Source organism: Somniosus microcephalus, unplaced genomic scaffold, assembly GCF_052327205.1.
Source record: "Somniosus microcephalus isolate GS21.2 unplaced genomic scaffold, FLI_Smic_1.0 unresolved_chr2, whole genome shotgun sequence".
In the NCBI taxonomy this organism is placed as follows: Eukaryota; Metazoa; Chordata; class Chondrichthyes; order Squaliformes; family Somniosidae; genus Somniosus; species Somniosus microcephalus.
This window is the reverse complement of record NW_028225180.1, coordinates 69253331-69397509: the sequence shown is the minus strand read 5'-3', so window position 1 is coordinate 69397509 and position 144179 is coordinate 69253331. Positions and strand designations below refer to the sequence as shown.

The window sequence follows — 144179 nt, the reverse complement described above, 5'->3', positions numbered from 1 at the left end:
GAATGTGGCCGGCCAAGTGGAAAAAGTGCTAGTAGGTGAGCACTTTGGTGACAGTGACCATAATATGGTGAGATTTAAGGTGGTCATGGAAAAGGACAGGGATGGGCCGGAAATAAAGGTTCTAAATTGGGGGAAGGCCGATTTTAATAGGATAAGGCAGGATCTGGCCAAATGGACTGGGATCAGCTACTTGTAGGAAAATCCGCATCGGAGCAATGGGAGGCTTTCAGAAGGGAGATTGAGATCATACAATGGCAACATGTTCCCGTAAAGGTCAAGGGTGGTTCCAAAAACCACAGGGAACCTTGGATGTCAGGGGATATACGAGAATGGATTAGGAAAAAAAGGAGGGCTTTTGGCAGATACAAAAGGCTAAAGACGGAGGAAGCCCTAGAGGAGTACAAAAAGTGCAGGGGGATAGTTAAAAAAGAAATTAGGAGATCAAGGAGGGGCCATGAAATAACACTGGTGAGCAAAATAAAGGAAAATCCTAAGATGTTTTATAAGTATATTAAGGGTAAGAGGATAACTAGGGAAAAATTAGGGCCCATTAGGGACAAAAGTGGCAATCTGTGTGTGGAGCCGGAAGATGTAGGAGGGGTTCTAAATGAATTTTTTGCATCTGTTTTCACTATGGAGGACGATGTAGACATAGAAATAGGGCGGGGGGACTGTGATATGCTCGAACATATTAACATCGAGAGGGAGGAGGTATTGGCGGTTTTAGCTGGCCTAAAAATGGATAAATCCCCAGGCCCGGATGAAATGTATCCCAGGCTGCTGTGTGAGGCAAAGGAAGAGATTGCGGGGGCTCTCACACATATATTCAGGACCTCTCTGGCCACAGGGGATGTGCCAGAGGACTGGAGAACCGCTAATGTAGTACCATTATTCAAGAAGGGAAGTAGGGAAAAACCGGGGAACTACAGGCCAGTGAGCCTAACATCAGTGGTAGGAAAATTATTGGAAAAAATTCTGAGGGACAAAATTTGTCTCCACTTGGAGAGGCAAGGATTAATCAGGGATAGTCAACATGGCTTTGTCAAGGGAAGATCATGTCTGACTAATTTGATTGAATTTTTTGAGGGGGTGACTAGGTGTGTGGATGAGGGTAGTGCAGTGGATGTGGTATACATGGATTTCAGTAAGGCTTTCGATAAGGTCCCACACAGGAGACTGGTCAAGAAGGTAAGAGCCCATGGAATCCAGGGTGCCTTGGCACATTGGATACAAAACTGGCTTAGTGGCAGAAGGCAGAGGGTAATGGTCGAAGGTTGTTTTTGTGACTGGAAGCCTGTGGCCAGTGGGGTACCACAGCGATCGGGGCTGGGTCCCTTGCTGTTTGTGGTCTACATTAATGACTTGGATATGAATGTAAAAGGTATGATCAGTAAGTTCGCGGATGATTCAAAAATTGGTAGGGTGGTAAATAGCGAGGAGGGTAGCCTCAGTCTGCAGGACGATATAGATGGGTTGGTCAGATGGGCGGAACAGTGGCAAATGGAATTTAACCTGGAAAAGTGCGAGGGGATGCACTTTGGGGGGACTAACAAGGCAAGGGAATACACAATGAATGGTAAGACCCTAGGCAAGACGGAGGGTCAGAGGGATCTGGGTGTGCAAGTACACAGATCCCTGAAGGCGGCGGAACAGGTGGATAAGGTGGTAAAAAAGGCATATGGGATACTTGCCTTCATTAGCCGAGGCATTGAATATAAGAGCAAGGAGGTTATGATGGAGCTGTATAAAACACTGGTTAGGCCACAGCTGGAATACTGTGTGCAGTTCTGGTCGCCACACTACAGGAAGGATGTGATCGCGTTGGAGAGGGTGCAGAGGAGGTTCACCAGGATGTTACCAGGGCTGGAGCGTTTCAGCTATGAAGAGAGACTGGGCAGATTGGGTTTGTTTTCCTTGGAGCAGAGGAGGCTGAGGGGGGACATGATTGAGGTGTACAAAATTATGAGGGGCATAGATAGCATGGATGCTGAGGAGCTTTTTTCCTTAGTAGAAGGGTCAATAACTAGGGGGCATAGAGTCAAGGTAAAGGGCGGGAGGTTTCGAGGGGATTTGAGAAAGAACTTTTTAACCCAGAGGGTGGTTGGAGTCTGGAACTCACTGCCTGAAAGGGTTGTGGAGGCAGGAACCCTCACAACATTTAAGAAGCATTTGGATGAGCAGTTGAAATGCCACAGCATACAAGGCTACGGACCAAATGCTGGAATATGGGATTAGATTAGACAGGGCTTGATGGCCGTCGCGGACACGATGGGCCGAAGGGCCTCTATCCGTGCTGTATAACTCTATGACTCTAAGTCGAATCATCACTGCACTAACTGGGACTGGGGAAAGGTCGCTAGGTTCATAGAGAAGATCTGTTGTGACCAAGACCCCCAGTGTCGAAGACTGGAAACGGGAAGCTTCAACAATGATTGGAAATTTGAGGAGGTTTACTGAGAATCTCTTCAGTCGACGATTTTGCCGAGCTCAGAGCCTAACAAGCTACTGGGATAAGTTTAGCTTCTGGCATAAAACTCGGCCTTTGATGCGGCAAATTGACTGTAGCCTTGAACTCTAGTTCATGACCCACTCGCCAGAGGGAATAGTTTTTCTCTGTCTACTCTATCAAACCTCACTTCATCCTGAAAACCTCTATTAGGCCTCCTCTTAATTTCTCTGTTCCAAGGAGAACAGTCCTAACGTTTCCAACCTCGTCTCATAACTGAAGTCCCTCATCCCTGGTAACATCCTGGTAAACCTCCTCTGTTCCCTTTCTAAGGCCTTTACATCTTTCCTGAAGTGTGCTGCTCAGAAATGTCAACAATACTCCAGCTGAGGCTTTAGCAGTGATTTATAAAGTTCTAGCCAGATATCTTCTCTTTTATATTCTACTCTTCTATTTGAAAACAAAGTAAACCATGTCATTTTTAACCAACTTATCAACTTGCCCTGCCACATTTAAGGATTTGTTAAATGGACATCTAGGTTCCTCTAATCATTTACACGTTTCAAAATTGTGCCATTTATAGCACACTGTCTTTCCATTGCAGTCCTCCCAAAGTGCATCACTTACACTTCTCCGCACTTCTCTGCCATGCTTCTTCCCATCGCACCATCCTTGCTATGTCATCCTGAAGCCTAAACCTATCCTCATCATTATCTAATACTTTTCCAAGTGCCGTGTCATCTGCAAACTTTGTAATGCTGCACCCTAGGTTGTTTATATAAACAATGAAAAGAGTAATGGACCCAAAAATGACCCTTGGGAAACAACACAGCAAACTACCTCCCAGCCTGAAAAACATCCATCCACTATCACCATTTGCTTCCTATCACTGAGCCAATTTCGTAGCCATCCGCCACTTTCCACTTTATTCCATGGGTTTCCATCTTCTTAACAAGCCGAATATCCAAACCAGATATCCAAGTTTGCCGATATAGGCGGCATTGTAAGCAATGTAGATGGAAACATAACATTTCAAAGAGATATTAATAGATTAAGTGACTGGACAAAACTACGGCACATAGGCAATTGTGAGATCATCGACTTTGGACCTATAAAGGATAGAACAGGTGTCTTTGTAAATGGTGAAAAACTAGAAACATGGAGTTCCAAAGAAACTTACGGGTCCATTTACATAGATCATTAAAATATCACGGACAGGTACAGAAAATAATTAAAAAGGCTAACGGAATGCTGGGATTTATATCTAGCCAACTAGATTAAAAGAGGTAGAAGATTTGCTACAGCTATACAAAGCCCTGGTTAAACCATACCTGTATTATTGTGTTTAGTCCTGGACACCACACCTTAGGAAGGATATGTTGGCCTTGGAGAGAGTGCAGCCTAGGTTTACCAAATTATATATAGACTCCAAGGGTTATATTACGAGGAGAGATTACACAAACTAGGGCTGGATGTCTGGAATTTGGAAGGTTATGAGGTGATTTCAACGAAGTTTCCAAGATATTAAAGTGAACGGGTAAGGTAGATAGAGAGAAACATTTCTGATGGTTGGGGAGTCCAGGTTTGGGGAACACTTCTATACGCAAAGGGTGGTAGACATTTGGAACTCTCTTCCACAAACGGCAGTTGATGCTAGGCCAACTGTTAATTTAAAGTATGAAGTTGATGAATTTTTATTAACTAAAAGAATTCTGGGGGCATAGGCTATTATATTGATCTCGGTCACAGTTCAGCCATGATCTCAAAGAATGGCAGAACAGACTCGAGGGGCTAAATGACACATTCCTGCTCCTATTTTCTGGCGCTGCACGAAGCTGGAGGTTAGAATTGTGATATAAATGAACACCTGACCAGGGACTTGAACCCTGGACCTTCAGATTATAAAGTCTGATGCTCTACTGACTGAGCAATCCACGCTCTGGTTCTCAGGCTCACAAAGCGACCTTCACTGGCTGACGTGTATCATTGCACCCTCTATATTTTCCATTTGCTTCTCCAGTGATCCACTCTGTACAGCACATTTCTCTCACACACCTACACTGACTGCCTCACACAGGCTTCTCTTGAGGAATATTCTCCCTCCCACAAATGACACACTCTTTAGCAGCGGCGTCAGATGTGAGAAGTGCTGTTCCCCAGACATCGGTATTGGATCCTCAACCTTTCACCATGTTTATCATTGACTTGGACGGAGCAACAGGGTGTTACAGATCCATGTTTGAAGATCGCAGTAAGTTAGGAATCACGGTAGTAGTGCAAATGGGAGCGGGAATTAACCAAAGGGACAGAGACAGATGAAGTGAGTGGGCAAAACAAGACAATTTGAATTCATTGTGCGCAAGTGTGAGCTCATCCAATTTGGAACCAAGTAAGATTGTTTTCTGAATGATTGAGGAGAAAAGAGGTGTGTGTGCCCCAGTTCACAAATCATTAAACACTAGTAGACATGTACAGACATCAGTCAGAAGTCTAGTGTAATCCTGCCCTTTATCTCAAGGGGGCTGGACATGGAGGAGGAGGTTATGCATCAGTTGTATGGACCCTTGTTCAGTGCCATCAGAATTATTGCATTCAGATGCTGTCTGACCTGCTGAGTATTTCCAGTTTTTTTCTGTTTTTATTACAGATTTCCAGCATCTGCAGTATTTCCCTTTTGTAATAGAAATCTGGAACCCTGTTCTCAAAGAAGCTGTAGGTTTTTGGACAATTGGAGGTTTTAAGAAAAGCATCCGGCTTCCATGCAAATTGTTGAATTGTATCAATCAGTTTTGCTGAATTTCACACAACGACCTTGACTGGTTGATGTGCATCAATACACCCTCTACATTTGCATTTTCTACTCCAGTAATATTGCCTGTAGAGTGCATTTCTCTCACACACCCACAGGCTTCACTTCAGAAATAGTCTCCATCCCACAAAGGACACGCACCTTAGCAGCGGCGTCAGATGTGAGAAGTGCGGTTCCCCAGATACCTGTATTGGACCTTCAACTTTTCACCATACTTATTAATGACTTGGATGGAGCAACAGAGTGCGGCAGCTCCAAGTTCACACTAAGGTCGGAGGCACTGTAATAGTGAGCAACAGAGACAGATGAAGTGAATGGGCAAAATTATGGTAAATTGAGTTAATTGTACAAAAGATCATCCACTTTGGAACCAAGTAAGATAGTTCAGAGTATTTTCTAAATAACAGGAAGCTATTAACTTGAGGAACAAAGAGGTTTGTGAGTCCCAGTTCAAAAATAATTAAAAACTAGTATAGATGGGCAAGAATTCGCTCGATAAAGTCCCGCATAAGGGAAAGTTAGCTAAACTGATGCTCGTGGAATTGAAGGCAAATTATTGTCCTGGTTAGGAAATTGGTTGAGTGACAGGATACAGAGTGTACAGATAATGGGCAGCTACTTCAGTTGACAGGATATGGCTAGTGGTGTCCCAAGGGTTCTGTGTTCGGTCCTCACCTATTCACCACATTTATTAGAAACTTAGATGATGAGTTTTAGAGCCACATATCGAAGTTGAATGATGACACAGATAGGGGGTGATGCGCTATCAATTACTCATAAAAGACTGAGAGTTAGAAGAGTAACCAAAGGCTTTTATTAACAACAGAATGGAGGTCTGCCTCGAGTGGTCGACCGGTCCAGGATACAAGGGCTGGGGAGCAGTCACCTTTATACTAGGACCTGTGGGAGGAGTCAGCCGAGGCATGTCCAGGCATGTACACAGTGGAATACAAACAGGACAAACAGGAATACAAACAGTGGTTTACCACATTCACCCCGGGGTGAAGTGTATTAAAAGTTAGTGTATTGGAGTCTCTCCGGAGGTCTTGTCTGCCGCTGTGATCTGCGTGGCGACGGCAGGGGTAGTGAAGTTTCCGGCGTCGAGTCCAGCGTAGGCTGTGGCACAGGCGTGTCGTCCTCGTAGATGTCGAGCGGGTCGCGGGGCCCAGGCCTGCCGTCTGCTGGGGCTGGATATCGGATCGTGGGGGGGGGTGGTAGTGGGTAGTGGGTTACTGCGGCCCCCGAGGGTGCAAGGTCTCTTATGGAGACTGTGTCCTCCCGCCCGTCCGGGTATGCGATGTAAGCATACTGGGGGTTGGCGTGGAGGAGGTCGACCCTCTCGACCAGGGGGTCCGTTTTATGGGTCCTCACGTGTCTTCTCAGTAGGACCGGCCCTGGGGACGTCAGCCATGGCGGTAGCGATGTCCCCGATGTGGACTTCCTTGGGAAGACAAACATTTTCTCATGAGGGGTGGCGTTAGTGGCAGTGCAGAGCAGTGACCGAATAGAGTGGAGCGCATCGGGGAGCACATCCTGCCAGCGGGAGGTTGGAAGGCCCCTAGACTTTAAGGCTAGCAGGACGGCCTTCCAAACTGTCGCATTTTCTCTTTCCACCTGTCCGTTCCCCCGGGGGTTGTAACTGGTGGTCCTGCTTGTGGCAATACCCCTAGTTAGCAGGTACTGACGGAGTTCGTCGCTCATAAACGATGAGCCCCGGTCGCTATGGATATAGCTGGGGAAGCCGAACAGGGTGAAGAGGTTGTTCAGACATTTAATGACCGTGGCACTGGTCATGTCCGGGCAGGGGAAGGTGAACGGGAAACGGGAGTACTCATCAATAATATTGAGGAAGTACACATTGCGGTCGGAGGAGGGGAGAGGCCCTTTAAAATCGACGCTCAGGCGCTCGAAGGGGCGAGTGGCTTTTATCAGGTGGGCCCTGTCTGGTCTGTAAAAGTGCGGTTTGCACTCAGCGCAGACTTGGCAGTTCCTGGTCATGGTCCTGACCTCCTCAATAGAGTAAGGCAGGTTGCGGGCCTTGATGAAGTGGAAGAACCTGGTGACCCCCGGGTGGCAGAGGTCATTGTGGAGGGCCCGCAGTCTATCGATCTGCGCGCTGGCGCAGGTGCCACGCGATAGCGCATCCGGGGGTTCATTTAGCTTCCCGGGCCGGTACAAGATCTCGTAGTTGTAGGTGGAAAGTTTGATTCTCCACCTCAAGATCTTGTCATTTTTGATTTTGCCCCTCTGCTTGTTGTTAAAGATAAAAGCAACTGAACGCTGGTCAGTGAGCAGGGTAAATCGTTTTCCGGCCAGGTAGTGCCTCCAATGACGCACAGCCTCCACAATCGCCTGGGACTCCTTCTCAACAGCGGAGTGTCTGGTCTCCGGGCCTTGGAGGGTTCGTGAAAAGAAGGCCACGGGTCTCCCCGCCTGATTGAGGGTAGCGGCCAGGGCAAAGTCAGACGCGTCGCTTTCCACCTGGAAGGGGATGGATTCGTCCACTGCGTGCATGGTGGCTTTGGCAATGTCCTCCTTGATACGGTGGAAGGCTAAGCGGGCCTCTGCCGTCAAGGGAAAAGAGGTGGACTTGATCAGCGGACGGGCCTTGTCCGCATAGTAGGGGACCCACTGGGCGTAATAGGAGAAAAACCCTAGGCACCTCTTCAGGGCCTTGAGGCAGTGGGGCAGTGGAAGTTCCATAAGGGGACACATCCGGTCGGGGTCGGGGCCGATGACTCCGTGTTCCACAACACAGCCAAGGATGGCGAGGCTGTTTGTGCGGAATATGCACTTCTCCTTGTTATATGTCAGGTTTAGGAGTTGGGCGGTGCGGAGGAATTTTTCGAGGTTTGCGTCATGGTCCTGCAAGTCACGGCCGCAGATGGTCACATTGTCCAGATATGGGAAAGTGGCCTGCAACGCATTTTGATCTACCATCCAGTCCATCTCCCTTTGGAAGACGGAGACCCCGTTGGTGACGCCAAAGGGAACCCTAAGGAAGTGATAGAGGCGGCCGTTTGCCTCAAAGGCAGTGTACTGGCGGTCCTCAGGGCGGATGGGGAGCTGGTGGTATGCTGATTTCAGGTCAATGGTCGAGAAGACGCGGTACTGCGCGATCTGGTTGACCATATCAGCTATACGGGGGAGTGGGTAGGCGTCCAGCAGGGTGTAGCGATTTATTGTCTGGCTGTAGTCGATGACCAGGCGCTGCTTCTCGCCGGTCTTAACGACCACAACCTGGGCTCGCCAGGGGCTGGTGCTGCCCTCAATAATCCCTTCTTTCAGGAGCCGCTCCACTTCGGTTTTAATGAAAACCCTGTCCCCGGCACTGTATCGCCTGCTCTTTGTGGCGATGGGCTTACAGTCGGGGGTGAGGTTAGCAAACAGTTGGGGGGGGGTGACTCTGAGTGTGGAGAGGTTGCACCTGGTGCGCGGCGGGCAGTTTGGAAGCTGCTGGCTGCGGACTGTGAGTGGGGGTAGGGGTCCACCGTACGCCATCGTAACACTTTTAAGGTGGCACTGAAAATCTAACCCCAGCAGGACGGCAGCGCAGAGGTCAGGCAGGACCAGAAGTTTAAAATGATCGTACACGATCCCGTCTACTACGAGTGTCACCACGCAGTAGCCGCCGATGTCCGCCGACTGGGACTCGGAGGCCATAGAAATCCGCTGTTGCGCAGGCAGGACTGGGAGAGAGCAACGCCGCACCGTGTCGGGGTGGATGAAGCTCTCCGTGCTCCCAGAGTCAAAAAGGCAGATTGTATCGTGACCATTTACCTTAATGTCCATTGTGGAACTGGCCAGTTGGTGCGGTCTCGCTTGGTCCAGTGTAACGGATGCCAGCGTAGGGGTCGGTGTGTCGCTGCGGGTATCAGATGAGGCGGTGTCGGGGGCCTGCTGCGTCCCGGCTGTCGTCCAAGATGGCGGCGTCCATGATCCCCATGTGGCTGGAGGCGTCCAAAATGGCTGCTGTACCGGTGATTCGCACATGGCCGGGGAGGTCCAAGATGGCGGCCCGCATGGCCCACACGCGGCGCTGCTGGGGTTTGGGGTGGCTTTGGCCCTGCAGACGCTAGCGTAGTGTCCCTTCTTCCCGCAGCCCGAGCAGATCGCGTTTTTCGCCGGGCAGCGCGCTCTGGGGTGTTTTGCCTGGCCACAGAAGTAGCATTTCTGGCCTTGGGGCACTGCTGTCTGGCCTTGGGACACTGCTGCGGTAGTTGGGCCGTTGTTGGGGTGTGGCTGGGGTGGCACGGCGCTATGAGGCGGTCCTACCGTGTCCCAGGCTGTCATTCCCCACGGCGTCCACGGTGCAGAGGAGTAGGCATCCATGCCCTGGTAGGCTGCATCCAACGATAGTGCGAGTTCAGAGGCCTTGTTGAGGTCGAGGTTACTCTGCTCCAACAGTCGCTGTCGGGTGTAATTGGATCTGTGGCCCGCTACAAAATGGTCCCGGATAAGTTCCTCTGTGTACACGGCGGCCTTTACATCCTTACAACCACAGGCCCGGCCAAGCACAGACAGTGCCTGAAGGTATTCCACGGTCGATTCCCCAGGTTGTTGTTTACGACTCCCCAGGAGGTGCCTGGCGTACACTTCGTTCACTGGGCGCGTGTACTGGTCCTTGAGGAGCTTGATAGCGTCCGCGTACGAGGTCGCGTCTTGGATGACCGAGTACACTCGGTGGTTCACTTTGGAGGTCAGGACATCCAGTTTGTCCTCGTCCGATTTGATTGCTTCGGAGGCGGTCAGGAATTTTTCGGAACACTTAAGCCAGTGAGTAAACTTGGTGGATGAGTCCGCCTCCCGATGATCTAAGTCCAGGCATGCTGGTGTGAGGATCTTCTCCATTATAAAAATGTTGTTAATAAAATTGATGCGCTATCAATTACTCATAAAAGACTGAGCGTTAGAAGAGTAACCAAAGGCTTTTATTAACAACAGAATGGAGGTCTGCCTCGAGTGGTCGACCGGTCCAGGATACAAGGGCTGGGGAGCAGTCACCTTTATACTAGGACCTGTGGGAGGAGTCAGCTGAGGCATGTCCAGGCATGTACACAGTGGAATACAAACAGGACAAACAGGAATACAAACAGTGGTTTACCACAGGGGGCATTGTAAGCAGTGTAGATGGAAGCATAACATTACATACAGATAATACTAGATTAAGTAAATGGGCAAAATTGTGGTAACAGGATTTAAGTATTGGCAAGTGTGAGGTCATCCACTTAGGACCCATAAAACATAGATCAGAATACGTTCTAAATAGTGAAACGCTAGAAAAAAGTGGAGGTGCGAAGAGACTTAAGGCTCCATGCTGGCGGCGTCCACATGTCCAATGAATAAACTAATCATTAAAATATCATGGGCAGGTACGGTAAACAATGACAAAGGCTAATGGGAAGCTGGAGTTTATAACTAGAGGACTACATTATAGGGGTGTGCTACTGATGCTCCAGTGATACATAGCCCTGGTTAGACCACAGCTGGAGGACTGGGTTCAGTTCTGGGCACCTGAGGAAGGTTGTATTAGCTTTGGAGATATTAAGGTGAAGAAACAGGGGAGATAGAAATAAAGAATTTCCAATGGTTGGGAAGTCTAGGACTAGGGGACAAAGCCTCAAAAATTAGAGACAGGAGTGAAGTTAGGAAACAATTCAACGTGCAAAGATTGGTAGAAATTTGGAAATTCCTTTGGCAAATGGCAGTTATTCAAAGGTGAGGTGAGAGTGACTGCCCTTGACATCAAGGCAGCATTTGACCGAGTGTGGCATCAAGGGGCACTAGTAAAATTGAAGTCGATGGTAATCAGGTGCAAAACAGAGAAAAGTGGAAGTAAGGACAACACGGCAACTGTTTAAGTAGAAAGAGAGAATAGGGGAAGTAAGAGGAACACAGTAACTGTTTAATTAGAAACAGAGGACAGGGGAAGTAAGGGGAACACGGTATCTGTTTAATTAGAAACAGAGAACAGGGGAAGTAAGGGGAACACGGTAACAGTTTAATTAGAAACAGAGAACAGGGGAAGTAAGGGGAACACGGTAACTGTTTAATTAGAAACAGAGAACAAGTGAAGGAAGGGAAACACGGTAACTGTTTAATTAGGAACAGAGAACAAGTGAAGGAAGGGGAACACAGTAACTGTTTAATTAGGAACAGAGAAAAAGTGAAGGAAGTGGAACATGGTAACTGTTTAATTAGGAACAGTGCACAGGGGAATTAAGGGGAACACGGTAACTGTTTAATTAGAAACAGAGAACAAGTGAAGGAAGGGGAACACAGTAACTGTTTAATTAGGAACAGAGAAAAAGTGAAGGAAGGGGAACATGGTAACTGTTTAATTAGGAACAGTGCACAGGGGAATTAAGGGGAACACGGTAACTGTTTAATTAGAAACAGAGAAAAAGTGAAGGAAGGGGAACATGGTAACTGTTTAATTAGGAACAGAGAACAAGTGAAGGAAGGGAAACACGGTAACTGTTTAATTAGGAACAGAGAACAGGGGATGTAAGGGGAACACGGTAACTGTTTAATTAGAAACAGAGAATAGGGGAAGTAAGGGGAACATGGTAACTGTTTAATTAGAAACAGAGAAAAAGTGAAGGAAGGGGAACATGGTAACTGTTTAATTAGGAACAGAGAACAGGGCGAGTAAGGGGAACATGGTAACTGTTTAATTAGGAACAGTGCACAGGGGAAGTAAGGGGAACACAGTAATTGTTTAATTAGGAGCAGAGAATAGGGTAACTGAGGGGAACACAGTAACTGTTTAATTAGGAACAGAGAACAGGGGAAGTAAGGGGAACACGGTAACTGTTTAATTAGAAACAGAGGACAGGGGAAGTAAGGGGAACACGGTGACTGTTTAATTAGAAACAGAGAACGGGGAAGTAAGGGGAACACAGTAACAGTTTAATTAGAAACAGAGAACGGGGAAGTAAGGGGAACACGGTAACTGTTTAATTAGAAACAGAGAACAGGGGAAGTAAGGGGAAGATGGTAACTGTTTAATTAGGAACAGAGAACAAGTGAAGGAAGGGGAACATGGTAACTGTTTAATTAGAAACAGAGAACAGGGGAAGTAAGGGGAACATGGTAACTGTTTAATTAGAAACAGAGAACAGGGGGAGTAAGGGGAACATGGTAACTGTTTAATTAGGAGCAGAGAATAGGGTAACTGAGGGGAACATGGTAACTGTTTAATTAGAAACAGAGAACAGGGGGAGTAAGGGGAACATGGTAACTGTTTAATTAGAAACAGAGAACAGGGGAAGTAAGGGGAACACAGTAACTGTTTAATTAGAAACAGAGAACAGGGGAAGTAAGGGGAACACAGTAACTGTTTAATTAGAAACAGAGAACAGGGGAAGTAAGGGGAACACGGTAACTGTTTAATTAGGAACAGAGAACAGGGGAAGTAAGGGGAACACGGTAACTGTTTAATTAGAAACAGAGAACAGGGGGAGTAAGGGGAACATGGTAACTGTTTAATTAGAAACAGAGAACAGGGGGAGTAAGGGGAACATGGTAACTGTTTAATTAGAAACAGTGAACAGGGGAAGTAAGGGGAACACGGTAACTGTTTAATTAGAAACAGAGAACAGGGGGAGTAAGGGGAACACGGTAACTGTTTAATTAGAAACAGTGAACAGGGGAAGTAAGGGGAACACGGTAACTGTTTAAGTAGAAACAGAGAACAGGGGGAGTAAGGGGAACACGGTAACTGTTTAATTAGAAACAGAGAACAGGGGAAGTAAGGGGAACACGGTAACTGTTTAATTAGGAACAGAGAACAGGGGAAGTAAGGGGAACACAGTAACTGTTTAATTAGGAACAGAGAACAGGGGGAGTAAGGGGAACACAGTAACTGTTTAATTAGGAACAGAGAACAGGGGGAGTAAGGGGAACACAGTAACTGTTTAATTAGAAACAGAGAACAGGGGGAGTAAGGGGAACACGGTAACTGTTTAATTAGGAACAGAGAACAGGGGAAGTAAGGGGAACACAGTAACTGTTTAATTAGGAACAGAGAACAGGGGGAGTAAGGGGAACACAGTAACTGTTTAATTAGAAACAGTGAACAGGGGAAGTAAGGGGAACACGGTAACTGTTTAATTAGAAACAGAGAACAGGGGGAGTAAGGGGAACACAGTAACTGTTTAATTAGAAACAGTGAACAGGGGAAGTAAGGGGAACACGGTAACTGTTTAATTAGAAACAGAGAACAGGGGAAGTAAGGGGAACATGGTAACTGATTAATTAGAAACAGAGAACAGGGGAAGTAAGGGGAACACGGTAACTGATTAATTAGAAACAGAGAACAGGGGAAGTAAGGGGAACACAGTAACTGTTTAATTAGGAACAGAGAACAGGGGGAGTAAGGGGAACACAGTAACTGTTTAATTAGGAACAGAGAACAGGGGGAGTAAGGGGAACACGGTAACTGTTTAATTAGGAACAGTGCACGGGGAAGTAAGGGGAACATGGTAACTGTTTAATTAGGAACAGAGAACAGGGGAAGTAAGGGGAACACGGTAACTGTTTAATTAGGAACAGAGAACAGGGGAAGTAAGGGGAGCACGGTAACTGTTTAATTAGGAACAGAGAACAGTGGGAGTAAGGGGAACACGGTAACTGTTTAATTAGGAACAGAGAACAGGGGAAGTAAGGGGAACATGGTAACTGTTTAATTAGAAACAGAGAACAGGGGGAGTAAGGGGAACACGGTAACTGTTTAATTAGGAACAGAGAACAGGGGAAGTAAGGGGAACACAGTAACTGTTTAATTAGGAACAGAGAACAGGGGGAGTAAGGGGAACATGGTAACTGTTTAATTAGGAACAGAGAACAGGGGAAGTAAGGGGAACACGGTAACTGTTTAATTAGAAACAGAGAACAGGGGGAGTAAGGGGAACACGGTAACTGTTTAATTAGGAACAGAGAACAGGGGGAGTAAGGGGAACATGGTAACTGTTTAATTAGGAACAGAGAACAGGGGAAGTAAGGGGAACACGGTAACTGTTTAATTAGAAACAGAGAACAGGGGGAGTAAGGGGAACACGGTAACTGTTTAATTAGGAACAGAGAACAGGGGGAGTAAGGGGAACATGGTAACTGTTTAATTAGGAACAGAGAACAGGGGGAGTAAGGGGAACACGGTAACTGTTTAATTAGGAACAGAGAACAGGGGAAGTAAAGGGAACACGGTAATTGTTTAATTAGAAACAGAGAACAGGGGGAGTAAGGGGAACACGGTAACTGTTTAATTAGAAACAGAGAACAGGGGAAGTAAGGGGAACACGGTAACTGTTTAATTAGAAACAGAGAACAGGGGAAGTAAGGGGAACACGGTAACTGTTTAATTAGAAACAGAGAACAGGGGAAGTAAGGGGAACACGGTAACTGTTTAATTAGAAACAGAGAACAGGGGAAGTAAGGGGAACACGGTAACTGATTAATTAGGAACAGAGAACAGGGGAAGTAAGGGGAACATGGTAACTGTTTAATTAGAAACAGAGAACAGGGGGAGTAAGGGGAACACGGTAACTGTTTAATTAGGAACAGAGAACAGGGGAAGTAAGCGGAACACAGTAATTGTTTAATTAAAAACAGAGGACAGGGGAAGTAAGGGGAAGTAACTGTTCAGTTACATGTAGCGGACAGGACGATTATGTGGAACACAATACATATTTAAATAGAAATAGAGGACTGGGAAATTGATCAGAACACAGTAACTGTTTATTTGGAAATAGAGAATAGGGTATGAAAGAGGAACATGGCAACTTTTCAATTAGAAATAGAGGACAGAAATAGTGGTCTTCAAATATCTTAATAAAGACTGGGATAGTAATCGTGTAAAGGGCAGAGATGGGAACGAATTTCTGAAGTGTGTTCAGTAGAAAATTCTTGATTAATATCTTTCTGGCCCAATGAGGTAGGGGACATTGCTATATCTGGTTCTGGGGGATGAGGTGGGTCGAGTGGACCAATGTCTGTAGGGGAACATTTAGGGAACAGTGATCAAAGAATCATAAGGTTTAGATTAGCTATAGAAAAGGACAGGGAGCAATCTGTCATGAAATACTATTTGGAGGAAGGCCAATTTCAGTGGGTTGAGAACAGATCTGGCCCGGGCAAATTTGAATCAAAGATTGGCAGGCAAAACTGTAATTGAACAAGGGGCTGCCTTTAAAGAGGAGATTATTCGGGTAGAGTCGAAGTACTTTCCCACAAGGGGAAAGGTAGGGTATCCAAAGCTGGAGCTCCCTGGCTGGTGAAAGAGATAGAGAATAAGATGTAGCAGAAAAAGGGGAGTATGGCAGATGTCTGTTTGAGGAAAAAAGTGAGAACCAGGCTGAATATAGAATGTTCAGAGAAGTGAAAAGGGAAATAACAGGGGCAAAGACATTATGAAAATAGACAGGCAGCTAACATAAAATGGAATCCAAAAGTCTTATATAGGCATATAAATAAACGTGGGGTCAATTAGAGACCAAAAGGGAGACCTATGCATGAAAGCAGAGGGCATGGCTGAGGTACTAAATGAGTACTTTGCATCTGCCTTTACCAAGGAAGAAATGCTGCCAATGTCATAGTGAAAGAGGAGGTAGATGAGATACTGGATGGGATAAAAATTGATAAAGAGGTAGTAGAATGGCTGGCAGTACTTAAAGTAGATACATCACCTGATGGGATGCATCCTAGGATACTGAGGGAGGTAATGGTGGAAGTTGTGGAGGTACTGGCCATAATCTTCCAATCCTCTTTAGAAACAGGGGTGATGCCAGAGGAAAGAATTGCAAATGTTACACCCTTGTTCAAAAAGAGGCTGTAGGAAAAACCCAGCAACTACAGACCAGCCAGTTTAACCCTGATAGTGGGGAAATTTTTAGAAATGACAATCCGGGACATAAGTAACAGTCAATTGGACAATTGTGGATTAACTAAGGAAAGCAGCACGGATTTGTCAAAGGCAAATCGTGTTTAACTAACTTGATTCGTTTTTTGATGAGGTAACAGAGAGAGTTGATGAGGGCAATGTGGTTGATGTGGTGTACATGGACTTCCAAAAGGCGTTGATAAAGTGCCAGATAATAGGATTGCCAGAAAAGTTGAAGCCCGTGGAATAAAATGGGCAGTGGGAGCATGGATACAAAATTGGCTCAGTGATAGCATACAGAGAGTAGTGGTGAATGGTTGTTTTTCAGACTGGAGAAAAGTATAGAGTGGTGTTCCCCAGGGGCCGGTACCAGGACCACTGCTTTACTTGATATATATTAATGACATGGATTTGGGTGTACAAGGCACAATTTCAAAATTTGCAGATGAAACAATACTTGGAAGTATAGTGAACAGTGAGGAGGTTAGTGATAGACTTCAAGAGGACATAGACAGGCGGAGGGAATCGGTGGACACCTGGCAGATGAAATTTAATGCAGAAAAGTGCGAATGATACATTTCGGCCGGAAGAATGAAAAGAGGCAATAAAAACTAAAGGGTACAATTCTAAAGGGGTGCATGAACAGAGCGACCTGGGGGTATATGTGCACCAATCGTTGAAGGTGGCAGGGTAGGTTGAGAAAGCAGGATCCTGGGCTTCATAAATAGAGGCATAGAGTAGAAAAGCACAGAAGTTATGATGAACCTTTACAAAACACTATTTTGGTCTCAACTGCAGCATTGTGTCCAATTCATGGCACTGCACTTTAGGAAGGATGTGAGGATGTAGAAAAGATTTACAAGAATTGTTCCAGGTATGAGGGACTTCATTTACATGGATAGATGGAGAAGCTGGGTTTGTACTCCTTAGAGCGGTGAAGTTTGAGAGATTTGATAGAGGTGTTCGCAATCATGAGGTGTACAGTCAGAGTAGATAGAGGGAAACTGTTCCCATTGGTGGAAGGGTCTAGAACCAGAGGACACAGCTTTAAGGTGATTGGCAGAAGAACCAACGCCGACATGTGGAAAAAAAATGCAACGAGTGCTTATGATCTGGAATGCCCAGCTGAAAGGGTGGCGGCAGATTCAATCGTGGCTTTCAAAAGGGAATTGGATAAGTACGTGAAGTAAAAAATATCATGGTTACGGGGACAGGGAAGGGGAGTGGGTCTCGTTGAAGTTCTCTTGCAGAGAGCTGGCATGGGCTCGATGGGCCGAATGGCCGCCTTCTATGCGGTACATTTTATGATTTTATAATTGTCCTTTGCAATGGAATTGCATTTTACAATGGAATATAACTTTGCAATATAATAGTACTTTGCAATGGAATAGCACGTTACAATATAATAGTCCGTTGCAGTGGAGTAGCATGTTGCAATACAATAGTCCGTTGTAATGGAATAACACCTTGCAATGCAATTGTCCTTTGCAATGGAATAGCACTATGCAGTATAATTGCGCTTTGCGGTGAACTGTGATTTTTAGTGGGCGCCACTTGTGTTGCAGGATGGGGTCCCGCTCCGCTGCTTTGTGCCATTGTCTGGAGCCACTCACAGGCTGTTCTGCTGCTAACACATACCCAGGCAGGCGACACATGGTGCAGGAAGGAAGAAATGGCGGCAGCAGCTCCCCAGCTCGGCTCCGGTGTGTGTGAGTGAGTGTGGAAACATAGAAGATAGGAGCAGGAGTAGGCCATTCGGCCCCTCGAGCCTGCTCCGCCAGTCAATGAGATCATGGCTGATCATCCAAATCCAGTACCCTGTTCCTGCCTTCTTTCCATATCCCTTGATCCCTTTAGCCTTAGGGAATATATCCAACTCCTTCTTGATTATATCTACTGCCTTCTTTGGTAGAAAATTCCATGGGTTCACCACTCTCTGGGTGAAGAAATTCCTCCTCATCTCTGTCCTAAATGGCTTACCCCTTATCCTTAGACTGTGACCCCTGGTTCTGGACTCCCCGACCATCGGGAACATCCTTCCAGCATTTAGTCTGTCTAGTCCTGTTAGTATTTTATAAGTTTCGATGAGATCCCCTCTCATTCTTCTAAACTCCAGCGAGTACAAGCCCAATCGACCCAATCTCTCCTCATATGTCATTCCTGCCATCCGAGGTATCAGCCTGGTGAATCCTCGCTGCACTCCTTCCATGGCAAGAACATCCTTCCTCAGATAAGGCGACCAAAACTGCACACAATACTCAAGATGTGGTCTCACCAAGGCCCTGTACAACTGCAGCAAGACATCCTTGTTCCTGTACTCAAACCCTCTCGCTATGAAGGCCAACATACCAGTTGTTTTCTTAACCGCCTGCTGCACCTGCATGCTTACTTTCAGCGACTGGTGCACAAGGACGCCCAGGTCTCGCTGCACTTCCCCTTCTTCCAATCTATTGCCATTCAGATAATAATCTGCCTTCCTGTTTTTGACACCAAAGTGGATAACCTCGCATTTATCCACGTTATCTTGCAACTGCTATGCTTCTGCCCAATCACACAACCTGTCCAAATAATCGTCCAGAAATTCGGCTCTCCATGGGTGAGTACGCACGGGGTACTCACCCGTAGGCCCAATGGAAGTGCCGGTTTCCTGCATGCACTGCGTATGCGCGGGAAACCGACACTTCCGTTCCCCTGAACGAAGGGGTTCAGAGGTCGAACGCGTGCGTGGGAGAGGCTGCTTGTACACATCGAAATTCGTTTTTTCTTTACAGGTTTTCCCGGGAGGGTACGTCTCCAGGCGTAAGGCCTGCTTTTTACAAGGTAAGTGGTGAATTAATTAAAATTAAAACATTTTTTCCACAGGTTTATTATTTTTACATACTTTAAAGCAAGGTAAGTTTATTTTTAGCCCCGTTAGAAAATAAAATTATTTTTTTCAAAAATTTAAATTATTGTTTAAAATAGTTATTTCATGTAATTTATAGTTTATTTAAAAAATGTGATGTTATTTTAAAATTTATTTAAAGGTTTAGTGATGTTTGGGGCCGTAGTATTTATAAGTTTTGACAGCACTTCCTGTCAATCTTATGAATGGAGCATTCCCTGCTCCAATTGGCTCCACATGGCCCACGTGATCCCAGGGGACGCATCAAACTAACTGCGCCCCTGGGATACTCAAGCACTGCATGCCGGGATCGGGACCAGGCCCCGGATCATAATTCCATGGGGGCCCACAGTTCAACGGGCTGTAAGGTAAGTGCAGATCAGGGGCTTGCACCCGCGGGAAGCCCCCGACCCGAAATTCTGGGCCCATACTGGAGTTTCTCGGCCTCCTCCTCACAGCACACACGCCCACCCAGCTTTGTGTCATCTGCAAACTTGGAGATATTACATCTAGTTCCTTCGTCCAGATCATTAATATAGATTGTGAATAGCTGGCGTCGAGGACCTCAAGGGGCTTGGGGAGTGGAGGGTATGAAAATGCTTGTAGGGGATGATTGATGCCCCAGGAGATGGGCACAGAGAGGTGAAAAGATGCATATACTATCAAGAATAAATAATAATAACATATGTACTTTACTTCTGTAAACTAAATGTCTGTCTGTCAAGATTTGAGTGGAGTGGAATAAAATGAATGGAAAGATCCCACAGCAGCTTTTGCTCTGAAAACACTCCAAATATTCCCCAATAAAGCCCAGTTCAGAAAAGCATCAAATGGCTCATTCTGAAAATATTAATAAAATAAATATAATGCTTTGTTTTTACAAAAGTCTTGTCTTGTCATGGTTTGGTTGGGAATTAAAGGGAGAGTAAGGTCCCACAGTAGGATATGATCTGAAACCCCCCTCAAACATTCCACAATAAAGTCAAATCCAGCATAAAATCAAATGGCTTGATGTACATATGTAGCTTTGATTTTTACAAGTCTTGAAAGAAAGGCAAAATAAAATCCCACAGCAGTGTGGTCTGGAACGAAATTCAGAATGATGTAATGGTGTATACTTTCTACTTTTTCAGACATGAGATGCAGTACCAATGCAAATGGCAGATAACTTGAACACAGACAAGCTCTGCATACAAACCAGCTTTTGCTGTCTCTTTCTCTCTCTCGCACACACACAGCCAGCCTGCAAAATTGCCGCACAACACTGTCAGCACTGAAAGAAAGTTGATTTCTCTCATTGCTCTGCTGTGTTTGGCAGTTTGAAACCAAAAAAACACTTTTCCGTGTTTTATCATTTCATGTTGCGGGCTACAGAATCAGGCTTTCTATTCTGCATCATTAGCAAAACACTACGGATGCTGGACATCTGCAATTAAAACAAAAAATGCTGGAAATACTCAGCAGGTCAGGCAGCATCTGTGGAGAGGGAGAAGCAGAGTTAATGTTACAGCTCAATGACCTTCTGAGAGTCTGGTAATGTTCTGATGACAGGTCATCGACCTGCAACGTTAACTATGTTTCTCTCTCTCTCCACAGAAGCTGCCTGGCCTGCTGAGTTTTTCCAGCATTTTCTGTTTTGATTTCTATTCTGCCTGTTGCCTTAATTTCATGTGTCTCTCTCTCATTGCCTGCCTCCCTTGTCTTGATTTGAGTGGAGTGGAATGAAAAGAATGCAAAGATCCCAGAGCTTCTTTTACTGTCGAACAGTCCACAAAGAGATTTTTCAGTATCTCACTGAGTGACTGTCTGTCTTGAAGTGAAGTGAAATAAAGTGCAACAAAGTGATACACAGCAGCATTACATGTGGACCAGGCCAGAATGAAATCAATAGGGTTTAATACATCAACTGCAGATAATAAGATAGCAGACCACTGTAGTGATCAATAACATGTCATTCTGTGGTGGACACTAGGTGGAGCAGTAGAGCTGTATGTTTAAGAGTACACTACCCAGCTGTATATATATTAAGACTACATTACCCATGAGGCTAGGCTACCCAGAAGGCGGCAGTCAAGATGGAAGCTTCTACAAGATGCTGTACAAGTCCACATGTGCTCAATAAAATAACTAGCAAAAGCTAGCTGTGTTCATAATAAGAATGTCTATTTATTAATGAACATAACATGGTACCAGGGTAGTGAAGATCTGCTGAAAATTGTGAAAAGCGACATGAAGAATTTGAAGCCACCAGAGCGTTTGAATCTCACAGAAAAAAATCGACTACAATTGGCAGACTTTTAAACAGCAATTCGAACTCTACATTGCAGCCATCAGATTCGGTATGAAGCCAGACGCAAGGAAGATAGCATTGCTGCTTACGGTTGCAGGCCCACAGGCGATAGAGGTATTTAATACATTTGTATTTAATCCAGCGGAGAAGAGAGAAAAATTAGAAGATGTGCTAAAAAAAATTGATGCACATTGCTCTCCCAAAAAGAATGAGACGTATGAAAGATACATCTTCCATTCTCGGACACAGCAACAAAATGAGACTTTTGATAGCTTTATAACTGATCTGAAACTGAAAGCACAGACATGTAATTTCTCTGAGCTCAAAGCATCCATGATTCGTGACCAGATTGTGTTTGGTATTCATGATAAAAAAGACAGGGAACGTCTGTTGAGAGAAACCGAACTAACATTGGAAAATGCTGTGACAATATGCAAAGCCAGCGAGCTAGCTCAAAAGCATGTGAAGACTTTCAGTGAAATCAATAATGATGCGATTGTAGTAAGTGCTGCTGTCGGTGCTGTGTCCTACAAGGGGAAGAAACGTGGGCAGAACAGAAATGAAAAGCAATCGGAGGATGACATTTTTAATTGTAAACGCTGTGGTTACAAACACCAGTTAAGACAATGCCCAGCGTTTGGAAAAATGTGCACAAAGTGTAATGGAAAGAATCACTTTGCCAAACAATGCTTTTCAAAAGTAAAAACGACGAAAGGGCAACGAGTTAATGTGATTGAGGACACTGATGTAAGTGAGACATTTTTTGTAGGAATGGTGTCGTGACGATATCAAAAAAGATACAGAAAATGTGCAGCCCTCAGAAATAGACAATGCTGAACATAAAGTTAATGCAGTAAAAGAGGACAAATGGATGATCCCACTGCAGATAAATGGAGCATTAGTTACATTGAAACTGGACACTGGGGCAAAAGCAAACTTAATCAGTATGAGTGACATTAACAATATGAAAGAAAAGCCCAAAATACAGAAAAAGTCAGTACTACTGAAGGACTATAATAGACAGAAAATAGATAGCTTAGGTGTATGCAGACTTAAAGTGACAGTCAAAGACAAAGTGCATCATCTCATGTTTTCTGTTGGGGCTGAATGACTTGATTCACTATTAGGTGACAAAGCTTGTGAAGACTTAGAACTGGTCAAGAAAGTCTACCGTATAAACTGTGCCATAAGCAGACCAGATGACTCAGGTGATGAAGCAGAGAGCCCATCAAGGATGAAAAGGCCAAAGGGTATCCATGTCTTCAAAAAGCCTAGTTTCTCCAAGAAGAAAGAAAAAGACTTTAAGGTCAAAGAGAAGCCAAAGGAAGAAAAGCACAAAGAGGAAAACACAAGGAGAAAAAGTCCAAAGATATAACCGTAGCAGATGTTGTTAAGCAGTGGAAAGAGAAAAAGAAAAAGAAGCCTGCACCAGAGGAGGAAGCAGTTCCGGTGGATACTCCTTCTTCCCTCAGGCCAATCTTTGGTGTTCCATTAGCCGAGGCTGCTGAGAGGACTATGGTGTATGATGGGATCCAGCTGCCAGCAGTTTTTCGAGAGTGCATTGACTACATTGAGAGTTATGGCATGAAGAGTGAAGGAAACACTGAAACCCTCTCCAAGCAAAGATCGCAAGGAGACCTCGATCTATACAAGAGCAGATTGATGACAATGCCGCAACTGCATCTTGTCATTCAGCGCCAGAACAATCTCATGAAGACACATCAGACTTCCCCGTGTTGAGAAGATCCACACGTGAAGTAAGAGCCTGATAGACTTAATCTTTGTGTACAATGTAAAGCTTTGAAAATGTGTTGACTGTTTTGAAAATGTTTATGTTTATAGAGCACTAACAAAAGTGTTACTGATATTATCTTTATTGTTTTCTTGAAAGTTGATTGATATTGATTTTGTTAAACCTCAAAGAAAGGAGGATGTAGTGATCAATAACATGTCATTCTGTGGTGGACACTAGGTGGAGCAGTAGAGCTGTGTAGAGCTGTATGTATAAGACTACACTACCCAGCTGTATATATATTAAGACTACATTACCCATGAGGCTAGGCTACCCAGAAGGCAGCAGTCAAGATGGAAGCCTCTACAAGATGCTGTACAAGTCCACATGTGCTCAATAAAATAACTAGCAAAAGCTAGCTGTGTTCATAATAAGAATGTCTATTTATTAATGAACATAACAACCACATCTCACACAAACACCAGCTTTTGCTCTCTCCCTCTCTCTCTCACACACACACACACCCTTGTCAGCCTGCAGAAGAATGACTGCCATATTGTAAAATTTTACCAAAAAGACACTTTTCAGTATCTTTTCGCTTTGTGGCCTACAGAAACAGGCTTTCTATTCTGCATCTTGTTTTTTGATTGCATGTCTCGCTCTTTCACTGACTGTCTGTCTCTCACTCAAACACTCTGCCTCCCATCCACAGTGAACTAAAATTTAGTGACATGTCACACAGACTCACATCCTGCAATTTCCAGAAACACAGACACCCACGCACATAGACACACTCACAGACTCTGCAATTTTCAGACAGACACACACGCACAGACAGTCACAGACTCTGCAATTTGCAGACAGATACATACACACTCACACAGACTCCACAATTTGCAATAACAGACACCCACGCACATACAGAAACACTCACACAGACACCCACTCACATACAGACCCACTCACACAGACACTGCAACTGTCAAGAAATGGCTGAAGACACCGGATACTGCAAAGGCTATGGGCCCTGACAACATTCCGGCAATAGACTTGTGCTCCAGAACTAGCTGCGCCCCCAGCCAAGCTGTTCCAGTACAGCTACAACACTGGCATCTACCCGGCAATGTGGAAAATTGCCCAAGTATGTCCTGTCTACAAAAAGCAGGACCTGCGTGGGAACACTGAGCATTGGCGGCAGTTGGAAATCGGTGGCAGTGAGTGAGGAGCAGCCCGACCAGAGCGGAGCTGCGTGGGAACACTGAGCATCGGCAGCAGTGAGTGAGGAGCGGCGAGGCCCGACTAATTCAGCAGCAGGGGAGAGGTAAAAAGTAATCAAAGTGTGACATCACCAGGAAGCAGGTAAGTGATTGGTTGGTGAGTATTTCTCCCTTTTTTTTAAACTTTAACTCTGGTTTATAGTTTCTAAGGTCTCTCTAGTGTAGCAGGGACTGTTGGTAAATCAGTTAACTGTAGTGTAATTAGTGGGATTGATTGATTGAATTTAAATTCAATTAATTAAAAGGTAAGTCATGGCTGGACAGCCGGGCCCCGTGATCTGCTCCTCCTGCGATATGTGGGAACTCAGGGACACTTCCTGTGTCCCTGACAACTACATGTGCAGGAAGTGCATCCAGCTGCAGCTACTGACAGACCGCATTGCGGCGCTGGAGCTGCGATTTGATACATACTGGAGCATTCACGATGCTCAGGACATCGTGAATAGCACATTTATGGAGTTGGACACACTGCAGGTAGAGGTTGGACAGGAAGAAAGGGAACGGGTGACCAACAGGCAGTGTACTAGGTGCAGGCAGGTAGTGCAGGGGTCCCCTGTGGCCATCCCCCTCTCCAACAGATACACCACTTTGAGTACTGTTGGGGGGGATGGCTTATCAGAGGAAGGCAGCAGCTGCCAACTTCCTGGCAACAGGGGTGGTTCTGCTGCACAGAATGGGAAGAAAAAGAGGGGTAGAGCTGTAGTAATGGGGGATTCAATTGAAAGGGGAATAGATAGGCATTTCTGCGGCCGCAAACGAGACTCCAGGATGGTGTGTTGCCTCCCTGGTGCAAGGGTCAAGGATGTCTCCGAGCGGCTGCAGAACATCTTGGAAGGGGAGGGTGAACAGCCAGATGTCGTGGTGCATATAGGCACCAACGATATAGGTAAAAAATGGGATGAGGTCCTAAAAGCGGAATATAGGGAGTTAGGAGATAAATTAAAAAACAGGACCTCAAAGGTAGTAATCTCAGGATTGCTACCACTGCCACGTGCTAGTCAGAGTAGAAATAGAAGGATACTTCAGATGAATATGTGGCTAGAGGAATGGTGCCAGGGGGAGGGATTCAAGTTCCTGGGACATTGGAACCGGTTCTGGGGGAGGTGGGACCAGTTCAAACCGGACGGTTTGCACCTGGGCAGGGCTGGAACCGATGTCCTAGGTGGAGTGTTTGTAGTGCTGTGGGGGAGGGTTTAAACTAAAATGGCAGGGGTTTGGGAACCTGAGCAGGGAGACAGAGGAAAGGGATACGAGGATAAAAGCAAAAGGTAGGAAGGAGAAAAACAAAAGTGGCAGTCAGAGAAATCAACGGTTTAAATCAAACATGGCCACAGCAAATAATAATTCTAATAGGTCTAAGAGCGTTAAAAAAACAAGCCTGAAGGCTTTGTGTCTTAATGCGAGGAGCATTTGTAACAAGGTGGATGAATTGGCTGCGCAAATAGAAGTAAACAAATACGATTTGGTTGGGATTACGGAAACGTGGCTCAAGGAACGCCAGGACTGGGAACTCAACATCCAGGGGTATTCGATATTCAGGAAAGATAGGCAAAAAGGAAAGGAAGGTGGGGTAGCATTACTGGTTAAAGAAGGGATTAACACAATTGTAATGAAGGATATTAGCTCTGATGAGGTGGAATCTGTATGGGTAGAATTGAGAAATACTAAGGGGGAAAAACATTAGTGGGAGTGGTTTATAGACCTCCAAATAGTAAGGCGGAGGTTGGGGATGGCATTAAAAGGGAAATTAAAGAAGCATGCAATAAGGGCACAGCAGGCATCATGGGTGACTTTAATCTACATATAGATTGGGCCAACCAAATTAGTAACAATACTGTGGAGGAGGAATTCCTGGAGTGTTTACGGGATGGTTTCCTGGACCAATATGTCGAGGAACCAACCAGAGATCAGGCCATCTTAGACTGGGTATTATGTAACGAGAAAGGATTAATTAGCAATCTTGTTGTACGAGGCCCCTTGGGTCAGAGTGATCATAATATGATCGAATTCTTCATTAAGATGGAGAATGAAGTAGTTGACTCGGAGACTAGGGTCCTCAATTTAAATAAAGGAATCTACAATGGTCTGAGGAGCGAGTTGGGTAGGATTGATTGGGGAATGGCACTCAAAGGGTTGACGGTGGATAGGCAATGGCAAACATTCAAAGACCGAATGGATGAACTACAGAATTTGTTCATCCCAGTTTGGCATAAAAATAAAACAAAAAAGGTGACCCAACCCTGGCTAACAAGGGAAATTAGGGATAGCATAAGGTCCAAGGAGAGGACATATAAATTGGCCAGAAAAAGCAATAATCCTGAGGATTAGGAGCAGTTTAGGATTCAACAAAGGAGGACAAAGGGATTAATTAAGAAAGGGAAAATAGAATATGAGAGTAAGCTGCAGGGAACATAAAAACTGACTGTAAAAGCTTTTATAGATATGTGAAGAGAAAAAGATTGGTGAAGTCAAGCCTAGGTCCCATGCAGTCAGAATCGGGGGAATTTATAATGGGGAACAAAGAAATGGCAGACCAACTAAATACATATTTTGGTTCTGTCTTCACAAAGGAGGACACAAATAACCTCCCAGAGATGCTGGGGAACATAGGGTCTGATGAAAGGGTGGAACTGAAAGAAATCAGTATTTGTAGGGAAATGGTGTTAGGAAAATTGATGGGAGTGAAGGCCGATAAATCCCCAGGGCCTGATAATCTACAACCCAGGGTACTTAAGGAAGTGGCCCTAGAAATAGTAGATGCATTGCTGGTCATCTTCCAGAACTCGATAGACTCTGGAACGGTACCCATGGATTCAAAAAAGGTGGTAGAGAAAAAGCTGGGAATTATAGACTGGTAAGCTTGACATCGGCAGTGGGGAAAATGCTAGAGTCCATTATAAAAGACGTAATAGCAGAGCACTTGGAAAGCAGTGACTGGATCGGACAAAGTCAACATGGATTTACAAAAGGTAAATCATGCTTGACTAATCTACTGGAATTTTTTGAGGATGTAACTGGTAAAATAGATAAAGGAGAACCAGTGGATATGGTGTATTTGGACTTTCAGAAGGCTTTCGATAAGGTCCCGCATAAGAGATTAGCGTGCAAAATTAAGGCACATGGGATTGGGGGCAAGGTATTGACTTGGATAGAGAACTGGTTGGCGGACAGAAAGCAAAGAGTTGGAATAAACGGGTCATTTTCCGAGTGGCAGGCAGTGACTAGTGGGGTACCGCAAGGATCGGTCCTAGGACCGCAGCTGTTCACAATATATATTAATGATCTGGACGAGGGAATTGGATGTAATATCTCCAAATTTGCAGACGACACAAAACTGGGTGGGAGGTTATGCTGTGAGGAGGATGTCGTGAAACTCCAGTACGATTTGGACAGGTTGGGTGATTGGGCAGAAACATGGCAAATGCACTATAATGTGGATAAATGTGAGGTTATCCACTTTGGTGGCAAAAACAGGAAGGCAGATTATTATTTGAATGGCAATAGATTGGGAGAAGGGGAAGTGCAAAGAGACCTGGGTGTTCTTGTGCACCAGTCGCTGAAGATAAGCATGCAGGTACAGCAGGCAGTTAAGAAGGCAAATGGTATGTTGGCCTTCATAGCAAGAGGGTTCGAGTACAAGAACAAGGATGTTTTGCTGCAGTTGTACAGGGCCTTGGTGAGACCACACCTTGAGTATTGTGTGCTGTTTTGGTCGCCGTGCCTGAGGAAGGACGTTCTTGCCATGGAAGGAGTGTAGCGAAGATTCACCAGGCTGATAACTGGGATGGCAGGAATGACGTATGAGGAGAGATTGTGTCGATTGTGCTTATACTCACTGTGTTGTGTATGTACCTTTAAGGGCAGTGACCACCCCTGTATAAAAGGCCCTAGCAGGCTTCTGTAGTTTCAGTTACAGGTTGTCTCCATTCAGTAAAGACCTGTTATAACCAACTCCTGCAGTCCGTGTCTCAATTATACACGGACATAATACACTGGAGTTTAGAAGATTGAGAGGGGATCTCATCGAAACCTATAAAATTCTGTCAGGCCTGGACAGACTCGATGCAGGAAGGATGTTTCTGATGACCGGGGAGTCCAGAACCAGGGGTCATAGTCTAAGGATAAGGGGTAAGCCATTTAGGACTGAAATGAGGAGGAATTTCTTCACCCAGAGAGTGGTGAACCTGTGGAATTCTCTGCCACAGAGGGCAGTGGAGGCCAGTTCATTAAATATATTCAAGAAAGAGTTGGATATATTTCTTAAGGCTAAAGGGATCAAGGGATATGGGGAGAAGGCAGGGACAGGGTACTGAATTTGGATGTCAGCCATGATCTCATTGAATGGCGGAGCAGGCTCAAAGGGCCGAATGGCCTACTCCTGCTCCTATCTTCTATGTTTCTAAATCCGACCCGGCCAATTACCGTCCCATCAGTCTACTCTCAATCATCAGCAAAGTGATGGAAGGTGTCATCGACAGTGCTATTAAGCGGCACTTACTCAGCAATCACCTGCTAACTGACGCCCAGTTTGGGTTCCGCCAGGGCCACTCAGCCCCTGAGCTCATTACAGCCTTGGTACAAACATGGACAAAAGAGCTGAACTCAAGACGTGAGGTGAGAGTGACTGCCCTTGACATCAAGGCAGCATTTGATCGAGTGTGGCATCAAGGAGCCCTAGCAAAACTGAAGTCAATGGGAATCAAGGGGAAAACTCTCCATTGGTTGGAAGCATACCTAGCACAAAGGAAGTTGGCTGTGGTTGTTGGAGGTCATTCATCTCAATCACATGACATCACTGCAGGAGTTCCTCAGGGCAGTGTCCTAGGCCCAACCATCTTCAGCTGTTTCATCAATGACCTTCCCTCCAGCATAAGGTCAGAAGTGGGGATGTTCACTGATGATTGCACACTGTTCAGCACCATTCGAGACTCGTCAGATACTGACGCATTCCGTGTCCATATGCAGCAAGACCTGGACAACATTCAGACTTGGGCTGACAAGTGGCAAGTAACATTCGCACCACACAAGTGCCAGGCAATGACCATCTCCAACAAGCGAGACTCTAACCATCTCCCCTTGACAGTCAATGGCATTACCATCGCTGAATCCCCCACTATCAACATCCTGGGGGTCACCATTGATCAGAAACTGAACTGGACCAGCCATATAAATACTGTGGCTACAAGAGCAGGCCAGAGGCTGGGAATTCTGCAGCAAGTGTCTCACCTCCTGACTCCCCAAAGCCTTTCCACCATCTACAAGGCACAAGTCAGGAGTGTGATGGAATACTCTCCACTTGCCTGGATGAGTGCAGCTCCAACAACACTCAAGAAGCTCGACACCATTCAGGATAAAGCAGCCCGCTTGATTGGCACGCCATCCACCACCTTCAACATTTACTCCCTCCACCACCGGCGCACTGTGGCTGCAATGTTTACCATCTACAAGATGCACTGCAGCAACTCGCCAAAGCTCCTTCAACAGCACCTTCCAAACCCACGACCCCTACCACTTAGAAGGACAAGGGCAGCAGACACATGGGAACATCACCACCTACAAGTTCCCCTCCAAGCCACACACCATCCTGACTTGGACCTGTATCGCCGTTCCTTCACTGTCGCTGGGCCAAAATCCTGGAACTCCCTTCCTAACAGCATTGTGGGTGTACCTACACCATATGGACTGCAGCAGTTCAAGAAGGCGGCTCACCACCATCTTCTCAAGGGCAATTAGGGATGGGCACTAAATGCAGGCCTAGCCAGCGACGCCCACATCCCATCAATGAATTAAAAAAAAAAATTTTGCAGCAACTCACTCACACACACACACAGCCATTTTGAAAGGGGTGCAGCCTGGGAGTGTCTATTTTTGATGATTTCCCTTCCTGGCTCTTTGTCCATGTTTGATGAGGACAATCCAACAGGAAGAAGTGAAGCCAAGGCCGCAGAAATCCGGATCCCCACGAGGAAATGAAAGACAGAGAGAGTGAAATGAAGGAAATACAATCAGGGATAAATAATAATATATCTACTTTACTTTTGTTAACTAAATGTCTGCCTGTCTGTGATTTGCGTGGAATGGAATAAGATGAATGGAATGATCCAACAGCAACTTTTGCTCTGAAAACACCCCAAGCATATTCCCCAATAAAGCCCAGTTCTGAAAAACATCAAATGGATTATTCTGAAAATATTTTTTAAATATTATAACATATAGACGTTGTTTTTACAAAAGTCTTGTCTTGGTTTGGTTGGTTTCGGCTTAATGGTAGAGTAAGTTCCCACCGCAGGATATTCACTGAAACACCCCAGAAACATTCCTCGATAAAATTCAGTCTAGAAAAAAACAATTGGCTTGTTGTATATATGTAGCTTTGCTTTTAAAAAGATCTTGAAAGAAAGACAAAGTAAGATCCCACAGCATTGCTGTCTGGAATTAAATCAGTATGATCTAATGGTGTATACTTTGTTTTTTTTCCAGACATGAGATGCAATACCAATGCACACAGCAGGTAACTTGAAATCAGTTAAGCCACACACACACACACACACACACCGCTTCATTTCTCTCATTGCTCTGCTGTGTTTTTCAGCATCTTATCTTTTCATTTTGCGGTCTACAGATACAGGCTTTCTATTCTGCATCAAAAGCAAAATACTGCTCATGCTGGAAATGGGAATAAAGACAGAAAATGCTGGAAATACTCAGCAGGTCAGGCAGCATCTGCGGAGAGAGAGAGAGAGAAAAACAGAGTTAACGTTTCATCTCGATTACCTTTTGTCAGATTCTGTCAAGGTTCTGACAAAAGGTCATCGACCTGAAACATTAACTGTTTCTCTCTCCACAGATGCTGCCTGACCTGCTGAGTATTTCTAGCATTTTCTGCTTTGATTTCTATTCGGCATGCTGTCTTGATATCATGTGTCTCTCTCACTGCCTACCAGCCTGTCTTGTCTTGATTTGAGTGGAGGGGAATTAGAAGATGCAAAGATCCCACAGCACCTTTCACTGTCAGACCTCCTCCAGAGGGGATCGACTGAGGCCTCCCCCAGAGGGGGCGAATATGGGCTGTAATTTAGAGAAAAGTTTCTTTAATATATTAAAAAAATGAAGCCAGTTATTGAAAATGTCGAGGAGACCAGGCGTGAGCTGAAGTAAGCGGTGGAGTTTTAATGACACAACACAGGGACACCAACAATAACTTGCATTTTTATAGCAGCTTTAATGTAATTAAAGGACACAAGGTAATTCTCAGACAAAATTTGACACTGAGCCACATAGAGATTTTAGGAGAGATGGCCCAAAGTTCGGTGAAACTGGAAGGTTTTAAAAAGCGTATAAAGGAGGAGGAGAGAGAGGTAGAGCTGCGAAGAGGTTCAGGGAGGGAATTCCAGAGTTTATGGCCTTGGCAGCTGAAGTCATGGCTCCAATGTGGAGCAACGACAATCGAGGATGTGCAACAGGTCAGAGGAGTGGAGAGATCTCGGAGGGTTGTAGGGACACTTGTTACAGAGTCCGACTCCTCACTGGGAGAGACACACTGTACACAGGGACACCTGTTACAGAGTCTGACTCCTCACTGGGAGAGACACACACTGTACACAGGGACACTTGTTACAGAGTCTGACTCCTCACTGGGAGAGACACACACTGTACACAGGGACACTTGTTACAGAGTCTGACTCCTCACTGGGAGAGACACACACTGTACACAGGGACACTTGTTACAGAGTCTGACTACTCACTGGGAGAGACACACACTGTACACAGGGACACTTGTTACAGAGTGCGACTCCTCACTGGGAGAGAGACACACTGTACACAGGGACAATTGTTACAGAGTCCGACTCACTGGGAGACAAACACTGTACACAGGGACACTTGTTACAGACTCTGACTCCACACCGAGAGAGACACCCAGGAATATTGAGTGCAATTGTCAGTGTCGCACTGCAGCCCAGACTGAGCCCCACCCTGGCCCCTTCCTGTCTGTGCATTTCCCCAGTGCCCCATTGGGGAACATTCAGCCCCAGATATCCTGCAGAAGCAGTGCTGTGGGGCCTGGCGGTTGAGTCTCGGCACCCTGTGGCTGGGCCTCTGACCTCACAACGGGAGATGACGCTCGCTCAGCTTAAATTAATTAAATCTGTTAATTTAAAAACAACTCTCAGTCCAGGTCTTGTTCCCTGAAGGGACTTCAGCTGTTTCTCACCGGTTAAACTGAACTGATTCCTCTTCAGCCTGAAACAGATTAAAGATTAAACAGGAAATAAACAGATTGAACAACATTGTAACTAACAGGGAGACTGGGGCTAATATTTCAATAATAATTACAGGTTAAAATTTCCCAATAAAGTGACTGAATCCCATTGATATTTTATTTATTACATTAAACATTAACACAAACACTCACCAGATCTGCTCCAGACTCTTGCAGGTCAGTATGAGGCGGCGGAGAGCGGGGACAGATCGGTCTGTGAAGGAGTTTAATTCCAGGTTCAGAACCGTCAGTGATCGGTTCGTACTGAGAGCGGAGGCAAGATCCTCGGCACAAGAATCTGTGAGACCGACGTCATCCAGCCTGGGGATCAGAGAGAGAAATAACAGGAATCAGAGTAAACCCATACAGTTTATTAATATCACTATTACTGATACTAGTAATAATGTTCAGTGTTAGACATTCAGTTATTATAAACACAATCTCTCACAGTCTGGTACTTACCGCAGTTCCTGTATTTTACAGTCCGGGTTCCTCAGAAACGCAGACAATAATTTCACTCCTGAATCTCCCAGTTTATTATAACCCAGGTTCAGAATTGTCAGTGACCGGTTTGTACTGAGAGCGGAGGCGAGATCCTCGGCACAAGAATCTGTGAGACCGACACCAGCCAACCTGTGGATCAGAGAGCGATAAATAACAGGAATCAGAGTAAATCCCCAGTGTTTATTAATAACACTATTACTGACACTAATAATAATGTACAGTGTGAAACATCCAGTTATTATAAACACAATCTCACACAGCCTGATACTTACCCCAGTGTCTGTATTTTACAGTCCGGGTTCCTCAGAGCTGCAGACAGCAGTTTCACTCCTGAATCTCCCAGTTTATTTTTACTCAGGGTCAGAACCGTCAGTGACCGGTTTGTACTGAGAGCGGAGGTGAGATCCTCGGTACAAGAATCTGTGAGACAGACATCATACAGCCTGAGGATCAGAGAGAAATAACAGGTATCAGTAACTCCCCAGTGTTTATTAATAACACTATTACTGACACTAATAATAATGTTCAGTGTCAGACATCCAGTTATTATAAACACAATCTCACACAGCCTGATACTTACCCCAGTGTCTGTATTTTACAGTCCGGGTTCCTCAGAGCCACTGACAGTAGTTTCATTCCTGAATCTCCCAGTTTATTTTTAGTCAGGTCCAGATCCGTCAGTGACCGGTTTGTACTGAGAGCGGAGGCGAGATCCCTGGCACAAGAACCTGTGAGACCGACATCATACAGCCTGAGCATCAGAGAGAAATAACAGGAATCAGAACCTAAGTGTGGGCCCAGAACAGAGAGAAAAAAGCCGGAAGTGCAAGTTAGAAAAGTAGTCAGCAAAACTAGTAGGCAGCAGAAACAAAGGCCAACAGTAAAGAGGGTCAAAGTGCAGAAAAATATTCAACAGGCCAAGTTGAAGGCACTTTATCTAAATGCATGTAGCATTCACAACAAGGTGGATGAATTAATGGCACTAATAGAAGTAAATGGGTATGAAGTAATTGCCATTACAGAGATATGGTTGCAGGGTAACCAAAGCTGGGAACTGAATGCTCCAAGGTACTCAACATTTAGGAAGGACAGACAAAAGGAAGATGAGGTGGCGTAGCGCTGTTAATAAGGGATGAGATCGGTATGGTTGAGATAAAAGATCTTGACTTGGCAGATCGTGATGTAGAACTGGAATCAGTTTGGGTGGAGCTAAGAAACAGCAAAGGGCGGAAAACATTGGTGGGAGTTGTGTATAGGCCACCAAACAGTAGTGGTAAGGTAGGGCACAGTATCAATCAAGAGAAGTGCATGTAACAAGGGCAATACGGTAATCATGGGGATTTTAATCTACATAATGACTGGGCAAATCAAATTACCACTAATGGTGTGGAGGACGAATTGTTGGAATGCATGCAAGATGGTTTCCTGGATCAGTATGTGAAGGAACTAACCAGGGAACAGGCTATTCTGGATCTGGTACTGTGTAATGAGAAAGGGCTAATCAATAATCTTGTGGTAAAGGGGCCTTTAGGGACAAGTGACCATAGTATGATTGAATTTTACATTAAGTTTGAGAGTGATGTAGTCCAATCTGAAATGAAGGTCTTCAATCTAAACAGAGGAAACTACAAAGGTATGGAGGGACAAGTTGGACATGATAGACTGGGAGACTACACTAAAGGTATGAAGGTGGACATACAATGGCTAACATTCAAGGAAATAATGCATAATCTGCAACAAACATAATCCAGGGCATAAAAACCCAAAAGGAAAAGTGATCCAACCATGGTTAACAAAATAAAATAAAACTAGTATTACGTCAAAGGGGGAAGCTTATAACTTTGCCAGAAAAAGCGATCAACCTGAGGATTGGGATCTTTTTAGAAATCAGCAAAGGGGGACCAAGAAATTGATAAAGAAAGGGAAAATGGAATTTGAGCACAAACTAGCGAAAAATATAAAAACGGATTGTAAAAGCTTCTATAGGTATGTGGAAAGGAAAAGACTGGCGAATGTAAATGTAGGTCAATTACAGTCAGAGACAGGAGAATTTATAATGGGGAATGAGGAAATGGCAGAGAAATTAAATAAATACTTTGTTTCTGTCTTCACGGAGGAAGACACAAAAAACCTCCCAGAAATACTATAAAATCAAGGGTGTGACGAGAATAAAGAACTTAAAGAAATTATTAGTAAAAAAACAGTACTAGCAAAATTAACAGGACAAAAAGTCAATAAATCCCAAGGACCGGATGACCTGCATCCTAGGGTTTTGAAAGAGGTGGCCATTGGAATAGTGGACGCATTTTGGCTGTCATCTTCCAAAATTTGAAAGATTCTGGAACGGTTCCTACAGATTGGAGGATAGCAAATGTAACCCCGCTAATTAAGAAAGGAGGGAGAGAGAAAATTGGGAACAACAGACCTGTTAGCCTCACATCAATAGTTGGGAAAATGCTGGAATCTATTATAAAGGATGCAATAACTGGGCACTTAGAAACTATTATTAAGATTGGGCAGAGTCAACATGGATTTATGAAAGGGAAATTCTGTTTGACAAACCTATTGGAGTTCTTTGAGGATGTAACTAGTGGAGTAGACGAAGGGGAACTGGTAGATGTGGTGTATCTGGATTTTCAGAAGGCCTTCTATAAGGTCCCACACAAGAGTTTGGTGAACAAAATTACTGCACATGGAATCAGGGGTAATATACTAGCATGGATTGAGAATTGGTTAACAGACAGAAAACAAAGAGTAGGGATAAACGGGTCTTTTTCAGGATGGCAGGCTGTGACTAATGGGGTACAACAAGGATCGGTGCTTGGGCCCCAGCTATTCACAATCTATATCAATGATTTGGATGAGAGGACTAAATGTAACATTTCCAAATTTGCTGATGATGCAAAGCTAGGTGGCAGTGTCAGTTCCTAAGAGGAAGTGATGAGGCTTCAAAGGGATCTCGACAGGCTCAGTGAGGGGGCAAGAACATGGCAGATGGAATATAATGTGGATAAATGTGAAGTTATCCACTTTGGTAGAAAAAACAAACAGGCAGAGTATTTCCTAAATGGTGAAAGATTGGTGAATGCAGATGGTCAAACGGACTTGGGTGTCCTTGTACATGAGTCACTGAAAGTGAATGTGCAGGTGCAGCAAGCCATTAGGAAGACAAATGGTATGCTGGCCTTCATTACAAGAGAATTTGAGTACAGGAGTAAAGAAGTCTTACTCCAATTATATAAGGTCTTGGTGAGACCACACCTGGAGTAATGTGTACAATTTTGGTCTACTTACCTAAGGAAGGATATACTTGCCATAGAGGGAGTGCAATGAAGGTTTACAAGATTGATTCCTGGGATGGCGGGACTGTCGTGTGAGAAGAGATTGAGTAACTAGGCCTGTATTCTCTTGAATTCAGAAGAATGAGAGGGGAGCTCTTTGAAGCATACAAAATTATTACCGGGCTTGATGGGATGGATGCTGGGAGAATGTTTCCCTTGGCTGGGGAGTCTAGAACCAGGGGCCACAGCCTCAGGATAAAGGGTAGGCCATTCAGGACTGAGATGAGAAAACATTTCTTCACAGAGGGTGGTGAATCTTTGGAATTCTGTAACCCAGAGGGCTGTGGAGGCTCATTCATTGGGTATATTCAAAACAGAAGTTGATAGATTTCTGATTGTAAGGGCATCAAGGGATATGGTGATAGGACCGGTGAATGGAATTGAGGCAGAAGATCAGCCATGATCTCATTGAATGACGGAGCAGGCTCGCAGGGCCGAATGGCCTACTCCTGCTCCTATTTCTTCTGTTCTAAAATCCCTAGTGTTTATTAATAAGACTATTACTGATACTGATAATAATGTTCAGTGTCAGACATCCAGTTATTATAAACACAATCTGAGAGTCTGGTGCTTACCGCAGTTTCTGTATTACACAGTCCGGGTTCCTCAGAGCCGCAGACACTAGCTTCACTCCTGAATCTCCCAGGTTATTCTGATTTAGTCTAAACACAAAAAGAGAAACAAACTGAATCAAAGCCCGGATCTGATATATTTTTATCTCTCGGATATTACAGCAATCACTGAAAGTACTTCAGGACATTAATCACCTGGTTTCCCCCCGCGATTTCCCTACCTTTGTGGGTCAGGTGCGGCCGGGGTTGGTGGCGAGGGGGTTGGGGTGGCTCGCAGCCTCGCTCTGGAGAATTGGAGGAAGCTGGTTTGATGATGTCATTCGATGATGCGCACATTGAGTTTGAGCATTGTGATGTCAGTGTTCTACAGTGTTGAGGTGCTGCAAACACTGACAACCTCTGCACAGAGGAGCACGGCTGCACCCAGTCCCTCCCATAACTCCCTCCATATGGAGGGAGTCACAGCACGCATGGAGGTCCTCTTCACTTCCAATGGGCGAAAGAGACCAACACAGCCTGCTTGCACATTGCACAGTGGGGCTCAAGCAGGGATGTCGTCAGGACCAGGTTGCAGTGGCGCAAACCTTTCATTGATCTCAGTGGATCACAAAACGTTACTGCAAAGCCTCCCGCAACCTCATCCTGCTGTGCCCCATCGCTCTGCTTACCCTACCCTACTCCTGCACATTCTTACTCACACCAACTTACCTTCCACCTCCACCAATCCCTCTCTGTCTATATTATCACATCCCCATCTCACTAGCCACCCCTCACGCTCACCCTCATCCTAGTCCAATCATACCAACTAACAACACACAAGGGTAGGCAATTATGTGTTTTAGCCAATGTTCACATGAAGTTTCTGTTAATGTGGTGTCAAACATTGAAATCTTTATTTTCAACACTTTCTGTTCTTCGACAGATTTGTGTGCACCTTTGAAAGTGGCTTAGTGAGAAATAACGGTACCCCCCCGAAATGCTGATGAGTGTGATAGGAATGGTTTGGGCATTGTAGGGAGGCTTTATATTGTTGGTGCGTGCTGGTGCCAACCTGGCGCATCATGTGGCATCCAGCGTCAGGTGAAGAAAATCTGGCCATGGTGAGGCCATCTCATGCATCACGGTCAGCAATGTCTTCGGGTGTTGATGCCCTCTGTGCTGTGCAGCATCAGGAATTGCAGAAAAGGTTGTTGTTGTTGTTGGTGCTGCAGGTGTTGGGACAGATCGTGGTGGGACTCTGAGGACCAAGATGAGACAGTATAAACCATACCCATGGTAGTGTAATAGATGGCAGGTGAATTGAGTTGACAGAAGCAGTCTGTTAATGGTGAGAGAGGTTGTTCCATTGAGGTGACACTGGATAGAGAGTTTGCTGCAAACACTTGCAACCTGCATAAAACTCAATCTGTCTTACAAATGCATTAAGCAACAGCTTCTGAGCTTGGAAGGTGAACAGCTGTGAGACGGGAGCTTTTATAGCACAGTTCCAGCTGTAATGTAATGAAATGATTCCATGGCCATTCAACTCACGCCCTGCTTACCTGACATGATCCCCGAGCAGCGTGACCCCGTGGGCGACCTGGCAAACTCTGAAGTTGAGCTAAAATAGTTGTTAATCCTTTGCTAACAAAAGTCATAATGACCTGAATTGCTGCATGTCGGGTCTGCTCAGCGCTGACAGACCCGACATTTGGGAAAGGTGCATGGCGGCGGGTTGACAGCGGGGTCCCGACCCACTGGGGAAAAATCAAGTTTCCTACCCGACCGGCCACGAAGCGTGCCTGCTGAAACCCGCAAAATTCCCCCTTATTGCTGTCACTGGGAATGAATCTCATTCTGTCCAACTGCCCATATATTCAGGGACTGTCCGTAACAGTATTTCTTAAATAAAGTTCTGTCTGTGTGACACTTCTAAATGTCCCTCAGTCCGGTCTCATTCCCTGATGATCAGAATTACCTTCCTGGAGCTCAGTGACCGGCCCCGTCATGTTTGGAGAAACTTGTCTCATTTCTGCTGCTCCTTTAATCCTGGATTTTATGGGAATGGGTTGATTTTCCAAGAATTAAATGATAAAGCGGTGATTCCCTGTACTTTATACTCTGTGCATTATATTAATCTGTATAATATCTCGGGTGAGTTATATTGTGAAATGCTAACTGCTGCTGTAAAATCCGTTCCCCAGGATTTTATATAACAAGGAGAGTTTATCCTGCAATAAAAACAGAAAATGCTGGAAATGCCCAGCAGGTCAGGCAGCATCTATAGAGAGAGAAACAGAGTTAATGTTTCAGGTCAAGGACCCTTCGTCAGAACTGAAACAAGTTACAGATGTAACAGATTTTTAAGCCAGTGTAGGTGCAGGGAAAGGCGTGGCGGGGTGGGGCGGAGGAAAGAACAAAAGGGAAGGTCTGTGATAGGGTGGAAGACAGGAGAGGTTAAAAGACAAAAGGGATGATGGTGCAAGCAAAAGGAGATGGTAATGGGACAAGTGAAGAAACAAAAGATGAATCTAGATGAGGTGTGAATGGCAATGGCAGAATCATCAACAGCTGTCATGTGAGAGAGAAAAAGGGAAACGGAAAAACAATAATGAAAAAAATATAATAGGGGTCGAGCTTATAGTCTGAATTTGTTGAACTCGATGTGGAGTCCCGAAGGCTGTAAAGTGCTTAATTGAAAGGTGAGGTGCGGTTCCTCGATCTTATGTTGTACTTTGTTGGAAGAGGGCAAGATGCTGAGAACGGAGAGATCAGAGTGGGAGTGGAGCAGAGAATTAAAGTGATAGGTGACCAGAAGCTCGGGGTCATCAGTTACGTTCTGAGTGGAGGTGTTCCGCACAGCGGTCACCCAATCCGCGTTTTGTCTCCCCAATGTAGAGGAGACCGCATGGTGAGCAGTGAATACAGTATACTACATTGCAAGAAGTACAAGTAAAAACTATTTTACCTGGAAGGAGTGTTTGGGGCCCTGGACAGTGGGAAGTGAAGAGGTAAAAGGAAAAGTGTTGCATCTCCTGTGCTTGCATGGGAAGGTGCCATGGGAAGGGGAAGGGGTGTTGGGGGTGATTGAGGGGTGGATCAGGGTGTCGTGGAGGGAGCGCTCCCTTTGGAATGGTGAAAGGGGAGGTGAGGGGAAGATGTGTTTGGTGGTGGGATCAGGCTGGATGTGGCGGAAATGGCGGAGGATGATCCGTTGAATGTGGAGGTTGGTGGGGTGAAAGGTGAGGACAAGGGAAACCATATCGAGGTTCCGGGAGGGAGGGGAAGGGGTGAGAGCAGAAGTGCGGGAAATACAATGGATACAGTCAAGAGCCGTGTCAACCACGGTAGAGGGGAATCCTCGGTTGAGGAAAAAGGAAGACATGTCGGAAGCACTAGTATGGAACGTGGCATTGTCAGAGCAGATGCAGCAGAGACAGAAAAACTGGGTGAATGGACCAGCGTCCTTACAGGAAGCGAGATGGGAGGAAGTGCATTCCAGGTTAGCTGTGGGAGTCAGAGGGCTTATAGTGAATGTTTGTCAATAGCTGCAATAGAGTTTATTCTGTCCCGTTACATGTTTTAAATGTCACTATGCTACTACTTTATAGGGGCGGGGAGTCTCTCACTTTATTCCCAATAAACTGGCTCTACATTTATTTCAGTTGTAACTGGCCCAACAGTTTTTGGGGAATTTTCAGAAGTTCCCTCCCCGAGCGGGGCCTCACACAGGGGGCGGATTATGGGGAATCCCGGATTCACTGCCCCTGGTTTAACCAGGAGCTGCCTGTTGTGTGTGAGGCCCCACCGCTGGCCGATGTGTGTCTGTACTCCGGGGCTAATACCACACAACACGTTAGATTGGAACCTTTTTACCAACAGATTTAAGATCCTGAATATCAATCTTTACACAATGTTCAGGACTCTGTATAGTTGTAAACATTTACAGCAGAAAGAATTCCCGATTCCCCAATATTCCCAATCCAGGAAACTTCCCTCTGGACAAGAAACACCCTGCACGATATTGGAGTAAATATCGAACTGTTAATGATTTAATCTCGGGTTTTTCTCCTGTTTCCAGTTGAAATGGTGGATGTGGAAAATATTTTAAGTTAATTTTATCTTTACTGCTGGATTATATTTGATTTTTACATTCCGCTGTCCATCCTTATTAAATATGATTTATTGTAATTAAATTATCAGACTCTCAGTGACCTGTAGTTTCAACGCAAGGGGCAGGAGGTTTAGAGGGGATTTGAGGAAAAACTATTTCAACCAGAGAGTTGCACAGCACAGAAAGAGGCCCTTCGGCCCATTGTGTCTGCGCCGGCCATCAAGCCCTGTCTATTCTAATCCCATTTTCCAGCACTTGGTCCGTAGCCTTGTATGCTATGGCATTTCAAGTGCTCATCTAAATGCTTCTTTAATGTTGTGAGGGTTCCTGCCTCTACCACACTTTCAGGAGTGAGTTCCAGATTCCAACCACCCTCTGGGTGAAAAAGATTTTCCTCAAATCCCCTCTAAACCTCCTGCCCCTTACGTTGAAACTATGCCCACTGGTTATTGACCCCTCTGCTAAGGGGAAAAGTTCCTTTCTATCTACCCTATCTATGCCCTTCATAATGTTGTACACCTCAATCAGGTCCCCCTCAGCCTTCTCTGCTCTAAGGAAAACAACCCCAGCCTGTCCAGTCTCTCTTCATAGCTGAAGCGCTCCAATCCAGGTAACATCCTGGTGAATCTCCTCTGCACCCACTCTAATGCAATCACATCCCTCCTATAGTGTGGCGACCAGAACTGCACACAGTATTCCAGCTGTGGCCTAACCAGCGTTTTGTACAGCTCCATCATAACCTCCCTACTCTTATATTCTATGCCTTGACGAATGAAGGCAAGTATCCCATATGCCTTCTTAACCACGTTATCTACCTGTCCTGCTGCCTTCAGGGAGCTATGTACATGCACACCAAGGTCCCTCTGATCCTCTGTCCTTCCTAGGGTCCTACCATTCATTGTGTATTCCCTTGCCTTGTTAGTCCTCCCAAAATGCATCACCTCACACTTTTCAGGGTTAAATTCCATTTGCCACTGTTTTGCCCATCTGACCAACCCATCTATATCGTCCTGTTGCCTGAGGCTTCCCTCCTCGCTATTTACCACTCCACCAGTTTCCGTGTCATCTGCAAACTTACTGATCATACCTCCTATATTCATATCTAAATCATTAATGTACACTACAAACAGCAAGGGACCCAGCACCAATCCCTGCAGTGTACCACTGGACACAGGCTTCCAGTCACAAAAATAACCTTTGACCATCGCCCTCTGCCTCCTGCCACTAAGCCAATTTTGGATCCAATGTGCCAAATTGCCCTGGATCCCATGGGCTCTTACCTTCTTGACCAGTCTCCCATGCGGGACTTTGTCAAAAGCCTTACTGAAGTCCGTTTAGACTACATCAACTGCACTACCCTCAACCACACACCTAGACACCTCCTCGAAAAATTCAATCAAATTGTTTAGACATGATCACCCCCCGACAAAGCCATGATGACTATCCTTGATTAATCCTTGCCTCTCCAAGTGGAGACTAATTCTGTGCCTCAAATTTTTTACAATAATCTCCCTACCACTGATGCTAGGCTCACTGGCTTGTAATTCCTTTGTTTATCCCTACTACCCTTTTTTCAATAATGGTACTACGTTAGCTGTCCTCCAGTCCTCTGGCACCTCCCCTGTGGCCAGAGAGGATCTGGAAATTTGTGTCAGAGCCCCTGCAATCTCATCCCTTGCCTCACATCTTATCTGGGCCTGGGGCTTTATCCACTTTTAAGTCCGGTAAAACCGCTATTACTTCCTCCCTCTCAATGCTAATTTGCTCAAATATATCACAATCCCCCTGCCTGATTTTTATGCCTACATCGTCCTTCTCCATAGTGAACACAGCTGCAAAATATTCATTTAAAACCTCACCTACATCTTCCGGCTCTACACACAGCTTGCCACTTTGGTCCCTAATGGGCCCTACTCTTTCCCTGGTTATCCTCTTGCCCTTAATATACTTATAAAACACCTTGGGATTTTCCTGTATTTTGCCCACCAGTGTTTTTTCATGCCCCCTCTTCGCTCTCCTAATTTATATTTTTTAAGTGCCCCCCTGCACTTTCTATACTCCTCTCGGACTTCCACTGTTTTTAGTCCTTTGTAATTGCCAAAGGCCTCCCTTCTTTTCCTAATCCATTCTTGTATATCCCTTGACATCCAGGGTTCCCTGGACTTGTTCGTCCCATCCTCGACCTTTACGGGAACATGTTGGCGTTGTACTCTCTCTATTTCCTTTCTGAAAGACTCCCACTGCTTTAATGTGGATCTTCCTGCAAGTAGCTGATCCCAGTCCGCTTTGGCCAGATCCTACTTTATCATATTAAAATCAGCCTTCCTCCAATTCAGAACCTTTATTTCCAGTCCATCTTTGTCCTTTTCCATGACAACCTTAAATCTCACCGAATTATGTTCACCATCACCAAAATGTTCACCTACTGACACTTCTACCACTTGCCCGGCTACATTCCCTAGAATTAGGCCCAGTACCGCCCCCTCTCTTATAGGACTTTCTACATGCTGGCTCAAAAAGCTCTTCTGGAAGCACTTTAAGAATTCCGCCCCCTCTAAGCCTTTCACACTCTGCCTATCCCAGTTAAAATTGGGGAAGTTAAAATCCCCTACTTTATTACCCTGTTACTTCTACACTTCTCTAAGATTTGCCTACATATCTGTTCTTCTATCTCCCCCTGACTGTTTGGGGGCCTATAGTACACTCCCAGCAAAGTGCTTGCCCCCTTTTTGTTTTTAAGTTCTAATCATATGGCCTCATTAGCGGAACCTGCTAAGATATCATCCCTCCTTATAGCAGTAATTGACTCCTTGATTAATATTGCGACACCCCTCCTATTTTGCACCCCCCTCTGTCTCGCCTGAAGATTCTATACCCCGGAATATTGAGCTGCCAGTCCTGCCCCTCTCTCAACCATGTCTCTGTGATAGCAACAATATCATACTCCCATGTGTTCATCAACAACTTCAATTCATCTGCCTTACTCGTAAGACTCCTTGCATTAAAATAAATGCCATCCAGCCTTGCCATACTCCCTTGTGCAGTTACATATTTGCTCTGCCTTCCAGGCTGACTTGTTTTTTTCCTCTATATTTGGCTGTCCATCACTGCCTACTATAGCTCCATTCCGTATCCCATTCCCCTGCCACGTTAGTTTAAACCCCCCCAACAGCACTAGTAAACCTCTCCACAAGGATGTTGGTCCCGTTCCAGTTCAGGTGCAAACCGTCCGACTTGTACAGGTCCCACCTTCCCCAGAAACAGATCCAGTGATGCAGTAAACTAAAGCCCTCCCTCCTGCACCAAATCTTTAGCCACGCATTCATCTGCTCTATCCTCCTATGCCTATTCTTACTAGCACGTGGCACCGGGAGTAATCCAGAGATTACAACCTTTGAGGTCCTGCTTTTTAATCTGCTACCTAGCTCCCTAAATTCTTGATGCAGGACCTCATCCCTCTTTCTACCTATGTCGTTGGTACCAATGTGAACCACGACCTCTGACTTTTCGCCCTCCCCCTTCAGAATGCCCTGCAGCCGTTCAGTGACATCCTTGACCCTGGCACCAGGGAGGCAACATACCATCCTGGAGTCACGTCTGCGGCTACAGAAACGCCTATTGAGTCTCCTACCACTATTGCCCTTCCAATCTTACTCCTCCCCCTTGTGCTGCTGAGGATAAAGACTGTAAAATCCCTACTTGTTCACAAGGATCCATTTTAGATTCTCCAGTCCTTAGGGAATTTCTAACCGATCCTCTTATTATTGGTCATATTTGTGTTGAATCTGCTTCTCTCTGGTTTAACTGAACTGTTTATTTCCCTTCATTACGGAACAACAACACAATCTGTGACTGTTCTACAATTCACCCGACAGTTAGAGACAAATAAACAGTTACCTCAATACCCGGCATTTGTGCAGTACGGGTGCCAGCCGCTGGAGTCCTTCACACTGAATGGAGCAGTCCCGTAGATCGAGGTGTTTAACTGTATCACAGAGTCCAATGACATGAGACAGGACCGCACAGTCAATCGGGGTCAATGCCAGTTCACTAAATGCGAGTGATTTCACAGATCCCACTGTGGTCCAAGCCAGTGCTTTATTCTGAGACTCAAACAGGTAGTGGAATGTGTTCAGGAGGTTCCTTTTACCAGTTTCACTCTCTGTGTCTCCAATCTGTCCTTCAATCTTCTCCTTCACCCAGTCAATCACTCGGCAGGTGGTTTGATGACAAAATCGATCCAGAAACTCCTCCAGGGGCCGAGCTGACTGTGGAGAGGAGAGACCAGCAACAAAACGGAGAAATATCTCAAATCGCCCATCTTCCTTGCTGTGGGCTTCTCTGAGGAGTTTCAGGATGTCCCCAGGATCTGGAGTCAGGAATTGTGCGAGTGCAGCTACAAACTCTTGGATGGTGAGGTGCGGGAATGTGTACACCACGCTCTGGGCAGAATTATCTCTCTCCAAAAGTTCCATCATGAACCCAGACAGGAACTGGGAAGGTTGTAGATTGTACTTGATCAAATCTCCATTTCTAAACACAATCTTCTTCTCGGAGACTCCTGTGAAGGCCATCTCACCGAGCTTCAGTAACACATCACGGGGGCTTTCAATCTCTCGGCCATGGTTTTTCAGAATGTTGTAAATATAGTAGGAATATAGTTGGGTGATGGTCTTGGGAAGTCGCTGCTGTTCCCTGTCTCTTTGTGTAAAGAAGGGGCCCAGTGAGAGCCCAAGGATCCAGCAGTAGGAAGGGTTGTAGCACATGGTGTACAGGATCTCGTTCTCCTCCACGTGTTTGAAAACAGCTGCTGCCACTGTCTGATCTTCAAAAAACTTGTTGAAATATTCCTTCCGCTCTTCACCAACAAATCCAAGGATTTCAGCCCAGACACTGATCTCAGCCTTTTCCAATAAATGTAATGCAGTGGGGCGGCTGGTCACTAGCACTGAACATCCTGGGAGCAGCTTGTGCTGTATTAAACTGTACACAATGTCAGACACTTCACACCAGTCTTCGGGATCTGTGCACATGTGCTGAGGTTCTGTATTTCTCCGATTGTCAGCAAAATCGATCCTGTCCTTGAATTCATCCAAACCATCGAATATAAACAGCAATCCCTCTGGGTTCTTCCAGAGCTCTCCCAGAATATTCCCAAAGTAAGGATACACATCCAGTATCAGATTCCTCAGGTTTATTCTACAGTTAAAAGCGTTCAAATCGCGGAACTTGAAGCTGAAAACAAATTGAAAGTGTGGGTATATTTTCCCAGTGGCCCAGTCGTGAACAATCTTTTGTACCATTGTTGTTTTTCCAATCCCCGGGACTCCGCTCACTGCTCCTGAACTCCCAGATTTGGATTTTCTCCAGGAAAAACTGCTCTGGAACAATTGATCAGTTCGGATTTTTTCCAGCTCTCTCCGGAGATGTTTCTCTCTCCACTCTTCATGGTCTCGGCCTCTTGCCAGCAGTTCATGTTCTACAAGAGTCCGATCTCGAACAGTAGAAATGACCGTTAGCTCAACGTATCGATCAACCAGCTGGAAAATCTTAACCTTCTCCTGTATTAGGATAGTGTTCACTTTCAGTGTTTCAGTTTGAACCCGGAGTGTTTCCTTGTGTTTCTGTTGAAGATCTTCAATTAGAACAGACAGAAAGTGGTTTCAATGTTAGTTATATTGTCAAAGAAAGCTCCGATATACTGCTCAGCTTTTCAGTAAAATGTAACAAGAACTATTTCGAAATTTCAATCGTAGACAGTTAGAAAATCAAAACAGTTCATGTGAATCTTGGTTCACAGGAAATTTCTGAGAGCAGTTTCAAATCTACATGGGACACTAATAGTTAGTTAATTTGGCGAGCTGGGTGAAGGTGAAGTGTTCCCTCTGATGGTGAATACTATCTGTCGCACAATGTACTGCAGACATCTCATTACAAATCCACCGGTGATTCTGGTTATATGGCTGCAGTGGTTATAATGGAAAAATGATTTAACCTCCAACCGAGCAGAGCTGGGTTTTTGTACAAATAGCAAATCCGGAATTGGGCAGCACTGAGAGGGGGACAGGCTCACAATGTATTGATTGGGCAACGCTAAGAGGGACAGACTCTCAATGTGCTGATTGGGCAGCACAGAGAGGACAGGCTCACAATGTACTGATTGGGCAGCACAGAGAGGGACAGGCTCACAATGTACTGATTGGGCAGCACAGAGAGGGGGACAGGCTCACAATGTACTGATTGACCAGCACTGAGAGGGGGACAGGCTCACAATGTACTGATTGGGCAACGCTAAGAGAGGGACAGACTCTCAATGTGCTGATTGGGCAGCACAGAGAGGGACAGGCTCACAATGTACTGATTGGGCAGCACAGAGAGGGACAGGCTCACAATGTACTGATTGGGCAGCACTGAGAGAGGGACAGGCTCACAATGTACTGATTGACCAGCACTGAGAGAGGGACAGGCTCACAATGTACTGATTGACCAGCACTGAGAGAGGGACAGGCTCACAATGTACTGATTGACCAGCACTGAGAGGGGGACAGGCTCACAATGTACTGATGTTCCCCAATTATTTGATCAGCTCTTAGGTGAGCTCTTGGGAAATTCTATACATTTCCGGTTAACATGTCACAGGGAAATGTTAATGTTATTGTGAAGGTAAAAAGGGGATAACAACAACAGCAACAACAACTTGAATTGACATAGCCCCTTTAACGTAGTAATAACATCCCGAGAGACTCAGCAGGAGCGTAATCAGATAAAATGAAACACCGAGCCAAATAAAGAGATATTAGAACGGGGGACTAAAAGCCTGGTCAAAGAGGTAGAATTTTAAGTGAAAGGCAATAAGTAGAGGTGGATAGGGTTGGAGGGGGAATTCCAGAGTTCAGGGCCGAGGCTGCTGAGAACACAGCCGCCAATAGTGGAGAGGTGAAAATCAGGATGCACAAAGTTCAAAATTGAGGAGTGCAGAGATCTCGGAGGGTTGTGGGCCTGCAGAGTTAGGGATGGCTGAGGTCATGGAGGAATGGGAGATAAGGACGATAATTTCAAAATCAAGACTTTGCCAGACAGGGAGCCAAAGTAGGTCAGCGGTGATGGGTGACCGGGTCTTGGTGCGAGTTCCGATAGGTGCAGCAGAGTTCGGGATAAGCTCAAATGTACAGAGGATGGAACGTGGTTGGTTTCCCCGTTCTACCCCCATTGGAATAATTGAGACTGGAGATAACAAAGGCACAGATGAGGATTTCAGCATTAGATGGGCTGAGGCAGGGGCACAGACAGCGAATGTTAGAGGTGGAAGTAGGTGGTCTTGTTGCTGGAGAGTGTATGGGAGCAAAAGGCCAGCTCAGGATCTAATAGGTTGCATTGGTTGCAAACATTCTGGTTCAGCCTCACACAGTTGCCAGGGAGAGGGATGGAGTTGGTGGCCAGGGAATGGAGTTTGTGGCTTTGGTCTGTCCAATATTTAATAGGAGGAAGTGTTTGCTCAGCTAATACTGGATGTCGGACAAGCTGCTTGATGCATCAGAGACAGTGCAGGGCCTGAGAGAGATGGTGGTAGAGCGGAGTCTCTTCAGTGGAATCTGACATTATGTTTTCGGATGGTGTCGCCAAGGGGCAGAATGTACATCATAAATAGGAGGGGGTCAAGGATATATCCTTGGGGATACCACAGATAACAGTGCGGGAGCAGGTAGAGGAGAAAGTGCAGGAGATTCGATTCTCTTTCTACGATTGAATGAATCATAGTCATAGAGTCATAAGGGCACAGTAGGAGGCCATTCGGCACATGGAGTCCATACCAGCTTTCTGCAGAGCAATCGAGTCAGTCCCATTCCCCCGCTCTAACCCCGTAGCCCTGCAAGTTTATTTCCTCCAAGTGCCTATCCAGTCTCCCGTTGAAAACATTGAGTGTCTCCGCTTCTACCACTTCCATTGGCAGCGAGTTCAAGTTCCTCACCACTCGCTGCGTAAAAACATTGTTCCTCACATCCCCCTGTATCTCTTGCACAAAAACTTAAATCTGTGACCCTCGTCCTTTTACCATCAACTAGTGGGAACAGCCTTTCCCCATCTAGCCTATCCAAACCCGTCATAATCTTGTACACCTCTATCAAATCACCACTCAACCTTATTTGCTCTATTGAAAACAAATCCAGCTTCTCCAACCTGTCCTTGTAGCTAAGATTCCCCCATCCCCGGAACCATTCTGGTAAATCTCCTCCGCACCCTCTCAAGGGCCTTCATATCCTTCCTAAAGTGTGGTGACCAGAACTGGACGTAATACTCCAGTTGTGGCCTAACCAGCGCTTTATAAATGTTCAGCATAACTTCACTACTTATGTAATCAATACCTCTATTTATGAAGTCCTAGATCCCATATGCTTTGCTAACCACTGTCTCAATATGCCCTGCCACCTTAACGGACCTATGCACATTAAGTCCCAGGGCACTCTGTCCCTGCACACTGTGCCATCATGTGTATATTGCCTCTCCCTTTCCTTCTGCTAAAATGCATCATCTTACACTTCTCTGTTTTAAACTCTATCTGCCACTTGTCTGCCCAGTCTGCTAGCCTTTCTATATCCTGTTGCCATCAATTGGTATAATCCTCACTATTTCCCACACCCCTAAGTTTGGTGCCATCGGCAAATTCAGAAATGCTACTTTTTATTCCAATAGCCAGCTCATATATATCAGTGGCCCCAACACTGATCCTTTGGGAACACCACTGGCTAACATCCTCCAGTCTGAAAAACAGCCAGTTACCACAACTCACTGTTTTCTGTCCTGAAGCCAATTTCTTATCCAAGCTGCCACTGACCCACCTATTCCATGAGCCTCAATTTTGTTAACCAGCCTTTTATGTGGTACTTTGTCAAACGCCTTCCTAAAATCCATGTACACAACATCCATTGCATTCCTTTCACCAATCCTCCCTGTTACTTCATCAAATAATTCAATTAGATTAGTGAAACACGATCTGCCTTTTACAAATCCGTGTTGGCTCTCCTTAATTAGCTTAAACCTCTCCAAGTCCCAGTCAGTTTTTTCCTTGATTATTGTTTCTAAAACTTTACCCACCACTGATGTTAAACTGACCGGCTGTAGTTACTAGGATTGTCCTTACACCTTTCTTGAACAATGGTATCACATTTGCCACTTTCCAATCCTCAGGCACCTCCCCCGCATCTAGGAAGGATTGGAAAATTATGGCAAGCACTTCCGCTATCTCCTCCCCCAATTCCCTCAGCAATCTGGGATGCAAGCCATCTGGACCAGGTGACTTATCCACTCTAAGCAAACAGCCTTTCTAGTACACCCTGTCTATCAATTTTCACTCCTTCCATTGCTTATAACATTTCCACTGCTACTGATATTTTGTCAGCATTCACCTCCTTAGTAAACACCGATACACAGTACTCATTGAGTATTCTAGACTTGCCCTGCGCCTCTGAGCATATAACACCTTCTTAGTCACTAATAGGCCCTACCCTGCCTCTTACTACCCACTTATTGTTTACATGACTAAGAAATAGTTATTAGATTCAAAGATGGGTTTTAATTCTTAGACCAGGGACTGACAACAGGCAAGCGGAAAAAGATAGCATAAATGCCAGCAAGGTCAAATATCAAGCATCAAAAGACAAATAGAAATGATATGGACATATAATTGTCATTATAGTTGTAGTATTATTTTGTGTTATAATGATGGTGCTGAAAGCATGCTGTAGGGCAGCTGTGTCCCGAATAGTGCCGGTTGCTACAGTTGATATAATCAATATTGAGCCAGAAACCGAACAGTTAATGCGGGATAATGAACTGATAGCGATAGTAACATACATGTAAAGTTCTTTAGTCATTTGCACAGACTACCACGCCTAGCACAACAAGATAGACAGAGGGGAAAGACGAACTTAGGTACTAAGTTTAAGCCATCAGTATAGGAGTAATCCCGGGGATGGTAAAAGTGGAAGAGAAGTTGGTATCCCTAGCCAAAGTTTAAATTTGGTGCGGGACCAACAGGAGGGATTGAAAGGGTTAAAAGCAAATCCTCTCAGTGTTTAAAATGCAGGGCAAACAAATTAAAGAGAGAGGGGTCATGTGCGAGATCACTAAGAGCTGAGGAGAAGCCAGGTGACGATAAAATGTCTGCCCAGCTCAAGGACTTTATACAATGGAGCCTTACAAGAATAAGATAAGGCATAGCCACCAAGCTACACACAGCTAGTGCTGAAGTGTGAGAAAGATTTAATAAAATATCAGCTAAACTTAAAGTAGTAACATAAAGAAACAAAATGGCTTGCGTAGATTATTAAAGAAACCTCAGCCTAGCAACTATGGTCTGGCAGCCTGTAGAACCAAACGTCATAATCCAGGTGGCAGAGATAAGAAACAGAACAGAACGGGCTCAGTTACAAACGAGTTGTTGATACTGTAACCTATGACCTGCAGCCCAGTGTTGCAGACCAAGAAGGGTCACGAGGGCCTAACGGCCAGAATCATTGCAGGGGAGGATTAATTAGCTATTGTATTGAAGGGGTTAAATTGAACCCTCTCAGAATTCGGACAGCCGAGGTGACCACTAATTAAGTGATGCCAGCAAAATTAAAATCAGAACAAAGGAGTGGGGTCATGCGAAAGTGAATAAGAAATATCACAATAAAAATTGACTTACGTAAAAAGGCAAAACTAAACAAAGAACAGTGGGGCAAGACAGAATATGTGCGTTTTGCGTGAGCGATAAGGAATATGCTGCTTTAGCTAAAAATTGTAGACACAGCAGAATATAGGGGTCATGGGAAATTTGACCTGTGACCAAAGGCATAGTAAGATGGAACTAACCTTTACTAATACTGAAAAGAATCCATATGTGATCAGTTGATTATTGTAATACAATGTGATTGGATGAAAATAGAATAAAAAGCTGTACCAACCAAGAGAGAACGAGAAGGTGCTCACACAGACCACGGGGTCTAAGGCGCTTCTCCCAGAGCTCTGATAATAAACTGCATCTTTTTACTTTTACATGGTTTAGATGTGAATTTATTTTCACCACAACAATGACGGTGTGGCAAAGCCACCAAGAGACTCTTGCAGTAATGTATATAATTGCCTTTAACAGGGGCTTGTTACCTTTAAGTGTTTGCTCTGTTTAAACAGCGCGGGTTCGGTAAAAAGGCATTCCAGCGCGAAGACGTCATCACGTAGGTCACGTGACGTTCCCAACGGCGGGAAATGCGATGACGTCAGAGGGGAGAGGCGTTCCCCCTCAGTCCTCGTGGAACCAGTGTGGTAAACCACTTTTATCGTTCACTATCGTTACACTATAGTTATCACTGTTATATTGTTATCACTGTTCTCACTGTTGTATCACTATACGAGGTCGCCTCTTGTCACACTGTTATACCTGGGCTGACCATCACTGACTCCACCCATGGCTCCACCTACCTGCCCAGGTATAAAGGTAGTCGACTGGCTGGTATTCCTCCTTGCTGGATCCGATCACCCATGAGGGTGGGCTCTGTTATTTAGTCAATAAAAACCTATAGTTACTTTCCTAACTCGTCGCTTTTCATTGGACTAATTGATAGGTATATCAATTTTATTGACTAAATTTTAAGATGTCTCATCCAGACGCCCCGCCACAACAGCCACAGCAGCCTTCAGACGCTGAGCCGCAACAATCACAACAGCCGGCTTGGCTGCGAGCCCTCAGACCACCGTACCTGGATCTAAATCCACGGGCAGCGAACGCAGCCCTCGACTTCGATCACTGGCTGGGCTGCTTTGAAGCCTACCTGGAAGAGTCCAACGTGCCTCAGAGGTCCAAGCTAAGAGTTCTGAACGCCCAACTGAGCCCTAAAGTATTCGCGCTCATCCGGGACCTTAAAACATACGAGGACGCCATCAACCGGCTGAAAAGACAGTACCAAACCCCGGTAAACCCCATGTATACCAGGCACCTCCTAAAGTCCCGCCCGCAACTGCCAGGGGAGCCGGTGGAGGAATTTTTACGGGTGCTACAAGCACTCGGCAGAGACTGTAACTTTAAAGCAGTAACGGCGGCAGAAAATACGGAAGACAACGTCCGCGATGCCTTCGTGAAAGGCCTACGGTCCGACTACTCACGGCAGCGATTACTGGAAGCAAAGGACCTCGACCTGGACAAAGCTGCAGCCCTCGCTCTCTCCCTGGAGGTGGCCCATCGGGACCAGGAGGCGTTCTCCAGGTACTGTTCGTGACCCTGGGACTCGGGCCCGACCCCTACCGCAATACCCTTCACCGCGCCGCCCCCGGGACCTACCTCAGCGTCGGCGTCCTGGACCCGATCGGGACCGCCACCCCCGGTACCGGCTCCGACATCGGACCCCCGCGGCTGCTTTTTCTGCGGCCAGGAGAAACACCCGAGGTCGCGCTGCCCAGCTAGGAACTCCACCTGCTCAACCTGCAGGAAGAAAGGCCACCTTGCTAAGGCCTGCAGAAGTGGATCTTCAGAGGCCAGCAGTGCCTCATGCGAACTGTGGGGGCGGCCATCTTCCTTCAAGGCAACAGAGGCCAGCATCCCCACACGTGAGTCATGGGGGCGGCCATCTTTGATCAAGGCAACCGACCCCAATAGTGCCTCATGTGAGTTATGGGGGCAGCCATTTTGTCCAACCTCGTGGGAGACGCCATTTTACCCACCACGCTCGACTGCCACCGTGCCTCCAGACCCGACGACCGCCTCACCCGCAGACGACAACGACTCGCTCAGCTACACACTAGCCTCCGTCACTCTGGATCAAGCCCGCCCGCATCACCTGTCCAAGTCGATGATGGACATCAAAGTAAACGGCCACGCCACGACCTGCCTGTTCGACAGCGGAAACACGGAGAGCTTCATCCACCCAGACACGGTGAGCCACTACTCCCTCCCCGTCCTGCCAACGCGCAACCGAATCTCGATGGCATCAAGGTCCCATGCCACGGACATCAGCGGCTATTGTGTTGTGACCCTGTCGGTTAAGGGTACGGAGTATAAAAACTTTAAACTCCTCGTCCTCCCCCAGCTCTGCGCTGCCGTCCTACTAGGGCTGGACTTCCAATCCCACCTCCAAAGTGTCACCCTAGCATACGGTGGACCCCTCCCCCCACTCACAGTCGACAACCAGCGGATGTTAAACCGCCCACCGCGTAACACCTGCAGCCTATCCACCCTCAAGGTCCCGCCACCTTCCCTGTTCGCTAACCTAACCCCCGACTGCAAACCCGTCGCTGCCAAGAGCAGGCGGTACAGCGCCGGGGACAGGGCCTTCATTAGCTATGAGGTGCGGCGCCTCCTGAAAGAGGGCATCATCGAGGGGAGCAGCAGCCCCTGGCGTGCCCAGGTCGTGGTCGTTAAGACCGGCGATAAAAATCGCTTGGTCATCGACTACAGCCAGACCATAAACAGGTACACCCAGCTGGACGCATACCCACTTCCCCGCATATCTGACATGGTCAATCAGATTGCACAATACCGAGTATTCTCGACCATCGACCTTAAGTCGGCCTACCACCAACTCCCTATCAGCCCGGAGGACCGCCAGTATACCGCCTTCGAGGCGAACGGGCGCCTCTACCACTTCCTTTGGGTCCCCTTCGGTGTCACCAACGGGGTGTCGGTCTTCCAAAGGGAGATGGACCGGATGGTCGACCAGAACGGACTGCAGGCCACGTTCCCTTATCTAGATAATGTCACCATCTGCGGCCGCGACCGGCAGGACCATGATGTGAATCTGGAGAAATTCCTCCGTACGGCCCAATGGCTGAACCTCACCTACAATAAGGAGAAATGTGTGTTTAACACCTCACGCCTTGCTATCCTCGGCTGTGTAGTAGAGAACGGAGTCATCGGCCCCGACCCCGAAAGAATGCGCCCCCTCATGGAGCTACCCCTTGAGGAAATCTACATGATATAAGGGGTTAATTTCAAGTGTTTGCTGGGTAAAAGTTTTCAGACTTGACACTGGGCAAGTGTCGATGTGTAACTAGAGCTATTGCACGTACTCGAACTACAGCCAAGAACAGATGCCTGCCCACCTAATGGTACCAATGACCTGATAACTTGTGACCGAAAGCAAAGCTTGCCTCCCTTATATATGATTAAAGAGGACCTCCGGTTACACGATTCATGCCCTGTTATAGATTAACGGTTGACTTATGTGTCCAGGATCCTTCTGTCAATATGTTATTTCTACCTGATGATTAATCTAAAATGTATCCTGATAGAGGAACAAAGGGATTTCAATCAAACTTGTTTGTTACACTGTATAAATATAGAACGTTTACACTGTATCATTGGAATAGTAGCCTCACCCCTTGAGTGGAGGTGCTGATTCCCCTTGCAAGAAAAGGAAAATAAAAGGCCTGTCCGTCTGACGAATCCAAGTGTGTATTGAGTCATTACCCAGAGCTAAGAAGTAAGGCACTTCTACAATTTGGAGGTTCCACCGAGATGGCTTGCTGTACCAATTGGGGAGTTAACAGACGCCGAGTACGTTGCTCGGTTGGGAAAATCCCATCGGCCGAAGGTGGTGTTTTGCCACATTTTTGGGACTTTCCCTGCCAGAAGCATAGCTGCGCATAGTCTGTTTATTCCATTGGACAGCACTGCCATCGGGTAATTGACTCACAAGGTTCGGAGGTTAAACTGCCGTTGTGACTGCTTCCCTTTCAGAAACGGAACAGAGGACCAGCCATGAGGCGCTGACGCCCCGCGAACAGGATCGTGCAGAAAAGGACTGTAGGAAGCGCTGAAATAAAGGTACCAGAGAGAGAAGGTTAAGTCAGGAATTTGATTAACTAAGGAGCTAGCGATTTATTGGAAATTGAACTAGCAAGGTTCCAGCTTGCTGAGAGAGAAGGTTAAGTCAGGAATTTGATTAACTAAGGAGCTAGCGATTTACTGGAAATTGAACTAGCAAGGTTCCAGCTTGAAGTTAGCTGGGACAAATTGAAGGCCCTTTTTGCTAAAGATTTGGCTAAAGGGAGTAGGGTAGAAGGAGAGAAGAGCTTGAAGTTAGCTGGGACAAATTGAAGGCCCTTTTTGCTAAAGATTTGGCTAAAGGGGATAGGGTAAAAAAAAAAGAGAGAAGAGTGGGCGGTTGTCTGAAACACAGTGTCAATGTTTAATGTTTATGAGAGTGAGTATTTAACTACTTGTTATCATCAATCAACTTTGCAGCTTTGTCCAGTAAGGCTGCATAGGTTGGGGATTTAGTAACACTTTGGTTGTTGTTTAACAAGTGTATTGTTTATTGTTTATTGTTATATGTATTAATGTTTAGTCATGTCTGATCTGTAGAGGCGTCCCACGCAGACCATAGAGTGTTACGGAATTGTTGTATGTTTTAACTAAAATATTTAAGCTGAAAAAAAAACTGCAGAAGGGGTTGGAAAAGACCCAAGCCGGGGAAGTGAGTCCCGCGGCGGAATGTATGGTTGAGAAAATAGTGATGTCTTTTACATGATCCACTAAGCTATTGTGGATTCAGTATTTTCCCCAGTTAGAAATACCTTCCACGAGGGTGGAGAACCCTCGAGTTTTATACGTATGTATAGTTTATTAATCTGATCTGTAGGGGCGTACAACGCAGATCATGGATTGTCACGGGAGTTTAGATTGTTTTAAGTGAACCATTTAAGCTGCTAAAATGGGTGCTAGCACCAGTAAGCCACCCGAGAAAGGCACGCCAGCAGCCTTTATGTTAAAGAACTGGTCAATCATCCATTGATCACCTACCAAATTGGTCCAAATGGACTGTAAATAAGACTAGACCCTTTCCCTCAGATAGTCATTTAACATAGAAAGAATTACTTGCCTCGAGGAATGTTTAACGGACAAGAGAGAAATAGAGAACAGCCAGATAAAAAGACTGCCTCTATGTTTGTTGAGTCAGAAGAAGAAAAAAATTACCCCGAAGAAACACCTTTCTCCTCTATTATGGTAGGATAACAAGGTAACTATAGAAGGATGAATAGAAGGGAATATAGAGGAAGACGTGGTAGAATAAGAGGGTATGGACGATCTGGTAATTGTTACAATTGCGGACAACCCGGACATTGGGCAAACCAATGCCCTGCGAAAAATTGTCAGAACCAAACCTCCAATAATGGACCTCCGTTAGAGAATAAAGGTCCTAATTTCACTGTCCATAACCCTTTTTCGGACCAGTCAGGAGGTTACCCTACAAACGGACAGGGATTTAGGAGAAATAGAGATCAGAATTACTGACTGACACCAGCAGCCCCAGGCGCCACAGACCACCAAATGCCCGTTGTTTCTTTAAATTCACGCAGCCAACCTGAAGTTAAAATGCAAATAGCTGGGAGACCTATGTCATTTTAGTAGATACAGGAGCAACCTTTTCGGTGTTAGGGAAAGGATATTCTGAAGGAATGCCTATTAATGGGAAAAAGACCCCGATAGCTGGATTGGCTGGAATACTACAATGCTTGAATCAATCGACTCCCCTCACAGTAAAAGTAGAAGAATTTGAGGAAGAACACTCCTTTCTGTTATCAGGAGATGTCTCTATGAATTTATGTGGAAGAGACTTGCTGTGCAAAATGAATGCTACAATCATTTGCTCCCCATCAGGAGTAACGGTAGAAATCCAAGTAGATAAGGCATATGCGTACCCAGTAACAGAAATAAAACACCCTGTTCTTTACGCATGGGAAATTGCCGACCCAAGTTTGAGTCCCAAACTTGTCAGTCTGTTAGGAGCGTGGGGATTCGTTACAAGCTCCATAAAACAATACCAGGAATCCCTGAAACTAGGGAAATGGCATTCAAAATTGCACTGCACGGCCTGCTATGACAAAACAGGACAAGATTATCAGCCGTTTTTAAATTTAAAATACCTCCTAACTATTAGACTGCACAGCCCTATAAAGTTACAATTAATCCAGCTGCACCATTACCCAAAAGGTCACAGTATCCATTGTCAGAGAAAGCAGAAAAAGGAATTGAGCCAGTGATGGAATCATTGTTAAAACAGGGAGTTAACGCCGGATAGAATAAAGGTTGTTTGCAACACATCGTTGCCAAAAACTAAAAGAGAAATGAAGCATTTTCTAGGAATGACTGGCTATTGTAGACAATGAATACATGAGCATGACAAATTTGGAAAATTCGCGGTTACCTGACTTCCTCGGGAACCCAGATTAAAAATGCACAAGAAGTGAAAAATCTTTTACAAGCTATTCAGAGACGTAAACAGATTGTAATTATTAAGTGCCAAGCGCACACGGGGCATTTGGACAAGGTTGCGCTTGGAAACGCTGCTGCAGATAGCGCTGCTAAGTCAGTAGCTATATCAAGTACTGAACGACAAGTTTCAGCCTTCCCTGTTAGGGAAAAGCCAGAGATACCGCAGCCCCCGTCCTTAGATGATGTGCTGACCCATCAAGATAGGGCCAGTTCTGATGAAGTAAAGGAATGGGTTGTTAATCATTGTTTTAAAAAAACACTGACGGCTTATGGGTTCATCATGACGGCCGCATGGTGGCACCCAAATCATTACTATCACCAATTGCCCGATGTGTTCATAAATTCACCCATGCGGGCAAAAGGGGGATGGCGGACTATATCCTCAAGACCTGGTATGCACCAGGAATCTCAAAAGTTGGCAAAACAAATATGTGAAAATTGTATTATCTGCCAGACCATGAATGCAGGAAAAAAAAAATAAAGAAGGTACAGCCCGCATCCCATCCAAACCCCATGGGTCCTTTTGTACACTTGCAAATGGATTTTATTGAACTACCTGTGTGTATAAGCTTTAAATATGTATTAGTTATTGTTGATATGTTTTCAAGATGGATTGAAGCGTTTCCTTGTAGAAAGAGTGACGCCACCACTGTTGCTAAATGTTTATTGAAGGACATTGTGCCTCGCTTTGGGATACCAGCAAAACTGTCAAGTGACAATGGGTCCCATTTTACAGGAACAGTGATTAAGGAACTATGCAAAGCCTTACAGATTAACCAGCACCTCCATTGCAGTTATCATCCACAGTCGGCTGGACTAGTGGAAAGATATAACGGGATGCTGAAAAACAAGCTTGCAAAACTGTGTAAAGAAACTGGACTTAAATGGGTTGATTTGTTGCCCATAGCTTTAATGATAATGCGGTCTGCTACCAACAGAACTACAGGATTGTCGCCTTACGAGATCGTCATGGGAAGACCACAGAGATTGCCCTTTTCGGCACCTTTAACAGCTAAATAAATGGACATTCATAAAATGGAGGAAGATATGTTGAGTTATTGCATTGCACTAACCAAATGCATTTCTAGTTTCCATCAACAGGTGAAGGAAGCCCAGGTCGATCCCGCTGAAGGAAAGTGCCATACTTTCGAGCCAGGAGATAACGTCTTAAACAGTGATTTCTTTTAAAAATCTTCAAGTGAAAGAATGGCCTTCAACCCAGATTTGAGGGACCCTTCCAAGTACTCCTGACCACAAACACCGCTGTAAAAGTAAAGGAGCGACCAACATGGATACATGCGTCCCATTGTAAGAAGGCATCAGTTGAAGATGATACACTGCCAAGATGAACTGGATTTGGACTCTAATAAGACTGTTCCCTTTGTTAACGATAATTGAAACTGCCATATTGACTTATCAGATCCCCTGAAGGGCAAACCATGCATAGAAGAATGTGTACTTTTAAACAGTGATTTCTTTTATATTATATGCTATAACGAGACTATGAAGGTTCAGCTTCAGGATCACACTATGCAGGTACCCCCGTATCAACCCCTGAGTCTTAGGATTAGGCAGGATAAGGTAGTAGAAGAAGATAGATGGAGTGAGTGCAAATGTAACTACACTTTGACTAAAACTACTACTAAACCACCGGGTGCAGTCGAATGGCCCTATTGGGGATGGTGGAACCTGTCCACAGTACAAAATTTGACTAGTAAAAAAATCTGGAAAGGAGAACACGGAATAGGAATGATGCACCAGATATGGAACAAATTTGAAGCCTATAATAACACCTATTTCATCTGTGGGCATAGAGCATACCCCTGGTTACCACAAAATTGGACTGGGTCATGTTATTTGGGATATGTAGTGCCTTATATACATCACATTTCATCTTTGGATAGCCACCCTGGGACACGAGCAAAACGAGCCATTACAGAAACTGAAAGGTTCTTTGCTATAGCATTTCCCTGGTATGGAACAGGGAAGTTAACAAGAGAATCTATAAATATGGCAGCAGTGTTGGAACAAATAGCCAATGATACTGCAGATGCTCTTAGTGATGTAAACGCAGAAATGGTGGCTTTGCGCACTGTTGCCTTACAAAACCGCATGGCTCTGGACTATTTGTTGGCAAAAGAAGGGGGCACATGTGCAATCATAAAAACCGAATGTTGCACCTATATCCCAGATAGCTCAGAAAATATCACCAATCTGGTAAACCACATAAAGAAGGCCGTAGAGAAACTACGTCAACCTGAACCATGGTCAATGTGGGATTGGATTTCAGGATGGGGAGGAGCATTGGGAAAGCAAATTTTGGAAGCTTTTATCGCAATTGTGATGATAATAATTTTAATTAGTTTATTGATTGGTTGTTTAAAATTATTGTGTACAAAAGTCCTTTCCTTATTAGCGTCAACTCCTCCAGTACCAATGATGTCTGAATATGAGGATATTAAGGGTGAGACCTTTGATGTAGAGTTTCTTAAACTTAGCGAGATAGATTGTCCTTAGAAAGGACAAAAAGGGGGGAATGAGGAAATCTACATGATATAAGGGGTTAATTTCAAGTGTTTGCTGGGTAAAAGTTTTCAGACTTGACACTGGGCAAGTGTCGATGTGTAACTAGAGCTATTGCACGTACTCGAACTACAGCCAAGAACAGATGCCTGCCCACCTAATGGTACCAATGACCTGATAACTTGTGACCGAAAGCAAAGCTTGCCTCCCTTATATATGATTAAAGAGGACCTCCGGTTACACGATTCATGCCCTGTTATAGATTAACGGTTGACTTATGTGTCCAGGATCCTTCTGTCAATATGTTATTTCTACCTGATGATTAATCTAAAATGTATCCTGATAGAGGAACAAAGGGATTTCAATCAAACTTGTTTGTTACACTGTATAAATATAGAACGTTTACACTGTATCATTGGAATAGTAGCCTCACCCCTTGAGTGGAGGTGCTGATTCCCCTTGCAAGAAAAGGAAAATAAAAGGCCTGTCCGTCTGACGAATCCAAGTGTGTATTGAGTCATTACCCAGAGCTAAGAAGTAAGGCACTTCTACACCCTCCCCCACTGTCCTAAGGCACTTAAGAGAACCCTGGGACTCTTCGCCTACTATGCCCAATGGGTGCCCAATTATGCGGACAAAGCCAGACCCCTCATGAAGTCCACATCCTTCCCCCTCACGGAGGAGGCGTGCGTGGCCTTCTCCCTCATTAAGGGAGACATAGCCAAGGCCACAATGCACGCAGTGGATGAGTCCATCCCCTTCCAAGTGGAGAGCGATGCATCCGACTTCGCCCTAGCCGCTACCCTTAACCAGGAGGGGAGGCCGGTGGCCTTCTTCTCAAGGACCCTACAGGGCCCTGAGATCCGGCACTCGTCGGTCGAGAAGGAAGCCCAGGCGATCGTGGAGGCGGTACGACGCTGGAGGCATTACCTGGCAGGCAAACGATTTACCCTCCTCACCGACCAGCATTCGGTCGCTTTCATGTTTAATAACAAGCTGAGGGGCAAAATCAAGAATGACAAGATCTTGGAGGTGGAGAATCGAGCTATCCACCTATGATTATGAGATCTTGTACCGGCCAGGTAAGCTGAACGAACCCCCCGATGCTCTTTCACGAATTACATGCGCCAGCGCGCATATTGATAGACTTCAGACCCTCCACAACGACCTCTGCCACCCCGGGGTCACCAGACTTTACCATTTCATTAAGGCCCGCAACCTGACCTACTCCATCGAGGAGGTCAGGACCATGACCAGGAACTGCCAGACCTGTGCCGAGTGCAAACCGCACTTCTATAGGCCGGACAAAGCAAGCCTGATCAAGGCCACCCGCCCCTTCGAGCGCCTGAGCATCGACTTTAAGGGGCCCCTACCGTCATCCGACCGTAATGTGTACTTCCTCAACATCGTTGATGAGTACTCCCGTTTCCCCTTTGCCTTCCCCTGCCCAGACATGACCAGTACCACGGTCATTAAATGCCTGAACGAACTCTTCGCCTTGTTCGGGTTCCCGAACTATATACATAGTGACCGGGGCTCCTCCTTCATGAGCGAGGAACTCCGCCAGTTCCTACTAGCGAGAGGTATTGCAGCAAGCAGGACCACCAGCTACAACCCCCGAGGGAACGGCCAGGTGGAAAGAGAGAACGCGACTGTCTGGAAGGCCGTCATCTTAGCCTTAAAGTCTAAGGGCCTCCCAACCTCCCGCTGGCAGGAAGTCCTCCCGACAGCGCTGCATTCCATCCGGTCACTACTTTGCACTGCCGTTAACGCCACCCCCCATGAACGAATGTTTGTTTTCCCCAGGAAGTCGACTACGGGAACCACTCTACCAACCTGGCTGACCTCTCCGGGGCCCGTCCTGCTGCGAAAACACGTGAGGGCCCATAAAACGGACCCCCTGGTCGAGATGGTGAACCTCCTGCACGCCAACCCCCAGTACGCCTACGTGGCTTAACCAGACGGGCGGGAGGATACTGTCTCCTTACGAGACCTCGCACCCTCGGGCACTCCGGAGACACCACCTTTACCCCCCCCACCACCCCCCCAATTCCAGCCCAGGTAGACGGCATGCCGGAACCCCACGAGCCTTCGCCGACCACGCAGACACCAGCATTAACACCGGATAATGCAACACCGCCGCTGCGACGATCGGAGAGGCTTACGAGGCCTCCGGACAGACTGACATACCAGAACTGGTAGTACACTTCACCCCGCCGGACTCAAATCTAAAGAAGGGGTGAATGTGGTAAACCACTTTTATCGTTCACTATCGTTACACTATAGTTATCACTGTTATATTGTTATCACTGTTCTCACTGTTGTATCACTATACGAGGTCGCCTCTTGTCACACTGTTATACCTGGGCTGGCCATCACTGACTCCGCCCATGGCTCCACCTACCTGCCCAGGTATAAAGGTAGTCGACTGGCTGGTATTCCTCCTTGCTGGATCCGATCACCCATGAGGGTGGGCTCTGTTATTTAGTCAATAAAAACCTATAGTTACTTTCCTAACTCGTCGCTTTTCATTGGACGAATTGATAGGTATATCAACCAGTTGGTGTACAGACCTGTATAGAGTTTCTCCTGCGTTTTTGTTTGTAATTAAACCACATTTGGTTAACTGCTAGTTTCAGTCTCAGTACTTTCATTAGGAGTTCAAGCACTCCTACATTGGTGACCCCTAATCCTCGCGGACGTTCTTCGAGGCGGAAATGGAACGCAGGGCTATTTTGGAAGCCAACGCAGTGGCTTTGAAGCTCCCCCAATTTTGTGAACAACAGGCGGCCTCCTGGTTCGTACAAGCGGAGGCGCAGTTCGAGCTCCGCAACGTCGTGCAGGATCAGACCCGTTATCTTTACATGGTCTCCGCACTCGACAGCGTCGAGGATCATCAGCCTACTGGAGGACCCCCCGGCCACCGACAAGTATGTCGCCATTAAGGCACAGCTAATGCAGGTATTCGGCTTTACGAAGGCAGAGCGCGCACGGCGCCTACTCACGCTGCCCAGGTTAGGAGACTCCAAACCTTCGGAGTTGATGAGCCAGATGCTCACACTCCTGGGGTCTGAACCGCAATGTTTCCTGTTCCGCGAACTGTTCCTCAGTCAATTGCCCGAACAGGTGCAGGCGGCCCTCACCAGATCGGACGTCGGGAATTGCATAGCGCTCGCTGAAGAAGTGGATAAAATATACACGGTCCGACAAAAATACTGCGCCGTCATGAGTTGCCCCGCCCCAAAGGGCCCTGCCTTGACGCCTCCAACAACCGGTTTCTGTTATTACCACGCTCGGTTTGGCGTGAAGGCCAGAAGCTGCCGTCCACCTTGCAGTTTCGTGCCCAAAACACCGAACAAGCAACTGCGCGTCAAGAACACCGACTGCGGGGCGTGCCCCGCGGCCACGGTGGCAATCAGCGATTCCGGGAAACTACTTTATTTAACCGACTCCATCTCGGGCCGTCGTTTTTTGTGTGACACAGGGGCGCAGTGCAGCATCCTTCCCGCGTCAGTCCTCCTCCTTTGGTCCGGCAGGCGTGGTTCTCCCCTCCAAGCTGCCAACAGGGGTGCGATTCGTACTTGCGGGACACGGCGGGTCCAGGTCTGCTTCAGTGGCCAACGCTTTACATGGCACTTCATCACCGCCAAAATTTCACAGGCACTCCTAGGCGCCAGCTTTTTATGCGTTGGTTGATTTAAAAAATCGTCGGCTCGTTCACGCCGCCATGTTCGACTGTATTCCCTGTGCGCATGGCACGGTCGCACCGCACTCGGTCTCCTGCGCTCGGCCACCCCCCCGACGTTTTCTCCCGCCTCCTCGGGGACTTTCCAGAGCTGACTAAGCCCACCTTCTCAGCTTCGACTGCCAAACATAGGGTGGAGCACCATATAATGATGACGAGCTCTCCCGTCTACAACAGGTCACGGCCGCTAGAGCCCAGCAAGCTCACGGCGGCTAAAGCGGAGTGCGCCGCCATGGAAAAGTTGGGGCTTATTCGCCGGTCCTCGCCTCTCCACATCGTCACTAAGCCCGGGGGTGGATGGCGGCACTGCAGCGACTACCGCCACCTCAATGATGTCACGACCCCCGACCGGTACCCCATACCGCACATACAGGATTTCTCCGCACATTTGGCGGGAAATTCGATCTTCTCCAAGGTCGACCTCGTCCGTGGGTACCGGTGCATCCCCAGGACGTCCAAAAGACAGCGGTCATCACCCCTTTTGGCCTGTTTGCATTCCTCCGCATGCCTTTCGGACTTAAAAACGCGGCGCAGGCATTCCAACGCCTAATGGATTCGGTGCTGCAGGATCTCAAATTTTTGTTCGTCTATCTGGATGACATACTGATCGCCAGCGCCACAAAGGAGGACCATCTCAAGCATCTGCGCATTCTCTGTCGTCGCCTTCAGCAGCACGGCCTCATTGTCAACCCGGCCAAATGTCAGTTCGGCCTGCAGCAAATCGACTTCTTAGGCCACCGCATCACTTCAGAGGAGGTAATGCCGCTTCGGGCTAAGGTGGAGGTGATCGCCGCATTCCCGCGGCCGCAGTCCGTGAAGGCACTCCAGGAGTTCCTGGGTATGGTGAATGTTTACCATCGTTTTGTTCCCAGGGCTGCACAGCTCATGCGGCTGCTCTACAAGGCCCTCAGAGGGAAGCCGGGAAAGGAGCCCGTAGTTTGGACGCCGGAAATGGACCGCGCTTTCGGGGACACGAAGACCACCCTCGCGAATGCGACAATGTTGGCACACCCCCTGCCAGGGGCCACCATCGCTCTCACGACTGACGCGTCGGACTACGCCATAGGGGCCGTCCAAGAGCAATGGGTCGACGGCATGTGGCAACCACTGGCATTTTTTAGCCGCCAGCTGCGACGGCACGAACGCCAGTACAGTACCTTTGACAGGGAGCTGTTGGCGTTGTTTTTGGCCATTCGCCATTTTCATTTTCTGCTCGAAGGGCGCCACTTCATTGCGTTTGTCGACCACAAACCGCTGACATTCGCGATGGCCAAGACTGCCGAACCGTGGTCGGCTCGACAGCAGCGACAGCTTACATTTATTTCTGAATTTACCACCGACATCCGGCACGTGGCCGGCAAGGACAACGTGGTAACGGATTGCCTTTCCCACGCCACCGTCCAAGCCGTGCAGTTGGGGATCGATTATGCGAGAATGGCGGCCGACCAAGCTGCTGACCCGGACACTCAAGCCTTTCGTTCTGACTCTGCCAGCCTTCAACCGAAGGATGTGCCGTTCCATTCGGCGGGCACCACTTTACTCTGTGACGTCTCCTTGGGAGACCCCCCCGTCCGATTCTTCCATCCACCTGGCGTCGGAAAGTTTTCGACACCATACACGGACTTTTGCATCCTGGTGTGAGGGCATCACAGAAGTTGCTAGCATCCAAATTCGTCTGGAAAGGGATGCGCAAGGACATCCACGACTGGGCGAACACATGTGTGGTTTGTCAACGAGCAAAAGTACAACGACACGTCAGGGCCCCCTTGGCCACCTTCGAGGTACCGGAACGTCGGTTCGACCCCGTCCACGTCGACCTTGTGGGGCCACTCCCGCCATCGCGGGGTTTCACACACCTTCTGACGATGGTAGAGCGCACCACGAGATGGTCAGAGGTGGTTCCCCTGACGTCTACCACCTCTGCAGATGTCGCTCGAGCCTTTATCTCGTCATGGGTAGCACGCTTTGAGGTTCCGATGGATATTTCGTCCAAGCGCGGTCCACAATTCTCATCTGAGCTTTGGAACGCGGTGGCCTCAGCCTTAGGCACCAAACTCCATCGCACCACGGCCTACCACCCGCAGGCGAATGGGCGGTGTGAGCGTTTTCATCGTTCATTGAAGGTGTCGCTCAAGGCCAGCCTCCCGGACGCGGCATGGGTCGATAAACTGCCTTGGGTTATGCTGGGGTTGCGCACGGCGCCAAAGGAGGACCTGCAGGCTTCAGCCGCGGAAATGGTTTACGGCCAGCCGCTCCGGGTACCAGGCAAATTCCTGCCGTCCCCTACACAGCCGTGGTCCGCAGCCACTCAGCGGGAAGCCCACCGGGAAGCGGCCCAGTGCTCCTGGCCAGTTCCGACGTCGCAACACGGTTTTCCTGCCTCCCACATTCCAGTGGAGTTGATGAAGGCTAAATTCGTGTTCGTACGTCAAGACGCCCATCGCAGCCCGCTCCAGCCTCCGTATACGGGTCCTTTCCGGGTTTTACAGACAGGGGCTAAGACTTTTTTGGTCGACCTCGGGGGCAGGCCGGACCACATCTCCGTCGATCGCCTCAAGCCTGCACACTTGGACCTTGAACAGCCAGTCGAGCCCGCTCAGCCACCGCGTAGGGGTCAACCGCCGGCTGCTGCCGCACCTGACCAGGCCACTATCCCCTCCAGCTCACCAGCTGCTCAGCGTTTTCCTCTCCGGGAATTTAGGAGTCGTTCAAACAGGCTTGTCCGACCTCCTCTGCAATTGATTTTCCTTATTAAAGACAATTCTGGGGGGGCGTATGTGGCAAAGCCACCAAGAGACTCTTGCAGTAATGTATATAATTGCCATTAACAGGGGCTTGTTACCTTTATGACATCAGCGCCGACCTGTATGGCTGCTGTTTTACGAGCTCCTCCCTAACTGGTATTTTAATGCTTTATTTAATTTATTTATTTGTATTTAATATTGTATTTTAATATATCGTACTGTTAGTTTTTAGTATTCTACTGTTTAGTATTTAGCACTCTAGTTTTAGTATTAGTAATTTAGTTGTTTTTTTTATTATTCTACTGTTTAACCGACCTGTATGGTTTATGAGGGTAGCTGCTGTTTTACGAGCTTGTCCACAACTTTCCACTTTATTTATTATTTTGTTATTATTAAACAATTTTGTAAGTACTGTTTCTTCACTTATCCGCTACGACCGTCAATCACTTCTGGACATAAGATCGTCCGGAGATATAGGACCTACCCCCGATTTTTCGAACTGGGATTCTGCTGCTACTACCATCTACCCTCCCACCTGCTTACCTGACTTCATTCCTGTGATCAGGAAGCGACGACGGCGCAAGCGGGGCAGACGAGCAGGTGCATTAGTGAAGCTGAGGCGACGTGAACACCACCCCCCTCTTCCGAGTATTCTCCTGGCGAATGTGCAGTCACTGGGCAATAAGCTGGACGAACTCAGAGGGAGGCTCACCTTCCAGCGAGACATTAAGAACTGCAATGTCTTGATTTTTACTGAGACTTGGCTTGATCCATCGACACCAGCTTCGGCCATTCAACCAGAGAGATTCAACATTCACCGGCTAGACCGAACAAAAGGACTCGGGGAAGAATAGAGGGGGTGGAGTATGCTTTATGATCAACAATTCTTGGTGTTCCGACGTGGAACTACTTACATCTTCTTGTTCACCCGATCTTGAACACCTGATGATCAAAGGCCGACCCTTCTACCTCCCGAGAGAGTTCTCATCCGTGATCATTACAGCGGTGTATATTCCACCACAGGCCAATGCAAATAGGGTACTAAACGAGCTGTATGGGATCATTAGCAGGCTTGAAACTTCCCATCCAGAGGCTGCATTCATTGTGGCTGGCGATTTCAACAAAGCCAATCTGAAGAAAGTACTGCCTAAATACCATTAGCATATCACCTGCCCAACGCGAGCCAAGAACACACTAGATCACATTTACACTCCATTCCGGGATGGATACAAGGCCCTCCCCCGCCCTCCCTTCGGCAAATCAGATCACGACTCCATCCTGCTGCTACCCACCTATAGGCAGAAACTGAAACAGGAAAAGCCTGTGATGAGATCTCTACAACGCTGGTCGGATCAACCAGACGCTATGTTACAAGACTGTTTTGATTCCACTGACTGGGATATGTTCCGGAATGCCTCGGACAATGACATCAACACATATACAGATTCAGTCATTAGTTTCATAAACAAGTGCATAGACGACGTTGTTCTGAGGATTGTTGTACGAACATTTCCCAACCAGAAACCATGGGTAAATGGCAATATCCGTGCTATGCTAAAAGCACGGGCCATCGCATTCAACTCTGGGGACATGGATGAGTACAAGAAATCAAGGTACGACCTCAGAAAAACCATCAAAAATACAAAAAGACAATACACAGACAAAGTGGAGTCACACGATCATAGCTCAGATTCGCGAAGGATGTGGAGTGAACTACAATCTATTACGGACTACAAAGGGAAACCCAACTGTGTCATGCCCAGCAATGCCTCTCTCCCGGATGAGCTTAACACTTTTTACGCCCGGTTTGAGGCCAACAACAACTGGCCTGTTACAAGGGCGCCCGCGGCTCAGGACGACCGGGTCTTCTCAATCTCCGTGGCTGACGTGAGCAAGACCTTTAAGAGAGTGAACACCCACAAAGCACCCGGTCCAGATGGAATCCCTGGGCGTGTCCTGAGAGCATGCGCTGACCAGCTGGCAGTCGTGTTTACGGATATATTCAACCGTTCACTGTACCAGTCTGTAGTCCCCACCCGCTTCAAGATGACATCGGTTATTCCAGTCCCCAAAAAAACAAAAGTAACCTGTTTAAACGACTACCGCCCCATAGCACTCACTTCTGTCATCATGAAGTGCTTTGAAAGGCTGGTCAAAACCCACATCAACTCGTTACTACCTGACACACTGGACCCACTCCAATTTGCCTACCGCCCAAACAGATCTAGGGATGATGCCATTGCCACTGTACTGCACACTGCCTTATCACACCTGGATAAGAGGAACACCTATGTGAGAATGTTGTTCATTGATTATAGTTCAGCATTCAATACCATTATCCCCTCCAAGCTTGTCAACAAGCTCAGTGAGCTAGGACTTAACACCTCCCTATGCAACTGGATCCTGGACTTCCTGACGGGAAGACCCCAGGTGGTGAAAATAGGCAGAAACACCTCCTCCACACTGATCCTGAACACGGGAGCTCCCCAGGGTTGTGTGCTCAGCCCCCTTCTGTACTCCCTGTTTACTCACGATTGCGTGGCCACGCACAACTTCAACTCCATCATCAAGTTTGCTGATGACACGACCGTTGTAGGCCTGATCACAGATGGCGACGAGACAGGCTACAGGGAGGAGGTAAGAGCCCTAGGAGAATAGTGCAAGTACAACAACCTCTCCCTCAACATCAGCAAAACAAAGGAGATGATCGTGGATTACAGGAAGCAGCAGGGGGAGGGACACACCCCAATCTACATCGAAGGGGCTGAGGTGGAGAGGGTCAGCAGCTTCAAATTCCTGGGTGTATTCATTACGGAGGACTTAACGTGGTCCCATCACATCGACGTCGTAACCAAGAAGGCATGCCAACGCCTGTTCTTCCTCAGGAGACTGAAGAAATTTGGAATGGCCCCCCAGATTCTCACCAACTTCTACCGGTGCACCATCGAGAGTATCCTGTCCGGCTGCATCACTACCTGGTATGGCAACAGCACCGCCACAGACCGCAAGGCTCTACAGATGGTAGTGAAAGCTGCACAACACACTGTAGGAATTAAACTACCTGCTGTGTAGGATATCTACCCCGAGGTGTGCCGGGGGAAGGCCCTGAGAATCATTAAAGACTCGAGTCACCCCAGCCACAACCTCTTCGCCCTGCTCCCGTCCGGTAAGAGATACCGAAGCATACGGTCTCGTACCAACAGGTTTCGAAACAGCTTCTACCCCCAGGCCATAAGACTCATGAACGATTAATTTATTATTATTTATCGCTGTTGTTTTATTTATTATTACTGTCTTTCTATTAGTATTTTTATCATTGTTATGCCATATTTATTCCAATGTTGGGAGGACTCGTAAAAATCAACATTTCATTGTGCAGTAAACACGTCTGCTGCATATATGACAAATAAAATTGAATTGAATTGAATTTAAGTGTTTGCTCTGTATAAACAGCGCGGGTTCGGTAAAATGGCGTTCCAGCGCGATGACGTCATCACGCAGGTCACGTGACGTTCCCAACGGCGGGAAACGTGATGACGTCAGAGGGGAGAGGCATTACCCCTCAGTCCTTGTGGAACCAGTTGGTGTACAGACCTGTATAGAGTTTCTCCGGCGTTTTTGTTTGTAACTTTTACTAGTGCATTAAACCACGTTTGGTTAACTGCTAGTTTCAGTCTCAGTACTTTCGTCAGGAGTTCAAGCACTCCTACAACGGTAGAGGATTTTTGGGTTCTGTTTTATGTTATCCACCGTTCTACTTTCATATTCTCCCTTTACCAATCTTACTTTCATCTTCACCTCCCCTCTCAAGTTATTGCATTTGGTCTGGTTCTCCCTTGAAGAATTCACCTGACATGCGCCATACAACCTCTTTTTTGGTTTCGTCATCTTCTCTACCTCCCTTGCCATCCAAGAAGCCCTTGCTTTGGTTTCTTTACGCTTCCCTCTTCTTGGAATGTACCTAGCCTGTACTTGGAACATCTCCTCCTTAAACATCACCCATTGTTCCGTTACAGGTTTTCCTGTCAGTCTTTGATTCCATTTTACTCTAGCTAGATCCTTTCACATCCCATTGAAGGTAGCCCTATTGCAGTTTATAAGTTCCACCCCAGACTGTTCCTTGCTCCTCTCCATTGCTAATCTAAAACATATGATACGATGATCACTCGTACCCAATTGCTCTCCCACAGACACTTGGTCGACCTGGCCCACCTCATTCCCCAGCAACAGATCCAGCAATGCCTCCTCCCTAGTTGGGCCAAAAACATACTGGTCAAGGAATTTCTGATGAAAATATTTCAGAAATTCCTTCCACTCCTTTCCGTTTACCCTAGCATTATCCCAATCGATATTTGGGTAATTAAAGTCCCCCAATATCACCACTCTATAGCTCTTGCATATTTCTGCGATGTTCTGCAGATAATCTCCTCTACCTCTCTCTCACTATTTGGAGGCCTATGTAAAACCCCCAATAGCGTGATCATACCCTTTTTACTCAACTTTAACCAAATGGATTCTGTCCTTGAACCCTCAAGAACATCCTCCCTTTCCAACACTACAATGTCTTCCTTAATCAGCACTGCCACCCTTTTTTCCTTCCCTATCTTTTATGTACCCTTGAATAGTAAGTGCCCAGTCCTCACCGTTTTTATGCCACGTTTCCATTATTGACAGAACATCATATTGCCGGATGGCTAATTGTGCTTGTAGCTCACCAACCTTATTCATCACACTTTGTGCGGTTATGTTCATGCATTCTAAACACATTTTTGTATTTTTTGTAGTCTTTCTTGGTCTGCTCATATCTAATATGGTTTTACTGCCGCCTCCAGTACTACTTTCTTCACTAGTACTATGCAACACACTCACTCCTTCATGCACATTATTCCTCTTTTCTACTCCCTTATGCTGGTGCCCATGAAATTTAATCCGTCCAGCTTGTACAGGTCCCATCTTCCCCAGAAACGCTCCCAATGCCTCAGGAATCTAAAGCCCTCCCTCCTGCACCATCTTTCCAGCCACGCATTCATCTGTTCTACCCTCCTATTCCTGTACTCACTAGCCTGTGACACCAGGAGTAATCCAGAGATTACTACCTTTGAGGTCCCGCGTTTAATCTCTCTCCTAGTTCCCTAAACTCTGCCTGCAGGACATCATCCCTCTTTCTGCCTATGTTGTTGGTACCGATATGGACAACGACCTCTGGCTGTTCACCTTCCTCGCTCAGAGTGTCCTGCAGCCGCTCACGGACATCCTTGATCCCGGCACCAGGGACGCAACATACCATCCTGGAGTCACTTCTACGGCCGCAGAAACGCCTGTCTGCTCCCCTAACTATCAAATCCCCTACCACTATTGCTCTGCCGCTCTTTTTCCTCCCTCCCACCCCGAGCAGCTGAACCACCTGTGGTGCCGTCGACCTGAATCTGGATGCTCGCCGCAGAGGAACCATCGCACTCACCCGTACGCAGAACAGAATACTGGTTGGAGAGAGATGCACTCTGGCGACTCCTTCATTACCTGCTTGGTTCTCCTCTTCTGTCTGGCGGTCACCCATTCCCTCTCTGCCTGCACACTCTTAAGCTGTGGGGTGACAACCTCCAGAAATGTGCCATCCACATAACTCTGAGCCTCGCGGATGCACCGCAGTGACTCCAGCTGCTGCTCAATCTCTGAAACACGGATCTTGATCTGGCGTAGCTGGTGACCCTTCCTGCACACGTGGTCATCCAGGCTGCGTGAAGTGTCCAGGACATCCCACATGGCACAGGATGAGCACTCCACAGGACCTAGCTGCCCTGCTATTTTTCTATTTAATAGACTAGGAATGGAATGGAATTAAGAAAGATGATTAAGGGTATCAGGAATTTTAGATGAGGAAAGCTCGAGGAAATGGGATTAGTTTCATTTACTGAAACGACATCAGGGTCTTGTAATTGAAGTTGTCTGATTTTTAATGGAATTAACAACACTGCTGCAGGAACAGGCTCACTGAGAAGAGAATCAGGTACTAACAGAAAGTTCCAATTAGGAGGTAAGGATTAAGATGGAATTGAGTTTCAATTATTTCACTGAAAGGTTAATAGAATAGGGGATCAAGTTACCAGGGACGGGCATTTGGGGCAATGTAAATGGGACCGAGAGACAATTAGATGAGTTTGTGCAGACACTGAACAGATGGGCAGGTGAGATCTTCACTGTTGAGTCCAACACCGTCCTCAGTGTGCCAGTGCAGCCTTCGGTCGCCTGAGGAAGAGAGTGTTTGAAGACCAGGACCTTAAACACGGCACACGGCACTAAGCTGATGGTCTACAGAGCAGCAGTGATACCCACCCTGCTGTATGCCTCAGAGACATGGACCATGTACAGCAGGCACCTCAAAGCACTGGGCAGGTACCACCAACGCTGCCTCCGCAAAATTCTGCAAATCCATTGGCAGGATAGGTGCACCAACGTCAGTGTTCTCGCTCAGGCCAACATCCCCAGCATCGAAGCTTTGACCACGCTCGATCAGCTCCGGTGGACAGGCCACATCGTCCGCATGCCCGATACGAGACTGCCAAAACAAGCGCTCTAGTCGGAGCTCCTACATGGAAAGAGAGCCCCAGGTGGGCAGAGGAAACGCTTCAAGGACACTCTCAAAGCCTCCTTGAAAAAGTGCAACATCCTCACTGACACCTGGGAATCCCTGGCCCAAGACCGCACAAAGTGGAGGAGAAGCATCCGGGAAGGCGCCGAACACCTCGGGTCTGTTCGCTGGGAGCAAGCGCAAGCCAAGTGCAAGTCAATCCAAGCACCTCACCCACCCGCCCCTTCAACCATCGTCTGCCCCACCTGTGACATAGACTGTAGGTCCCGCATTGGACTCGGATCAGTCACCCGAGAACTGATTTTTAACGTGGAAGCAAGTCAGCCTCCGTTCCGATGGACTGCCTAAGAAGAGTAATACAGAGACAGAATTGTTTGGGTCAAGTGGATTTATTCTGCTTCTCAGAATCTTCCTGCTGTAATTTTGTTTCAGAAAATACTAACAATGTTTGAGTAGTGTTGCACATAGACTGCATGGCCTAGATTTTGATTAGGCCTGAAAACGGGAGTGCAGTGACGGAGGGTGCACTGTACATGCCTCTTAGCGTTGACTCAGGCAGCAGGTATTATTTGTTCTGATTGTAATGAGCCAGTGGTGCAGTTAGCGTTACCCGTACTATTCACTGGCTATGCACCTGTGCTTTCCTTTGTCCAGGAGTGGGTGCTAGATATCGGGCATCCCTGACGCAACTTAAAAGGTAACCAACACCAACACCTTGTAAACGTGCTCTCTGCATACAGACAATAGGGAGACAATTGTGAATTGGTCAAATGGCTGCTAGAGCTACAGATAGTAACAAGCAATTAGGAAAGCAAATTATATGTTCGTCTTTATTACCAAGAGGTTTTGAGTATAAGAGTAAAGACGTCTTGCTGCAACTATACAGGGCCCTGGTGAGACCACACCAGGAGAATTGTGTACACTTTTGGTCTCCTCAACTAACGAAGGATATACTTGCCATAGAGGGAGAGCACCGAAGGTTCACCAGACTGCTCCTGGGATGGGAGGACTTTCCTATGAGGAGAGATTAAGTAGACTAGGCCTATATTCTCTAGAGTTTAGAAGAATGAGAGATGATCTCATTGAAACGTACAAAATTCTTACAGAGCTCGACAGGGTAGATGCCGGGAGGATTTTCCCCCTGGCTGGGCAGTCTAGAACCAGGGGGCACAGTCTCAGAATAAGGGGTTGGCCATTTGCAACAAACATATATTCCTCTAGTTCATAAAAACCCAAAAAGAAAAGTGATCCAACAATGGCTAACAAAATAATTTAAAGCTGGTATTAAGTCAAAGGAGGAAGCTCAAAGTTGCCAGAAAAAGCGGTCAGCCGGAGGATTGGGATCCTTTTAGAAGCCAGCAAAGGGGGACCAAGAAATTGATAAAGAAAGAGAAAATGGAATATGAGCACAAACTAGCGAAAAATATAAACATGGATTGTAAAAGCTTCTATAGGTATGTGCAAAGGAAAAGCCTGGCGAAGGTAAATGTAGTCACAGACAGGAGAATGTATAATGGGGAATGAGGAAATGGCAGAGAAATTAAATAAATACTTTGTTTCTCTCTTCACTGAGGAAGACAAAAAACCTCCCAGAAATACGAAAAAACCAAGGGTGTGACAAGAATGAGGAACTTAAAGAAATTATTAGTAGTAAAAAAAACAGTACTAGCAAAATTAATGGGACTAAAAGTCGATAAATCCCAAGGGCCGGATGACCTACATCCTAGGGTTTTGAAAGAGGTGGCCATTGGGATAGTGGATGCATTGGTTGTCATCTTTCAAAATTCGAAAGATTCTGGAACGGTTCCTGCAGATTGCAGGAAAGCAAATGTAACCCCGCTATTTAAGAAAGGAGGGAGAGAGAAAACGGGGAACTGCAGATCTGTTAGCCTCACGTCAGTAGTTGGGAAAATGCTGGAATCTATTATAAAGGATGCAATAACTGGGCACTTAGAAACTAATAGTAAGATTGGGCACAGTCAACATGGATTTATGAAAGGGAAATCCTGTTTGTCAAACTTATTGGAGTTCTTTGAGGATGTAACTAATGGAGTAAACAAAGGGGAACCGGTAGATTTGGTGTATTTAGATTTTCAGAAGGCCTTCGATAAGGTCCCACACAAGAGGTTGGTGAACAAAATTAGGGCACATGGAATTGGGGGTAATATACTAGCATGTATTGAGAATTGTATAACAGACAGAAAACAAACAGTCTGTCTTTTTCAGGATGGCAGGCTGTGACTAGTGGGGTACCACAAGGATCGGTGCTTGGGCCCCAGCTATTCACAATCTATATCAATCAATGAGGGGATTAAATGCAACATTTCCAAATTTGCTGATGACACAAAGCTAGGTGGCAGTGTTAGTTTTGAAGAGGATGTGAAGCGGCTTCAACAGGCTCTCGACTGGCTCAATGAGTGGGCGAGAACATGGCAGATGGAATATAATGTGGAAAAATGTGAAGTTATCCACTTTGGTAGACAAAACAGAAATGCAGAATATTTCCTAAATGGTGAAAGATTGGGGACTGCAGATGCTAAAAGGAACCTAGGTGTCCTTGTACATGAGTCACTGAAAGTGAATGTGCAGGTGCAACAAGCCATTAGGAAGACAAATGGTATGCTGGCATTCATTACAAGAGGATTTGAGTACAAGAGTAAAGAAGTCTTATTCCAATTATATAGGGCCTTGGTGAGACCACACCTGGAGTACGGTGTACAATTTTGATCTCCTTATCTAAGGAAGGATATACTTGCCATAGAGGGAGTGCAACAAAGGTTCACGAGATTGATTCCTGGGATGGCAGGAATTTCATATGAGAAGAGATCGAGTAAACTAGGCCTGTATTCTCTTGAATTCAGAAGAATGAGAGGGGCTCTCATTGAAGCATACAAAGTTATTACAGGGCTTGATAGTCTGGATGCTGGGAGAATGTTTCCCTTGGCTGGGGAGTCTAGAACCAGGGGCCACAGCCTCAGGATAAAGGGTAGGCCATTCAGGACAGAGATGAGAAGACATTTCTTCAACAGAGGGTGGTGAATCTTTGGAATTCTTTACCCCAGATGGCTGTAGAGGCTCAGTCCTTGGGTATATTCAAAACAGAAGTCGATAGATTTCTGACTAGTAAGGGCATCAAGGGATATGGCGATAGGGCCGGTGAATGGAGTTAAGGCAGATGATCAGCCATGATCTCATTGAATGGCAGAGCAGGCTTGAAGGGCTGAATGGCCTACTCCTGCTCCTATTTCTTATGTTCTTATATAGGAGTGAGATGAGGAGAAATGTCTTCACTCAGGGTAGTGAAGCTTCGGAATTCTCTACCCTGGAAGACTGTTGAGAGTCAGTCGTTGAGTAAATTCACGACAGGGATTGGTAGATTTTTGGATTAAGGGAATCAAGGGATGGGGGGGGATAGTGCAGGAAAGTGGAGATGAGGTAGAAATCAGCCATGATCTTACTGAATGGCAAAACAGGCTCAAAGGACCAAATGGCCTACTCCTGTTCCCATTTCTTATGTTCTTAGATTGTACCCTTAATGCACTAGAGGCCCTGGTAGGGACAGTGGACAAGGGGAGTGACATACTCTGTCCCCTAGTGGGCAAGAAACCCTCCAGTCATCAACTCCATCAACAGTGGGAAGAGGCGGCCGAGCAAGTCATAGAAGTTTACGGCACAGAAGTAGGCCATTCGGCTCATCGTCCCTGTGCTGGTCGATAAAGAGCTATCCAGCCTAATCCCACTTTCCAGCTCTTGGTCCGTAGCCTTGCAGTTCATGGCACGTCAAGTGCACATCCAAGAGCTTTTTTAATGCAATGTGGGTTTCTGCCTCTACTACCCTTTCAGGTTCTGAGTTCCAGACCCCCAGCACCCTCTGGGTGAAAAAGTACTTAATTCCCCTCTAATCCTTCTACCAATTGCTATAAATCTCTGCCCCCTGGTTACTGAACTCTCTTCTAGTGAAACAGGTGCTTCATATCTGCAATATCTAGGCCCGTCATAATTTTATAAACCTCCCTGAATAATTTTAGCAGCGCTGGAGACTTAGCTCCCAGGACATGGCTGCAGTTCCGTAATGACCCCATTGGAGTCGTCAAGGTAAGAACACCACTTTCTTAATCTGATAACACCTTCCCCATCTCCAGTCTCACTACTCACTACACTCGTAATACTCCCCTACCTACTTCCCTACAGCCCCCTACAAACACTGCACCACACTTCACTATATATCCTTCCTCTCAAAGTCACACACCCCAAATCTAACATCTCACACGCTGCATACCAGCTTTTCTACCATGTGTGCATTTTCAAACACCTCACAAGAATGTTACGAAGACATTCCCTTCTTTCTTGCAGAAGTTCAAGTGGACTTGAGACAGGAAACTGTCACCAGATGAAGCCGCGCCTGTCTGCACACACTCCCATCGCCGAGAATATGTACTGACCATCACCGGCAGGGACAGAGCCATGTCCGTGGTGACTGGCATCACTGGAGGAAACGTTGCAGGTTTTCTCACCTTTTCCTATTTTTCGCTTCTTACTTCTATTTCACCCTGACACTGTGCACGACAAACTCCAGATGCTTTCACCAGAAACGTCTCTCTCTGTTCCAACTTTAATCTAAAATATAACAATTGGCTGTCTCTTTCAGTTCAGCTGCTGAAGAGGTTGACATCCTTCTGCCAGTAGAAGAACAGGAGTCCAGTCTTCCTGGAGATGTAACATTACTCGAGCTAACCATCGCAAGGAGCAGCTCAGATACTGGCAGCACATGTACTTGAGAGGCTAGGCTAGATAAGGGGTAATCACATGGTGAATATGCAGGAGATCGGGATGGAGGATTGGGCACGTGCTCACTGGAGGGCGAGATCACATTCTAGCTTTGCTGCAGTGGACTCAGACACTGACTTCGAGTGGCTCGCCTACTGAAGAAAGCCGATGGACATATATCAGGAAATGCTCGGTGCACTGGGCAGCCTGCCAGTGAGCTCCAACTTGTGTCAAGGCTTTGCGTAGGCATGGAGCCCACTCTGTACAATATGGGCCGAGTGATCAGTTCCATCAGCACACCAGTGGCGCCCACCATGATGGAGCTTCTGCTGGCATCTTCCATGGCATCTCACATTGCTGCTAGGAGTGCTGAGGGACAGTTGCAGGAGGATGGCCTTGGCTCCATGGGAGAGGCAACTGCTGTCCTCTCTCAGGGGGACAGCATGTCTTCTCCCCCCAGCAACCAGTGCTGCTGTTAGTGCCACACAGCAACCTGGGCCCATGTCAAGATGCTACAGTCTGCAGCCGGCCATTCTAGGCACAGAGCTGCTCGAGGTCACCCATCACAGCTATCTGAAGTGACCACAATGGTCATTCAGCAGCGTTCCAGCTCATAAGCTGTAGCCAATGGGGAAATACCTCATAGGGGCACTTGGGTAGGGAAACAAGCACGCAATACAGACACAAAGGCCACGATTTCGCCTCCAGAGGCGGGCTAAGTGCAAGCGAGCTTGGTGCCGGACCGTCCGAGAAGAATTTTCAGCTAACAGGGCTTGTTAAGCTCTGCCCTACGTGGTTCCAGGCCAAGAAAACGGAAGCAGGTCTGATGACGTCATTTGGTGACGTGTCATCAGCCGGATCCTGTAAAGGGCCCATGTCCATATTGATTTTGGCATTTGTGCTGCCAGTGTTCTACAGCATTTAGGTGCTGCAAACACTGACAACCTCTGCACAGAGGAGCACAACTGCACCCAGGCTCTCTCATAACTCCCTCCATATGCTTATGGAGGGTGTCACAGCACAGAGGGAGGTTCTCTTCTCTTCCAATGGACGGAAGACCCCTCCCCAGGACACCAATGCAGCCTGGTTGCATATTGCACAGTGGGGCACATGCAGGGATGTCGTCAGGAGGACCAGGCTGCAGTGGCAGAAACCTTTCAATGATCTCAGTATATCACAAAAAGTTACTGCAACGCACACTCAACTTCATCCTGCTGTGCCACTCATCACATCCCCATATGCAGTTGTACAGGGCCTTGGTGAGACCACATCTTGAGTATTGTGTGCAGTTTTGGTCGCCTTATCTGAGGAAGGATGTTCTTGCCATGGAAGGAGTTCAGCGAAGATTCACCAGGCTGATACCTGGGATGGTAGGAATGACATATGAGGAGAGATTGGGACAATTGGGCTTGTACTCGCTGGAGTTTAGAAGAATGAGAGGGGGTCTCATTGAAACTTATAAAATTCTGACAGGTCTGGACAGACTAGATGCAGGAAGGATGTTCCCGATGGTCAGGGAGTCCAGAACCAGGGGTCACAGTCTAAGGATAAGGGGTAGGCCATTTAGGACAGAAATGAGGAGGAATTTCTTCACCCAGAGAGTGGTGAACCTGCGGAATTCTCTACCACAGAAGGCAGTAGAGGCCAATACATTAAATATATTCAAGAAGGAGTTGGATATATTTCTAAAGGCTAAAGGGATCAAGGGGTATGGGGAGAAAGCAGGGACCGGGTACTGAATTTGGATGATCAGCCATGATCTCATTGAATGGTGGAGCAGGCTCGAGGGGCCGAATGGCCTACTCCTGCTCCTATCTTCTATGTTTCTTCCATCTGCCTACCCTACTCCTGCTAATCCTTACTCACACCAACTTAGCTTGCACCTCCACCCATCCCTCTCTATCTACATCTCACTAGCCACCCCTCACACTCACCCTCAACCTACTGCAAGCATACCAAATAAGAACACAGAAGGTTAGCCACTTGGGTGCTTTCGCCAATATTCAGGTGAAGTTTGTGTTGATGTGCTGTGAACTACTGAAATCTTTATTTTCAACACATTGCTTTCGTGGACAAAATTGTGTGCACATTTGGAATTGGCTTAGTGAATTGCAGTGAAGTGGGACATAATGGTATCCCCCACAATGCTGAGTGTGAATGGAATGGTTTGGGCATTGTAGAGACATTTAATGGTGCTGGTGTATGGTAGTGCCAGCCTGGCGCATCATGTGGTAGCCATGGTGTACAGTGTTAAGTGTAGTAAATCTGGCCATGGTGAGGCCATCCCTGGCAGCAATGTGCTCGGGTGCTAAAGCCCTGTGTCCTGTGCAGCATCGGGTTATTGCGGAGCAGGTTGATGTTGTTGTTGGTGCTGCTGGTGTTGGGGCTGATCGTGGTGGGATTCTGAGGACCAAGGTGAGATTTTTTCCAAAGGTACCGATGCTGCTGGAATAGACGGCAGCTGAAGTTGAGATGACGGAAGTGATCTGTTAATGGTGAGAGAGGTTGCTCCAAGGGAGGTGACAGTGGGTAGAGCATTTACTCCAAACACTTCTTATCTGCATAAAGCGCAAAAGTGGGTTCCAAATCAAGAAGGCTCCAGCTTCTAGTTTTGTGAAATGAACAGCTGTAAAATGGTAGGTCTTATACCACTTTGACATCTGTCACCTACTCAGCAATGGAGAGTCAGAGAACACGACATACTTACCAGACGTGATACCCGCTCTCCGGGAACCTCGGTAAAAACCTGGTCAAATGGTAAGTACATGGGAAAATGATGCTTAACTACCTTTTAACAAGCTTTTAAGTATTTAAATTGGCCGACCCGCTGCTTGGTGTCGGGTCTGCTCGGGGATGACTGATCCGACACTCGGGAAACTGACAAGGAGGCGGGTTTACAGCGGGATACCGACCCGCTGTCAATCTTTGTGCCTTTGACCGCGGACCCGCCTCCAAACTCGTACTCTGAGCGCCATCAAAATTCCGGCCAAAGAGCTGGCACAAGGTTGATTCTTAATGATTTATGTTAACTATTACATTGAGATGCACTTGCATTGTTTGATGAAAGTGTTTATTGTACTGAATTTGGTGTTGGTGTTGATCTTTGTAGTGCAGCGAGTGCTGCACCCATTAGGCTGGACTGAAGGAAGGCCACAGGATGGTGGTAGTAAGCACGGTGACAAGGGTTGTGGGACATTTGGTGTATTGGGAATGGGAGTGATGATTTAGAAGAAGCGCTTTTCGATGAACTGATCTCCGAGAGCTGACTCAGCTCGGGGCAGTGATCGATGCCTCTCCTCCTTCCGCTCTTCGTGCTCCACTTGTTTCTGGAGTACTTCTCGTTGCTCCTCATGATGGCAATGATTTGCAAAATGCAGCAGATGACCACAAATCTGAATATTAGCTTAGGGAAGTAGTAGTGCTGGATTGTTTGGTCTGTGAGGTTTCTCACGACAGCATGACTGTCATGGTAGGCCGGATCTGCAGCTGTGCTTGGGTCCCTGACAGTAGCGAGCCCCGACTAGAGGGACTGGTCATTATCGACAAGCACCAGCCTGAAACTTGTGGGCCTGGCTTGAATAAAGGTTTTACAGAGGACTGGCGCGGGATGAAAGAGTCATAACTGCTCCCAGGATAATGGGAACAGTATGACGTGCTGCCTGTGGTCACTAACCAACTATGCGTTGAGGGAGTGGACTCCCCTACGATTGATCAACATGCCAGGTTGGTGATGGGGAGCAGTCAATGCAAGGTAGCAGTTGTCTATGGTACCTTGCACCCTGGGAAAGCCTGTCATGTGGACTCAGCCAAGTGCTCTCTTATCCTACTTCGCTCTCTCCATATGGAAAACATATAGGTGATCATCCTGGTAGAGCGCCTCAGTGACCTCCCTGATACAGCAATGAACAGCTAACCCTGATAGATCACTGGTGTCAACTGCTGCAGCCTGAAAGGTGCCCATGGTTTTGAAGTTAAGGGCAACAGTGACTTTGATGGCCGCAGGCAGTGCTGTGCTTGCTGGACTTGCGTCTGCAGCAGGTGACATAGCTCGATGACAGCCCCCTTGGTGAAGTGAAGGCGCCTCAGTGACGGTACATAGAGTTACCATTGAATCTATAGCACTGAAACAAGCAATTAAGCCGAATAGGTCTGTGCCGGTGTTTATGCTCCACATGAACCTCATCCCACCGCACCATCTCACCCTATCATTCTATTCCTTTTCCCTCAAGTACATTTCCAGGTTCCCTTTAATGTAGGAGAGATGCTCCCTGAATACCCGCTGTGGGCACGGCCTTCTGCGGAGAGCCTCTCCTGTGTCAGCTGTTCTTGTTCTCTGCTGTGTTCCTCGCTGCTCCTGCTGTATTCCTCACTGCTCCTTCTCCTCCTACAGTCCCGAAGGCAGTCCTGAGACAGCACCCACGATTACAGCCAAACTATCTATGAGACAGCCGACATCAGTGCAAGATCAGCAGCATCTTACTCTGTTTAGACAAAGCAAACTTTCCAGAATGATACAACACAGCAAGAAACACCCAGAAGCTAAGCAGCTGCCTGAAATGACAAGTCAGTTACTAAACTGTAAATTCCCCATGATCCCTTTCAATAGCGCTGGTCAGGGCTCCTTCTTGCCGGTTTGTGCCAGGTGTTGCTGGGCGGATTCAGCACGTGGGGCGAGATGGTGCGGCATACCAAAAGCGGGCAAAGATCCACAGGAAGCACTGGACCCTCATTTAAATAACATATCCACTCTTAAATTACACTGACGTGCACTCCCGACATCACAGTGAAGCCCGATCCGCACTTCAGGCTGGAAATGTGCGTACACTTCCTGTCCACCATATTGGCCGCAGGAGTCCGACAGCAGCTGAAAAACGGGCGGTGTGCGACTGAATATCTAAGCCTATGGCTAAGCGCTACACTCACTGGTACATCATCCATTGAGTCATCCAGGGAAGCCCCAATCAATTCATTTTCTCTGCTGATTAATCGCTATATTAGACTGAATGACCACTGGGAGTTTGATGTTTTATCCCGGTCAGTGACGTGCACTGGCAGCAAAGGCCAGTCACATGAACAGCTGGATAAATTACTGGAGTAATGACAACATCTGCAAATTTACAGATAATCCCAAGCCTAGTTTGAATTGTAACTTCATCCCACACATTTCAATTGCACATTTCAGTATCAGTGACAAGTGAAAATGAAGTTGAATTCTGTTTCCCTAGCTCTTGAACGTTTCACCCCCAGATTCTAGACATCTCAAAAAACCAACGGTCAAAGTTAAAGCCCCTGATAATCAGAACGGAAATAATCTGTTTGAAACCTTCACCCCATCACCTACCTTTCAGCTGAGTGGGAACTTCGGATAAACATTCTGTGGCTTTCATGTCATTAAATCGAACGAAACCTGTGTAAATACATTAGTTTTCATGAAAGCAAATCTGTGCACTACTTTAGTAAATATGTAATTTTAGATGTGAAGTTGAATTCAGTGTGATTTTACCGTACCAGGTTCCTGTATTTCTTTCAGTATTTTGTCCAACTTTGGTACCCCATGGCGCATTTTCACAAAGGATTCCCACATTGTCCTTCGGGCCCGAGAGCCTTTCTCCATCACCAGATTTAGGAGAAGTTTGGAACTGTCCGCCCGGTTTCCCTTCTCCGCGAGCTCAAAGACTTTCTGTAGAGAATAATAATGAATATATTGAGGAGCAGAGTGAAAGATCAATTTCACCCCATACTCAGCATGTTTATTGAATTCGATACTTTTGATTCCGTTCAACAGCAGGACCACGGTAATTAATTTAATTGAAGTGAATATTAGTTACTGATTGGTTAATCTTTTGACACTAACTTCGCCAGTCTGTTTGACATGGACGAATGACGCTGTTGAGCAGAATATTGCGCAGCAGGTTATAAATACTCATACACAAGAATTTTACTCCTTCTCAGGAAGTACCGATACTCTGAGGTCCATGAAATCTCAATGATTCCTGCAGGGATTTACTGAAACGGTGGGATAAACTCGCCTTTCCATAGGAATATGTGAGGCCATTTTACCCAGAACTGTTGCTCCTGCTAAGACCATGTAGACCCCACCCCACCAGGGACTGTACTTCATGTATTTAATCTCCACACCTCAATCTCCCCACATTAATCTGAACACCGCTGTCTGACTCCATCAAATATCTGCTCATTGACATCGCCACTAATTAACTGTGCTTGGATTATTTATACTTATTGTTTCTGCTGCAGCAACATTGTGTTCTCTCCAGTATTTTTTCATTCTATACTTCTTTCGACAATCCACAGTTTTATTCAATTGACACCAATTTTTTGAGACTTTTTGGACACATTAATGCTTTCGATACTGGACGGACTGCTACACATTCAATTCAATGTGAATTGGGGCTGACCATTGGTCTCGTCTTGAGGCTTGTATCATGTCTCTGGTTTAGTAATTACGGTCCAAGGTCCACAGTATTGTCTACAGTTCGATTGTTTACAATTCAATTGTTTTATCGTTTCAAGCATTCATAAGACCCGGATCATGGTCTCCTCATCTCTTTTTTTTTTTCCCCTTTAATGACATAAATTCAGCTCTGTTTTGTAATGGAAGGTCCAAGGTCCTAGTATGATCCGTTCTGCCCTGCTCTGACTCCACTCCCCATTATTCGTTCATTCTGATGTTAGGAGCTCAATCCTGCTCAGTCCATTGTGGCCTCAGCAATGCTCTATGCAACTATTGGCCATGAATGGGAGTGTTTAACTTAATTTGATAGGGGGACGGGAACCAGGATGAAGAGCTTGAGAGCAGAAACAAGGGGCTGGGTTTTCATTCAGCAGTCGGGAAGGAGGCGGGACTACCTCGGGTTTTAGTCCCGCCTCCATCGACGTCCGGCCAATCCACGCGATTTTCCCTTGATTGACCTTGTTGAGCCCGCAGGCCAATTAAGGGCCACCCAGCAACAGGTGACATCACAGACTGAAATTTCATCTGTCAGGATGTCTTGACAGATGAAATATCAGCGTTTCACAGCTGTTTAAAGCTGTCAAACACTGACAGTCTGATTTCTAACCTGAGTCCTTCTACACAGACTCAGTTAGAACTCTCCCCTTTTGACAGCTCGCGGCCATTCTGCTTTCAGTGCCGGCTGAATGATGGACTCCCGAAGCCTAGAGGAAGAAAGGCTGTAGAGGTAAGTACAGGTAATTTAAACTTCTTTAGACACACCAAACACACTTACCTTTGCACTCATGCACCCATCACTCACCTGAACACCGACATCACAACCCCTCCAAGTCCTTCAACCTGACGGCCCACCTGCCCTAACCTGGCGTGGTTTGGAGCCGTCGGGAATCCTACACTACACCCCTCAAAATAGGGATTAGGCTAAAAACTGCCTGTTAACAGGCAGTTAATTGGCATTAATCCCTTCCCGCCTCGGGTTGGTGGGTCCCAGTGCGGGGTAGGTACCCGCCTCCCTTGAAACTTACGTGGAGGCGGGTTTTGGACGGGATGGAGTCAGGACCCCCGAATTCGGGATTTTTGCCCCGCACATGCCTAAAAGCCCGCCTCACGGCACACTGAAAATCGGCCCCAAGGTGTATCGAGCATTGCGAGAGACAAATAGCGCTAGAATATGAAACAATCCAGAAAGAGGAGGAATCAGACAGGGGAGAAATGCAAACAGACTAAGGCGTGTCTAGAATGCATATGCATCAATGCACGGGGCGTGACCAATAATGTTGGTAAGCTGCAGGCATATGGGTTATAATATAATAGCAATATGGAGGCCTGGCTCAAACAAGGGGAGGAATCAGAACTTAACATTCCTGGATATAATGAGTTATGGGGGAATAGGGAAGAAACAAATAGTGCAGTGGGGGAGAGTGACGGTAGACTGGGGAAAACACAGAGTAAATGCCAAGGAGGGATGGAATTCCTGAAATGATTAGAGGATGAATACATTTCCAGCCCAACAAGGAAGGACGCAGTGCTAGATCTAGTTATGGGCAATGAAATGGGGAAAGTGGAGCACGTTTCAATGGGACAGCATTTGGGGAACAGCGATCACAATATCATTAGGTTTCAAGCAGTAATGGAGAGGGACAATGATCAATCTAATGTGAAGATGCTCAACTGAAAGAGGGCTTACTTCAGTGAGCTGTAAACGGATCAGTTGAATTGGAAACAAAAATTGGCAGGTAAAACAGTAAATGAGCAATGGGAAGCCTTCAAAGAGGAGATATCACAGGTACAGACCAGACACGTTCCTATGAGGGAGAAGGAAGCTAGAGCTCCCTGGATGACTAAAGATATAGAAGTTAAAATTAAACAGATAAAGTTGGCTTATAATGTCATATTCATAATACAATAGAGAGAATCAAGAAGAATACAGAAAGTGCAGGAGAACTGTAAATGGAAATATGAGGGACTAAGAGATTGCATGAGCAAATATCATTGGTTAACATAAAGGGAAATACTATAGTCGTTTATAAATATTTAAATAGTAAAAGGTTAATCAAATGAAGGGTGGGGCCGATTAATGACCAAAACGTAGATCATTTTGTGGAGACAAAGGGCATGGCTGAGGTACTAAATTAATACTTCGCATCAGTCTTCACAAAAGAGGGTGCTGCCAATGTCACAGTAAAGGAAGAGATAATAGAGAAATTGGACAAGATGCAAATAGGTAAAGGGGAGGCACTTAAATTATTGGCAGCACCCAAAGTATAAACTCCACCCTGTCCGGATGAAATGCATCCTCAGTTGCTGAGGGAAGGAAGGGTGGAAATTGTCGTTGTTCTAGCTACAATCTTCCAATCCTCCTTGGACATGTCAGTGGTGCCAGAGGGCTGGAGAGTTGCCAATGTCACACCCCTGTTCAAAAAAGGAGGTATAAACCCAGCAACTACAGGCCAGTCGGCCTAATGTCGGTGGTGGGGAAACTGTTAGACCATCACAGGACAAAACTGTCACTTGTAAAGACATATGTTAATAAATTACAGCCAGCACCAGGGATGAGCGACTTCAGTTACATGGACAGGATGGAACTGTCTGTTTAACACCCCCTGATCTAGGTGTATAAATTGGGGCACTTTCAGTAATTCTTTGGTATCCCATGCTGAGAACCTGTCTGGATTGGTTAGTATTCAGACTCCAAGGTTTCCTACTACTAGGTTGGAAAAGTTAGGAACGTTCTCTTTGGAACAAAGAAGGTGACCAAATAGGGGTTTTAAAGATGATGAGAGGTTTTGATCGAAGAGAGAGAGAAAAAACTATTCCCTCTGGTGAGTAGTTCAATAACCAGAGGTCACAGATTTTTTTAAAAATCACTGAAAAAGATCTAGAGGGAGGATGAGGACAATTGTTTTCACTCAGAGTTGTCAGGATTAGGAATGCTCTACCTGAAAAGTTGGTGAAAGCTGATTCTATAAATAATTTTAAAGGGATTTAGACAAGTACAGTACTTGAGGATGAGGAACTTACAGGGCTATGGACAAAAAGTTGGAACTTGGGACTAATCAGGACTGTTATTTCAAAGAGTCAGCAGAGACACGACACGTCGAATGTCCTCATTCTGTGCTATAAGTTTCCGTGATTCTACTAACTATAGCTGTATAATTTACTTGAATATCCTGAGGATCTTCATAGAACCAACAAGTTGATTTAGCTCTGGTATCTGAATCAATATAAGTTGGATCATTCTATTCGGTTGGTCCAACACTCCCCACAGGTATTTTTGTTGGGTTGTTTGCGCTGTTTGGGTCCAAAACTTGTTCACTGGTTACAGTTCCGCAATTTACTTTAAGTAGTTTGTAGGTCACTCAACTCATGAACTTGCTTCCAAATCCCGTCAGTTGTTTCCCAACTCCGTTTCCCAGTGCTACTAAAATTATTGGTTCCCTTTGAGTTCAGCCCACATGGGTTATATCGGACCTGGTACCCTGTTGTTTCTTTGTACAGATACCGACGGAGCTCCTGGGTATTTTCACATTTGTGTTGTTTCAGATTTACATCATCAACAATTATAATCCTTACTTTCCTATTGGCCTGTTTCTCTTCTGTAACATTCTGTGATTCTAAGATCTGATATCCTATCAGGTCTGTGATGTTTAAATAATCCAAACTCATTCTGTGTCCCTCCCACTCACCCGATGTTCTTGTCCACTGAAATGCTTCTTGTGTGTTAACAACGAGCTGACTCCGTCCACCCCTACTTCAATCGCCTGTTCCAGTCTGTCCCAGTAGAATTTCGTCAACTTGAACAGCTGGAAATCGTCACACTTTGTCAAGAACTCAATGATTGAAGAGTTCGGATCTGTGAACACAAATGGAGAAAACTTAACACAATCCACTTTATATCCAAGCTGCAACATTTCCTCTTATACCAGACGGCTGAAGCCTCCTGTGAGCTACATCGAACACCTTGTGAAAAACCACATACAACGCACTTGCTACATCCAGTCAATCTACATAGTCAATTCTTTAAAAAAAGTGTTTAAATTTTTCAAACACGACTTGTCTACAGCTAATCCATTCCAGCCTCCCCTGATCATCCCCTTTATCGCAACGTTCACTAATTCAACCTTAAATTACAAATTCCAGGCGTCTGCTCACGACTGCCATAGACCAACTGTTCTAGATACCCGATTTTTCCTCTCTCCTCCATTGTTGAACAGAGACGTTACTTGGGCTCCTTCAGCGATCAAGTATATTGTTTATATCTAAATGGATTGAAAAATAGTGCAGTCTCTCTATCGCCTCTGTGACTTCTTTTAACGTCCTGGAGTGCATTTTCTCAGGGACCAGTGACTTTTCCATATTGTTATTTTTCTAAAATCCAAGTCCTTCTCTACGGTTATCTCAAACTATGGTCCCACATCCTCCTCAATTACACCTACATTCGCACTACCAAAATCATGCTTAGAAAGTAAAGAAAATATATGGTATCTCCTCAAAACTTCATCCTCTACAACTAGATTCCCCCTTCATCCCGAGTCCGACAGCCTTGAATTATTATTTCACTTCATATAAACCCTGACTTTTTATGTTATCTGTTGGCCTTGTCGCATATACCATTTTAACTACCCCCGCGCGCTCTCCCTTTTCACCTTCCTACTACATGTTCAACATTCCTCGTGATTTCCTGCAGTATTGAGTGCTCTGGTCTGATTTTGGGACAGATACAATCTAACAATCTAGCTATTAATACAGCCACCCACAACAATGTTCTCTCGCTGCTGAAAACATTCTAACCAGAAGCATTTCTCTCCTAGTCTTGTTCAAACATCGCAGTTACTGGACCCCAATCAGTCTTGGTTTTAGCTTTCCTATGTGTTTGGAATGATGTTTACATTCACACACGTAACATTCAGTCGATGTTCTTTTTAATGCTCAACCTCGTTGGTTTCCCTTTTGAAAAAATAAATAAAATGACTTTATCGCTCATTACTTCAAAATCGCCCTCCTTTTTTTCCTGGTAATATCTTTACAGTATTTCATTAATCTGCTGATCCTGCTCCAACAGTTGTATTAATTACACTCCCTAGTCTCAGATCTGGATTCCCCCAAACTCCAATCATATCAACTGATTATCTTCTGCCTGCTGCATCCACCTTTTCTGAAAGCCAATATTAATGGTCTGTTCGGATCGCGGCCGTCCCTTCCCTTTTCCCCGAACTCACACATTGACCTGCCTCCTTAAGCAGTCCAGTGCAAAAAAATCCAGAGATCACCAACTTGATGCCTTGTTTTTCAATCTATTGTCTGACTTTCAATTATCTCAATATATTCCTCAAACCAGGGCAGCGTACTAGCCGCAACTATCTCAAGCTGATTCACCTTCACTCCATCATAAGGTTCAGAGGTGGGGCTGCTCATTGATGAGTGCAGTGTGTTTGGCTCTGTTGGCAATTTCTCAGATAATGAAACAGTCCATGCCCGCATACAGCAAAACCTGGATAACATCGAGGTTTGGGCTGGTAACTGGCAAAGAATATTTGAACCACACAAGTGTCAGGCACTGTACATTTTTTTTCATTCCTGGGATGTGGGCGGCGCTGGCAAGGCCAGCATTTATTGCCCATCCCTAATTGACCTTGATGTGGAGGCGGTGAGCCACCTTCTTGAACCGCTGCAGTCCTTGTGGTGAAGGTACTCTCACAGTGCCGTTATTGACTGACATCCATGATTTTGACCCAGCGACGATGAAGGAATGGCGATATACTTCCAAGTCAGGATGGTGTTCGATTGGGGAGGGGGGAGATGATGATAGTGTTCCTGTGCGCCAGATGCCATTTTCCTTCTAGGTGGTAGAGGTCGCGGGTTTGGGAGGTGCTGCCGAAGAAGCATTGGCGAGTTGCTGCAGTGCATCTTGTAGATGGTACACACTGCATCCGGGGTGCGCCGATAGTGGAGGGACTGCTGAGCTTTGTTCAGATCGGTTGGCAGTGGAATCGATTAGTTATGTCTGTAGCATGCTGTTCCTGCTGTTTAGAATGCACGTAGTCCTGTGTTGCAGCTTCCCCAGGTTGGCACTCAGGTACTCATGCTGCTGCTCCTGGCATGCTCTTCTGCACTCTTCATTGAACTAGGGTTGGTCCCCTGGCTTGATGGTAGTGGTAGAGTGAGGGATATGCTGGGCCATGAGGTTACAGATTGTGGTGGAATACAATTCTGCTGCTGCTGATGGCCCATAGAGCCTCATGGATACTCAGTTTTGAGCTGCTAGATCCGTTCGCAATCTATCCCATTTAGCACTGTGGCAGTGCCGCACAACACGATGGAGGGCGTCCTCAGTATGAAAACGGGACGTCGTCTCCACAATGACTGTGCGGTACTCACTGCTACAAATGCTGTAATAGACAGATGCATCTGCGACAGGTAGATTGGTGAGGCCGAAGTCCAGTAGGTTTTTCCCTCGTGTTGGTTCTCTCACCACCTGTCCACAGGCCCAGCCTGGCAGCTTTGTCCTTCAGGATTCGCCCTGCAGTGGTGCTACCAAGCCAATCTTGGTGATGGACATTGAAGTCCCCCACCCAGAGTACATTCTGTGCCCTTGGTAATCTCAGTGCTTCTTCCAAGTAGTGTTCAACATGGAGGAGTACAGATTCATCAGCTGAGGGAGGGTGATGAGTGATTATCGGCAGGAGGTTTCCTTGCCCATGCTTGATCTGTGCCATGAGACCTTGTGGGGTTTGGAGTCAATGTTCAAAACTCCCCGTACCACTCTCTCCTGACTGTATACCAGTACTAGGCATCTATTGGACAGTTTCAGTAATCTGGGGCTCTCGCCACCTGTGACTGCAGTGCCCCTCCAGATGGTCACTCACTTCCTGTTTTGTACTCAGCCCCTGCCCAGTTCCATGAGCTGATTTCATTGAAACATAAAATTCTTAAGGGGCTTGACAGGGTCGATGCTGGGAGAATGTTTCCACTGCCTGGCGAGTCTAGTACAAGGGGTCAGAGTCTCAGAATAAGGGGGTCGGCCATTTAGGACTAATGCGATGAAAATATCTTCAGTCAAAGGGTTGTGAATCTTTGGAATTCTCTACCACAGAGGCTGTAGATGCTCAGTCGTTGAGTATATGCAAGACAAAGATCGATAGATTATTGGATACTAATTGCAGAGCAGGCTCGAAGGGCCAAATGGCGTACTCCTATTTCTTACAGTAAGTTTCCTCTTCCTGTGTGAGCTCAGGTTGTTGCACGAGATCTAGAACCTTTGTCAGGACAGAAATTATATTTAAAGTATTTTGTGAACCTACCTGTGTCCATTCCCATTCTTGTTGAAGATGTTGGATTTTCGCCCCTGTTTGGGCCTTCAGCCATGGTGGAGACAGCCGTTCCCAGATTCTGACGCTCTGTAATAAATATATTAATAGAGGGTTAGACAAAAATATTAAAATGAGAATGGGAACGTTGCCTTGTTAAGCATGATATCAAGTCCCTCCTCCCCCATCAGTACAACAGCTGTTAGCTCCGGGATCAAGTATTTCCCGAGTGTTACGATCAACTCTCCACATCAGGTGTGACACAGACAGCTGCCCAGTGAAATCCAGTGAGTCCCGCTGATCTCCACAACCCAGTTCCAGACGGGCTCCCGTCGGCCGAGACTCCGCACTGGCAGCGCCCATTGGTGAGATTTACTCACAATGCAGGTCAAAACCAGCCTTATCCCTGAGGTAGAGAATATTCTGCAGGGAAATAACGAGCAGGTGATCATTGATGAATTATATGATCCTTCACTCGGTTGTACACAGTGTGGCAGTGTTGGATTATTTTTATTTACATGTTTGTTTAATATTTTTGATTTGTTGAGTTTTGATATTAAATTCTGGTATTTTAAGAATATGATATCTCTCCACATACACAATATATAGCTGGGTGTGATTCCTCTGGTCTCTATGGGCAGTGACATTGTCCGTGTGATCATGGAGATTTGTCCTGGTTGGTGCCTCTATTTGAATATATTGAACATCTCTCATGGTGTCAGCACCTGACTAATGAGCCCGTGCAATGTAGAATCATAGAAAGATAGAATCATAGAATGTTTACAGCACATAAGGAGGCCATTGGGCCCATCAAGCCCATGCCGACTCTCTGCAAGAGCACTTCAGCTAGTCCCACTCCCCCACCCTTTTCCCGTAGCCCTGCATTTTTTTTTCTTTTGCGTACTTATCCAATTCCCTTTTGAAAACCACGATTGAATCTGCCTCCACCACACTTTCAGGCAGTGCATTCCAGATCCTAACCACTCGCTACGTAAGAAAGTTTTTCCTCATGTCGCCGTTGATTCTTCTGCCAATCATCGTAAATCTCCGTATTCTGATTCTCGACCCTTCCGCCAATGGGAACAGTTTCTCTCCATCTACTCTGTTGAGACTAGGGTTGCAAAGGGGTGGAAAGTTTCCGGTAAATTTCCGGAAATTTTCCACGGGAAGTTTAGCTTGGGAATTTTGCCCAAAAAAGCACATGCTAGCATGATATTGTTTTTTTTGTATTTCTTTCTTTTTTTTCCCCACAGGTCCTCTCTTAAAATTACTAACAGAGATGGAATCTTAATTATTAAGGAATTTCTTAATCAATATATGTTTATCTTCTTACTTGGCTTGTTTTACAACTTTTGTGTGTGACTGTGAACAAATGTGTCCTGATTGGTTGGATGAGTGGATGAGCGATTAGCTCCCTCTATTTGTAATATTTGCATATCGAATTGTGATTGGCCTGCAGGCATCTGTAAGACTGCTATAGTTTTTTTAAGATCCAGGTTAGGGGGCCTGAGGGAAGGCATTTTGTTTTCTGCTGATGTTGTGATGATGCAGTAAGTAAATCAAACTTTATACCAAATAAACCTGTTACTTGTTGAACTCTGTTGTCCTTCAATTTAAAATATACAAAATAATAATACAATATTGGCTATCCGGGCGAACCTACAACTTATTGAGCCAGATACAGAAGTGTCCACCACACAGCTAGACACTGACACAGAGGAGGAAATGGACACGTCAGAACCAGAGTCAGAGAATCAGGAGGAGCAATGAGGAGTAGAAGACTCAGAAGACTCATGAGTAGAAGACTCAAAGGGACAAAATAAGGACAAATTACAGGCTAAATATGCTGAAGCTCTTTTTATTTTATTTTAGATGGGTCTTTTTTGTGGGGGTTCAATAAAGTTCAAAATTATAACCTAAATAAAGTTTTGAAAGCCTGCTTCTATTTGTATGGAACAGTATGTCTATTTTGACGACAAAGATAATATAAGGGTCAGAGACAAAAACCATCAGTGTGCAAAAAAACTCAAAATTCCCATAAATTCCCAAAATTCCCATAAATTCCCGAAAATTCCCATGGAAAGTTTCCTCTTTTAAAAATTCCCAGAATTTTGCAACCCTAGTTGAGACACCTCATGAATTTGAGCACCTCAATCAAATCTCCCCTCAAACTTTTGTTCTTTCATCCCCTCCCCCTTTTCCCAGCCCCTAAACCTGCTTTCCATTTCCTGCTTTTTTCCAGTTCTGACGAAAGGTCATCGACCTGAACTGTTAACTCTGTTTCTCTCTCCACGGATGCTGTCCTGGCCTGCTGAGTTTTTCCAGCGTTTTCTGTTGTTATTTCTCCTCTCAAACTTCTCTGCTCTAAGAAAAACCCCAGCTTCTCCAGTCCATTCTTGTAACTGAAGTCCCTCATCCCTGGAATCTTCTCTGCACCTTCTCGAAGGCCTTCATATCCTTCCTAAAGTGCGGTTCCCAGAATTGGACTCAGTACTCCTTTGAGGCCGACTCAGTTTTTTTTATATAAAGGTTCATCATAACATCCTTGCTTTTCATAGAAAGTTACAGCACGGAAGGAGGCCATTTCAGCTCATCGTGTCCGCGCCAGCAATCAAAGAGCTATCTAGCCTAATCCCACTTCCCAGCTCTCGGTCCGTAGCCCTGCAGGTTAGAGCAGCCCAAGTGCGCATCCAAGTACTTTTTAAATGTGGTTAGCGTTCCTGCCTCTACCACCCTTTCAGGTAGTGAGTTCCAGACCCCCACAGCCCTCAGGGTGAAGAAATGTCCCCTCAAATCCCCTCTAAACCTTCCACCAATTACTTTAAATCTGTGCCCCCTCGTTTTTGACCCATCTGTTAAGGGAAAATAGGTCCTTTCTATTCACTTTATCTATGCCCCTCATAATTTTATACACCTCAATAAAGTCTCCCCTCAGCCTCCTCTGTTCCAAGGAAAACAGACCCAGCCTATCCAGTCTTTCCTCATAGCTAAGTTTCTCTACTCCCAGCAACATCCTTGTAAATCTCCTCTGTACCCGCTCTAGTGTAATCACATCTTTCCTGTAATGTGGTGACCAGAACTGCACGCAGTATTCTAGCTGAGGCCTAACTAGTGTTTTATACAGTTGAAGCATAACCCCCCTGCTCTTGTATTCTATGCCACGGCTAATAAAGCCAAGCATTCTGTATGCCTTCTTAACCACCTTATCTACTTGGCCTGCTACCTTCAGGGATCTGTGGACATGCACTCCAAGGTCCTTTGTTCCTCTACACTATTCAGTGTCCTACCATTTAGTGTGTATTCCCTTTCCTTGTTAGCCCTCCCCAAATGTATTACCTCACACTTCTCCAGACTGAATTCCATTTGCCACTGTTCTGCCCACCTGAACAATTTATTGATATCTTCCTGCAGTCTACAGCTTCCTTCTTCAGTATCAACCACACAGCCGATTTTAGTATCATCTGCAAACTTCTAAATCATACCCCCTACATTCAAGTCGAGATCGTTGATATATACCACAAAAAGCAAGGGACCTAGTACTGAGCCATGCGGAACCCCATGAGTCTCCTAGCCAGTTTTGAATCCAACTTGACACTTTGTCCTGGATCCCATGGGCTTTTAACTTCGTGACCAGTTTGCCATGTGGAACCTTATCAAAAGCCTTGCTAAGTCCACATACACTACATCAAACGCACTACCCTCATCTACCCTCGTTACCTGCTTAAAAAAATCAATCAAGTTTGTCAGACACGACCTTCCCTTCACAAATTTGTGCTGACTATCCTTGATTAATCCATGTCTTTCTAAATTATTTATCCTGTCCTTCACAATTCTTTCCAATAATTTTCCCACCACCAAGGTTAGGTTGACTGGCCTGTAATTACTCGGTCTATCCTTTTCTCCCTTTTTAAACAAGGGTTCCACATTAGCAGTCCTCCAGCACAACACCTGAAGCCAGAGAGGATTGAAAAATGATGGTCAGGGCCTCTGCTATTTCCTCTTTTGCTTCACTTAACAGCTTGGGATACATTTCATCCAGGCCTGGGAATTTATCCACTTTTAAAGCTGCTAAACCCCTTAACACTTACACTCTCACTATGTTTATTTCATCTAATATTTCACACTCCTCTCCTCCGATAGCAAGGTCTGCTTCGCCCCTCTCCTTTGTGAAAACAGACGCAAAGTATTCATTAAGAACCCGACCGATGTTTCCCGCCTCCACACACAGACTACCCTCATGATCTCTAATAGGCCCTACCCTTTCTTTAGTTATCCTCTTACTCGCAATATATATATATATATATATATATCTTCTTCTATATTCTATATATATAAATAAATCGGTCGATCTGTCTGTCTGTCCTTCTGTCTGTCTGTCCTCGGGTGTGCGTCTGTCCGGCTATGCGCTCGAAAGTTATACCGCGCACCTACGCGCGCGTTACCTCCGAAGAAAGCTTACGGTTCCGGGACGGTCGTAAGCGTATTTACTTTTCGGTCGGACGAAAATTGTTCGCGCCTTATGCAAAAAACCTTCAAAATTAAACTCATTATCTACTAGCATTGATTGACTGACGTCAAGGTTCGACCAATCCTGTGCCGTCACGATTGACCAATCCTACAGTACGGTCCCCTGATGGTTGGCCAATCGGTGTGTGTGTGGGCGGGACTAATCGTTTTCATCTCAGGGATGTGCCAGCCATTGTTTCACTACCAGCTCTGACTGCAGCTTCCAGCTAAAACTACTTTGAAAGTTAGTATCTCTTTTAAAAATAACATAAGATTTACCAAAAACGTTTTATAAGTACTTTCACTTTCATCTTTCAAGCTTTTAAAAGGTAGACAGACAGGGACACAGACAGGACCCTAAAGCCTGGGACTCGATTTAAAATGTTGCCCAGCACCAGATTCACACAGGGACACAGACAGGGCCCCAAAGCCTGGCACTCGATTTAAACCGCCCACCCCAAAACAGCCCTGGCAAAGCCGGGCTCCCCCAGCTAGTAGAAATATATAAACGGATGCTTCTTTCTGTCTGTCTATCTGTCTGTCCTCGGGTGTGCGTCTGTCCGGCTATGCGCTCCAAAGTTATAGAGCGTACCTACGCACGCGTTACCTCCGAAGAAAGTTTACGCTTCCGGGACGCTGGTAAGCGTATTTACTTTTCGGTCGGACAAAAATTGCTCGCGCCTTATGCGAAAAACCTTCAAAATTAAACTCATTATCTGCTAGCATTGATTGACTGACGTCAAGGTTCGACCAATCCTGTGCCGTCACGATTGACCAATCCTACAGTAAGCTCCCCTGATGGTTGGCCAATCAGTGTGTGTGTGTGTGGGCGGGACTAATCGTTTTCATCTCGGGGATCTGGCAGCCATTGTTTCAGCTTCCAGCTCAAACTACTTTGAAAGTTAGTATCTCTTTTAAAAATAACACAAGATTTACCAAAAACGTTTTATAAGTACTTTCACTTTCATCTTTCAAGGTATTAAGTGTGTGTGTGGGCGGGACTAATCGTTTTCATCTCAGGGATCTGCCAGCCATTGTTTCACAAAGGGACACAGACAGGGCCCCAAAGCCTGGCACTCGATTTAAACCGCCCGGCCCAAAACAGCCCTGGCAAAGCCGGGCTCCCCCCAGCTAGTCTATATATATATAAATAAAGAAGTCGATCTGTCTGTCCTCGGGTGTGCGTCTGTCCGGCTATGCGCTCGAAAGTTACAGAGCGTACCTACGCGTGCGTTACGCCGAAAGAAAGCTCACCGTTCCAAAACGATGGTAAGCGTATTTACGATTCGGCCGGACAAAAATTGCACCCGTGGTATCCGAAAAACCTTCAACATTCCGCTCATTATCCACTCATTACCATAGAGTGACATTGAGGGCGACCAACCCGATGGTCGACCAACCCGATGGTCGACCAATCAATGCGTGGCGGGGGCGGGTTCGTCGCATGTGCAGCCGGGCCCTCCTAGAGTCGAGTGACAGGACGATTGACCAATCCTATGCTTCGGTGACATGACGATCGACCAATCAGTGCGTGTGTGGGCGGGCCTTATCGTTCTGAACTGAGGTGAGTGGCCGCCATCTTTATTCTCACCTTCTGTGTGTTTATTTGTTAAGAGCTATTTTTTCTTTAATGTGTAAAACGTAAAAACACAACGTCTAAAACATTAAAACACAATGAAGATGGTGTCCCATCTTCTTAACAGCCGTTTAAAAACAAATAACTTTTGGTGTTTTCAGCAAGAATGCGCGTTCCTTCTCCGTGGCAGCTTTTCAAAAACATTAAAAAACTTTCAAGATGGCCTCCCATCTTCTTAACACCGGTTTATAAAAAAAAAATTTAAAAAAATTTCTGTTGGTTTCACAGACTGCGCGTTCCTTCTCCGTGGCAGCTTTAAAAAAAAAAAAATTCTGTTGGTTTCACAGACTGCACGTTCCATCTCCGTGGCAGCTCTTTAAAAACATTAAAAAACTTTCAAGATGGCCTCCCATCATCTTAACACCTCTTTTTGAAAAAATTTTTTTTTTGCTTTCGCTGACCCCCTCAAAACACTCCTCCCCTCCTCCCACTCTCCCTCCTCCTCCTCCTCCCCCCCTTCTCTCTCTCTCTCTTCCCCCCCCCCTCCCCGGCAACCCCCCCCTCTCCCTCACCCTCCCTCACCCCCCCTCCCTTGCCCTCTCCCTCGCCCCCCCCTCCCTCGCCCCCCCTCCCTCGCCTCTCCCCCCCCCCTCTCCCTCTCCCTCGCCCACCCCTCTCCCTCCTCTCCCCCCTCGCTCCCCCCTCTCTCCCCTCGCTCCCCCCTCTCTCCCTCGCCCCCCCCCTCTCCCTCGCCCCCCCCTCTCTCCCTCGCCCCCCCCCTCTCTCCCCCCCCCCTCTCCCTCGCCCCCCCCTCTCTCCCTCGCCCCCCTCCTCTCCCCCGCCCCCCTCCTCTCCCCCTCGCCCCCCTCCTCTCCCTCCCCTCCCCAGTTGCTCGCTCTCTTCCCCCCACAGTCGCTCGCTCTCTTCCCCCCCCCACAGTCGCTCGCTCTCTTCCCCCCCCAGTCGCTCACTCTTCCCCCGCCCCCACAGTCGCTCGCTCTCTTTCCCCCCCACAGTCGCTCGCTCTCTTTCCCCCCCCACAGTCGCTCTCTCTCTCTCTTCCAACATGTCCTCGAAAAAGCCTCGGCACCACCGGGCACCAGTATACATCTGTCTGTCTCTCTGTCCTTCGGTGTGTCTGTCCGGCTATACACTCTAAAGTTATAGAGCGTACCTACACGTGCGTTACATCAAAAGAAAGCTTACGATTCTGGAACGGTCATAAGCGTATTTATTTCGGCGAGACAAAAACTGCGCCCGCGGTATCCAAAAAACGTTCAAAATTCCGCTCATTAGCAGAGTGACATTAAGGTTGACCAATCGTACGGTCGACCAATCGTAGCGTGGCGGATGCGGGTTCGTCGCGCGTGCGGGCGGGCCCTCCTAGAGTCGAGTGACAGGACGATTGACCAATCCTACGCTTCGGTGACAGGACGATTGACCAATCGGTGCGTGTGGGGGCGGACCTTATTGTTCTGAACCGAGGTGGGTCACCGCCATCTTGATTCCAAACTTTTCATTTCTTTTTCCCGCTTTCTGCGTCTTTAAAAAAAAAAGTTGCTTTTAAAACACATTAACTTTTTTTTAAAAACAATTACTTTCCAAATCTTTTATCTAATCTCATTAATTTTCCTACCTTTCCCCATTTTTGCAGGTAGGCCTCGAAGCCTGGGCGTCTGTTGCCAGCCATGCTGGACCCTAGGCAATTGTTTTGTGGCAAGCTCCTCCCTAACCTCACCCCCCACTGGGCCCGATTCTGAACCAGCGGCCAGCCATCTTGGTAAAGGCTGGCTGGGCTCACTGCAAGCTCCTCACGCTTCATTCGGCGGGGTGGGGGGTGCTCGGGAGGGGAGAGGGAGCGGAGAGGGTTACCCCGGCAACTGGGCTCGCCAGCCGCAATCGGCCATCTCAAGCCGCTCAGGCCCAGGCCCGGTCCCGGAGATCGGGAGGCGGAGAGGGGAGGAGGGTTACCAAGGCAACCGGGCCCGGCCAGCCGCAATCGGCCGTCACCCCCCCCCTTCCCCCAGTCGCGCTCTCTCTTCCCCCCCCAGTCGCGCTCTTCTCTTCCCCCCCCAGTCGCGCTCTCTCTTCCCCCCCCCCAGTCGCGCTCTCTCTTCCCCCCCCCCCAGTCGCGCTCTCTCTTCCCCCCCCCCAGTCGCGCTCTCTCTTCCCCCCCAGTCACGCTCTCTCTTCCCCCCCCCAGTCACGCTCTCTCTTCCCCCCCCCCAGTCGCGCTCTCTCTTCCCCCCCCAGTCGCGCTCTCTCTTCCCCCCCAGTCGCGCTCTCTCTTCCCCCCCCAGTCGCGCTCTCTCTTCCCCCCCCAGTCGCGCTCTCTCTTCCCCCCCTAGTCGCGCTCTCTCTTCCCCCCCAGTCGCGCTCTCTCTTCCCCCCCAGTCGCGCTCTCTCTTCCCCCCCAGTCGCGCTCTCTCTTCCCCCCCCAGTCGCGCTCTCTCTTCCCCCCCCCCAGTCGCGCTCTCTCTTCCCCCCCAGTCGCTCTCTCTCTTCCAACAACATGCCCTCGAAAAAGCCTCGGCACCACCGGGCACTCCAGCTAGTTTATAATAAAACATCTTTGGGTTTTCTTTGATTTTACTTGCCAAGAATTTTTCATGCTGTCTCTTTGCTATCATTTATAATTGCACCCCTGCACTTTCTGTACTCCTCTAAAGATTCTGGAGTATTTAGCCCTCTGTATCTGTCATACGCCTCCCTTTTTTTCTTTATCCTACCCTGTGTGTCCCTAGACATCCAGGGGGCTCTAGATTTGTTAGTCCCACCTTTTTTCTTTAAGGGCACATGTTTGGTCTGAACCCTCCGGATCTCCTCCTTGAATGCCTCCCACTGCTCTGACACTGATTTTCCTTCAAGTAGCGGTTTCTAGTCCACTATGGCTAAATCACCTTTGAGCTTAGCAAAATTTGCTTTTCCCCAAATTAGAATTTTTATTCCTGGTCTATCCTTGTCCTTTTCCATAACTACCTTAAATCTAACAGAATTATGGTCACTAGCTGGTCTGGACTTATTACATGCATATAGCACCCTCTGGTGGTAGTTATCATATAGCAGTGTTAGTATGCAGCAGAGGTCATTTGACCTTTCTTCCCGTTTGACCCCGGAAGTAGTTTCCCAGAAAGAAGCTTACTGAGTAATGGAGCATTCCATGTGAGAATCTCAATCTTATGCCATCTCATCTCATATGCTAGGCCTGACGCATTATCTGTGAGTATCCTTGTTTGTTAACATGATAGCAACTTTGTCAGTGTAGTATTTGACAATACCTTGTTTATAAAAAGTTATTAGTTGGTATTTACAGAAGTCCAGCTCAAATGTTAGTTAGTATACAATTAGTCTCCGTCTGTCTGTCCGCTATACACTCAAAAGTTATAGAGCGTATCTACACATATGTTATATCAAAAGAAAAGTTATGATCAGGGGAGTATCATAGGCGTATTTACTTTTTGGTCAGACAAAGATTGTTCCGACAGTATACAAAAAAGGTTCAAAAATCCGCTCATTAGCGGTTGACCAATCCTACCGCTCATTAGCGTTGAGTGACGTGATGGTTGACCAATCCTACAGTTCAGTGACCTGATGGTTGACCAATCGGTACGTCACGGGGGGGGCGTTTCATTCCATGTGTGGGCGGGCCTAATCCTGCAGCCTCCCGAAACGTCGCCGCCTTTTTTTCATACCGACAGCAACAGCACCAGCACAACAAACCCCCACATTGCGGCTCCGGCACAGTATCCCGCTCCCGGCCCGCCGGAGCGGGAGGTGAGTTGGGCTCACTCGGGTCGGGCCTGACAACCGCTCGGCCCGAGACACAGAGCGGGGGAGCGGCAGCGGCCGGCCGTCAACCGCGCGGCCCTGTAAACTGCCTTTCTACAAAAAAGCCTAGGCAACGCCGGGCCCCCCCAGCTAGTATCTTATGTAACATCTAATGTACAGTACTCAGTTCTATGTACAAAACATACTTTGCCTTTGTTTACACTTTCACAAATTTGTTCAAGTAAAGCTTCAAAACAGCAAACCGGCTTCGAGGAATTATTTGAATAAGTGTTTAACTTGCTGGAGAACTAGATAGGAGCACGTCTAGCGAGACCAGTACACTAGCACCAAAACTGCTACGCCTTCTCTGTGTCCAGCTTCATTCCCTCAAACTACGTACAGAACCACCCACTCTCTTGTTGGGCTTGCTGCATACTGGTTAAAAAAGTTCTCCTGGATGCATTTTAGGAATTCTGTACCTTTAATACCCTTCACACTAATTTTATCCCAGTTAATATTGGGGTAGTTGAAATTCCCTACTATTACTGCCCTATAGCTTTTGCACTTCAGAAATTTGTCCACATATTTCTTCCTCTATTTCCCTCTCACTGTTTGGGGGTCTGTAGTACACTCTCAGCAGTGTGCTCGCCTCTTTTTTGTTTTTCAATTCGACCCATATAGCCTCGTTTAGTGATCCCTCCAACAGAACATCCCTCCTCACAGCTGTAATAGTTTCTTTAATCAATACCGTGACCCCGCCTCCCGTTGTACCACCCTCTCTATCCCGTCTGAAAATCCTGTAACCACATCTCTGTAATAAATGAACTCTATACCTCTATTTGTGAAGCCCAGGATCCCGTATGTTTTTTTTTTTTTTAAAAACCGCTTTCTCAACCTGCCCTGCCATGTTCAACGATTTCTGCATGTATACCCCAGGTCTCTCTGTTCAGCCACACCCTTTAGAATTGTACCCTTTAGTTTATATTGCCTCTCCTCATTCTTCCAATCAAAATGTATAATTTCGCTACTTTCTGCAATAAATTTCTTCTGCCACGTGGCCACCCATTCCACCAGCCTGTCTATGTCTTCTTGAAGTCTATTACTATCCTCCTCACTGTTCAGTAAAATTCCAAGTTTTGGGTCATCTGCAAATTTTGAAACTGTGCCCTGTGCACCTAAGTCTAAGTCATTAATATATATCAAGATAAGTAGTGCTCCTAGTACCGACCCCTGGGGATCACCACTGTATAGCTTCCTCCAGTCCGAAAAACAACCGTTCACCACTACTCTCTGTGTCCTGTCACTTAGCCAATTTCATATCCAGGCTGCCACTGTCCCTTTTATTCCAGGGGCTTCAACTTTGCTGGCAAGCCTATTATGTGGCACTTTATCAAACACCTTTTGGAAGTCCATGTACACCACATCAACCCTCTCTGTTACCGCATCAAAAAACTCAATCAAGTTAGTTAAACACGATTTGCCCTTAACAAATTTGTGCTGGCTTTCCTTAATTAATCCATACTTGTCCAAATTACTGTTAATTTTGTCCTGGATTGTCATTTCTAAAAGCTTCCCCACTACTGAGGTTAAACTGACAGGCCGGTCGTTGCTGGGTTTATCCGTACACCCTTTTTTTGAACAAGGGTGTAACATTTGCAATTCTTCAGTCCTCTGGCACCAGCCCCATATACAAGGAGGATTGGATGATTATGGCCTGTACCGCCACAATTTCCAACCTTACCTCCCACAGCATTCTATTATGCATCCCATCCGGTCCTGGTAACGTATCTACTTTAAGTACAGCCAGCCTCTCTAGTACATCCTCCTTATCAAATTTTATCCCATCCTGTATCTCAACTACCTACTCTTTCACTATGACTTTGGCAGCATCTTCTTCCTTGATGAATATGGATGCCAAGTACTCGTTTAGTAACTCAGCCATTCCCTCTGCCTCCAAGTATAGGTCTCCATTTTGGTCCCTAATCAGCCCCACCCCTCCTCTTACTACCCATTTATTATTTATATGCCAATAGAAGACTTTTGGATTTCCTTTTATGGTACCTCCCAGTTTATTCTCATATACTATCTCTTTGCCCCTCTTATTTCCTTTTCGCTTCCCCTCTGAACTTTCTATATTCAGCCTGGTTCAACGTGACATCCTTTTTCTGCTTCATCTTACTCTGTCTCTTTCGTCATCCAGGGAGCTCTGAGATGGGTTGCCCTACCTTTTCCCCTTGTGGGAATGTACCTCGACTGTACCAGAACCATCTCCTCTTTAAAAGCAGCCCATTGTTCGATCACAATTTTGCCTGCCAATATTTGATTCCAATTTACCCATCCATTCTCAACACACTGAAATTAGCCTTCCGCCAATTAAATATTTTTTTACTCTAGATTGCACCCTGTCCTTTTCACTAGCTAATCTAAACGTTATGATACTGTGATCACTGTTCGCTAAATGTTCCCCTACCGACACTTGCTCCACTTGACCGACTTCATTCCCCAGAACCAGATCCAGCAATGCCTCCTTCCTCGTTGGGCTGGAAACATACGAATCAAGAAAGTTCTCCTGAACACACTTCAGACATTCTTCCCCGTCGCTGCCCTTTTCACTATTACTATCCCATTATCACTACTATGTGTGGTAGATTTGACTGCTGTTTTACAGTGAATATTCTCCACTTGTGCGCGTGTCTCGCTGTGTATGTGTCCAATCAAACTCTCAGTCAGCGTCCTTTCCTTTCCCCACTGGGAAAATGTAAAAGTGATTCTGTCTAGGGTCAGTATTTTTTCCCAAAATATAGCTGAAGTTATTCTCCAGAATTAAGTTACAACCAAGTTTGAGACCTTTTAAGATTCAGTTATCTGCTGTGTCACTCACACTGACACGGGTACAATACAGATAACAACGTCTTACATTTCTACAGCGCTTTTAACATCTAAAACTATCGCAAGGCGCTTCACAGAAACTGAATCAGATAAAAGGTGGACGCTGAATAAAGGGGGTAGAAGGAAGGCTGGTCAGATAAGTGAGTTTTAGGAGTGTCTTAAAAGAGGAGGGAGGAGGAGAGGTTTAGGTGGGGAATTGATAAGCACTGAGCCGGGACCGCCAAAGGCACAGCCGGCATAGATGGGGGGAGGAGAGGGTAAAATGCACAAGAGGCCAGAGTAAGAGGAATAGAGGGGTTGAGGTTTGTAGGTCTGGAGGTGGTTATAGAGAGAGCGAGGGATGAGACCATGGAGGGATTTAAACTCAAGGATGGGAGTTTTAATTTGGAGGTGCTGAGGAACCGGGAGCCAATGTAGGTTCGTAAGGACTGGGTGATCGGTGAGCAGAGTTTTTGATGTGTTCAAGTTTACGGAGAGTGAAAGGAGTAAAGTGGCCCAGAGAGCACTGGAAAAAGAGTCTCTCTGGGTGATAAAAGAATGGATGAGGATTTCAGCAGCAGGTGGGCTGATGCAGGGGCGAAGATGGATAATACTACAGAGTTGGATTTAGGCGGTCTTTGTGATGGAGAGAATATCGAGTCGGAAGCTCAGCTTGACGTTAAATCGAATGCTGAGGTTGTAAACAGTCTGTTTCAATCCGAGACACAGCCTGGGACGGGGATGGAATCATTGGCGGGGGAACAGAATTCATGGCGAGGGCTGAAGACCATGTCCTCGGTCTTCCAAATGTTCAACTGGAGAAATATGTAGCTCATCTCAGACTGGATGTCGGACAAGCAGCGGGAGATAGCAGAGCTAGTGGATGGGTGGAGAGAGGTTGTGGAGATGTGGAACAGAGTGTTGTTAGCATGCATGTGATAGTTGATCTCTTGTCTTCTGATAATGTCTCCATGTAGATGAGAAATAGGAGGGGGAGAGGGGCGATCAATGGGGGACTCCAGTGTTAACAGTCCGGGAGCAGGAAGAGAAGCCATTGATGGAGATTCTCTGGCTACGACTGGAGGGGTAAAAGTTGAACCAAGCGAGGTCAGTCCCACTGAGCTAAACAGTGGAGGAGAGGCGTTGGAGGATGTTGTGCTCGACCGCGTGAAAGAATGCAGAGGTCGAGAAGAATGAGGAATGATTGTGACTGTGACCGTGGTAAACTATGTTTCATTTGTGACCTGGATTTTTGTCATTTCAATGCTGTGGCAGGAGCAAAAATTCCACGTTTGAATCTCTCCAATTGAGTTTTGAGAAAGAAAGGCAGAGATTTGGGAGGCGACAAAACATTGAGGGGAAAGGGAGGCTGGAGATGGAGATAAACTTGTCTAACTCTTCACCCACATGTCAACTGGGCACAACCCTTTGATCAAACTCTCTCCTCTGAAATACACAAAACTCATTTGTGGTTTAATGTTACAGAGACTGTTAAACTCATGTCACTTTCACAAAACATTCCACGTGCTCCGGCAGGGCAACTGGAATCTCCCAGTTCCATCGGAGGAGTTTGCTTGTTGCAGGCTACAGAATTAGAGCAAAGCTTCCAATTTTCTCCTCTTACAAAACTGCTTCAGAAAATGCAGCGCCGTCAGTTCCCTTTTTAATAGAGAGAATTACATAGAATGTAGAGCTCAGAAACAGTCCATTCCTGTGTTTATACTCCACATGAACCTCCTCCCGTCCCTCTTCATCTAACCCTATCAGCAGAATCTTCCAATTCCTTTCCTCCTCTTGTTTATCAAGCTTACCCTTAAATAAACCGGCCCATGTTTTCCGATCGCAGGCCTCCCGCTTGTGGAGGCCTGCGATCTGGAAAAAGCTACGAACTTACCGGAGGGCTCCCGGGCCGCACACACTTCAGCTCCTGGGCCTCTCCAAACTCCGAGTGCGCAGGGCACTTGTATCCCAGGTGCGCAGGCAGTTCGCAGCGTCCCTGGGATCATGTGGGCCATGGGGAGCCAATCAAAGGGAATCTCCCTACATACACTTGGAAGACCTGTCAAATATATGAATGGAGATCACCCCAAAAACATAGTAAAACTTTACACTTTAAAAAAAAAAAAAAAAAAAATCACATTTTTAAAATGACTTGAAATTACAATATAAATTAAATATTTTAAACAAAAATTAAATGTTTGAAAAAAAAATTAAAGTTTTTTTTAACGGGGCTAAAAATAAACTTACCTTTTTTAAAGTATTTTTAAATGATAAGTAAGAATTTTTTTTTTTTTTTTTTAAATTACGTTTTTCAACTCTTATCCTGGTAAAAGCAAGTCTTACGCCTGCTTTTAACAGGCGTAAGAATTGTAAGGGTTTTCTGCGGGTGATGGGTCTCTAAAAAGCAGAACTATCCGCCTGCAGATGCCCTTCTCCAAGGCAGCCGGAGGATTTGTCAAGAACATTCGTGACAGATCGGAAATAACGGTTTTCAGCGCATGCGCTGTGCATGCCCGAAACTGGCATTTCCAATGTCCTTACAGGTGGGTACACAGCACGTACCCACCCATAGGGATCAGAATATCTGGGCCATCGTTTCTTTCCAGTGAGGCTCTGAAACCAGGAGCTTCCCCTCTCACCGACCCTGTATAGTTTACAAGCTGTTGTCCATCCATCCTACTGACCCAGCCCTACACCGACACCCCACTGACACAGCCCCACACCGACACCCCACTGACCCAGCCCGACACCCACACCCCACTGACCCAGCCCCGCACCCACACCCCACTGACCCAGCCCTACACCCACACCCCACTGACCAGCTCCACACCCACAGCCCACTGACCCAGCCCCGCACCCACACCCCACTGACCCAGCCCCGCACCCACACCCCACTGACCCAGCCCCGCACCCACACCCCACTGACCCAGCCCCGCACCCACACCCCACTGACCCAGCCCCGCACCCACACCCCACTGACCCAGCCCCGCACCCCACTGACCCAGCCTCGAACCGACACCGCACTGACCCAGCCCCGCAACCCCACTGACCCAGCCCTACACCCACACCCCACTGACCCAGCCCCGCAACGACACCCCACTGACCCAGCCCCGCACCGACACCCCACTGACCCTGCCCCACACCCACACCCCACTGACCCAGCCCCGCACGCACACCCCACTAACCCAGCCCCACACCCACAACCCACTGACCCAGCCCCGCACCCACACCCCACTGACCCAGCCCCGCACCCACACCCCACTGACCCAGCCCCGCACCCACACCCCACTGACCCAGCCCCGCACCCACACCCCACTGACCCAGCCCCGCACCCACACCCCACTGACCCAGCCCCGCACCCACACCCCACTGACCCAGCCCCGCACCCACACCCCACTGACCCAGCCCCGCACCCACACCCCACTGACCCAGCCCCGCACCCACACCCCACTGACCCAGCCCCGCACCCACACCCCACTGACCCAGCCCCGCACCCACACCCCACTGACCCAGCCCCGCACCCACACCCCACTGACCCAGCCCCGCACCCACACCCCACTGACCTAGCCCCGCACCCACACCCCACTGACCCAGCCTCGAACCGACACCCCACTGACCCAGCCCCGCAACCCCACTGACCCAGCCCTACACCCACACCCCACTGACCCAGCCCCGCACCGACACCCCACTGACCCAGCCCCGCACCGACACCCCACTGACCCTGCCCCGCACCCACAGCCCACTGACCCAGCCCCGCACCCACACCCCACTGACCCAGCCCCGCACCCACACCCCACTGACCCAGCCCCGCACCCACACCCCACTGACCCAGCCCCGCACCGACAACCCACTGACCCAGCCCCGCACCCACACCCCACTGACCCAGCCCCGCACCCACACCCCACTGACCCAGCCCCGCACCCACACCCCACTGACCCAGCCCCGCACCCACACCCCACTGACCCAGCCTCGAACCGACACCCCACTGACCCAGCCCCGCAACCCCACTGACCCAGCCCTACACCCACACCCCACTGACCCAGCCCCGCACCGACACCCCACTGACCCAGCCCCACACAGACACCCCACTGACCCTGCCCCACACCCACACCCCACTGACCCAGCCCCGCACGCACACCCCACTGACCCAGCCCCGCACCGACACCCCACTGACTCAGCCGCACACCCCACTGACCCAGCTCCACACCCACAGCCCACTGACCCAGCCCTACACTCACACCCCACTGACCCTGCCCCGCACCCACACCTCACTGACCCAGCCCCGCACCCACACCCCACTGACCCAGCCCCGCACACCCACCCCACTGACCCAGCCCCGCACACACACCCCACTGACCCAGCCCCGCACACACACCCCACTGACCCAGCCTCGAACCGACACCCCACTGACCCTGCCCCGCACCGACACCCCACTGACCCAGCCCCACACCGACACCCCACTGACCCAGCCCCACACCCGACACCCCACTGACCCAGCCCCACACCGACACCCCACTGACCCAGCCCCACACCGACACCCCACTGACCTAGCCCCACACAGACCACGCTGACCCAGCCCCACACTGACACGCTAGTGACCCAGCCCCACACCGACACCCCACTGACCCAGAACCCACACCGACACCCCACTGTCCCAGCCCCACACCGACACCCCACTGACCTAGCCCCACACAGACACCCCACTGATGCAGTCCCACAGAAACATACCACTCACCCAGCCCGACACTGACAATACACAGACCCAGCCCCACCCACAGGATGACAGTGCACCGTGTCTGGCACAAGATGGCGGGCAGAGTACTCTAGGGCGTGGGGGCCCACAGGATGGCACTGTAGCTCGCCCGGCAAAAGGTTGCAGACGAGCTGAATGTGCTGTAAAGTATCTGCAGGATCCAAATGAGATGGTGTACAGCAGTGATCCTGGTTGGGTGGAATAGCCAGATCTCCGACTTATCGGGTTGATGAGGCAAGATTACAGTCTGCACAACAACAGATTTCATTTACATAGCATCTTTAACGTAATACGACGTTCCAAGGCACTTCACAGGAGCGTTAACAAACACAATTTGAATCTGGCCATATATTAGGACAGGTGACCAAAAGCTTGGTCAAAGAGGTAGGTTTTAAGGAGCGTCTTAAGGGAGTGAGAGAGGGAATTCCAGACTTTAGGGCAGTCGAAGGCATGGCCACCAATGGAGGAGTGATTAAAATCGGGGGTGGCGGGGGGTGCAAGAGGCCAGAATTGGAGAATCGCAGAGATCGCGATGGTTTGGGGTTGGAGGAGGTGACAGAGATAGGGACGGGCGAGGCCATGGAGGGATTTCAAAACAAGGATGACAATTTTTAAATTGAAGTGTTACCAATGTAGGTCAGAAAGCACATGGGTGATGGATCTCTCTATATCAGATCTATACAGGCACGTCTCAGAAAACTGCATCAAATTTACCAAATACAACTTTCTACAGCTAATCTGTTCCAGCCTCCCCTTTATCTCTAAATGTTCACTAATTCGACCTGGAATTACAGATTGGAACAGCTTGCTCACCAATAACAGGCTAATTGGTTACCTGCTGATCCTCTCTCCCCATTTTAAGAGAGACATTGTTTGGACTCTTTCAGTCCACCTGTATTTTCTGATATTATATGAGGATTGAAAAATTGTGGTCAGAGTCCCTTTTATCTCCCCTCTGATTTCCTTTAACAGCCTGGGGTGCATTATCTCTGGGCCCAGTGACTTATCCACCTCGGCTATTTTACTCAGATCCAAATCCTTCGCTACAGTGATCTCTAACTATGGGCCCACATCCTCCTCCTTCAGTACATCAACATTTTCACTTCCACCATCAAAGGAAATATTTTGTATCTCCCCAAACCTTCACCCTCCACGAGTTTCCCCCAGCTCCCCCTCTATCTCACCTCCACTGCAACATTCCCGCTAAGCTGCACAACCGCACAGCTGTCTGGAGATCCCGCACAGGCCGCTTACCCGCTTTTCTGTGGTAGATTTGGCACATGCACAAAATTGTGAATGGGCCCCGCACGCAAAAGAAATTAGGGGGAACATTGCTATTTCCCTTCTTATTGCTTAACGGAGTACATGTGGATTACATAGAATTACAAACAATATACAGCACAGAAACAGGCCATTTGGCCCAACCAGTCCATTTATGCTCCACTCGAGCCTCCTCCCATCCATCTATCAGCATAACCCTCGATTCCCTTCTCCCTCAAAGACTTATCAAGCCTCCCCTTAGATGCATCTATACTATTCGCTTCAACCACTCCCTGTGGTAGCGAATTCCACATTCGCAGCACTCTCTGGCTAAAGATGTTTCTTCTGAATTCCCTATTTGAATTCTTGGTGACTATCTGATATTGATGGCCTCTAGTTTTACTCTTCCCCACAAGTGGAAACACTCTGTTTACTGTATCAAAACCTTTCATAATTTTAAATACTTCTAATAGGCCACCCTCAACCCTCTCTTTTCAGGAGAAAAAAAAGAGACCCAGCCTGTTCAAACTTTCCTGGAAGGTATAACCTCGCAGTTCTGGTAGCATCCTTGTAAATCTTTTTTCACCTTCTCCAGTGCCTCTATGCTTTTTCTATAATATGGCCAGAACTATACACAGTGCTCCAAGTGTGGTCTAACCAAGGTTCAACACAAGTTTAGCAGAACTTCTCTACTTTTCAATTCTATCCCTCTACAAATAAAACCTAGTGCTTGGTTTGCTTTTGTTATGGCCTTATTGACCTGCGATGTAAGTTTTAATGATTTGTGTATTTGTACTCGGTGATCCCTTTGCTCCTCTACCCCATATATTCTCTTATTTTCGAAGTAATATGTGACCTCCTTACTTTTCTTACCAAAATGTAATACATCACACTTATCTAGGTTGAAATTAATTTGCCAATGACATGCCTATTCTGCAAGTTTATTAATGTCTTCCTGTAATTTATTGCACTCCTCCTCAGTATTGACTATCCCTCCCAATTTGGTGTTGTCCACAAATTTAGAAATTGTGTTTTTGATTCCAAACTCTAAATCGTTAATATAAATGGTGACCAACAGTGGTCCCAGCACTGTTCTTGTGGAACACCACTATCCACCTTCTGCCACACTGAATAGCTACCCTTTATCCCTACTCTCTGATTTCTGTCTTGCAGCCACCTAGCAATCCATTCTGCTACTTATCCCCCACATCCTCATGCTCTCACCTTATACATTAGTTTATTATGTGGTACCTTATCAAAAGGTGTTTTAGAAATCTAGATATGTTACATCTACTACATTACCCCTGTCTACTCTCTCTGTTCCCTCTTCAAAGAAGTCAATGAAGCTGGTCAAGCAAGAGTTTCCCGTTTGAAATCCATGTTGACTATTCATTATTATATTTTTGGTTTCTAGATGTTTTTCTATTTTCTCTTTTAGTACGGATTCCATTATTTTTCCTACTACTGATGTTATGCTGACTGGTCTATAGTTTCCTACATATTTTTGATCCCCCTTCTTAAATATATGTATAACATTAGCCATCCGCTAGTCCTCTGGCAGGACACCTTTTTCGAATGAATTATTCAAAATGTGTAATAGTGCCTTTGCACTATTTTCTTTTAAAATGCACGGATTCTATCTTAATATAGCTACAGGATCATCCTTGTGTTCAAAATATCTCTTTCATCCTTTGAGACACTCCTTAAAACTTACCTCTTTGAAGAAGCGTTTGTTCACCTGTCTTAATATCGCTCTATGTGGCTCGGTGTCACAATGGCCCAGAAATTCGGGTCGGGGGCTTCCAGCTGGTGTAAGCCCCCAACCTGCACTTACCTTGCGCGCCGGCAGTTGAGCTGTAGGGCCCCGTGAAATTCCGATCCGGGGCCTGGCCCAGCTGCCGGCGCGCAGTGCTTGCCTGTCCCAGGGGCGCAGTTAGTTCGATGCCTCCCCTGGGATCATGTGGGCCATGGGCAGCCAATCGGAGCAAAGAATGCTCCATTCATAAGAATTGACAGGAAGACCTGTCAAGACTTATAAATACTACGGCCCCAAAATAGCAGTAAACCTTCAAAATAATTTTTTTTTTTTTTTAAATCACACTTTTTAAATAAACTATAAATTACATTAAATAACTATTTTAAACAATAATTTAAATTTTTGAAAAAATAATTTTATATTCTAACAGGGCTAAAAATAAACTCACCTTGCTTTAAAGTATTTAAAAATAATAAACTTGTGGAAAAATGTTTTAATTTTAATTGACCACTTACCTTGTAAAAAGCAGGCCTTTTGCCTGCTTTTTACATTTCTAAATTCTAAAGACTTACCCTCCCGGAGAAACCTGTAAAAAAAACGTAAGTTCAAAGCGCACGCGCAGACTCCCCCGCGCACGCGTTCGACCTCTGAACCCCTGCTTTCAGAGGAACGGAAGTGCCGGTTTCCCGCGCATGCGCAGTGCATGCAGGAAACCGGCACTTCCATCGGGCCCACACGTGAGTACTCAGCGCATACTCACCCGTGGAGACCCTAATTTCTGAGCCATTGTGTTTGATAATGCTCCTGTGAAGCGCCTTGGGACATTTTACTATGTTAAAGATGCTGTCGAAATCCAAGTGCTTTCCTTTATTAATTCTGGCATCCACAATTATTTTTCTCTCCCATGAAAATGTTATGACCAGGAACATGTCTGAGTCCAGCAAAATCCCTGGCCCTGTCCTATCAATTGCGTCTGACTTTCCAAATATCTTTGGCATGATTTGTACATTTACATACAACAGTCAATCCTAAATCCAATTCTTTGGAATGTTGACCCTTTTTTATTTTACATTTTTTTAAAACACCAAGTCACTTCATCTCTCACTACTCGAAAACAACCTTCCGTTTTCCTGCTAATAATTTTTCACTATTTCATACATATTCTGTTTCAGCTCCAACAATTTTATTAATTCTGCTTTCTAGTCTCAGATGCGGATAATTCCCACCCTAGTCATATCAGGTGATACTTCCCACTGCTCTATTCACCTATTCTGTAAAACCGTTGTTGGTGGGTTCAGATTGCAGCCGAACCTTCCCTTCTCCCTGAACTCACGCTAGTGCCCCAAGAACGTGAACCCTTCCCTCCTGCTCCAGCCAAGCAGTCTCAGATTGACCTGCCTCATATTTCTGTCATTAAGCGGCCCAGTGCAAAACAATCCAGAGATCACCACCTTGAGGCCTTGTCTTTAGTCTAGTGCCTCAGTCTCAATATTCCCTCTATAAACGTATTTCTATCCGTGGAACTGATTCCGACCATGGGTAATTTCTGCTCTCCTTCCCTCCCAGAGATGTTCCCATCTTTTCCAGGATGCTCTTCTCCCTGGCACCAGGGAGGCATCTTACCATTCGGAACCTGCTCAGGGCTGCAGACGATTCTGTCCGTGCCCGACTATAGAATCTCCCACCACTATCGCTATTCTATTTTTGTTCCCCACCAGCCTCTCACCCCCACCCCACTTGGTGGCCCCCTGCTCCCTGGTTTCACACTGTTACTCAGGAAGACCCTCCTCTGAGTCACTGTCTCCGTCCACCCCCGCCCCACTGGGTGGTGGCCCCCTGCTCCCTGGTTTCACACTGTTGCTCAGGCAGACCCTCCTCTGAGTCACTGTCTCCGTCCACCTTACGGCCCTCAATACCAGGCATCTATTGGACAGTTCCAGTACTCAGGGGCTCCCTCCACCCGTGACTGCGATGCCTCTCTAGGTGTTCACTCACTTCCCTCTTTGTATTCAGCCCCTGTCCTGTTCCCTTTTCCTGTGTGAGCTGCAAGTTAAGGCACTTGATCTGGACCTTCTGTCGGGACAGAAATTGCAGATTAAAGTATTTTGTGAACCTACCTGTGTCTATGCTCAGGCTCCTGATCGTTAAAATATCTTCCTCCCAGTCTGGACCTTCAGCCATGGTGTTGACAGGCGTTCCCGGATTCTGATGCTCTGTAATAAATATTTTAACAGGAGGGTTAGATGGAAATATTAAAATGAGGAGAGCGTTGCCTTGTTAAACATGATGTCAAGTCCCTCCTCCCCCATCGGTACACCAGCTGTTAGCTCTGGGATCGAGCATTTCCCGAGTGTTACAATCAACTCTCCACATCAGGTGTGACACAAACAGCTGCCCAGTGAAATCCAGTGAGTCCTGCTGATCTTGCGTGTGCATGTTGGCTGGCGCTGCTGACCCGAGCAGTTAATTTCTATTGCCACTTGTTTCTCTCTTTTTCCTTTTCTCGCCATCCCGCCCCGATCACTCTCTCCTGTCATTATGCTTCCTTTCATCTCTCCTCTCTCAGATACACTGCCCTTCCAAATCCCTACATTAACCCTTCATTACTCTTCGACTATCCTACTCTCCTGCTGCCGTCCCAGGTTTGACTCCCTCTTAGATAAGTCTACAGCTTCCCTCTGTGCCTCTCTTGGCATTCTCCAAACGGCCCAACATGGCACCTCCTCACGCGCAGCAACCCCCACTGTATTATCCTATTCTTTCGCCAACCTTCCGCCCAGCCCGCCTGCTGGGGGCTAATCTTGTCAATCTCCATCCTATCCAACTCACCCCTCAATGCGCTGACCCTGTGGACGCTGGCAGTGGGTCAGCCATCACCGAGCCTCACCCCATATCCCTCCAGAATGTCCATTCTGCTGCAAACAAGGTCCTTGCCATCCATGAGCTTATCGTGGATGACTGCATCGACATCATGGACCTGATGAAAACTTGGCTGAGGGGTGATGACGCTTTACCCTTAAATGAAGCCTCCGCGCCTGGCTATACCTTCCACCACTAGCCCCGCCCAGACGCCATGGGCAGTCTCATCATCCAATCACACCTTGGTCTGTCCTCCTACTCCTCCGCCACTTTCTCCTCCTTTGAGCTCTCACCTTATTCCCCAACTCTCACCTCACATTTAAAATTCTCATTCTCTCCCGCCCACTCAAGTACCATTATAATTTTATCACCGAGATAGCTTCACAGCTTTCCTCCCTCAGCACCTGCACCGAGCGACTTCTCATCCTCAGTGATTTCAACCTCCATCTCAATTCATCATGCTCTCTGTCCTCATGAACGGATATGGCGGACAACTGGTTTAGCCATTCGCCGCCAGATCTGGCTGGACCACAAAGCATCATCGGGTCCTGCGGTCGTCTGCCAAAATTGCTCACTATTCCAAAACCATTCTGGAATGCAAAGCTAAAAACCGGCTTCTCTTCACTGCTAACCATCTTCTTAAACCCGTATCCCATCTCCTCCACCCTCACCTCCTTCGCTACAACAGGGAGTGATTGAAGCGAGTTCCACATTCTCACCACTCTCTGGCTAAAGAGGTTTCTTCGGAATTCCTATTTGATTTAATGGTGATGATCTTGTATCTTGCTCATCCATCCCACTGACACAGCCAAACAGCAAAACCCCACCGACCCAGCACCTTAGCCCGCCCCCGGCCGACCCAGGCCTGCCGCCCCGCCCCAGCCCTGCCGGCCCTCCGACCCAGCGCCGCAACCCCAGCTATTTGTGCTGTAAATTATCTGCAGGATCCAGGGACTGATTCCGAATGACATGGCGTGCAGTAAAGACCCTGGCAGGATACGATAGCCAAATACCCGACTTATCGGGTTGATGAGGCAAGATTACAGGTCTCCACAATAGCAGCTTTCATTTATATACCTTTAACGTAATAAGACGTTCCAAGGCACTTTGCAGAAGCGTTAGCAAACAAAAATTGACACCGAGCCACATATTAGGACAGGTGACAAAAGCTTGGTCAAAGAGGTAGGTTTTGAGGGGCATCTTAAAGGAGAGAGGGGGAATTCCAGACTCTAGGGCAGTAGGAGGATTGGCCACCAATGGAGGAGTGATTAAAATTGGGGTTGTGCAAGAGGCCACGATCGCAGAGTTCTCAAGGGTTTAGGGTTGGAGGAGATGACAGAGAGGAAGGGGCGAGGCCATGGAGGGATTTGAAAACTAGGATGAGAATTTATAAATTAAGGCATTGCTGGAAAGGGAGCCAATGTAGGTCAGAAAGCACACGGGTGATGAGTGGACGGGACTTGGTGCGAGTTTGGGATGAGCTCAAGCTTATGGAGGGTAGATGAGAGACCGACCAGTGCTTTGGAATAGTCTAGTCTAGAGATAATTGTTGTGTATGTACCTTTAAGGGAATAACTGGTTTAGACTGCAGTACCGGCAGTGACCACCCCTGTATAAAAGGCCCTAGCAGACTTCTGTATTTCAGTCTGACGTTGCCCTCCTGTTCAGTAAAGTACCTGTTAAACTGTTCTCCCGAAGTCCATGTATTATTGAGGCGTAGACTTTACAGTGGCGACGAGTAAGTTCGAACTCACCTGCAGTGTGGCATCATGTCACGGGGATCTCGCCCCGAGAGGAGGTTTCTTGGAGGTCGTAGTCTGAGCAACGGGCGTCGACCGCGGACAACTGCCCAAAGAATTCATCGGTGTTCGAAGAATTGCGGGAGAGACTGTGGAGAGCTGTGCTTGGCTCCCCAGTTAAGGTGTTCCAGCAAATCGTGCTGGTAGCAGGTAGTGCGCTGACCCTTCCGGACTGCGGCGGGCTCAAGCTCGATCGAGCGGCTCTACAAGACGGGCCGCGCAGCGTCGCCGGGAAGAAAACGAGAGAGAGAGGGTGGAGCGCACAGGGCGCGGTCGGTGCTCAAGAACCAGGCAGCGGAGAGAAAATAAACGGCGGGGCGGGGGGGGGGGGGAGGAAAGCGAGACGTGCCGAAGCCGTGGGTCGCCGCCATTACCCTGTAGAACGCTAGGAGCAGCGTGGCAGCAAGGGGAAGCAGCAAAAGCGTGGGAGGCGCCATTTTATTCCATTGGGGAAGAATTAAAAGCGCGGGAGGCGCCATTTTAAATCACCCAAGATGCCGAAAAGTGGCAGTATCACTGCTTTCGACAACGAGGTAGAAGATGGACCACGTATGTGGAAAGAATTGAAGTGTACTGCAAGGCAAATGAGGTGGCCGATGGAAAGAGGGCGTCGGTATTATTAAATCTGATGGGTGCGAGTACGTACGGCCTATTGCGGAATTTAATTACCCCAGCTAAACCAATGGAGAAAAGTTTTGAGGAGATTGTTCATATCTTACAGGAACACCTAAGCCCTACACCACTGCTGATAGCAGATAGATTCAAGTTCCATAAAAGAAACCAGCACAAAGATGAGAGCAATGCGGACTATCTTACGGAACTACACAAGTTATCGAAGCACTGCCAGTTCGGAGCAGGACTGGCAGACACCTTACGGGATAAGTTTGTCTGCGGGCTCCAGAGTGAAGGAACCCAGAAACGACTACTTTCGAAAAAGGACCCGACGCTAGAACAGGCTTTCAGCGTGGCAGTATCCTACGAAGCAGCAGCACAGGGAACTGCGGAAATACAACAGAAACCACAAGAATATAGCGCTAACGAAATGGCGTATGGAGCAGAAAAGTGCTATCGCTGCGGCAGAACAACCCATGAGCAGAAGGACTGCTGGTTTAAGGAAAAAGTATGCAGGCAATGCGGAAAAATGGGACATATAGCAAGAGTCTGCAGGTCGGGAAAGAAAACCAGCACGACAAGAACTACTAAAGAACAGTACAGGAAAGTAAAGAAACTGACAGACAGTAGTTCGGAAGATCAGGAGAGTGATAAGGACTCCGGGAGCAGGAGACTAAGTTGTCTAAAGTTACACAACGTGATCGCAAAGGAGGATCACCGAACCATTTGGTTCACCCTCATGATAGCAGGGTCCCCAGTAAAGATGGAATTGGACGCAGGATCAGCCCGAACTGTCATGAATCGACGAGACTATGAGCGGCTATTCTCACACATACCCTTAAAGGACACGTCCATTGTATTGAAGACATACACGGGGCAAAAGGTTTACCCCAGAGGAAAAATAAGGGTGCCAGTTAAATATAACGGCAAGGAAACGCAGAAACTATATATGTATATACTACGAGATGGAGGACCACCATTATTGGGACGTGAATGGATCCGAAAAATACAATTGGATTGGCATTCCATTCAGGCGCTAACTGTGACTGACAAAAAGGATGATGACGTCGCACCTGGACGTCTGTCACAAATTCTATCTGACGCGGAAGAGGTGTTCCAACAAGGACTTGGGACTCTAAAAGGAGTAAAGGCAAACAAAGATCGAAGAGAACGCAAACCCAAAATTTTTTTAAGGCAAGACCGGTACCATACGCGATCCGCCCAGCCGTTGAAGCTGAACTGGAGAGTCTGAAACGTTCAGGTGTGCTGTCCAAGGTGGACTGGAGCGAGTGGGCCACACCCATCGTTCCTGTAATGAAGAAAGCATTGAGCAGCACGCCTGGGGAGCCGAAGGTGGTTCGCATCTGTGGGGACTTCAAGGTGACTGTGAACCCAGTCCTGCACACAGTACAATATCCACTTCCGCGGATGGAAGATATTTTCGCCTCACTATCTGGAAGGAAACGTTTTCCAAAGATTGATCTGGCCCAAGCGTATCTACAAATGGAGGTGGAAGAAGCATCTAGAAAATACCTCACGATAAACACTCACAAAGGCCTTTACCAGTACAATCGCCTGGTATTCGGGGTAGCATCAGCCCCGGCTATTTGGCAAAGGGCGATGGAACAAGTCCTGCAAGGGATTCCGGGGACCCAGTGTTATTTGGACGACATCCTGGTTACGGGCGAAAATGACAGTGAACACCTTGCCAACCTGGAGCAGGTGCTCACGAGATTACAGGAATATGGGCTACGAGCCAACCGCCCCAAATGCGAGTTCTTCAGGAGACAAATCTCGTATTGTGGCCACATGATTGATGAGGAAGGGTTGCATAAGTCGCCGGACAAGATTGAGGCTGTAGTCAAGGCACCAGCACCGGAAAATGTGTCGCAACTGAGGTCGTTCCTCGGGTTGGTGAACTACTACCATAAGTTCTTGCCGAATTTATCTACCATTCTGCACCCACTGAACGCCCTGCTGCAAACTGGAGTAACATGGAAATGGAGTGATGAGTGTAAGCCTGCCTTTCAGGAATGTAAATGCCTAATCACTTCAAAAGAAGTATTGGCCCACTACAACCCAACACTACCGATTCGGTTGGCATGTGATGCGTCACCTTACGGCATTGGAGCGGTGCTGTCACACAAATTCCGTGACGGTTCAAAGAGGCCAATAGCCTTTGCATCGCGCTTGCTAACCTCAGCCGAGCGTAACTACGCCCAGATTGACAGGGAGGCCCTCAGCCTGGTGTGGGGGGGTGAAGAAGTTCAATCACTATCTGCACGGGCAGAAATTCACCCTACTGACTGATCATCAGCCGCTGGTCTCCATTTTTAACCCAAAGAAGGGCGTTCCGGTGATGACAGCGCAACGGCTGCAAAGATGGTCACTTTTCCTAGGGGCACATCAGTACGACATAGAATACAAGGGTACGACATGAAAACGCTGATGGGCTGTCGCGCCTACCGTTGCCTACGGTGGAAGAAGCACCTGCAGTGGACCCTGTGGAGATATTCCATGCGGCCATAGTCGAATGTTTGCCTGTTACAAACTCAAGTATAGAGAAGGAAACCCGAAATGACCCGACACTCTCTCGGAATTATGATTTGACGGTGAAGGGATGGCCAGCATATGGCGACTCACTGTTGCCAGCATTCTCGCCAAGGAGAGAACAACTGTCAGTGTGCCGGGGGACCTTGATGTGCGGATCCGGAGTGGTAATTCCACCCAAGTTGAGAGATAGAGTGCTCAATGAGCTTCATGAGGGTCATCTGGGAGGGGTAAAAATGAGAAGCCAACCAGGAGCTTCAAGAGAGGGCAACCAGTCTTGGCCCGCGACTACTGAACAGAAAAATGGCAGCCAGGAACGATATGCACACAGCAGGGACCACTAATGTACACAGTGGACGTTGGAGAGAGCATCGTGCGACGCCATGCTGACCAGATTCTAGAGTCACAGGAACAAGCCAAACCTATACCACAAGCATGTGCACCTGGTAATGAGCCCGAAGTACAGATTGCGTCTACCTCAGAAGCAGTGGTATTAGAAGCTGACGAACCAACCAATGACAATGAGCCAGAATCGACTCCACCGCAAGAACAGGATACTCGAGAAAGGCGCTATCCAGTCAGGATCAGGAAGCCTCCTCAAAGACTGAACTTATAAATGATTATTTCAGTTGATGTATATAGTACCGAGAAAATTGTAATTGTAATTAGTTATTATTTAGTTGTTAAATGAATGTTATGTACTGTTTATGTAAAAGGGGAGGAATTGTTGTGTATGTACCTTTAAGGGAATAACTGGTTTAGACTGCAGTACCGGCAGTGACCACCCTTGTATAAAAGGCCCTAGCAGGCTTCTGTATTTCAGTCTGACGTTGCCCTCCTGTTCAGTAAAGTACCTGTTAAACTGTTCTCCCGAAGTCCATGTATTATTGAGGCGCAGACTTTACAATAACAAAGGCAGGGATGTGGGTTTCAGCAACAGATGAGCTGAGCAGGCGTGGAGACGGCAATGTTATGGAGGTGGAGGAAGGCGGTTTTGGTGATGGAGTGGATATGCGGTCGGATGCTGATCATAGGGTCTAATGTGACAGCAAGTTTGTAAACAGTCTGATTCAGCCTCAGTGGGCAGGGAGAGGGGTGGAGTCGATGACTAGGGAACACAGTTCGTGGCAGGGACCGAAGACAATGGCTAATGTTACCCATCTACCTGCCACACAGGTGCTGCTCATCCGAGAATTCCTCCCGCTGACACAGCTTGTTGATGCTTTTCATGCATTTCCACACATCAGCAGAGTGCACGGTCAAGGAAACACTTACTCTGGAAAGCCTGGTCGCAGTCAGGTGCCGAGGGGGTGCTCCGGGGATCGGACTGGGAGGCAGGGGCCCGGTGGGCTGTGTGAAGGGGCGGGGAAGGACAGGAACTTTATTGCAGTCTTACCTTGAATATAACGAACATTGTAGCTGGGAGGAAACATACATCTCTTCCAATATCAAAACAAACTTCTAATCTTATTACAAAATAGCTAAACACCAGAAATCTGTAATAAAGTCAGAAAATGCTGGAGACACTCAGCGGGTCAGGCAGTGTCTGTGGGGAGGGGACGGTGGGGTTAACGGTTCAGGTCAATGACCTTTCCTGAGAACAGGTTCAGGATCTGAAACATTAACCCCACCTTCCTCTCCCCACAGACACTGCCTGACCCGCTGAGTGTTTCCAGCATTTTCTGCTTTTATTTCTAATATTTTTACTCATCCCCATTTCAGACTATATCCTGTGATTTACTTGGTTTGGGTTCTCACCATTTCAGAATACACTGGGAATCTGAGGCTAGCTGTGTATCTGACGCCGATTTTGAAAGCACATTCCCTGCTTGCTAGCCCGGTGTTGTTCTACTTCTGTATTGTGTGTGTCTGTGACCAATGAAACAGGAGGCAAACACTCACTCAGCGTTTAATGTCTTTCACTGTCCCCAGTACTAAACACTGGGGATGTCCAAAGGTAATGAAGCTGTGCTCAGCATTCACAATCTGACAATACTCCATACCTGCTGGTCACAAGCTTAGCATAACTTCTCTACCTTTCAATTCTATCCCTCTACAAATGCTTGGTTTGCTTTTGTTATGGCCTTATTGACCTGCGATGTAACTTTTAATGATGTGTATTTGTACTCAGTGATCCCTTTGCTCCTCTACCCCATATAGTTTCTTATTTTCTAAGTAATATGGGACCTCCTTACTTTTCTTACCAAAATGTAATACATCACACTTATCCATGCTGAAATTCATTTGCCAATTATATACCCATTCTGCAAGTTTATTAATGTCTTCCTGTAATTTATTGCACTCCTCCTCAGTATTGACTATCCCTCCCAATTTGTTGTCCACAAATTTAGAAATTGTGTTTTTGATTCCAAACTCTAAATCGTTAATATAAATTGTGAACAGCAGTGGTCCCAGCACTGATCCTTGTGGAACACCACTACCCACCTTCTGCCACTCTGAATAGCTACCCTTTACCCCTACTCTCTGATTTCTGTCTTGCAACCACTTAGCTATCCATTCTGCTACTTGTCCCCCAAATCCTCATGCTCTCACCTTATACATTAGTTTACTATGTGGTACCTTATCAAAGGAGTTTTAGAACTCAGGCTCCTGATCGTTAAAATATCTTCCTCCCAGTCTGGACCTTCAGCCATGGTGTTGACATGCGTTCCCGGATTCTGATGCTCTGTAATAAATATATTAACAGGAGGGTTGGATGGAAATATTAAAATGAGAAGGAGAACGCTGCCTTGTTAAACATGATGTCAAGTCCCTCCTCCCCCACCAGTACACCAGCTGTTAGCTCCGGGATCGATCATTTCCCGAGTGTTACGATCAACTCTCCACAGCAGGCGTGACAGACAGCTGCCCTGTAAGGTCCAGTGAGTCCCGCTGATCTTGAGTGTGCATGTTGGCTGGCGCTGTGGATCCGAGCAGTTCATTTCTATTGCCACTTGTTTCTCCCCTTTTCCTTTTCTCTCTATCCCTCCCTGATCACTCTCTCCTGTCATTATGCTTCCTTTCATCTCTCCTCTCAGATACACTGCCCTTCCAAATCCCTAAACTAACCCTTCATTACTCTTCAACAATCCTACTCTCCTGCTGCCGTCCCAGGCTTGACTCCCTTTAGATAAGTCTACAGCTTCCCTCTGTGCCTCTCTTGACATCCTCCGAATGTCCTACCGTGGCACTCATTGCTGCCTCTTCACGAGCAGCAACCCTAACTGTATTATCCCCTCTCTCGCCGACTTTCCCACCCAGCCCGCCTGCTGGGGCTAATCTTCTCAATCTCTATCCCATCCAACTCACCCCTCCCAGCGCTGACCCTGTGGACGCTGGCAGTGGGTCAGTCATCACCGAACCTTTCCCCATCTCCCTCCAGAATGTCCATTCTGCTGCGAACAAGATCCTTGCCATCCATGAGTTTATCGTGGATGACTGCATCGACATCATGGCCCTGATGAAATCTTGGCTGAGGGGTGATGAAGCTTTACCTTTAAATGAAGCCACCGCGCCTGGCTGTACCTTCTACCACTTGCCCCACCCAGACGCCATGGGCAGTCTCATCACTCAGTCACACCTTGGTCTGTCCCCCTACTCCTCCACCACCACTTTCTCCTCCTTTGAGCATCTCACCTTATTCCACAACTCTCACCTCTCATTTAAAATTCTCATTCTCTCGCGCCCACTCAAGTACCATTATAATGTTATCACCGAGATAGCTTCACAGCTTTCCTCCCTCAGCACCTGCACCGAGCGACTTCTCATCCTCGGTGATTTCAACCTCCATCTCAATTCATCATGCTCTCTGTCCTCATGAACTGATATGGCAGACAACTGGTTTAGCCATTCGCCGCCAGATCTGGCTGGACCACTTAAAGCATTATCGGGTCCTGCTGTCGTCTGCCAAAATTGTTCACTATTCCAGAACCATTCTGGAATGCAAAGCTAAAACCCTGCTTCTCTTCTCCACTGCTAACCATCTTCTTAAACCCGTATCCCGTCTCCTCCACCCTCACCTCCTTCGCTTCAACCACTCCCTGTTGTAGCGAGTTCCACATTCTCACCACTCTCTGGCTAAAGAGGTTTCTTCTGAATTACTGTTTGATTTCTTGGTGACTATCTTATATCTTGCTCATCCACCCCACTGACACAGCCAAACAGCACAACCCCACCGAACCAGCACCCTCCTGCCTGCCCACCGACTTAGCCCCGCCCCCGACCGACCCAGGCCTGCCGCCCCGCCTCAGCCCCGCGGCCCCAGCTATTTGTGCTGTAAATTATCTGCAGGATCCAGGGACTGATTCCGAATGACATGGCGTGCAGCAAAGATCCTGGCTGGATACGATAGTCAAATACCCGACTTATCGGGTTGATGAGGCAAGATTACAGGTCTCCACAATAGCAGCTTTCATTTATATACCTTTAACGTAATTAAGACGTTCCAAGGCACTTTGCAGAAGCGTTAGCAAACAAAAATTGACACCGAGCCACATAATAGGACAGGTGACAAAAGATTGGTCAAAGAGGTAGGTTTTGAGGGGCATCTTAAAGGAGAGGGATAATTCCAGATTTTAGGGTAGTAGAAGGCATGGGAACCAATGGCAGGGTGATTAAAATCGGGGGTGTGCAAGAGGCCAGAATTAGAGGATCGCAGAGATCTCGAGGGTTTAGGATTGGAGGAGGTGACAGAGTTGGGGAGGGGCGAGGCCATGGAGGGATTTGAAAACAAGGATGAGAATTTTTAAAGCGAGGTGTTGCCGGATCGGGAGCCAATGTAGGTCAGAAAGCAAACGGGTGATGGGTGGATGGGACTTGGTGCGAGTTTGGGCTGTGTTCAAGCTTATGGAGGGTATGAGATGGGAGATGCTTTGTCTAGTCTAGAGATAACAAAGGCAGGGCTGTGGGTTTCAGTGGGATGAGCCGAGCAGGGGTGGAGACGGCAATGTTACGGAGGTGGAGGAAGGCGGTTTTGGTGATGGAGCGGATATGCGGTCGGATGCTGATCATAGGGTCTAATATGACAGCAAGTTTGCGAATGGTCTGATTCAGCCTCAGACAGTAGGCAGGGAGAGGGGTGGAGTCGATGACTAGGGAACACAGTTCGTGGCGGGGACCGAAGGCAATGGCTAATGTTACCTGTCTACCTGCCACACAGGTGCTGCTCACCCGGGAATCCCTCCCGCTGACACAGCTTGTTGATGCTTTTCATGCATCTCCACACATCAGCAGGGTGCACAGTCAAGGAAACACTTACTTTGGAAAGCCTGGTCGCAGTCAGATGCCGAGGGGGTGCTCCGGGGATCGGACTGGGAGGCAGGGGCCCGGTGGGCTGTGCGAGGGGGCGGGGAAGGACAGGAACTTATTGCAGTCTTACCCTGAATATAACGTAGCTGGGAGGAAACATACATCTCTTCTAATATCAAAACAAACTTCTAATCTTATTACAAAATAGCTAAAATCTGTAATAAAGTCAGAAAATGTTGGAAACACTCAGCGGGTCAGGCAGTGTCTGTGGGGAGGGGACGGTGGGGTTAACGGTTCAGGTCAATGACCTTTCCTGAGAACGGGTTCAGGATCTGAAACATTAACCCCACCTTCCTCTCCCCACAGTCGCTGCCTGACCCGGAGTGTTTCCAGCATTTTCTGCTTTTATTTCTAATATTATTACTCATCCCCATTTCGGACTATATTCTGTGCTTTACTTGGTTTGGGTTCTCACCATTTCAGAATACACTGGGAATCTGATGCTCGCTGTGTATCTGACGTTGATTTTGGAAGCACATTCCCTGCTTGCTTTGACCGGTGTTGTTCTACTTCTGTATTGTGTGTGTCTGTGACCAATGAAACAGGAGGCAAACACTCACCCGGCGTTTAATGTCTTTCACCGTCCCCAGTACTGAACACTGGGGATGTCCAAAGGTAATGAAGCTGTGCTCAGCACTCACTGTCTGACAATACTCTGCACCTGCTGGTCACAGGCCACGCTGATTTTTGATCGTGTTCAATAAATTGACTATAATTAGTTTCTCTTTTCAGTCTTTCTCCTTAATTTGTGACCAGATCTGAGCTATTTTAACACTGAGATCTGATGGTGTCAATGAGTTCAGCCCCACTTAGTAAACAGACACGTGTCAGTCTGCTGGGCTCTGCCCCAGACTGGAGTCACCTCTTCGATCAAACCCCTTTACTCTAAAATACACACAAGATTCAGTGTGACTGTGTGTTTAGAGACAGAAACTGATCTCACTTCACATTTCATTGCACGGCCTCATGCTGGATAATTGTGCTCAGTGGACAGACTCTCCCAGTCTCATTCTCACCATTTCCTGTCTTACTGTGTAGCCTTTGTGGACTGTCTACAGGACCAGTGTGTATCTGAGTCAATGGGACTCTCGCTGACCTTTCTCCCCAGTCCATCTCCTGGACCAGTGTGTATCTGAGTCAATGGGACTCTCTCTGACCTTTCTCCCCAGTCCATCTCCTGGACCAGTGTTTATCTGAGTCAATGGGACTCTCTCTGACCTTTCTCCCCAGTCCATCTCTGGAAGCTCTTTGAATCGGAAGGGTTCTCTCTGGCTGGTGCTCTCACAATCTTGTGCTGGTTCACCTGCTGTTGTTCCTCAGTCTACAATCCATGTTTACTCCAGCTGTGGAACTTGGTCAATCACTCAGTCATTCCCCGGGAGATCTAATTATAGCAGAGCAGAAAAGGAGAACAATATTGATGTTGTGAAGTGGAATGTAGTGTACAATTTTCCTCCAACTTTTCAGAGAAGTAAAAGTTCAGGGCCGAGTATTTCTGTTTAATTCTCTCAGTTGCCTCAGATCCTCATCCTGCCCGCCTGGGCTTCTGGAAAAATCACCAGAATTCTGGATGGAAATCTACAATTTCTCTGTGCTTAAGCGAAACCGGCGCTATCTGAACTCACTGGGCCCATCCTCCCCGAGTTACACACTGTCTGATCTCACTGGACCCATCCTCCCAGAGTTACACACTGTCTGATCTCACTGGGCCCATCCTCCCCGTGTTACACACTGTCTGATCTCACTGGGCCGATCCTCCCCGGGTTACACAGTCTGATCGCACTGGGCCCATCCTCCCCAGGTTACACACTGTCTGATCTCACTGGGCCCATCCTCCCCAGGTTACACACTGTCTGATCTCACTGGGCCCATCCTCCCCAGGTTACACACTGTCTGATCTCACTGGGCCCATCCTCCCCAGGTTACACACTGCCTGATCTCACTGGGCCCATCCTCCCCGTGTTACACACTGTCTGATCTCACTGGGCCCATCCTCCCCGGGTTACACACTGTCTGATCTCACTGGGCCCATCCTCCCCGTGTTATACACTGTCTGATCTCACTGGGCCCATCCTCCCCAGGTTACACACTGTCTGATCTCACTGGGCCCATCCTCCCCGGGTTACACACTGTCTGATCTCACTGGGTACATCCTCCCCAGGTTACACACTGTCTGATCTCACTGGGCCCATCCTCCCCGTGTTAGACACTGTCTGATCTCACTGGGCCCATCCTCCCAGAGTTACATAATCAAAGAAATTTACAGCACAGAAGGAGGCCATTCGGACCATCTTGTCCGTGCCGGCCGACAAAGAGCTATCCACCATAATCCCACTTTCCAGCACTTGGTCCGTAGCCTTGTAGGTTACGGCAGGTCAAGTGCATATCCAAGTACTTTTTAACTGTGGTGAGGATCTCTGCCTCTACCACCCTTTCAGGCAGTGAGTTCCAGACCCCCAGCAGCCTCTGGGTGAAAAGAATTCTCCTCAAATCCCCTCGAATCCTTCGACCAACTGCTTTAAATCTATGCCCCCTGGTTATTGACACTTCTGCTAATGGAAATAGGTCTTTCCTATCCACTCTATCTAGGCCCCTCATAATTTTATACACCTCAATTAGGACTCTCCTCAGCCTCCTCTGTTCCAAAGAAAATAACCCCAATCTATCCAAGCTTTCCACATAGCTAAAATTCCCCAGCCCAGGCAAAATCCTTGTAAATCTCCTCTGCACCCTCGCTCGTGCAATCACATCCTTCCTGTAATGTGGTGACCAGAACTGCACGCAGTGTTCGAGCTGCGGCCTAACTAGTGTTTTATACAGTTCAAGCATAACCTCCCTGCTCTTATATTCGCTGCCACAGTCAATAAAGACCTTTCTCCCCGGTCCATCCACTAGAGGGTGCAGAGATGTAATTTTATTCACCTAGGAGGGTGGTGGGGGTCTGGAACTCACTGCCTGAAAAGGGTGGTAGAGGCAGAGACCCTCAGCACATTTAAAAAGTACTTGGGTGGCGGGTGTGCACTTGAAGAGCCGTAACCTACAGGACTACGGACCAAGAGTCTGCAGGACCAGTTAATGGAATGCATTCGGGACAGTTTCCTAGAACAATGTGTCATGGAACCAACCAGGGAACAGGCAACTTTAGATCTTGTATTGTGTAATGAGACAGGGTTAATTAGCAATCTCATAGTAAAGGATCTTCTGGGGCAGAGTGATCATAATATGTTAGAATTTCACGTTAATTGAGAGTGACTTGCCCAAGTTCAAAACTAGAGTCTTAAACTTAAATAAAGCCAATTACATAGGTATGAGGGGCTAGTTGGCCAAGGTAGATTGGAAAAATAAATTATGGCTGTAGATAAGCAGTGACTAACATTTGATGAAATATTTCATAATTCTCAACAAAAATACATTTCACTGAGAAACAAAAACTTCATGGGAAAAGTAATCCAACCGTGGCTGACTGAAGAAGTTATGGATAGCACTAGATTGAAAGAAGGTTATAATTTTGCAAAGAATAATAGTAAGCCTGAGGATTGGGAGAGTTTCAGAAACCAGCAAAGGGTGACCAAAAAATTGATAGAAAGGGAAAAAATGGAATGAGAGAAAACGAGCAAGAAATATAAAAGCAGATTGTAAGAGCATCTACAATATGTAAAAAGGAAGAGAGTAGCAAAAGTAAACATTGGTCCCTTAGAGGCTGAGACAGGAGAAATTATTAAGGGGAATAAGGAAATGGCTGAAATGTTAAACAAATATCTTGTTTCTGTCTTCACAGTAGAAGACACAAAAAGCATACCAAAAATGGTGGGGAACCAAGGGTGAAATGAGGGTGAGGAACTTAACCGAATTAATATCAGTAGAGAAAAAGAACTAGAGAAACTAATGGAACTAAAAGCTGACAAATCCCCTGGACCTGACGGTCTACATCCTAGGGTTCTAAAAAGAGGTGGCTGAAGAGATAGTGGATGCAATGGTTTTGATCTTCCAAAATTCCTTAGATTCTGGAATGGTCCCAGCGGATTGGAAGGTCGCAAATGTAACACCACTATTCAAGAAAGGAGCGAGAGAGAAACCAGGGAACTGCAGGCCAGTTAGCCTGACATCAGTTGTCGGGAAAATGCTGGAATCCATTGTTAAGGAAGTGGTATCAGAGCACTTAAAAATCATAACATGATTAGGCAGAGTCAACGTGGTTTTATGAAAGGGAAAACATGTTTGATATTTTATTAAGAGTTTTTTGAGGATGTAACTAGCAGGGTAGATAAAGGGGAACCAGTGGATATAGTATATTTGGATTTCTAAAAGGAAATCAATAAGGTGCCACATAAAAGGTTATTACACAAGATTAGGGCTCACGGGGTTGGGGGTAATATAGTAGCATGGATAGAATATTGGTTAACGGACAGAAAACAGAGATGGGATAAACGGATCTTTTTGAGGTTGGCAGGCTGTAACTAGTGGGGTGCCGCAAGGATCAGTGTTGGGGCTTCAGCTATTTACAATCTATATTACTGACCTAGATGAAGGGACCGAGTGTAATGTATCCAAGTTTCCTGATGATACAAAGCTAGGTGGGACAGTAAACTGCGAGAAGATGACAGAGAGTCTGCAAAGGGATATACATAGACTGAGTGAGTGGGCAGTAAGGTGGCAGATGGAGTATAATGTAGGGAAATGTGAGGTTTTTCACTTTGGTAGGAAGAATAGAAAAACAGAATAATTTTTAAATGGTGAGAAACTTTTAAATGTTGGTGTTGAGAGAGATTTGGGTGTCCTCGTGCAAGAAACACAGAAAGCTAGCATGCAGGTACAGCAAGCAATAAGGAAGGCAAATGGCATGTTGGCCTTTATTGCAAGGGGGTTGGAGTATAAGAGTAAGGAAGTCTTGCTACAATTGTATAGGGCCTTGGTGAGACCACTCCTGGAGAACTGTGCACAGTTTTAGTCTCCTTATCTAAGGAAGGATATACTTGTCTTGGAGGCAGTGCAACGAAGGTTCACTAGATTGATTCCTGGGATGAGAGGGCTGTCCTATGATGAGAGTTTGTGTAGAATGGGCCGATACTCTCTGGAGTTTAGAAGAATGAGAGGTGATCTCATTGAAACATCCACGATTCTGAAGGGGATTGACAGGGTAGATGCTGAGAGGTTGTTTCCCCGGCTGGAACTCGGGGGCAGAGTCTCGGGATAAGGGGTCGGCCATTTAAGACTGAGATGAGGAGGAATTTCTTCCCTCAGAGGCTGTGAATCTGTGGAATTCTCTGCCCCAGAGGGCTGTGAGTGCCGAGTCTTTGGATATATTCAAAGCTGAGAGATGGATTTTTGGACTCTGGGGGAATCCAGGGATATGGAGATGGGGCGGGAGAGTGGAGTGAGGTCGATGGTCAGCCAGGATCTGATTGAATGTCGGAGCAGGCTCGAGGGCCGTGTCACCCTGATGTTCTGAAGGAGCTGGAAAGTGGAACTGGGGAGGATCGCTCTCTGTGGGACAGGCCGGCGCGGACAAGACTCCTTCTGAGCTGTAAATGTGTGTGATTCTCGGATCGCCACACTCACCCGCACCATCGCCGCCCGCCCAGTCTCTGATCCGGCTCCACCCGCCGCTCCTCAGTCCGGTTTCCAGCGGCTCCCCCGTAACTCGGCCATTTTATCTCCGGAACCGTTTCTTCCTCAACCGACTTTTACAGGAGCTTGCGTTTCATCCGGGGAATGGGAGCAGCACCGAGCATGCGCACTGCGGCCACAGAGTGCGCAAGCGCAACAAGTTAATGTCGATCACTGAGTCCGTTTCTTCGATTGGCTGCGACTCGTAGGTTGACAGCTGCGTTAACCAATCGGATCCCGAAATACGTCATGGCCCCGCCCATTCCGTTGAAAGGCCGCCGATGGCTAGGGGTCACGTGGCTCCTGATACGATCCCGAACGCCGTTCAACCGCCTCAGCGCGAGCCCGGGTGCGCGCGGATGACGTCAAAGACTCTCCCACAACGGCTGCCGCTGCTGAGGGGTAGGGCCGCTCCAAGTGCGCCTGCGCTGGACGCTCCGCTGTCAGAACCTCTCACTCTGTCAGTGCTGGAATAACAACAGAAAATGCTGGAAACACTCAGCAGGCCAGGCAGCATCCGTGGAGAGAGATACAGAACTGATGAAGGGTCCCAGACCTGAAACGTTAACACTGTTTCTCTCTCCACGGATGCTGCCTGGCCTGCTGAGTATTTCCAGCATTTTCTGTTGTTAATTCAGATTTCCAGCATCCGCAGTATTTTGCTATTATATTCTGTCAGTGCTGGTACTGGACGCACTCCTGCAGTATTAACAGTGAGCCTTATGGAAACATAGTAACATAGAAGATAGGAGCAGGAGTAGGCCATTCGACCCCTCGAGCCTGCTCCGCCATTCAATGCGATCATGACTGATCATCCAAATTCAGTACCCGGTTCCTGCTTTCTCCCCATACCCCTTGATCTCTTTAGCCTTAAGAAATATATCCAACTCCTTCTTGATTATATTTAATGAATTGGCCTCTACTGCCTTCTGTGGTAGAGAATTCCATAGGTTCACCACTCTCTGGGTGTAGAAATTCCTCCTCATCTCTGTCCTAAAAGGCCTACTCCTTATCCTTCGACTGTGACCCCTGGTTCTGGACTCCACTGCCATCGGGAACATCCTCTCTGCATCTAGTCTGTCCAGTCCTGCCAGAATTTTATAAGTTTCAATCAGATCCCCTGTGGCGGTACCACCGGTTGTACCTTACATAAAGACACATAATTCCCTTTAACTTACCTTTTGGGGCCGTTGCCCTTTTAACTTACCTGTTGAGGCCATTGCCCCTTTAAGACGCGCCCTAGCGCGCTGACGTCACGTCACGTATGACGTGATGTGCGTGTGCCGGCACAGCCCAGCCTAGCGTCTTCGGCCTCAACGGCCAACCGACGGGAGCAACGCGATCTTCCGCTCCCGCGGCAAGCACCGGCACAGCCCGGCCTCCCGACTTTGGCCTCAACGGCCAGCGACGCAACGACTCGCATCACGTGAAGCCCTAAGCGCGGGAAACGCGAACAACGTGATGACGTCACAACACAAATGCGATGACGTCATCACGCTCCACACAGGACTGCGAACTCAGTCCTCGTGGAGTCCCCGCTGGGACAAGACCTATACCAGAGGGAGCAGCGAGGCGAGGTGAGGCGGAGCCCGGCTTAAAAACCGGCTCCACCAACGAGGCCCGACCAGAGGGAGCAGCGAGGCGAGGTGAGGCGGAGCCCGGCTTAAAAACCGGCTCCACCAACGAGGCCCGACCAGAGGGAGCAGCGAGGCGAGGTGAGGCGGAGCCCGGCTTAAAAACCGGCTCCACCAACGAGGCCCGACCAGAGGGAGCAGCGAGGCGAGGTGAGGCGGAGCCCGGCTTAAAAACCGGCTCCACCAACGAGGCCCGACCAGAGGGAGCAGCGAGGCGAGGTGAGGCGGAGCCCGGCTTAAAAACCGGCTCCACCAACGAGGCCCGACCAGAGGGAGCAGCGAGGCATACCAAATCAACAGCAGAGGAGAGAGGTAAAAAGTAATCAAGAGTGTGACGTCACCAGGGAGCAGGTAAGTGATTGGTTGGTGAGTATTTCTCTTTTTTAAACTTTAACTCTGTAGTTTATAGTTACTAGGGTCTTTTCTGGTGTAGCAGGGACTGTTGGTAGACTATACAAGTGCCTTAGAGATATTTTTAATTGGTGATAGTAAATTAATTTAAATTAAGTAAAGGGAAGGTCATGCCAGGTGAGCCCAGCCCCGTGATATGCTCCTCTTGCTCTATGTGGGAATTCAGGGACCCCGGTGCCCCTGATGACCACGTGTGCCAGAGATGCATCCATCTGCAGCTACTAGCAGACAGCATTGAGGCGCTGGAGCTGCGGGTGGATGCGTTGTTGAGCATTCACGATGCTGAGAGGGTCGTGGATAGCACGTTTAGTGAGTTGGTCACACCGCAGGGAAGGGCTGCACAGGAAGACAGGAAATGGGTGACCACCAGGCAGAGCAATAGAAGCAGGCAGGTAGTGCAAGAGACCCCTGTGACCATTCCCCTCTCAAACAAGTATACCGCTTTGGATACTGTTGAGGGGGATGACTCACCAGGGGAAGGCAGCAGCAGCCAACTTCCTGGCACTGGGGGTGCTCCTGCTGCCCAGGAAGGGGGGAAAAAGAGTGGGAGAGCAATAGTGGTAGGGGATTCTATAGTAAGGGGAACAGATAGGCGTTTCTGTGGCTGTAGACGTGAATCCAGGATGGTTTGTTGCCTCCCTGGTGCCAGGGTCAAGGATATCACTGAGCGGCTGCAGGGCATTCTGGAGGGGGAGGGTGAACAGCCAGAGGTCGTGGTCCACATTGGTACCAACGACATAGGTAAAAAGAGGGATGAGGTCCTGCAGCAAGAATTTAGGGAGCTAGGTGAAGGATTAAAGAGCAGGACCTCAAAGGTTGTAATCTCTGGATTACTCCCGGTGCCACGTGCTAGTGGGTATAGGAATAGGAAGATAGAACAGATGAATGCGTGGCTAAAGGGATGGTGCAGGGGGGAGGGCTTTAGTTTCCTGGATCACTGGGTCTGCTTCTGGGAAAGGTGGGACTTGTAGAAGTCGGACGGTTTACACCTGAACCAGAGGGGAACCAATATCCTTGCGGGGAGGTTTGCTTGCACTGCTGGGGGGGGGGTTTAAACTAACTTGGCAGGGGGATGGGGTACAGAGTGGAGCTATAGTAGGGGGTGATTTACAGCCAAATACAGAGGAAAAAACAAGTCAGCTGGGAAGGCAGAGCAAATATGTGAAGGCAAAAGGGAATATGGCAGGGCTGGAAGGCATTTATTTTAATGCAAGGAGTCTTGCAAATAAGGTGGATGAACTGAAGTTGTTGTTGAACACATGGGAGTACGATATTGTTGCTATCATGGAGACATGGTTGAGGGAGGGTCAGGACTGGCAGCTCAATATTCCGGGGTATAGAATCTTCAGGCGAGACAGAGGGGGGTGTAAAAGGGGAGGGGGTGTTGCAATATTAATTAAGGAGTCAATTACTGCTGTAAGGAGGGATGATATATTAGCGGGTTCCTCTAATGAGGCCATATGGGTAGAACTTAAAAACAAAAAGGGGGCAAGCACTTTGCTGGGAGTGTACTATAGGCCGCCAAACAGTCAGGGGGAGATAGAGGAACAGATATGTAGGCAAATCTCAGAGAAGTGCGAAAATAATAGGGTAATAATAGTGGGGGATTTCAACTTCCCCAATATAAATTGGGACAGTCAGAGTGTGAAAGGCTTAGAGGGTGCAGAATTCTTAAAGTGCATCCAGGAGAGCTTTTTGAGCCAACATGTAGAAAGTCCTACAAGAGAGGGGGCGGTACTGGACCTAATTCTGGGGAATGTAGCCGGGCAAGTGGTGGAAGTATCAGTAGGAGAGCATTTTTGCGACAGTGACCATAATTCGGTGAGATTTAAGGTGGTCATGGAAAAAGACAAAGACGGCCCGGAAATAAGGGTTCTAAATTGGGGGAAGGACGATTTTAATATGATAAGGCAGGATCTGGCCAAAGTGGACTGGGAGCAGCTACTTATAGGAAAATCCACATCAAAACAGTGGGAGACTTTCAGAAGGGAAATAGAGAGAGTACAACGCCAACATGTTCCTGTAAAGGTCAAGGATGGGACCAACAAGCAAAGGGAACCTTGGATGACAAGGGATATACAAAAATGCATTAGAAATAAAAGGGGGGCTTTTGGCAGTTACAAAAGACTAAAGACGGAAGAAGCCCTAGAGGAGTATAAAAAGTGCAGGGGCATACTTAAAAAAGAAATTAGGAGGGCGAGCAGGGGCCATGAAATAACACTGGCGAGCAAAATAAAGGAAAATCCTAAGATGTTTTATAAGTATATTAAGGGCAAGAGGATAACCAGGGAAAGGATAGGGCCCATTAGGGACCAAAGTGGCAATCTGTGTGTAGAGCCAGATGATGTAGGCGGGGTTTTAAATGAATTTTTTGCATCTGTGTTCAGTATGGAGAAAGACGATGCAGACATAGAAATCGGGCAAGGGGACTGTGACATACTTGAACATATTAGCATCGAGAGGGAGGAGGTGCTAGCGGTTTTAGCAGGCCAAAAAGTGGATAAATCCCCAGGCCCGGACGAGATGTATCCCAGGCTGCTGTGGGAGACAAAGGAGGAGATTGCAGGGGTTCTGACACAAATTTTCAGAACCTCTCTGGCCACAGGGGATGTACCAGAGGACTGGAGAACAGCTAATGTTGTACCATTATACAAGAAGGGTAGCAGGGATAAACCAGGGAATTACAGGCCAGTGAGCCTAACATCTGTGGTAGGGAAATTATTGGAAAAAATTCTGAGGGACAAAATTGGTCTCCACTTGGAGAGGCAAGGATTAATCGGGGATAGTCAGCATGGCTTTGTCAAGGGTAAATCATGTCTGACAAACCTGATTGAATTTTTCGAGGGGGTGACTAGGGGGGTGGATGAGGGAAATGCTGTGGATGTGGTTTACATGGACTTCAGTAAAGCTTTTGACAAATTCCCGCATAGGAGACTGGTCAAGAAGGTAAGAGCCCATGGGATCCAGGGTGCCTTGGCGCGTTGGATCCTAAACTGGCTGAGTGGCAGGAGGCAGAGGGTGATGGTCGAAGGTTGCTTTTGTGACTGGAAGCCTGTGTCCAGTGGGCTACCTCAGGGATCGGTGCTGGGTCCCTTGTTGTTTGTGATCTACATAAATGATTTGGATGAGAATGTAAAAGGTATGATCAGTAAGTTCGCAGATGACACGAAAATTGGTGGGGTGGTAAATTGCGAGGAGGAAAGCCTCAGGCTACAGGACGATATAAACGGGTTAGTCAGATGGGCGGAAAAGTGGCAAATGGAATTTAACCCTGAAAAGTGCGAGGTGATGCATTTTGGACGGACAAATAAGGCAAGGGAATACACAATGAGTGGTAGGACCCTAGGAAGTACAGAGGGTAAGAGGGACCTTGGTGTACATGTACATAGATCCCTGAAGGCAGCGGAACAGGTAGATAAGGTGGTTACAAAGGCATATGGGATACTTGCCTTCATTAGCCGAGGCATAGAATATAAGAGCAGGGAGGTTATGATGGAGCTGTACAAAACGCTGGTGAGGCCACAGCTGGAGTACTGTGTGCAGTTCTGGTCACCTCACTATAGGAAGGATGTGATTGCTTTGGAGAGGGTGCAGAGAAGATTCACCAGGATGTTACCTGGGATGGAGCGCCTCAGCTATGAAGAAAGACTAAACAGGCTGGGGTTGTTTTCCTTGGAGCAAAGAAGGCTGAGGGGGGACCTGATTGAGGTGTACAAAATGATGAGGGGCAGAGATAGGGTAGACAAAGAGGAACTTTTCCCCTTAGTAGGGGGGTCAATAACAAGGGGGCATAGATTCAGGGTAAGGGGCAGGAGATTTAGAGGGGATTTGAGGAGGAACTTTTTCACCCAGAGGGTGGTTGGAATGTGGAACTCAATGCCTAAAAGGGTGGTAGAGGCAGGAACCCTCACAACATTCTAGAAGCATTTGGATGAGCACTTGAAATGCCATTGCATACAAGGCTATGGACCAAATGCTGGAAAATGGGATTAGACTGGACAGGGATGGATGGGCGGTGCAGACACGATGGGCCGAAGGGCCTCTTTCTGTGCTGTAAATCTCTATGACTCTATGACCACGGTGCTCCTACAGTCAGCCATCTTACCTGCCATCTTACCTGATGTAATTAGTCTGTTCCTGTAAACAAACAACTTGTTAATAGTTCATCGAAGTCAAACTCTCTTATTTAGTGGCGATCTACACGAACCGCTACATTGGTGACCCAACGACGTGAGTACGGGAGCTCATCAATTCCAACGCTACAATTGGTGAACCCGTATCCGTGAATGATTTTCACGGCAACAAGGCGCGCCTGAACCTCGTCTTCCCTCAAGACGACCAACGCACAACCGACGAACAACCATGGAACAGCAACCGCCTAACATCAATTCCACCAAAAGCGACCCCGTCTTTGCGTACGTATTCGCAACAGAAGCGCAGCTTGGAGGTGAGCCCGTTTTTCACGAACGATCTCACAGAGGTAGAGCATGACCAACGGCAACCGTCGTCCACCAGCGCTACAATTGGTGGGTTTGTGAACGTCTTTCACAAACGAAGCACGCTATGGAAGCATCAGCCGTTCCGCTGTCGCTACCGCAATCCAGGGAGCCACGGTCTCCCTCGTGCTTTATGAAGGTAGAAGCCCTGTTCGCCAAGAACATCGATGCGGCACAGACCACGCACATGCTCACGGTCTCCGTATTCGACTCTTCTACCGCCACACGGATCGTCCGCCTCTACGTCCAAAGCAACAGCAAGTATACATCTCTCCAAGCGCGGGGTACAGCATGTTCGGGCCCACAAAATCGGAGCGCGCCCTGCGGGGATACCACGAGGACTCACCCCCACAAAACACGAGGACGCACTCCTCGCGCACGATGACCCATCCCTCATGCGAAACGACGACCCCTTCTCCACCGACGACGCAGCAGCCCTTCAGCCTGCTGGTTGTGTTACCTACTACACGATTCAGCGTGAACAAAAGCGTGCCGCCCTCCCGGCTGTTTTCTCCTAAATCTACAACAGTTTCAAGTGTTGCCGCCCTCCAGGCAGAGTTTACCCCGCCCGAAAGCAGCAACAACCTGGACCGTTGCTGCCCTTTATCCAGGTTTCCCTTTAGCAAACGCAAACGTCTACTGAAGCTGCACACATCGAGGACGGGTCCAACGGGCATCCTGCGGCCGCGATCAGCCACGTGAAAGTTGCTGGCCTCACCGATCACTGATCAACGCAGCAACTCTTCACCCTCTGTTGTGTTCACGTCGTAGCACTATGGCACGCACCGTTTCGCATGTTCCAGCCTCCTGAAGGTTTCGCTCGCCTGTCGGCGAGTTCACCGACCTCACCAGGCAAGTCCTCCTGGATCACCCGTCGGCGTTCCTGCAGATTTCGTCAGAACAAGGACTTGTTCCAAGATCAACAGAGTCATCGCCCGCGTCCGCCCAACCTGCCCGTCACTCTGACAAGGCCTGCTGTTTCGCACGTCACCACGGTCCTTCGCCTGATGGATACGTTTTATTCGCCACGACGCGCGTAGGGATCCGCTCACGAGCAGCATCTTCATACCTCGCCTACCAAGTCGAGACAGCACGACCGCCATGACCACCAGCTCGTCTGACCATCTCATCCTTGGACTTTCGTTAAAGCGAATTCTGGGGGGGTCCATGTGGCGGTACCACCGGTTGTACCTTACATAAAGACACATAATTCCCTTTAACTTACCTTTTGGGCCGTTGCCCTTTTAACTTACCTGTTGGGGCCATTGCCCCTTTAAGACGTGCCCTAGCGTGCTGACATCACGTCACGTACGACGTGATGTGCGTGCGCCGGCACAGCCCGGCCTAGCATCTTCGGCCTCAACGGCCAGCCGACGGGAGCGACGCGATCTTCCGCTCCCGCGACAAGCACCGGCACAGCCCGGCCTCCCGACTTCGGCCTCAACGGCCAGCGATGCAATGACGCGCATCACGTGACGCCCTAAGCGCGGGAAACGTGAACAACGTGATGACGTCACAACACAAGTGCGATGACGTCATCACGCTCCCCACAGGACTGCGAACTCAGTCCTCGTGGAGTCCCCGCTGGGACAAGACCTATACCACGGTGCTCCTACAGTCAGCCATCTTACCTGCCATCTTACCTGATGTAATTAGTCTGTTCCTGTAAATAAACAACTTGTTAATAGTTCGTCGAAGTCAAACTCTCTTATTTAGTGGCGATCTACACAAACCGCTACACCCCTCTCATTCTTCTAAACTCCAGCTGTAGGAGTCTCTGCACTCCTAGCAAAGATACTATAAACTCACTGGTAGTTAACAAACTGAGTTTAATGTACTAAAACTTTACAAAACAAGAAAATGCAGGAGAAGCTCTAAACAGGTCTATTCACGATCACTCCACACGAGGACTAACTGGAAACGCCCTCTACCTCTGACGTCATGACGTCAACACATTACCCGCCGTTGGGGAACATCACATGACCCACGTGACGACGTCATCACATCAGATCGCGATTTTGTCGATCTAGCTCTGCTTAACCAGAGCCAACATTAAAAGGTAATAAACATGATTAAAGGCAATTGTGCAAGTCACTGTGAGAGTCTCTTAGTGGCTTTGCCACATACGCCACCCCAGAATTGTCTTTAACGAGAAGAGTCAATCGCTGAGGAGGTCGGACGAGCCTGTTGGACCGACACCTAAATTCCCGGAAGCGCCGATTGCCATCGTGGCCGCGGGGGAAGTACCGGGTCCGGCGTGCTTGACTCGCGGCGGTCTATTCGATGGTCTGGTAATGAAACTGCACGGTGGGCAGCAGCAGCGGGCCTTCGGGCCGAAACGAGCATGGTAGTAGCAGTAACCGGTCGTCGGAGGTGCCGTGGTCGGAGCCGGAGCTGGGCTCCTCGTGGTGGGGCGTTGCCGGACTGCGTAAATCTTATCCGCCTCTTCGGCGAGCGCGACGCAGTCTCCGGTCTCCAAGCGGGCGAGGGCTGCCTGGACTTGCTCGGGGAGCTGAGTAAGTAACAGCTCGCTGAACAGAAAGCACTGGGGCTCGGACCCCAGGAGCGTCAGCATGTGGCTCATATGTTCTGAGGGTTTGGAATCACCTAACCCTGGTAGCGTCAGTCAACGGCGAGCGCGCTCCACTTTGGTAAGACCAAATACCTGAAGCAGTCGTGTCTTGATGGCTACATACTTATCAGCATTCGGGGGATTCTCCAGAAGGCTGATGATTCTCGATGCCGTCGAGCTATCGAGGGCAAAGACCACGTAGAGATATCTGGTCTGGTCCTGTACGATGTGGTGGAGTTCAGATTGCGCCTTGGCTTGCACAAACCAAGAGGCCACCTGTTGGTCCCAGAATTGGGGGAGCTTCAAGGCCACTGCATTGGCCTCCATTACTGGCCCGCGTTCTGTGTTCACAGCGGAAAATGATCGCGAGGATTTGGGGTCACCAATGTAGGAGTCTCTGCACTCCTAGCAAAGATACTGGGCCAGAAATTAGGATTGGGTGCTTGCCGCGCGTGCAAGCCCCCGATCTGCACTCACCCTGCGCGCTGACATCTGAAGCCCGGGCCTGCTTGCATTTCCTGTCACTGGCCCTGTTCCGATGTTGGCACGATGAGCTTACCTGATCCAGCGGCGTAGTTAGTGCGATGTGCCGGCTGGGATCAGGTGAGCACTCTGCAGCCAATCAGGGGAGAGGAAACTCATTCATGAGTTTGATAGTCAAGACTGTCAAACTCATGAAAAGTACGGGCACCCAAAAGACTAGTTTAACTTTAATTAAAATTTTAAAAGACATCCCAATAATTAAATAAACTATAAGTAACTTTAAAAAACTATTTAAAACAATAAATAAAATTTGTGAAAATTTTTTTTTTTACGAATTCGGGTCTAAAACTAAACTTACCTTACTGTAAATTCCTTAAAAACAATGAAGCTGTGGAAAAAATGTAATAATTTTAAATAATAGACCACTTACCTTCAAGAATCCACTGCTTACGCCTCCTTTTTTCATTTCCAAAAAGTTCAGTCCCTTGCACACGAGCAAACCTGTCTAAATGAAGGAAGTTCAACGCGTGCGCGCAGAGTCCTGCGTGCACGTGTTGGACCTCTTAACCCCTTAGTTCAATGGAAAGGAAATGCCGGTTTCCTGCGCATGCGCTGTGCATGCTGGAATCCGGCACTTCCAACGGGCCCACGCGTGAGTACACCGTCCGTACTCACGCGTTGGGACCGGAATTACTGCACCACTATAAACTCACTGGTTGTTAACAAACTGAGTTTAATGTACTAAAACTTTACAAAACAAGAAAATGCAGGAGAAGCTCTAAACAGGTCTATTCACTATCACTCCACACGAGGACTAACTGGAAATGCCCTCTACCTCTAATGTCATGATGTCAACACGTTTCCTGCTGTTGGGGAACGTCACATGACCCACATGATGACGTCATCGCGTCAGATCACGATTTTGTCGATCTAGCTCTGTTTAACCAGAGCCAACATTAAAAGGTAATAAACATGATTAAAGGCAATTGTACAAGTCACTGTGAGAGTATCTTGGTGGCTTTGCCACACAGCGAGTACAAGCCCAATTGACCCAATCTCTCCTCATATGTCATTCCTGCCATCACAGGTATCAGCCTGGTGAATCTTCGCTGAACTCCTTCCATGGCAAGAACATCCTTCCTCAGATAAGGTGACCAAAACTGCACACAAAACTCAAGGTGTGGTCTCACCAAGGCCCAGTACAACTGCAGCAAGACATCCGTGTTCCTGTACTCAAACCCTGTCGCTTTGAAGGCCAACATACCATTAGCCTTCTTAAGCGCCTGCTGCACCTGCATGCTTACCTTCAGCGACTGGTGCACAAGGACACCCAGGTCTCGTTGCACTTCCCCTTCTCCCAATCTATTGCCATTCAGATAATAATCTACCTTCCTGTTTTTGCCACCAAAGTGGATAACCTCACATTTATCCACGTTATATTGCATCTGCCATGCTTCTGCCCAATCACCCAACATGTCCAAATCATCCTGTAGTTTGTCAGCATCCTCCTCACAGCACACACGCCCACCCACAGAATCACAGAATCACAGAAACCCCACAGTGCAGATAGAGGCCATTTCGGCCCATCGAGCCTGCACCGACACATATCCCACCCGATCCCCGTAACCCCTACACCAACACATATCCCACCCTATCTCTGTAACCCCACGTATTTAATCCCCCTAACACTAAGGGTCAATTTATCATGGCCAATCAACCTAACCCGCACATCTTTGTGTCGTCTGCAAATTTGGAGATATTACATCTAGTTCCCTTCTCTAGATCATTAATATATATTGTGAATAGCTGGGGTCCAAGGACCGATCCCTGCGGTACCCAACTAGTCACTGCCTGCCACTCGGAAAAAGACGCGTTAATTCCAACTCTTTGCTTTCTATCTGCCAACCAGTTCTCTATCCAGGTCAATACCTTGCCCCCAATCCCATGTGCCTTAAGCTTACACGCTAATCTCTTATGTGGGACCTTATCGAAAGCCTTCTGAAAGTCCAAATACACCACATCCACTGGTTCTCCCTTATCTATTTTACTAGTTACATCCTCAAAAAATTCCAGTAGATTAGTCAAGCATGATTTACCTTTTGTAAATCCATGTTGACTTTGTCCGATCCTGTCACTGTTTTCCAAGTGCTCTGCTATTACATCTTCTATAATGGACTCTAGCATTTTCCCCACCAAAGATGTCAGGCTTACCGGTCTGTAATTCCCTGTTTTCTCTCTACCACCTTTTTTGAATAGTGGGGTAACATTAGCTACCCTCCAATCCATGGGTACTGTTCCAGATTCCATCGAATGTTGGAAGATGATCAGCAATGCATCTACTATTTCTAGGGCCACTTCCTTAAGTAGCCTAGGATGTAGATTATCAGGCCCTGGGGATTTATCGGCCTTCAATCCCATCAATTTCCCTAACACCATTTACCTACAAATACTGATTTCTTTCAGTTCCTCCCTGTCATCAGACCCTATGATCCCCGACATTTCTGGGATGTTATTTGTCTCCTCCTTTGTGAAGACAGAACCAAAATATGTATTTAATTGGTCTGCCATTTCTTTGTTCCCCATTATAAATTCCCCTGATTCTGACTGCAAGGGACCTACACTTGACTTCACCAATCTTTTTCTCTTCACATATCTATAAAAGCTTTTACAATCAGTTTTTATGTTCCCTGAAAGCTTACTCTCATATTCTATTTTCCCTTTCTTAATTAATCCCTTTGTCCTCCTTTGTTGAATCCTAAACTGCTCCCAATCCTCTGGATTACTGCTCTTTCTGGCCAATTTATTTGTCCTCTCCTTGGATCTTATGCTATCCCTAATTTCCCTCATTAGCCATGGCTGAGTCACCTTTTTTGTTTTATT

General features: G+C 47.1%; 1 protein-coding gene across 8 annotated transcripts; it reads right to left on the bottom strand.

The window, feature by feature from the left end:
* Positions 1 to 31519: 31519 nt before the first annotated feature.
* LOC147092789 (NACHT, LRR and PYD domains-containing protein 3-like) lies at positions 31520 to 131859 on the bottom strand. 8 transcript variants are annotated; one of them, XM_085976031.1, is made up of 16 exons: positions 131656 to 131859; positions 127315 to 127480; positions 123370 to 123475; positions 122065 to 122185; positions 115087 to 115182; positions 92477 to 92572; positions 88862 to 89028; positions 84212 to 84383; positions 84045 to 84110; positions 44985 to 46722; positions 36998 to 37084; positions 33662 to 33832; positions 33354 to 33524; positions 33040 to 33210; positions 32731 to 32898; positions 31520 to 32558 (listed from the first exon to the last, which is right to left on the bottom strand). In XM_085976031.1, exons 5-16 carry the CDS (start codon positions 115148 to 115150, stop codon positions 32444 to 32446), a joined length of 3186 nt encoding a protein of 1061 aa, XP_085832157.1. In that variant the 5' UTR covers positions 115151 to 115182; positions 122065 to 122185; positions 123370 to 123475; positions 127315 to 127480; positions 131656 to 131859; the 3' UTR covers positions 31520 to 32443. The 8 variants fall into 8 exon arrangements, with proteins under 8 accessions (XP_085832157.1, XP_085832156.1, XP_085832158.1 ...); XM_085976030.1 differs by lacking the exon at positions 122065 to 122185; XM_085976032.1 differs by lacking the exon at positions 122065 to 122185 and having other exon boundaries at positions 127382 to 127480.
* Positions 131860 to 144179: the final 12320 nt, after the last annotated feature.

Bases quoted from the DNA above. Each gene is read 5' to 3' on its own strand.
- LOC147092789 (XM_085976028.1), bottom strand. From the start codon at position 107,215: ATGGCCCACATGATCCCAGGGACGCTGCGAACTGCCTGCGCACCTGGG. The intron at 46,723-84,044 runs GTAGGTGATGGG...TTCTAATTGAAG, and splicing joins AGTTCCCACTCAGCTGAAAG to ATCTTCAACAGAAACACAAG. The intron at 33,833-36,997 runs GTAAGCACCAGA...TCTGATGCTCAG, and splicing joins TGTGTAATACAGAAACTGCG to GCTGTATGATGTCGGTCTCA.